Genomic DNA, 144179 nt, shown 5'->3' with positions numbered 1-144179 from the left:
TTATCATTTATCATTCTTAATTTTTCATTATTCATTATTATTGTCACTTCTTTCAATATTTTAGTTTAAATGTATATGTATACATCACTATTATATTTCATAAGTATGTACGTATATGCTTTTATTATATTATACTTCTTTTTTCTTACTTTTATTTATTTAGTTAGTATGTATATATTTATTTTATTATTATTTTTTTTATCTAATATTTTTATGTATATATTTTATTATTTTTACTTTATTACATATTATATATATATATATATATATATATATATATATATATATATATATATATATATATATATATTCTACACACATTTATTATATTCTTTTTTTCCAACCTTTTTTTATACATTTCTTTTCTTTATTATATATTACTTCCTTTATTCCATTCATTTTTGTACTTTCTCCATTATTTATTTCCATTTTATCTAACACATTACATGACCTTTTTAAGGATGATTTCACATAAATCAAAGGTAAGCAGTTTGGATTGTAATTTTGCCTTTACATTTAAACTTTCGACTTTCGTACTTAAAGACAACTGGAAATTACGTAGTACCGAAAGGGCAGTTCAAGGGTGCTAATCCTTCCTTGACCGTAACCGATTCCCGAGCCCGACATATTTCTGGTAAGACGCAGATCATGTAAGGAATAAGGTATCCGGTTAACCTATTTATTCTTAAATAAATAATCGGTGGCGACTCCTAACCCAATCAATCCACATTTTCAAGTCGAAGCCCAATCCCGGGGCCCAACCGAAAGACGGTTCCGACTACGAACAGAGTAAATTGGGTAAGGAGGGTTTCTCTTACCTTTGTAGTACCCAATCCAGAATAATCAATTAATTGATCAGATATCGGTTATGATAAAAAAAATTGATTCAAAACTTTTAATTTACGTATATTTTACTCGTCATAAAAATAATGTCTAGTTAGTAATTTTCTTTATTAAAAATGAATTTTATTAATGATTTTTTTAAATAAAAACCATTTTTATTAACGACTTTCATGTACACGAGATATAGACTTTCGAAAATCGACGTATAGTTCTACTGGTTTTCATTAATTATCATAAAAGAAACTTTTAATTCAAAAAACAATTGGATAAAATATATAAATGGTCATTTGACTATGTGATATTGCTTTATGAAATCTCAAGATTATTAAAAACTATAAAATAGTGATTCAACTATAAGGATTTATTTTGTTGAGTCATTTGACTATTAAAAATTACAAAATGATCATCTGACTATTCATTATATCTCAAACTCATTCATTTGACTAAGTTATACATTAACATGTTGATTGGGATATGATAAAATATGATCATGATCTTAAATGACTATTATATCTCAGTCAGCATGTTAACGTCAAACTCATATGACAATTAATTTTTAACGGAGAATGACGAATTTGTAATATAATGAATAATCGAGTGTCTATCTTGTAACTTTTAATAGTCGAATGACTATTTTATAACTTTTAATAATTAAATGATTTAATAAAATAATATCTTATGATCGGGATCATTTGTGTATTCCACCCAAGATAATTTATACTACCCCTTGTATAAGTCATTTTTTTTAATTTTATTATTCAACTAAATTAAATGTATTTAAAAATAAATTTGGATGACAACCACGTGGAAGGAAGGAAGTGGGAACTGGAAATGGTTGTGTGAGAAGCAGAATCCAACAAGACGACATGAGATCAGAGAGAAAGAGAATTAGGAGATCTGGGAGTCCCGACCAAATCTAGAGGTGGGGACCACCCAACACCTTTTTTTTATTTTAATATTTTTAACTAAAATTTAGAAAGCACTTGACTTTTCCTAGGTTTTTTCAAAACTTTTCCAACATCAAATCCCCAAGATCGCCTTCATGTGGAGGTATAATATGTGTCTTAATATATTATTAAAAAAAATATTATTGATTTTGTTATTATTTTTTTATAAAATTTAAAAAAATATTTAAAATATTATTATTTTTATTTAAAATATTAATATTTTTTAATATTTTTGTTAAAGTATTCAATAAAATTAAAATCGATAAAAAAATAATGTTTTAAATAATACTTTATCGAATATATTAATAAAACCGATAAAATATCCAAAAAAAATAAAATAAATAAAAATATTTTCATTAATTTTTTATCGATTTTATTAAAAAAATAATTTATGTCTCGTATGATTTTCCTTTCATTACTGCGTCTTCTTTCCAACCAAGATCTCTCACCTCTCATCTCGTGTCTCGTAAAAGTCAGAAAATTACTTTTTTTCCCACTATGGTAAATCTTTCTGCCGCATTTGTATAGGTTGAAGGGTCTGACTTTAACTACACCAATGTAAAAAAAAGTGTAAATTGTAAGATTGAACCATTTATGTTTTAGTTTTGTTTACTTTTTATCGGTTATATTAAAAATTTATAGTTTGATCACTTATATTGTCGATCTTTTATATTATTTTTTTAACGTGATACATTAATCGATATAATAAAAGTAAATAATTTAATGATCAAAGTATAATAAATTGATAGCCTAAGTGGTAAATGTTATAGTTTATCCAATGTCGTCTTTACCTCTGCCACCTTCGTGTACGTTGGAGGGCCTGACTTCAACTAGATTAATGTATATATATATATATATATATATATATATATATATATATAGTGCGCTGTTAAAAAGTGAAGTTGTGTTCAGTAAGTGGTAGTACACAGAACATAACTACAGAAGAGCGATCTGATTTACCTGAGGGTAAATTCTCTGCCTCTGCTTTGATATTTCACAGATACGTCGACATGGCTTTGGTTGCTATTCAGTCACGAGTTGGTCACACAACGCAGTGGCTCGTCAGCTCAACCAACGTGTTCAATTCTAATTAATTGAAAATATATTTTAATTTTTTTTTTCAGTATGGTTTTTAATTTATTATAAATAATCAATAAATCATTATATATATTATATATTTCTAAAATTCATAATTAATAATGTTTCAAAAAAAAATCCTAATTAATATTGCATAAACTGGATGGGTGATGAGCCGATTATACCGTCAACTAGTTGAACCGTTGATATAGTAGAAATTAAACTAAAACTAGACTTATATAATATAATATATTAACTCGTAGGGTAAATTACGCATTTAATACCTAAGCTATCAGGTTTAGTATGTTTAAGTATTTAACCTTTTAAAATTTTCAAAATCATATATAATATTTAGTTTTTGTTTCATTTTAGTACTCCCATCATTAAAAACTTAACGTGTTTAGTACCTAAACTATCAGTTTTGGTTTAATTTTGTACCTAAACTTTTAATTTTTTTCCAAAAAGTAACATTAAGTTTTGAACATTGGTACTAAAATAAACAAAAACTAAACTTTAGGTATGGTTTTGAAAAAATTGAAAGTTTAGATGTTAAAATGGACCAAAACTGATAATTTAGGTACTAAATACATAGTTTACCCTTAAATTAAATTATAATCCCAAATAAAATTTTAAGGTATTATTTTAAGTGATTTCTTATTAAAAATTTCACTATCAAATAATGATTCAATTAAGATATTTTTTAATTGTAAGAACTTATTTAATTATATATTTTTATATAAGAATTTAGTTGAAATAATATTATATTTTAAAACTTACTTAATTATCATCTAATTTAATAAAATGGTAAAGTATACAAATAGTCCTTTGACTATAAATAATACTTTATTAAGTCTCTCGACTATTAAAAGTTATAAAATAGTTCTCTGACTATAGAGTGTTGATTTGTTGAGTCACCTGACTATTCATTATGTTCCAAACTCGTTTTTTTGTTAAAAAAAATTGATAGTATTATGAGTTGAACATTAATATGCTAACTGTGATATGATAAAATCTTAAACAATTATCATATCTCCGTCATCATGTTAATATCCTACTTAAACAAAAAAAAGACTTGTTGTACTATAGTTTGATATAACAATTAAGGCAAAATGTTTTAGAACTTGAATTGAATTTATTCAAAAAATTTCAAAGTTTTCAAAAATAATTCAAAGTCCTTTTTAACTTGGAATTGAGCACAAAATAATTTTTTGGACAAGCAGTGCCGATACTGTTCTTACAGTATCGATACCTCATGAACAGTACCGATATTGTTCATATGGTACCGATACGAAAGGTAAGGGAAGTATCGATACTATCAGCATTGCTCAAATTTCATAATGCAAAAATGGTACCGATACCCAAAGGGGTATTGATACTACTCTACATAGTACTATCGATACCATAGGCATAGTATTGATACCATCAGGCCCCAACGGCTAGTAATGGCTAGTTGATTTAAAAATAACAAAGGTAGTACCGATACTCCCAAGGGGAGTATCTATACCCTCTGTTCTAGGCAGTTAAATTTTGCCCGAAAATTGATCCTCAACGGCTCCAAAACACTCCCAACGGCTAGAAACGGCCACAACAACATTCCAACATATAAATACAAGTTGAGGACACTTGAAGAAGTGTTAGAACACCTATCCAAGCAATCAAACACAAGAGAAGAGTTTTTCACTCTTTATTCCAATTCTCTTGTAAATATTTTTGTTCTTGTGAGCTAAATTTTGTAAACACCTTCCTTAGAGAGGTTTCTTTGTTTACTTTTTTTATCCTTTTGTAAAGGGGTTTTTGGTTCTATCTTAACCAAGTAAAAAGATAGGGAGTTTGTAAATGTTACTCTTGATCCTTGAAAAAGAAAGAACAAATTAGTGAATTTGTTAGAAAATCCTTAGTGAGGAGCTAAGGTAGTGGAGTTAGACTTAGTTGAGAAGTCGAACCACTATAAATCATTGTGCCAAATTTCTCTATCTTTTTCTCTCCTTACTCCCTAATCAAATTATTGCCAATTCACCCCATTGAAACTCTTTCGGTTGTCAATTCGAGCTTCCGAAAATCCCAACAAAAGACGAATTTAGAACATAATGACAGTCAAGTGATTATTTTGTAACTTTTAATAGCCGAATGGTTAAAAAAGCCACATTCTATAGTCAAAGGTTCATTTTGTAACTTTTAATAGTTGATATACTTAATAAAATAATATCCTATATTCAGGATGTCGTTTGTGTACTTTACTCTTAATAAAATTTGATTTATTTCATAAATTTTAAAAATATAAATAAATCACGAATATATCCAATCAATTGAACCGTAAATCTTTCACATGAGTTGTTGGTGATTAAACTCGAAATCTTTATAAATAACAATCATTCCTTAATAACTGAAGTATTTTTATTCGTGTTTTATACAATTTTTTTGGCTTCATCAATAGAATAAAATAAATTATCAAAATTTTCAATTCAATTACGATTCTAAAAATCACAATGAATATTATAAATATTTGAAATAAATAAACAAATTGACTGGACGTGTGTACGTATTTGGTGTAGAAATTGAGGTATGTAAGATTATACTTGATTCAACTCCAAAATCCAAATCGATTCCATCCGATTATTTAAAAAATTAATTAATTATTAAAATTTCAGTTGCTAAAGTTTAGATCAAATATCTATTTATCCACTATATAAAAACTTTTTATATTAATTATTTTGGTAAATGTATTTATTTAGAATTACACTAATGTTAACAACTTGTAATCTGAATACACATGTATTTATAAATATTATTTTAGTTTTAAAAAATCAAATTATTAGTAAATCATAATTAATTTGTTTTTTATATTAATTTATGGTTATTACAGGTGATAGTATCATTTCAAAACTTGAGTATTTAACAATGAACGCTCAAATACCATGCTATCGTTGGTGCTCGAAACTAATAGCTCTAAGAATAACAACCATCTCTTTAAGCACTATGATAACTTAATTCATACAAATTGTAATTAGTATGTTAAAGACAAACATGAAATCTAGGGTAAAATACAAAATGGTCCATTGACTATAGAGTATTGCTTTATTAAGTCCATAGACTATTAAAAGTTATAAATTTATCCTCAGACTATAGAGTGTTACTTTGTTAAGTCCCTCGACTATTAAAAGTTACAAAATGGTCACCCGACTATTCTTTATGTTTCAAACTCGTATTTTTTCGTTAAAAAAATTGACGGTATTCTAAGCTGAACATTAACCTATTAACTGTGATATGATAAAATTTGATCTCAGAATCTCAAACGACTATCATATCTCAGTCATCATGTTAATGTCCAACTTAGACGACTGTTATTTTTTAATGGAAGAGGACGAGTTTGGAACATAATGAATAGTCATGTGACCATTTTGTAACTTTTAAGAGATGAAGGACTTAACAAAGGAACACTCTATAACTGGAGAATCATTTTATAACCTTTAATAGTTGAGGGACTTAATAAAGTAATATCTCATAGTCGGAGGCCAGAATCTTATATTGGGCCATTTGGTTGGTCCTACCAATCTCTATTCCATCGTTTACTTTTAAATTTTGTTTGTTGGTCTATATTCGAATTAAGACGAAATCGATAGAATGTACAAAACAATAAGATCATTAAAATAACTAAAGGGCCTGATTGAAAAATTGAAACATCAATGGTCAAAATGAAAAGAGACACTAGTTCAATGGTCATAAGTATAATATACCCTTAAGTTTCGCCGGAGTATTATAATGGAATATCTTCCAAAGCATCTTTGATTCACACCAAAACTGTTGTTTCAACACTAAACCTAAATCGTATCATACAATGGTTTGAAAAGAAGGGAACTGTGTTTTCTTCTTTTATAACTGACGCTGTCTAATCTATTAATCGATTAATTTAAGATATTACGAAATTTTATATTTCATCGATCGAACATAATAATTTTATATTCCGATCATGTGAATTTATGCTGTTTTCCAACGTATTGGGCAGGCTCGCAGCATTGTTCCCAACCAAATGGTCCATTCTCTTTACTAATCACTGGCTGGTCCAAGAGGGAGCTGTTATAAGGATCCCACATGGTCCAAATGGAACATTGTAACAACTTCAATACTATTGCTGCCACGGTCCAAAGATTCATCCATGTATACATCCCTAGTTCTTATAAAGAAAATATGCATACAAATACTTGTCCCTCGGACGTTTGATCTCGATTCCGTTCCGATAGGGTAACAATTTCTTCATAGGCATCTTATACCACAGTGATAAGACATACACTTTGCAGATATGATTGCTTGAATTCATGAATTAAAGGAGAATAACACTCTTTTTAATCACTGAAGTCACTCATTGAATTTATATCAATTTTATTTTTTTTAAACCCCTTAAAAACTCACATAATTTAAATAAAAAAAGCATCATTTTTGTGGTTTTAGATGTTTGTTTGAAAATCTAAATATTGAGAGGTATTCTTTTCGGGAAAATAAACAATATATCTCAAAATTAACCTCATCAGATGATAATCGGAGAAGAATAGAGTATTAAAATGTTAACTTTTAGATGAATTTTTGTCGATTTTGAGTAGAGTTCATAAAAATCAATCCGATGAAAAGAAGAAAAAAAAAGTGAGATGCAAACATTTTAATACCGATCTTGTCGCGAATGATAAGCAACTATAGATTGAAAGCGATGACTAAAGAAATTGACGCCTATTTGTATGGACCTAAATGATACACATTAAAATTTAGATAAAAAGGCATCAGAGGGTCATGTACTTTATAAAAACCAATGCGGTCATTGTATCATTTTTCTCTTAATGTGACACTCCAACTCAGAAAATAGGCCTAATGTGTCCCTTTGACTAACGTTTTTCGTCGTTGAATATTACGGTGCTGATGTGGTAGTTCACGATACTGACGTGACAGTTCACGGTACTGACATGACGATCTACAGTGTTGACGTGACAGTCCATGGTGGTTGATAACATGGTGGATAACATGACAGATGGACTGTCACGTCAGTATCGTGGACCACCATGTCAGCACCATAACAGTCAAATGACTAAAAATGTTGGTCAAAAGATCACATTGAGTTATTTTTTAAGTTAGAGGGATACATTGAAGTAAAAAAAAGTACAAGGACTACATAAATAATTATAAATTCATTTAAATAAATAGATTTGACCCAAGGCATTTCCTTTATGCAGCTTCTTCAATTATTGGAACACTAGTGTTGATCACCATCTGCTTCATAAAAAAAATCCCATTAATGCTGAGAACAGGAGAAAATAAGAACATTGAAGTGTTCTTAAAGGACCATGAATTTCTAGCTCCAAAAAGGTACAGATACTCGTATATCAAGAACATAACCAACTCATTCCGAGTCAAACTAGGCAAAGGAGGCTATGGCGATGTTTACAAAGGCAAGCTACTTGACGGAAGACATGTAGCAGTGAAGATTCTGAAAAAATCAAAGAGTAACGGGGAAGACTTTATCAACGAAGATGCGAGCATCAGCAGAACTTCTCATGTTAATATCTTATCTCTTCTCGGTTTCTGTATCGACGGTCGTCACAGGGCTCTAATCTACGAGTTCATGCCGAACGGATCGCTCGAAAAGTTCATATTTCAAGAGAAAACAGGCCGTCGATTGGAGTGGAAGAAGCTCTACCGGATCGCAATCGGCATAGCCAGGGGACTAGAATATCTACATTGTGGCTGCAACACACGTATTCTCCATTTCGACATCAAGCCTCACAACATCCTCCCCGACGACGAATTCTTCCCAAGATATCCGATTCCGGCCTGGCGAGACCGTGTCATGGACACGAAAGTGACCATCGGATACATTGCACCCTAGGTGTTTTCAAGGAATTTCGTAAGAGTGTCGCACAAGTCCGATGTTTATAGTTACGGGATGATGATTTTGGAGATGGTAGGGGGAAGGAAGAGTGTTAACGTGGATGTTGATCGGACGAGTGAAGTGTATTTTCCGGATTGGATATACGGTCGTGTAGAATTGGACGAAGAACTGGGACTAGAGGGTGTTAGGGATGAAGATGAGCAAGAGAAAGCGAGGAAGATGATAATAGTGAGCTTGTGGTGCATACAAACTGATCCATCAACTCGGCCGTCGATGAGTAGAGTGGTGGAGATGTTGGAAGGAAGCACTGAGTCACTCATCATCCCACCCAGGCCTTTCTTATCATCATCATCATCATCACCTTCAAGAGCAGCTAAGTTAGGTTAATTACTAAATTAGTTGCTCAGTTTAATGCAAGACTATTAAAATGTTAGAGGCGAGTAAAATACTTGTGAGCTGGTTCGCAATTTTTAGCGAATGCATGAGCTAAAAGTACAGAGGCTGAGGTTTTGTAATAGCAGGTGGCAACTGAATTCAGAACCCTGGACTGAGAACTCGCGCCTTGTACTGCGACTTCATACAACCATTTAATAACATTGTCCAAGCAAGTTTAAAATATAATTATAACCACTAAATTTCACACTAGATCTTATTAATGTAAATTTTATTATTAAAAGTTAACATAACAGTTTAAATATTTTTTTTCTTCCATACGAATCAAATGAATTCATTGATTAAAGGAATAGTTGCTATCCTTGGAGGTATCAAATTTAAATATCACTGTAACACCTTGATTCAATCGGACCTAAAAATCGAAGGATTAAAGCATTACACGGAACCATTGAAATGATTAACCCAAAAAATCCTTTTAAAACATCATCCTACCATCATTAAAAGACCGTAAGTCTGTAATTTAAAACATGTATGGAAAACATAAGTATATCATGTCTATGAATAGTGCATGCCCTCTAAAATAGACTAAGATGTACTTTGATGTCTCGATAAATTTGGAATCACAAACCAATGATAAGCTCCTTGAGAGATCTCCTAAGAACCTGCGCACAGGAATACGTTTCGAACGCTGAACTCTACTTATGATACCGTTGGGTATTCGGGCTGAGATCCGGAATTTCTACATCGCAAACGTACATCCGGGTAGCTTAGCCCTTGGAGTACTTGGGACATTTGCATCCAACCGGAAAATATAAATGTCTTGACACTAGCTGAGATATATTTGTATATTTCTAATCAAACAAGACAATCGTCATACTTACTAAAGTAATTCAGATATCCTTATTATTTTTCAAGCGTTATACAAGAGCATAAATTTTATGACATCTTACTTCATAATATTCTTATGTGTTTACTGTAATTGTTCGTTTTTCTCACTTACAAACTTATTAGAGAAGTTTTGACGATATTAGACCCTTTTTCGAGCCCTTAAATTCAAGTTAGACTTCTGGTCTAATTTAAAACTATTGTAGGAAGATAGTAAAATTATTGGATATGATAAATATTATGTTTAATGTTGAATAGTTCAACCGTTGTAGGAATATAAATAAGTTATTGAATATGATAGATATTATGTTCAATAATGACAACAATCAAAAGAACGTCAAACGGTGACTACGCTTACGCTAATGAAAGACGACCAACAATTGTTGATTTGAAATAAGACTTTAATTTTTCTTAAAATATACCTTAATATATAACATTAATTTTAAGTTGGAAATTATTTATATGATTTGTGTTACGATTAATTAAGATCTGATGTAGCTGTCATATACCAACGAGTCCAAATGACAGTATGAGCTGGTGATAGGGGTGCATGTTTATACGTGGAATGCAATGGATTATGGCATACGATGCAATGTACTGTGTTGTGTCGTAACGCCGTCTCCTCCTCTCTTTCCGCCTCTCACGGTCCTCGTTTTTCTCTCTGTCTTGTGTGCCACCACACTTGTCCTCTTCCCTAAATCTTTCTTCCTTCGCCCACCTCAACTCAACACACAATGTACCAAGACACCTGCCTTTTCATGGAGAAAACCCCATCAGCTGCTCATTTGTCACATTCCCAGCCGTTGATTCACATCATATTTTTGTACCAATTTGGAGGGTATAGTTTCAGGAGGGTGATTTTGTAATTGAAAAAGCAAAAAAAAAAAAACTATTATAAAAGGCCAAGCACCCTTTTCCAAGCAGTCCCAAGTTTCAAAGCCTAAGCATCATCTCTAATGGAGTTTCACCTTACTCTCCTCCTCCTGCTTTTGTTCATCGGCATGGTTCAGGTAAACACATCATTTCCTCTTAAAAACAGCTTGTTTAATCCTTTCAAGAATCGGCCCTTTGTGTTTCACATTTCCAGGTCTTATCAGAGGCCATGGCTGAAGAGCAGAAACATGCCCGGGTGGTGAAAGGACCAACAAGAAAGCTTTTTCGATTCGTTGGTAATGGTTTTCTGCCATTGAATCTATCATTTTTGTTGTTGTTGCTTGAAATAATGAAAATGAGTGGGTTTGCAGATTGTGGGGGGTTGTGCCAGGCGAGGTGCAGTATACTCTCGAGGCAGAACGTGTGTAAAAGAGCAAGCGGAACCTGCTGCGCCCGGTGCAGATGTGTGCCGCCGGGCACCTCGGGCAACAGGGAAAGGTGCGGGAGATGCTATACTGATATGAGAACACATGGAAACAAGTTCAAGTGCCCTTGATTTTCCCATCTGATGAACTAAGAAACCTCTTGTCGCTGTGATCAAATGTGTGTAATTTCATGTTTATGGAGTTTGATGTTTTTTATGTGGTGGTTTGTAAGAGTTAATACCAGTTCTTGTTTGTTTGTACCTTCAAGAGTTCAAGTTCCATCTTCTTGTAGTATAATCTGTACTGTTGTGTACTAATTCAGTCCCCTGTATACCTCTCTTCAATCACCAAATGATTTTATGTACACAAGATTTATGTTGTTATGGAGCGAAATTAAAATTTTAAAATTTTAAGGGCGTATTTGAACTTATAAAATTTTAGAAGAGAAAATATATATTTAATCAAAAATACATAAATTTTTTAAAATATATGATAATTTTAAATTTTCAGGGCAACTGCTTCTATCTGCCCTCACTCGGTTCATCCTTGGATGAGCCTTTGAAATTTTAGTCCTTGGATGAGCCTTTAAAATTTTAGGAGAAAATGAATTTAAAAAATTTTTAGACGAAGATTTGATGAAAATAAATTATCAATAAATATTGATTAAAGATAACGAATTTATAAAAGTTTTAAAGAAAAATTGATGAAAAATAAATTATTAATAAAAAAATATTAGAAAATTTAATAACTTAAAATATACGATAATTTGAAATTTTCTAACCACAATCTTTAGTGCACCAGTATATACAACTTTGCTTATTAGGTACTTTTCTTGTTTACTTAATTTTTTTGTCTTTGTACAAATCTGTTTACCTAAGTGGTTAAAGGAAATGTTATTGTACCTCTGTGGTTAAAGGAATCGTAATTGTTCCTATAGGCCAAGGGTTCGAACACCAACATCTAAGACATGGTGATTGACTGTTTATTGTCAAAAGATTAAAAATATTTAAAACATATATTATTTATAATCGTTTTAGCTTAATAAAAAATTATCTTTAAAGGTAAATTTAACTATGAATTGATAAAATAAAATAAAAATAAGAAAACAATACATTGAGAAAATCATTACAATATCAAATTGAACTTAATAATTTTTTTAGTATCAAATTGTATGATAATTTGCTAGGATGATTACGTCTCTATGAATATAATTTCAAAATTGTAATTAATTATAATAGTTTTACACATTTTAATAACGTTTTTACTATTAATATTTTAATGTTTTTTATATAATGTTTTTATATATGATTAATATTTTAATATATTTTTTATAGAAATCCATTAGTTTTATTAAAAATAAAAAATATCCAAAATTATAATAAAGTTATACAAACATAACTAAACGTAAACTAAATTATAATTAATACATTTTTATTATAATCATTGACGTAAAAACTAGCCACCTAGATCACATAAGGATCATAAAAGGAAAATGTTAAAACACCTAACCAATGCTCAAACAATATAAAGATACGGAAAAATTTGACTGCATCGGTAAACGAACAACAAAAGGGGATGAAACTACTGAAAGACTACTGACAAATCGCAAATCAGAGTCGAGCGACATGAGAAAACTATCCACGAGCATAAAATACGTATCCAAATCAATTTGAGGGTCCAAAGCAGTGAAGATAAGCATGATAACAAATAAGCGTCAACTTGATCAGTCGCGACAATGTCAAACCCAATTATAAAAAAAGATAAATGAAAACAACGGCAAAATAATAAAAAAAACCACAAAAAATATAATAAAAAAACATTACACAAAGATAAAGGTAAGCACAAAGATATAATTACACTTATTAAAAACGAAAAAAGAAACTAATGGTTGGTAACAACTATCAAAATTGATGTCGTCGTTAACTAAATAAAATCAATGAATTTTTTTTATTTGAGGTATAAAAATTGATATAAACTGAAAAGAGAAAAAAAGGGAGAGAACGGCTAGCCCTTAGTACATTTAATATTAAGTTGATGATATTAGGGCCGCTGATATTAATGTAATAATATTGAGGATGATTCGTATGTACGGCTAAACTCTCGAGATAATGTTTTCGAACAAATTATTTCACGAGATAATGCTCTCCCAATATTAATTGCTCAAATAGGGTGAAATCCACGGTGTTGGTCGTAGGTCGCCATGCCTTCCAGGCGACCTACTACGTGGCCAGCCATGCACGTCCCCAAGCATAGGTCGCCATGCCCTCCCTCCTGCTCCTCGCGTGATTCCTCTTGCCCTCGCATAGCTCGCTCGGATGACCTCAGTCGGATGCCCTCGGTCGAATGGCCTCGGATACTCTCGCATAGCTCCCTTGGATGGCCTCGGATGCCCAGCGTGTTGGAACGTGCATGGCATTTGCAATCTCTCTCATAGCTCGCCGGGAAGACATGGCGACCTAGTAGGTCGCCCGGATGGCATGGCGACCTACGGCCAACACTGTAGATTTCACTCTATTTGAGCAATTAATCTGGAGAGTGCATTATCTCATGAATTAATTTGTTTGATAACATTATCTCGAAAGTTTTGCCCGTATGTACGGTTAATATTTTAATAATTTGATTGTGATGTTTCGTACTTCATTTATATAGATTATGAATGTTAATTTTCAAATAAATTCATAACATTTAACTATTTGGTTCATATAAAAAAATATAACCGTTAATCATATACATTAATAAGGGCAAATCATGTATTTAGTACAAAACTATTAATTTTGATACGTTTTAATACCTAAATTTTTAATTTTTTTTTAAATTATACTTAAAGTTTCGTTTTAGTACATCTTTTCAAAATTTAACATTAAATTTTAAAAAAAATAAAAGTTAAGATACTAAAACGGAATAAAATTTATAATTTAGATATTAAATACGTGATTTACTCTGTTAATAAAGATATTATTATGAATTAGCATGATAGAGATCATATCACGTGATTTAAAATCACTCAAGTAAACTAGAGTGATTTTAAACATTCCAATGATTTTTTTCACGGTTAATATTTTAATAATATGATTAACAATTTGACATATTTCACATTGCATTTATATAAATAATTTGTGTCAAGTTTTTTTATGTGAGACTTATACATATAAAGTTTTAAAATGAGTACAACATAAAAAAATATGAATTTTATTTTTTTAATAATCTAAAATAATATTTTTTTTAATATTTTTTTAATAATTAATAATATATACACACAAATATAATGCTTGAACTAAGAACCTCCAATAAGTACAATACACTATTTAACCTAAATTATGCTCGCATAAGCCATTGATTAGGGTTCAGGTCATTAATTACTTATTTTTAGGGGTGTTCATTTTTCGGTTTTAACCAAATTATTCGATCGAACTAAATTAGTTCGGTTAATTCGGTCGGCTACCGAATTAGTTCGGTAGGAGAATGGTTAACATTTTTTTCAATATTCGGTTAACGGTTAATTCGGTTCGAAATCGGTTAATTAACCAATTAACCAAATTAACTGAGGTTATTAAATATAAAATATATTATATATATTAAATACATATTTTAAGCTCAAACTCATTAAGAATTAAGACTCAATTATTTTTTAACCATACTAAACTCATTAAATTATCAATACCTTATTAAAAATTTAACCCAAATAAAAAATACTTTATTATATTCAAATTAAACTAATTAAATAAATTATAAAAAATCGGTTAATTCGGTTAACCGGTCAAAATAACCGAACTTTATTCGGTTTGGTTAATATTTTCAAAAAAAAATTTGATTCGGTTAACGGTTAAAGAAAAAAATTTAATTAATTTGATTAATAAAAATTTTGTTCGATCGGTGGCTGAATTAACGGTTTGAACACCCCTACTTATTTCTACAAGTTTCCTGTGAGATTATGATATAGCGGACTGTCATGTGAGTGTAGCCCAAACACTTTTATAAACAATTACAAGGATGTAAGATTTTATATTAAAGAAATAAATTTAAAATTTTAAAAATAAATTTAAATTTACAAAATTGTAGAAAATGAAAACAAATTTTTAATAAAAATTATATAAAATATATTATAATTTTAAATTTTAAAGAGCACGATTATCTCCGTCCGTCCTAATCGATTCAGGTCACTGATTACTCATGTCGGTAAGTGTAGCCCTAAAAGGAACAAGAAGCAAAGTTGTGGTACCTATAGTGGGGAAAGAATAAATGCTATTCGCTGAAATCGAATTTGTTCCACTACACCCTACTGTCTGCCTTTATTGCTTTTCCTATCACAAAAATGGACCCCTAAATATTTAAAGGCCCTTTCTATTTTCATATATATACAATGACCACAAAATTTTTCTATTTTCATATATAAAAGGGACCCTAAAAATTTAATATTCCATTTAAAAAAAATTGAGTGCAAAATATTTTTTTATTTTTTATATTCCAGTTAATAAATTAAATTAAATTTAATATTTTTTAAAATAATGAATGTGTAGTGATTCTCCTACGAGTCATATACATCCTAATGTGATTATGTAATGCATGATTTTGTAAGTTTAGTTTTTTTTTTCAAACTATATCTAACGTTTATTTTTTGTTTCATTTTAATACATCGTTGTTAAAAACTTAACGACACTACATTTTTATGAGTAAATTACATCATTCATCACTCAACTATCTTTTCACTCTTATTTTGGTGCTAAATTTTAAAAAATTTAAATTTAACTACTCAACTTTCAAATTGCTCCTATTTTAATCACTCTAATTTATTTTATTAATATTTTTGTGACATGACATTTTCATTATTATTTTATTAATATGTAATTAAAAAATTAAATTTGAAAGTTAAAGTGATCAAATTAGGAATAGTTTGAAAGTTAAGTAATTATATTACAAAAAATTTAAACTTTAGTGACCAAAATAATAGTGAGAAGATATTGAGTATGAATGATGTAAATTATCCATAAAAAGGTGACACATACAAATCACCTGTTAAGTTTTTTTAAGACGGCGTAGTAAAAGAAACGAAAACTAAATGTTAAGTATAGTTTTGGGGGGAAAATGAAAGTTTAGGTACTATGACGTATCAAAAATGATAGTTTAAATATTAAACGCATAATTTATTCTTATTTTCATTTACTATTTTTTAATATAGAAATTAATGTATTCTTTTTATTACTACTTTGCAAACATAAAAGTTAGGTAAAAAGGCACTAATATATTTTAAAACCGAAAAGTATAATTACAAGTGAACATGAAAAACATGTTCTTTTAGATGAAGAGTAAAGAAAATTACAACATTATGGTAGGCCATATTTAAAAGGCACTACAGAATTGTTTAAGTTACGATAACTTTAATATATAATTAAAAAAATATGTTATCGAAAATATTAAAAATTATTAATATTTTTGGTAAAGCGTTACCTAAAGCATTATGTGTTATCGGAATTTTAAAAATTTTAACATTTTCTATAGCGTCTTTCTTTAGCCGTATTTTAAGGTTGTCTCACGACATAATTACCCCGACACTACAAGTGATTATGTTGTTGGCTAAATAATCTCGCCGTCCGACGGGAGCGGATACACTAAGCTCTCTAGGAAGCCAAGTATATTCCCACTATTTTTAGAAAATAATTAAATTTAATTTAAAATATTCAAAAATATATAATAAGAAGAATAAAAAAATATTTATCATTTTTAATATAAAAAAAATATGAAAATTTTGAACTCTTATTTTTTATCTTTAAATCCGTCAATTACCATGCGAACTTCTATGTCGGCCAGCGGTGGATTTACACTTCGCTGGCAACATATTTAAAGTGTGTAAAGCTTATTAAAATATTACTTCCCTTAAAATCATACGTTGCAATTGAATGATTAAGATTTCTTGCAATAGGAATAAAAGTGGTCGGTAAATCAGACAAAAGAGTTGATATATTACGTCGTATTTAAAGTTAATTTTGTGATTTAAATAAATATATTTTAGGGATGGACATTTAAATCCGACCCGACCGATCGGGTCAATTTTTTTTTAAAAAAATTCGGGTTCAGGTAGAGTCGGGTCGGGGTCGGGGTCGGGTTTAGGGTGAAAAAATCCGACCCGAACCGATTTGAAAAATATATATAATTTTACCCTATATATTTAGGGATAATTACAATAATACCCCTCTATATATGTATTTTCAATTAAGTCACTATTTTTATTGAATAAAAATAATTTTTTTTATTATTTCGGGTCGGGTCTGGTTTCTATGTCATATATTCGGGTCGGGTTGGGGTGAAAACTTGTTTTGGTCGGGTCGGGTCTCGGGTGGAGACTCTCTATCTCTCGGGTCGGGTCGGGTGGACCAAAAACCCGACCCATGTTCATCCCTAATATATTTATTGTTAATTTTAGAGACCAATTCATAAAATATCTTAGGATTGTAAAATTAATTTATAATTTTAGAGATGAATTCGTAAAGTATAAATTTTATCATTTTCAAAGGGACTAAAAGGCAAATTAAACATTTTCGGTGATGTTGCCCTTATCCAATTTGATAACGAAGAATTGCGGGCACTAGTCAAGGTTTTGCAACTTAACTTTAATGATATTTATCGTCCTACTATTAGTTTATGAAATAATTATTCTTTTCGTAATACTTTTTGGTTATTATTTAATATAAATAAAAAGTTTGTTATAAAAAATAAATTTAATATTTTTAATTATATTTTATCATTTAAAATTAAATTTTTCTGTATAAATCTTAATCAAATACTTCAAAATGCTATTTCACTTTTTCTAATCTCATTACAATACTTTAATAATTGCGAATTATATATACATTTTAAAAGGTTTAGAACGTTATTTTATTTTATTTTTTTAGTATAACCAACGGTATTCGATCTATTGATCAATTAATTCAGATCGGATACTGCATAGGCGATGACGACCCTCCCAACCTAGTTTGCTCCATTCGCAAATGACAGAATTTAAACCCCTGACCTTGCTTAAGTGACCTATTGTCTCATCCTACTAAACCAACTGGTCGTTGGTAGGCCATTATTTTATTTTTAATATTATGGTTATAATTATTTCATTTAAATTAATTTTTAATATTAAATATATTATTTCACAATCAATTTATTAATATTTGAATTCATAGATGCCAGAACCAAGTAGGGAATTCGTAAGCAATTAGGAACCATGTTGACGTCAGTCTGCTTACGTAATAATAAATTAACTAATGATTTTGAAATTTGGGGGATCGGGACAGCAATAAAATGGAATTCGGCTCACGAGGATCTTAAAGATATTTTTTTTTTCTGTGTACCGACTTCAGTAATCACAGGTGTAAGTGCTTACATTCGTGACACGTAATCCACATAACGAAAGTCGACGTGTATTATTCTTTGGCCGTCATCGTCAGTGTATGGTACAATCGATCTGTCAGTTGCCTGTCTTCACACACACTCAAATCACTTTTAGATTTCTCCTCCTCCGTCCTATAAGAACAGTCCCTCGCTGCCAATAATCAACTACGGAAAAACAGCGTTTCAGCACCGCCGCACCGGATAGGAAGAGAAATGGAGAACAAAGAGTTTAAAGGGCACGTGATAGTGGTGCCGTATCCAAGTCAAGGCCATATCAACCCTCTTCTCCAATTCGCTAAGCGTTTAGCCTCTAAAGGTGTCAAGGCAACGCTGGCCACCACGCGTTACACCGTCGGTTCCATATGCGCACCGCACATCTGTGTCGAGGCTATCTCCGATGGGTTCGACGAAGGCGGCTATTCGCAAGCCGGAAACGTCGAGTTTTATCTAAAGTCGTTCAGGGAACAAGGGTCCCGAACCCTGACTCAGCTCATCCGGAAATTCAAACACACCGGCACGCCGGTTACTTGCGTGGTGTACGACTCGTTCCTGCCGTGGGCTCTTGACGTGGCGAAGCAGCAAGGGATTCACGGCGGTTCGTTCTTCACGAACTCCGCCGCGGTGTGTAGTATCTTTTCTCGTATCCACCATGGCCGCCTTGCTTTGCCGCTCACCCCTGAAACTACACCGTTAATGTTACCGGGACTTCCGCCGTTGAACTTCCGTGACTTGCCCACTTTTCTCCGGTTCCCGGATAGCTATCCTGCGTACTTGGCCATGAAATTGAGCCAGTTCACGACTTTGAATCAAGTTGATTGGGTTTTCGCTAACACCTTTGAAGACTTGGAAAGAGAGGTACCTAATATATAATCTTAGTAATAACCGTACGTACAATCTTCATCATCTATCAACTGATATAAAAATATTTTTAGAATAGGTACATACATTAATTATTATTAAATACATGTAATAAAATAAACATATAATATAAAAAAATCTTAGATTTCATAATAGACATGTGTCCGCCCATGCTTTGCGTCCGCCACTGTCTACAATTTTTTTATATTTTAGTTACGTATTGTTGTAGGAAGCAAAAGGCGTGTCGGAGCTCTGGCGAGCGAAGATGATCGGGCCGATGGTGCCGTCAGCGTACCTCGACGAGAGGATCAAAGGTGACCGAGGCTACGGTTCGAGTTTATGGAAGCCATTAAGCGAAGAGTGCATGGAATGGCTAGAAACAAAGCCATCAAAATCCGTGGTCTACATTTCATTCGGGAGCATGGTTTCACTAACCGAGGAAGAAATGGAGGAGATCGCTGGCGGCTTGAAGGAAAGCGAACTGCATTATCTCTGGATCGTCCGGTCATCGGAGCAGAAAAAGCTTCCCAAATGGTTCCTCGACTTAGACAAGGAAAAGGGCATGGTGGTAACATGGTGTAACCAGCTAGAAATGCTGTCACATCCCGCCGTGGGCTGCTTCGTGACACACTGCGGGTGGAACTCGACGCTCGAAGGGCTGAGCCTCGGCGTGCCGATGATCGGTGTGCCGAAATGGGCGGATCAGTTGACGGATGCCAAGTTCGTGGAGGATATTTGGGGGATCGGAGTGAGGGCCAAAGAGGATGAGGAAGGAGTTGTGAGGAGGGAAGAGCTGGTTAAGTGCTTGGATGAAGTGATGCAAGGGGAGAGGAGCAGAGAGATGAAGAGAAACGCTAACAAATGGAAGGAAATAGCTAAGAAAGCAATAAGTGAAAGAGGGAGCTCTGATGAGTGCATTAATGAGTTCGTCCAACAATTGACGGCCATTGCCCAGCAAATTAATTAAGGTTGCTAGCTGGGTTCTCCACTTTCTTAATTTCTAGCATTATGCTGATTGATATGCAGTTATTTTATGTATATAGGGATTATCAACTCACTAATTATATGATAATATTTATTCGAAATATTTTAAATTATTTGATAATGAATAATCAAACATTTTGATATGCGTTGTGTTCAAATTCGAAAAATTTAGAATTAACAATTATTCTTTAATTTCTAAGATTGTTCAGTTTATACTAAAATTTTAACACATATAAACTATTTGTATAGTTAAGAAATTATCGGTATTTTTGAGGTTTTAGATTCGAGCAAAAGAAAATATCAATTATATGAACGTTTAATATTAAACGATTGATCATATCTTAAAACATTAAGGGTTATCCTTATAAATATAATCAAATACTGTCTTATAATTAACTTAAATTAATAAATAAATCAAACTTTATAATTTAGAACAATCAATAATGATTTTAATTAAAAAATTATTTAAATTTAAAACAAACAAAAGTACATTATTTAAGGGTTTTTTTTATAAAAAAAAACAACTTTATTGGACATCCACAAATATTTTAATGACTTGTATTTGTTTATTTGTTTTTCTATACTATTCTTTGACAACTACAGTCCTCACGCATGTGTAAAATACTAATGTCTCCTTTTTATTTTATAATTATCCCATTTACATTATAATATTTTCAAAAAATAATTATCGACATTATGTAAATGGGATATTATAAGAATTACTCCCTCAACTTCTATTTTATAACGTTAAACTTTTAAATTGTATGAATTCACTTTTTTATTAGTTACAAATATTACTAAACATTTATATAAATTTGCAATATCTCATTGTATATATACCTGGCAAATTTGACCCGTACCTGATTACTTAAATTGATTTATCCGATTCGAGATCCGATATAAACTCGAACATGATGACCCAAAATTGATCCGAAGCCCAAAATAACCTGGATTTTAGTTGGACCGAAAGTAACTCGAATCAAAATCAACCCTGATTTAGTTTACCCATACCGATTTGAATCGAACTTCAACCTGATTTTAACCCGATAATTGAGTCTAAATGAATGAATCATTTATTTTTTATTATTATTGTCTAATTATAGAATTGATAAATAGTGATCTATGTTTTATTCTCATTTTTTTTATTATATTACTAGTTAATCACCAACTCTAGTAATATTTTAATAGTTCAATATAATCTTTCATCGGTTAAAAGACTATCTTTTTGTTTAATTAAATAACTTCTAGCTCTGGATTTGAACTGTGACAATATATATTCACATAAAATTATTAATTTTAAATATTTATTGATTCAATTGATTAAACCTAGAACTTCTAACTTTGCATTTGAGATGTGATAATATATATTTATATAAAATTCTTAAATTTTAAGTAATAAAGAGAAGCACAAAACGTTATGACAAAAAAAATGACAACGATTGATATAAAAATCTAAAGATTGATATGAATATCTAAAGGTTGGCTCGAAAATTAAAAAGTTGATCCTAATTGATCAGAAAATCTAATGATTGACCCGAACTGAATTCAACCAATTTGATGTTGACCCGACCCAAAGTAAATCGATATGATATTAACCAAAACCCCGTAAACCTACTATGTAGATATTGTTATTTGTATGGATCAAGTTCATCGTAGTTTTAAACCTACTTTGACAAAACCGAAGTGTCTTTATAAGCTTACGTGGCAAAACATTGCCACGTGGCGTCAAGGAACACCCCCTATGCTTACAAGGTGTCAGTCAATGGCGCCGGTTTACTGGCCGCAATTCTCAGGTCAAAATTTGAATGTGTTCATATGAGTGCCCGATTCGAAGCTCAACCCTCGTACGGTCAACGAAAAGAAACAAAACCTCAATGAAGCTTGTCGAAACAACCGGAAGATTAAAAAAACTGGCGCCCAAGCGAACCAAAAAAAAGGCGCCGTCGCCCGACCCACAAGGGATTTTCGCCGGTATGACGGTTTTATTACTCGAAAACGGCGTGCAGTCTCTTCGTTTACAGGTCTCTCTGTTCTCTATTCTCCGTTGCTTTAACTATCTCATTTATTTGCCACATTTTTTGTTACATCGTTTATTGGGTGAACTGTAGATTTGGAAGCAAAAGCTGGTACAAATGGGAGCTAAGATCGAGACTCAGTTGTCGGATAAAGTGACTCATGTTTTTGCTATCAGTTCAGATGCTCTTTTGCACCGCAATGAGGACCAATTGGCTCGCTTCAAAGGGGTCAGTGCTCTTTCTCGTCTTTTTAATTTGATGGTATTTCAATGGAATACTGGAAATTCTTTGGTGTCCTGACTTTGTTTGGGAAAACCGCAACATTTCAATTCGGTAAATTGATAAAGAACATGTAATTATGACTTGAATGATTATTTTGAAATTCATGATTTCACTAGGGTTGTGTTTGGGAACTTAGATTTCAAGAACGAACGGTACTGTATGTTTAATGAAACACAAGTGACATTCATGATTATAGATTTAGGGTAGCAGTGAATTTGACATATTTATAGATATTTGTAAATTTGAAATTCATATGTTTATACCTTCTACATATACAACCATACTGAACCTTAACTAATTTATACAGAATGCTTGTAGTTTGTTCCCATAATTTATATAACAAAGGAAATCCAAATCCAAAATTTGAAATATATATTCTAAACAGAGCTTGGCGGTGGATTTGAAATACTTGTAGGTATTTTTGAATTTGGAATTCATCTTGTTATACCCTTTAAAATATATGGGTATATATTGGACTTTAGCTGATTTGTATTTAGTGTGTTGGGAAATGATCATCCAGCTCAGTTGGTAGAGCACAAGGTTCTTAACCTTGAGGTCGTGGGATCGAGTCCCACGGAGGGCATTTCATAATTCGGAGGTCTCCTACGGAAGCTGCTTTCAACCTGGTGTTGGGGGCAACCTACTATCTTACCTCCCCTTTACCCCATACATATGGGAAAAAAGGGACAACCATTTGTATTTAGTGTGTGCGTTTCATTCTCACAATTTATATAGGAAGCTAAGTCCAGATTCATTCTATCAAATTCATCTTCCAGACATTGCAGAATTATTATTTGAACAGTTCATTTATATTCACATTTGTTTTCCATATTTGTATTCAAATTGTACCAATAATTGGGAATCCATTTCGATTTGTTGTGCGTATCTTGGAATTTATTTCTGAAGTGCTTGCTTGAAGTATAAGTTGTTTTGCAATAAATACTTGTTGCAGCATGTCCTGTTGTGTCAGTGGTTGGAGGACAGCTTGGCAGCTGGTGAAAAGGTTTCTGAGGATTTCTATACCCTGAAAGTGGATCCGGCAGGACTAGATGTACCTGACAAGAGTCAAAAACCTAAACTAGCCAACAGAAATTCTAGCGACTATGATGAACAGTTACATTGCAAAAGGATCAAATCCTCACCTGAGGAGATAAAGCAAACTAACGAAGAAAGGAAAGTAGATATAGAAACTAACTCTGCATCAGCAACATCAGATACTGAGCCTCACTCTCCCAGCTCTGTACCTAGCAGTCCTGAAAACCTCAGTACTCAAGATAAGGATGTGAGTTCCCTGTTCCATTGTTGGTTCTGATGAAAGTTGAAACTTCTCTATTTTGTCCACTCTTTTTGTTTGCATAATGCAAATAATAGCCTTAAAAATAAGCGTCTTAACAGTAAGGTGTATGCTTTTAAGTTTCAAGCTTTTGTTGTGCTATTGCTTGTTTAATTATACTATGTTCGGTGATTAGGTTGGCACACCTACACCTTTGCAGCACAGTCCTCCAGATTTTAACAAAGACATCACAGATATATTTGGGAAACTTGTGAACATATATAGAGGTGAGACTTGGTTGTGCTTCAGATATGTGCCATTACTGCTAGTTACATATATTGCTTTCTGAGGATCTAACATGATATGGTTAATTTCTTTCAAAAGCATTGGGTGATGACCGCAGATCATTTAGCTACTACAAGGCTATTTCAGTTGTTGAGAAGCTGCCCTTTAAAATTGAAAGTGCAGATCAGGTAAAAGGTCTGCCTGGAATTGGAAAGTCAATGCAAGATCATGTAAGTGAACATGTTCTGATTTGAACTTTTGCTTGCAGCATTTGCTGCCTAGTTTGGTTAACTTGTTTTAATTTTTCCATTTAAGCTTTTCTGAGAGGGCAGTGACGTGGGACAGAGGTAGTAATATAAATTACCGAAAAATGTACCTTATAAGTGATTTGCAAAGATGTATAGACCTTTTAGTCTCTCTTTTTTTTAACAAAAACCTTTTAGTCCCCTAAAATTTATCCCAGACTGTTGGAATATTCATGCAGATTCAGGAGATAGTGACTACTGGAAAGTTATCCAAATTGGAGCATTTTGAAACTGATGAGAAGGTAAGATAAAAGGTTCCTTTTCAATTTAATTTAGACTACTCTTTTCTTTTTATTTCTTTGGGCTTACTTCTACAAATATGAATTTTCTTTACAATGATTGGCCCATATTTATATTTGGTAGTAAATTTTATGGATAGGAAATGCTTGCCAGTACTTTTCTACTTTACAACATTTGATTTTCAAACTTTTGCAGGTAAGAACAATAAGTTTATTTGGCGAAGTTTGGGGAGTTGGCCCAGCTACAGCCCTAAAATTATACGAGAAAGGACACCGCACATTAAATGACTTGAAGAACGAAGATTCTTTAACAAATGCTCAAGTGATAGGGTTGAAATATTTTGATGATATTAAGACAAGGATCCCTCGGCATGAGGTTAGACTAATATGTTCCTGCCAATGATTTTCATGATTGAAAATTTTCATATATATCCCTATTTTTGTGGAATCATTTGTGTTTTCTGAGTGAACAGGCTCAACACATGGAATCTCTTTTACAGAAAGTTGCAGATGGTATTGTACCTGGGGTGAGCACTCAAATTTTAGACTAAACTTAGATTTCATAATACTTTAAAATTTGAATTTTTGTGAAGCCTTATTCTACTGCTAGAAGTTTTATGATGGTGTTCCACTATGTTTTGTACATATAATGTGTATACAGATTAAATTGATATCCACCCTTTCTACTTTAGCTTTTCCTCGTTGAAAGGAAGGACTAGTATAAAAAAAAGTTGTGAAACTAATAATACACAAAATATGGGAGCTTTGACTACTATATAAGAAAAAAGGTTGTTTGGTCAGTTATTCATGTGTGTTATGATAAGGGATATAATTGAGCTGAGTCGAACTGATACATAGGCCAAGCTCAAAGTCGGCTTTTTAAGAAATCTTCAGACTTTAAATTTGGATTGAGCTTGACTGAGCTTCATTTTTCATGCTTGAACCCTTCTTGTAATTCACTTGAGACACTCAAGCTCAACTTGCTGGACTCGATTATGTTTGATAAATTGTTAATATGTACATTAATCACTGTATTTTATCCATTTACTAGTTTCTTTTAGAAATATTGACTATATTAAAAATGAAGGGTGGATAGCCTTAAGCGTTAGTTTATTAAAGTACTCAATCTTGATTCACTCAAGTAGCTCAAGCTCGAGTTTGATAGTAAACGAGTCATTTAATTATTTACTCAGTCAAGCCTGAGTAACTGACGAGGAGCTTGACTGTGTACAGCCCTATTTGTAATGGTGCAGTTGGCTATAAATTTATTTTTTTAATACTCTTAAGGGACACTTCAGCTGGAAGCTCAGCACAAGAGATTCATAAGGCATGTAACATTTGATTAAGTTGTACTTGAATAGTACTGTCTTTTTTGCAAGTACTGTCTTTTTTGCAGAAACTGAGTGTGTTCATGAAATAGGCCTGCAACAGCATGATGACAGCAGAATGAACTGAACTATGTTCTCAAATTTGAAAGTCAAAAACGAATTCTTGTAGGTTGTAGCATTATCTTTGCTGTGTCATGAGATTGGTTTTTAGGAGTAGGATTCTACTAGCACTGAATTGAAAGCAGATATTATCGTGTTTAATGGTGTTTGCACCAACTGAATTCTGTTTGTTAGGATATGACCTGCTGTTACTTGACTTGATATGTATTGAGATGTACATGTCGCAGCCTTACCTTAAGAAGTGATCTTCATATGAGTAGACATTATACTGTTGGCTTAATAATGTCTCCGTGAATCCATAATCTATTTTTTTTTTTCTTATACTTCTCTTGAAGATAGTTGTTGTATGTGGGGGATCTTATAGACGTGGAAAAGCTTCCTGTGGAGACTTGGACATTGTAATTACACATCCTGATGGAAAAAGGTTTAAATTCTAATTTCTAATTCGGCTTCTGTCCTCCTTTTTCTAGTTAATTGATTTTTTTTTAAATTGGCTTATCTTATTTTACTTATATGCTTTTACACTGTATTCTGCTTATCATTTTAAAAAGGCAAAAGGATGAGCATTACATGATAACTTCAGTAGTTAACCATAAAGTAAAACTTAAGTGGTTTCTGCTGCTGTTATTCAAATCGATCTTGATCGATGAGAGTTGCGTTGCATCAGACCATTAGGAAGGCTCCATGTTCATAAAATATCTAGTGGTTTTGGCTGGATAAGACAAATTCTTCTTCCAGTACCTATTAAGAAGCAGAGTGGCTTTCTTCGTTTGATTTCCAGTTTGTAACCACATCCTTCAGTCCCTAAGACATTTTTGTGCAAATATATATATATGTATGTATTTTGAATAGAACGTTGTCTGTTTTCATTACTCCTTTCTCATTTTGACTGATATATATGTGTGTGTGTGTATTATATTACTTCTTGTGGTCTTCCTGCTTTCTGCTCAACAATTTGTTTTACTAGTTCCTACAAATTGGATTGATTGCTAATTGCTCTCTTATTTCAGCCATAAAGGTTTTCTGCAAAAATATGTCAAGCATTTAAAAGAGATGAAGTTTCTAAGGGAAGATTTGATTTTTAGCACCCATAGTGAGGAGGTAAATATTTGTTCTATTGTTTGCATTTACTCATGCTATACTGATGAAGAGGGTGGTTATGCATGATGCAGTGATATGATCTTATAATTCTAGGCTTGTTGTTTCATTCAGTTGCATACAAGAAAAACATGCTTCTATTATGCAATATTGGCAATTTATAATTGTTACTATTTGGTTTGTGCAAGGTTACAGAATGATACTGTCTTTTTTTTTTGAAAGGTAGATACTGTCTTCTATTAGTTTTTAATACCAATACATTACCTTTTGTTATAAGACACGCAGAATAAACAATTCATAGCTAGCCAAGTTCAAGCGTAAGTTGCTAAATGCTTGAGTTGGTATTAAATAAGCCAATGAGAAGAAGGAAATGCTGAAGGAAAAGAGTTCTGGACTCTGAACTTCGAACTTTCTATGACAAATTCTATTGCAAAAGCAAAATTAGCGAACTTGATCTTGTTGAAGACTGAGATTTCAATTTATAAGTTCCTTATTGGACTTTCCCGATAGGGTAGCTGTGATTTCTTATAAACAATTGATGTCTGACCTGTAAGATACACCGCGTTGATTTTCTGGACTCCAGCTCTAATGTTTTTCTCTTTTCATTCCATTTCACCTTTACTTCTCTATGTTATGTGAATAGGGTACTGATTCAGGTGTTGACACTTATTTTGGTCTTTGCACTTATCCTGGACGAGAGCTTAGGCATCGCATAGACTTAAAGGTATCTTGATTATTTTTATGTTGTAATCAGAATAATATAGTGCCATGCTGAAAAAGAGAGGGAAAGATGGTTATCACTTATCAGCAACCACTTCTCTTCCATTTTATTGGAAATTTGTCATTTCATCCTTATTTAACATGCTTTGCTTAACTACTGACCTTACACGTTTCAGGTCATGAAAAACTTTTCTAATATATTTTTACTGGTTTTGTCATGCCAAATTGGGTTTTATATGCAGTTATTTTCATGTGATAATTTGCAGGTTACAGTATATAACATTCATTAATTTGCTTGTATCCTCTACTTCTACTTTGTAGGTATATCCAAGGGACATATATGCATTTGGACTAATAGCATGGACTGGGAATGATGTGCTAAATAGAAGGCATGTTCCTTAATTATCAAAAGCATTCTGTTAGTATTAGAATAGGCGTCCTGTTGATTTTTATAGCTCTGGGCCTGTTCAATGTGCTATTTGTTGGATGCGACATGCCACTTGTCAATATAGTTGTGTTGCTGGCTGGCAGATGGGAATTTTATCGAAGCATATTTGAGTGTTCTATCTATGCTTTTACTGCTAGTGTGTGATAGTGTTATCAATTGATGCTGTTGACTGATTCACTGATATTGCTGGGTAATTTTTTTTTTTTTTTTGATAGAAGTTGGAGGTCTCATTAAAAACTCCCTTCGTATTCGTTCACATACTAAAAGTATGTTAACGAACATTGGAAGGAAGAAAAGAGTACCTCAGATTTTATTAATATAATACCCGATACAAAAGACACCACGGAATATCCTCTCATGGTGATGTACACCATTACAACAAAAACCTTAACCTAATAAAACCTCATCCAAAGCCACAGTCAAATCACCTTACTACTAATTACACCACCAACAGTAGTAATAAAACAACGCGACAGAACATAATACAAAATGAAAGCAACACCTACAACCATATAGACTAAAATAAAACCACAAATGAAGAGACGAGATCTAATGAGACTTGTATTCTTCATGAGCCCAAGAGTTTGGTTTGAATGAAGGTTCTATCTTATGCACCATGACCTTGAAGAAATTGTCACCAACCTTCAATTCAACCATCGAATCAATTCTCGCATCAGCCTTTGTTAGGACTTGAATTTTAGCCCGATCAAAGGATGATGGAGATTGACAACTTTCGTCGATAGCCAATAAAAGACCCCACTTATCAGCAATGTTCTTGAAAGTATTCCAATTCCATGCGTGAAAAGGAACACCCTCGCAAACTAGCCATCGTTTTTACCTGAGTGCTACTCATATACAAACTAAACTGTCCACCTTACAAACTAGTTTTTGAGGTCGGGTTTAGTTTCTTTAACTTGATATTAGAGCTAGGTTACTTTTCCGTTCCAGTGGGTTACCTGCTCTATGCTCTGATTTCTCAGTATGAGGGGTGCCAGAAGTCATAACAATCCCTACCTCCTGTACCTGAGTGTGGCTTATGCACCTATTAGAACTGTTTCATTATTCTTTGTCCCTTACAAATCTAAACGAACCATATTTATGTTCCTGATGGCATCATCGAGAATTATCGTGTTATGGCTCACATGTATTTTCCTTTTTTCTTGGTTACATCTGTCATTTGTTGCTATGGAGAAAATACATGTTTATTCCTTTAGTGCAGGTTGAGACTGCTAGCAGAATCTAAAGGATGCCGACTTGATGATACAGGGCTGTTTCCAGCTACTCATGGTTCAGGCGGTAAACGGGTAATTTTTCGGTATTTCTGTATGTAGCCTTCAGCTAAACCTCCATAATATGGATCGATTCTTTTGTAGGGTTCAAGAGGTACCGCAAGTTTGAAATTGGAAACGGAAAAAGAGGTGTTCGATTTTCTGGGATTTCCATGGCTTGAGCCGCATGAAAGGAATCTGTGAAACAACATAGTTGCATGAATTTGCTATGCAGGTACATTCCACAAAGCATTTCATCCATAGGAGCCTAGAAACTCGAATGTTGCACTAATTTTGTCATTTAAAATGATAAGGGGTGTTTTTTTTATTTATAGTATACGTAAATAAAAAGATATATGATAACAAATTAAAATCATATACAAAGGAAATTTTTTTTCTTAAATAATTACTTAAAAGGGAGAAAGAAAAACAAGTCTCCTATAAGATCTTTTGTGGGAAGATATTTATTACATACATATGTTCAAATCATAGAGAAAGAGCAAGGGTACTATTTAAGCCTAAACTAGGTCACGGAGCCATTGTCTCTAAAATGTGGGGAAAAGAATTGCAATAGCTCCCCATGCTTCCACTATAAAGTTGGATATGAAGTAGTCAACAAATTATGATGTATATATGGGGTTTTCCTTTTGTCTTTGTGATGGCCACCTCCTCTATATTTCATTTCTGTACAGCAAACTTTAGTTTGCACCATTATCCATGTGTGTGTGTGTGTGGGGGGGGGGGGACTTAATGCTACGTTAGCGTCTTACATCGGTCCATAGTCACTGTTCATCCGTTTACGTTCGTGTTCGTGTTAACATGTATTTTCAACACGTACTGTACGAATATCTTTTCGGTCCGCATATTTTTTTTATCAATTGCAGTGGAGAACGATGGCAACTGGTAATTAAGACATGTTTTGGTCCTCCAATTGGCCGCTTCTGAGCCATCACATGTTACCAGTCAGCCTTAAGACATGAAGCTTTATGTCAATTATTAAATTTTGCATTTGTTTTTGAAATGTAATTTCATTTATTGGTGTGGTCATAATTGATTTTCATGGCATTCGATAATTAAAACGGTGGGGGGTTAGGTTTGTTGAATCTGCAGATTGCACATGGAGCCAGCTAGGCAGCCAAGAAACCCTTTAAACTTTGATCCAGTAATAATGATGGCGTCCCAGTTTTTTCAACATATTTGTCATTGCCATCTGCAGATTGTAGCATGTTTCCGCATTTCCTGACTGTCCATTTTGCCCTTCCAATACTTCCAGGGCTCCAGGGTAGGACAGTAGATTTCTCCTAATTGGCTTTATTTACTGGTAATTTATGCATTTAGTACTTAAACTATTAGCTTTAGTTTGTTTTAACATTTGAGTTTTCGATTTTTTTTAAAATCATATCTAAAGTTTAGTTTTTGGTTTATTTCAATACCCTGTTCAAAATTTAATAAATTTGAAAATAAATTAAAAGTTTATATATTAAAATGGATCAAAATCAATGGTTATGGTTTAGATATTAAATGTGTGAAGTTTTTAATGGAATTAAACATCGAGTATGATTTTGAAAAAATTAAAAGTTTAGGTATTAAAATGAAAAACTGATAATCTAATATTAAATATGATCTATCCTAATTGGCTTCATTTACTTAAATATCACATTTTTTAAAATTATTTCTGATTATTTTCCGGATTAAATCTTTTTATCGCATAAAGTTAAAACTTCTTTTTAAGAAGTATTTCTCAAAATAAGCTTTGTAAGACACGTTTTCACTGTTTATATGACGTGATAGAAGTCGGTTAAAATTTTGAAATTGGGCAAAATGAAAAGAGGAGAGAAAAAAAGGCGTTTAAAAAAAAAATCACCTTTTTCATTTAATATTTTCGATTAGGCATAGTTCAGATTATATTTCTCGATTTAATAACTTTTGTAGAAAGACGCATCTCTTGTAACGTGTTTAACATTGATTTAGTGTCATGTGGAGCAATGCGCGTTTTATGCTGACATGAGATACACGTGTATATAGCGCGACCTCTGAAGCGCGTCTTAGGCCAGTGCCTTAGGCCACGTAGGGTATAGCGTGGGGCAGAGGCCGCGCCTTACATGTGAATCTGCCAAGCGTCAGTAAGGCGTGTCCCCTACGGCGCGCCTTAGGTTTAATTATCCACCTACCCCGGCGCTTTAAACCCAAATCCCTCCTTATAAATACCTATCCTCAATCACTTTCATCACACCAAATTCTCTCAACTTCTCTCAACTTCTATGTGTAAGGTATATTTTATTATATTTTTAATATTTTGTATTTAATTTATTTAAGTATTTAATTTATTTAATATTTTACTTATATAATATTTTTTTGCAGATATATAATGGAAGGCGGTCTGCTTCGCTTGGATGAAAATCATATATCTCGACACTTTGCTGATACGGTAGCATTTTAACGTTTTAATTTAATTTAAATTATAAGTAATAATTTGTTGATTTATTTAATGCATGATTATTAGATTAAGAATTAATTTTTGTAATTATTTAATTTTAGGAGAAGGACCGTGTATTAGATCCTTTTATTAGGAACCTTAAGTTAGTGATACCTAGTCGTGTCTTGCCTTATTTAGTAGACGATGGATTCGGTTATATAGGTAGATATCATGGTCACTGTAAGATAGAACCATACCTTATTTCTGTCTTAGTAGAGCGGTGGAGGCCGGAGACCCACACATTCCATCTTCCGTGCGGAGAGTGCACGATTACACTTGAGGATGTTGCTATGCACCTGGGGCTTCCGATGGATAGAGATGTGATATCAGGGATCGTGCAGGGTTTCTGGACTACTTTGTGCCGGGAAAATTTTAACGGTGGTCGGATACCGTTAAATTGGTTAGATGCCAATTTTCGGGAGTTGAGCGAGGGCACCTCTGATGATGAAGTTAAAATGTATGCACGAGCATGCATACTGCAGCTGATAGGAGGGCATATCGACATTGAGATAGAAAAAGCTCGCAGTAGAATGCCTCCCCCTGGAGCTTGAAGCCATCGTGTTAAATGGAAACTGCACAGATTATTGCGTCGATGGCATCTCCATATTAAGGTCAAAGGGATTTGCAGATGAATGCCTTCCCCTTGAACTGGACGCGATGTTGCCATACGGATTATTCGTTGACCCACCTCGGTACATATCTTAAGGAGTTGCAGATGAATGTCTCCCCATTATGGCATTAAAATCATTACACATTACTGTCGTCGGGCTGTCAACTAAATCAACTTGTTCAGTCAGCCCATAGTGGAAGCTTAATGATTGACCCCGAACAACACGCACTTGAACAAAATTTGCATACATCTCAATATCGGCGTTTGAATACTTACTTTGAGCTTCAACCATCATTTCAACATCATCATTGTTCGAAAGTTCGAACGTTGTATAAGTTAATGGCAACAATGATGTTGGAAATATGTACTGCAACGACGACATCCTTCTACTACTTCCAACATGAATCTTCTTCGAAATCTTCGTTATCAGCTACTCAAGAGTTATGTTTTTCTTGAATGATATTTTAACACGCTCATTTGATACGAAAACGTCGGTTCCATCTTCTCGAATTTCACTATCATAATAAACAATAGCTGAAAGTCGCGTCATTCTTTAAGTTTAAAAGTGCGACAATATTATATCTGCAAAAAAAAATAACTAAAACAAACCAGATTAAATAAATAATATATGAACGAAAAATATAACACAATAAAATTTTTACACATAAACGTAAATAATTTAAATAATATAATTTTATATTATTACCTGCACCGCAAAACTATTTCGACGTATGCTCCCGCTTTCCAATTTTACAAACACAAAAATTAATTGACAACAATTAGTATAATATTTTTTCATATAATCATAATAAACAATAAGTATAATAAATAATTATAACAAAATTACATTGTAACGAAAAATCGAACGAACTTCTGAATCAAATATGAGAAGATTGTCGGATTGTTGTATTAATTTTTTTCTGTTAAGAGGAGATGTGAGGAGTTCCGGGGGAAGAGTATTTATAGTCGAGAAAAGTTATTATAATTATACAAGATACGGTACTTACACTGCGCCTTACATAATTATATCAGATAAAACTAAGGCACGACCCCTGTCCTGCGCTATAACCTACGTGGCCTAAGGCGCGCCCAGGGGCCGCGCTATACACGCGTGTATTTAATGTCAGCATAAGGCGCGCCTTACCCTAAGTAGCGTCAAATCAGCGTTAAGTACGCTGGAGGTGACGCACCTTTTTGCAAAGGGTGTTAGATCAGGAAATATAGTCTGAACGGTGCCTGATCGAGAATATTAAATGAATAAGGTGATTTTTCGGGATAAATGCCGAGAAAAAAAGAGGGCAAAAAATATGAAAAATGTTATATAAATTTCATTAGAAATATATATTAATTTTGTGTTCAATCATTTGATAAATATATGTTTAAAAGATTATATTTAAATAATTAAAGTTTGATATATTCAAATAATGTGAAATTATCTTACGAACTCTTAAATTTCACATAATTTAAAGACGAGGATAATTGAAATATAATCTTTTAATGGCTTGATATTAGGTTAATATAGGCGTTTCATCGTTTGATTATATCCGTGCTTATATATTAATGTGTTTTTAACATGTATCATCGTGTTCGTTCATTTCTTCATATAAAATTTAAAAAAATTAAAAATTATATTTAAACAGATATTATTATGTTGTACGTAGACTAAATTAAAAATAATAATAATATGCAACCCATAGAAATTCCAACCAATAAAACTTCTTTATTACCCTCCAAAAATGAAAACACCGGTTCCCCCGGAGAACTCTTGCCCGCCAACCAACCAAACCTCAGAAAATAAATAAATAAATAAAACCTCATATATTTAAATCTCAAGCTGACTGACAGTCTAGAGCTACCATAAACAATTCTCTCTCTCACTTCTCCTCCTCCTCCTTTCTGTTCCACGGCAGCTACACGCACACGCGCAGCCGATTTTTAACAACACCGCCGTCGTCGCTTAGTTCTAAAATCAACGGCGTCTATGGAGGGAGAATGAGGCATAATGAACGGTAACGATTTCCGTCATTCTTAGTATCTTCATCAATAACACTTTCGATATGTCGGTGTTCTGTTCCGATCGTTTCACGGGCTTACACTGCGGTGAGGATTCAGACGAGGTGTTCTCCGGTGATTTGCCGGCATGTTCGTCAGAGCTCGACTCCCCGGCGTCTGGCATCGAGAAATCGTCCATCGCCGGCTTTATCGAACACGAAAGGAACTTCGTTCCCGGATGCGATTACTTGGCTCGGTTTCAGTCTCGGTCTCTTGACGCATCGGCTCGAGAGGAAGCAGTTGCATGGATTCTGAAGGTGAACTGACTAAAACTGTACCTCAGTATTGTCACTATCTCTGTTCTTCCAATATTACGATGACACCACCAGCGCAAGTTAGCTGAACTTCCACGGTTTCGCTAAAATGCGCTCGATATGTTTGGCTTTCAAAATCGAAATGAATTGATCTAATAACAGCCGTCCGATGAATGGAGATAATCATCGCTTGGCGGCTCCTACTTTGCAACGTTTTCCCATTCCACCTTTTTTCATCAATAATGCTTTTGAAATTATCTTTTTGTTTGTTTGCAGGTACAAGCATTCTATGATTTCCAACCTTTGACGGCGTATCTTTCCGTTAACTACCTAGATCGGTTTTTGTACTCTCGCCGATTGCCGGTGAGCTTTTCTTTTTCCGTCACTGATTAATAAAACTTAATTAAGAATTATAAATTATTAGCTTTGTTTTTAATCAAAGCAAAAGTTAATTAAAAATCATTAGCTGGATAATGATACTTTGAGTGATTAAAATTTTGACTATTTGCTGCAGTTGTGCTTCAGTTTTCAACGTCGATAAAACATTGACGAAGACTTGAGTAGTTATCAAGCAATAAATAATTAAGAAACGCTAGACTTTTTTGTTTGTTTGTTTGTTGAATCTAACAGTGGCTTGCCTTTGCATTAACTACAGAAGGAGACTTTTACTGAAGTGTATTTATTAGACTTTTTTTCAATAAAGTTATACTGGAAATATAATAATATTATGCTTGTTTCTTTGACTGTTGGTTGTTGTGTTCATTTTAAATGAACTCAGTAAATGTGCATAGAATTTACCCCAAATATTCCCATTATTGTTTTGTTATCAATTGGATGATGATCTGTGGTGATTAACAATGAGATACCTTTTTAGTTTACTATTCAGCAAACTAGTAGGTGGCCATGGCAACTTTTAGCTGTTGCTTGCTTGTCTTTAGCGGCCAAGATGGAGGAACCTCTTGTTCCATCTATTTTAGATCTTCAGGTATAATGTTTCTATCTGTTGAACTTTTTCAGGGTTACCCTTTTTTAATTATAAATTCCATTGAATCATTAATTACTTTGAATTCATCAGAATGCTGTATTTATGCAGGTAGAGGCCCAATATATCTTTGAACCTAAAACAATTCGCAGAATGGAACTGCTTGTCCTCACGGTTTTGGATTGGAGGCTTCGATCGGTAACGCCATTCAGTTTCACTGATTTCTTTGCCTATAAGGTCGATCCAACAGGTACCTTTTCGGGTTCCTGATCTCAAAGGCAACGGATACCATTTTATCCAATATCAAAGGTAATAATTCTCCTTCTGTAAGTTTGATATATATATATATATACATGATAAGCATATAAAAAGGAGCTTGTTTACTAACTGTGAACAGAGACCAGCTTTCTAGGGTATTGGCCGTCAAGCATTGCTGCTGCAGCGATACTTTGTGCAGCCAATGATATTCCAAACCCATCCCTTGTTAATCCCGAACATGCTGAACTATGGTGTAATGGACTAAGCAGGGTAAGCTCAATTAATTTGTAGATAAATGTCGTGATTCTCTGTTTGATAAAGAAGGTTTTTAGATGCCGACTTGGAAAAATATCCCCCGTTTGTTTGCAGGAAAAAATCCTTAGCTGCTACCGGTTAATGCAACAACTGATAGTCGACAACGCTAGGAGGAAACCACCAAAGATCTTACGTCAGCTTCGAGTAACAATCAGGCCCGGAATGAGGTCCAGTGATTCATCACTTTCACCCCACTCGTCACCTTCTTATAAAAGGAGGAAATTGAATAACCACTTGTGGGTAGATGATGACGAGGGAAACTCCGAGTAGAGGGGCGTGTGGGGAGAGGGGGGATTATAAAAGAAAAAAGAAGGTATAATATCAAAATTAGTCCCAATGTTTATCCTAATGATCACTTTAGTGAGATGGCTGGCGGGTCCCTTGGGGCGGCACCAGCCCGGTTAGGCCGGGTTAGTGATCGAACGGTTCATCGAGGGATGTGATCAAGCTTTTTTGCTACAAATATATCGAAAAGGAACAATAAATGTTTTTGTTTGTTGGTTTTTTCTTCTTCTTTGAGTTGTTTTGGTGTGCACTCGTTTTTGGTACGTGTGGTACGCACTTGTCTATGAGTTCTTCTTCCGATGGCCGTCTTGACCTTCGGTCTAACCAAGTTCTGGACCTTTTTGTCCAATGGTGTTCATGTGTTCTCATGTGTGTGATGTAACACGTGTGCATAGGTCTTTATTTTTTTCATTTTTTTCATTTCCAAATAGGATAAGGAGAAAAAATAAAACTCTTTGGTGGCCATTGTTTGGCCTAACACATACGAAGAATGGTCTTTGGGGCCTCTTTCAAGCGTGTTGTATTTATATGATTATTCAATAAAATAAAGCCATTGGTTTTATTAACTGTATCAGGAAAAAAATTGAATGAATTTCACAGTGGAATTTTCTGGCGACATCGCTGAGTGAAGGGACTAGGACTCGGCCCCGCAGGCATTAAAGACGGTTCACCCATGAACATCACCCTGAGTTCAGTCCTCCGTGAAATTGAACGGATTTAAAGTAGAAATTCAACGAATATAAAGTATAACGAGTGAAATAGGAGAAGAAAAATTCAATGATAATTGGTGTAATTTATCTATTCTTTTAGTAATCTGAGATATATACAAGACGATATTTGTATAAATACACTCTCAACCATTTGAAATTAAACGTTTACACCTTAATTTTTGTATTGCTCGAACCCAAAACCTTGAAAAATAACAACAATTCTTTTACCACTAAGATGATTCAATTCGTGCCATTCAAACGTATTTAAATTCATAATATTTTCTATTTAAGTATCGAATCCAAGGTAGATATCAACTCAGAGCCCTTTTCACTACAACTATTAAAACCCTGTTTATGTGGGTGATAAAATTGAGACAAAAGATGGAAGAGTGAGATGGACATTATTTTCCATCTAAAAGTATTGCATCGCATATAATACGAGTTTTCTTGTGACATTACAAGGAGAAAAATGTACATTTAAGTTGTCATTTAGCACCTGGGAACCGACATAGGGCAAACAATATCATCTTTTGCATTGCATGTGTTAGACTGTTAAAGAACATGCACGTGTATTGCTGTTAAAGAAATATGCACATGTATTAAACAGTTAGTCTGTTAAGTGGTTAGCTGGAGTTGTTAGGCAGTTAGAGGAAAGCTGATGAGCATTGTATCTCTTATAAATTGGTGTACTTGTTGATATGAAAGATCATCCTTTTCCTGTGTAAATACACCATTGAAATTAGTTTTCTAATATGGTATCATTCGCTAAAAGATCCTGGCGTCATTGTCGCTTCCGTCGTTGCGCCGATTGAATTCCTTTACTCTCCTGCCGTTACTACGGCATAGTTTGTAGATTTTTTTTCCGAACTTCAGTTTTGTTTTCGTTGTTCTTTTGCTTCTGCTCCTAATTGCTTCCATTCTCCTCGGTGATCCTGGTAACATTTTCTCGTCGGTGATTGATCTTCTCAACCGCTGTTCTTGATTGCTTTATCTGTTACGGTACATGTGGTTTATCGTTGTCGTCATCATAGTTACTGGGAATCTTCTCAATTCATCTTCTATCTCTGTTCCGTTCGGTGTGCATGCTTCCAATCTGTTCGACCAAATGTTTCAATGATGTTGCTGGTGTCTGATTTGTTTCAGTAGAACGGATGAAATCATTCAACTATGATACTGCGACCATTTCTCTTCCGCTTTGTTGGTGTTCTTATTCAATCGGCCTCGCTCTTCTCGAGCAACTCATTAGCGGCAAGAAAGATGCTGCTAGAAACTTTGCTTGTGGCCACTATTCAATTGGCAAGGAGATCGTCAACTTGTGCTTAGACCGTATCAGAAAGCTCGCTGATAACTGCACTGGTTCTGGTCTTGGTTCTCTCCTTCGGGTGCGTCTGTCCGTTGATTACAGCAAGAAATCCAAGCTAGGTTTCGCTGTCTACCCATCTCCTCAAGTCTTTACTTCTGTTGTTGAGCCCTACAATAGTGTTCTCTCGGCTCGCTCTCTTTTGGAGCACACCGATGTATCTGTTCTTCTTTACAATGAGGCCATCTACGACATTTGCAGGTGCTCTCTCGACGTCGAGCGACCCACTTACACCAATGTTAATCGTCTTGTCTCTCAGGTGATCTCCTTTTTGACTACTTCACTAAAGTTCAATGGTGCATTGAACGTCGATGTAATCGAGTTCCAAACCAACTTGGTCCCCTACCCAAAAATCCACTTCATGCTTTCGTCTTATGCTCCAGTCATCTCTGCCGAGAAGGCTTACCATGAGCAACTATCAGCTGTTGAAATTACCAACAGTGTTTTTGAACCCTCTTATATGATGGTCAAGTGCAACCCTCGTCATGGCAAGTACATAGCTTGTTGTTTGATGTACCGTGGTGATTTCATGCCCAAAGACATCAACGTTGTCATTGCCACCATCAAGACCAAGCGCACCATTCAGTTTGTGGACTGGTGCCACACCGGATTCAAGTGCGGCAACTTCATATGAACGAGTACGCTAAAATAAAAAGGTTTTGATTCCTGAAAGAATTCCAGATGAAAGAAGGAAAACGTGGGCTTTGTTAGCTCAAACAGGAGGACAAAAAATGTATTCGTCAATTGTTCAAATTCTTCATATCAAGTAGTTTTAGTCTGTCAAGATCCTTGTATAAGAGGATGAAGAAGAAATAAATGAAGGTGAATAAGAAGAACGAAAGGAAGCATCAGCACTTTCGATTCAAAGTGAACGAAAGGAAGCATCGGCACTTTCGATTCAAGAAGAACGAAAGGAAGCATCGGCACTTTCGATTCAAAGTGAACGGAAGGAAGCATCCGCACTTTCGATTCAAGAAGAACGAAAGGAAGCATCGGCACTTTCGATTCAAAGTGAACGGAAGGAAGCATCCGCACTTTCGATTCAATTGTTCATCTTTTCATCAAGAAGGTTTAGAAAGTAGGAGGAATGTTAACTGTTAAAGAACATGCACGTGTATTGCTGTTAAAGAAATATGCACATGTATTAAGCAGTTAGTCTGTTAAGTGGTTAGCTGGAGTTGTTAGGCAGTTAGAGGAAAGATGATGAGCATTGTATCTCTTATAAATTGGTGTACTTGTTGATATGAAAGATCATCCTTTTCCTGTGTAAATACACCATTGAAATTAGTTTTCTAATAGCATGTGACAATAGAATGGCCCTTCACAAAAAGGTAGCCATGCATTTTAGTTAGGGCAAACTACACTAATGGCCATGTAAATGGCAAACCTTATCACCTCCACTCAATATCCATGACGTTTCAAAAAGAAAAAGAAAATAAGTTGGGTGAAGTACATTAGAGGTCACTAAACTATATCCTTAAACGATTTTTTGATCATTGAACTTTTAAATATTTTAACATAGCCATTAAATTTATCCAACTATTACATATAGTCACTAAATTATGGATTTATTATAAAATTGTCATTAAATTTATCAAAGTTTTTATTCTTAGGGTAAACTACCTATTTGGTCACCCAACTATTATTTTTTTAAAAAAATCATACCTAAGTTATGTTTTGATCACCCGTCGTTAAAAAATTAAAGGTGAAGTTGAAGTGGTATTTTTTTTATTTATTTATCAATGTTGAGGTGACATTTCCTTATAGTGACATGTTAGCATCACTATTAATTTTTTAATGACGAGTGACCAAAACGTAGCGTTATGTATGATTTTGAAAAGAAATAAATTAGTTGAGTGGCCAAAGCAGAAACTGGATAATAGGTGGGTGACCAAATAGGAAGTTTACCCTTATTATTATTATTATCATAATGTCATGTTGATTATTTTATAATTTTTGAAAAATCAATAACTAAAACGATTATTTGGGTATAGTTAAGTGACCTCTAGTATATTTTACCCAAATAATCTATGTGCCCATTTTCCTCCATGGACCATGGTGAAAGGAAATCCGATACTAGGTGACGATTCTTCACCGGGACAATTGTATCCCACTCTTGGATCTACTCTCAGTTAACTTGGATATATATATATATATTATTTCCCATTGATCGAGGGAATCCATGACCCCAAAAGGAACAGCTCACATATCTTAATTCTAAACTCAAAATAAATAAATATCTTAAATTTTAAATTAAAATAAGTACTCATTCATAATATATACACAATATTATTCATACCTGACGTAATTATCTGCTAAAACAATCTCTAAATCTTAAGATTATAAACCCTAAATTATAAATCCTAATATTAATTTATGAACATGATATCAACATGTTACTACTTGAAAATTAAGAAAAATGTTATCCCGTTTTATTTTCTCGATTAAACAAATGAGTTTGAATAATTTACATTAAACAAACGAGCTCGAATAATTTACGTTAAACAAGCTAATAAGATTGTAGCATTAAATTGTAGTCATTATATAGTATATCAGTCGTATCATAATAATTCTTTTTTAATAGTTTGAGGATTATAAGATAATATATGTTCATAATAGTTTGAGTATAACGTATATACAACAGAGAGATCTAGGCAACGGTGGGTGGGTGCAGATGTCCCCTACTAAAATTTTAAAATTATCATTTGTTTCAGATTTTTTTTCTATAAATTTTTTATTAAAAATAAGTTTTCACTCCCCTAAAATTTTTATAAATTTAAATTCCCTCATGAACTTTTTGAGAAACAAATCACAAACGTAACGTTTGCCTATAGGTACCCTATAGCCTTTTTAGGAGAATGGCATAAAGTGGGGGAATCCTAAGTTATAAGCCCAAAAGCCGAAGTTTCATTTCTGTGGTCTGTGAAGGGTGCAGTTCTCCAGAATGTAAAAAAAAAAAGCTCGTGGGGTTCCCTGTAGAAGTACCTATCGGTCCCCATTTGGCCTAAAGAGTTCAAAAGCTGGAATGATATGCTGAATATAGGTGTTTGATTTTGATGCTCAGTTAAATACCCATTCTTCTCCACTCCATTGGCTTCTTTAAACTAAAGAGAAATGTCCCCATCTAAGCCCTCACAGTCACTTAACTATACAAAGTGAAAGCAAGTCTGCATATCAACTATTCATCATCATGCCATCTCTCTCTCTCTCTCTCTATATATATATATATATATGTATATGTATATGTATGTTTGTACGTGTCTACCTATATCATAAACACATACCTCAATATCCATGTTTTGTCTCTCTGATGTTTTGAACATGGACCGCATGTACATATAATCCATTTTGCAGTTTTCGTTCAGTACTTTTCTTTTATAAAGTCTGCAATAATTTCGGTAGTTTCATAGATATTTGTGCTGACAGCAGCATGTGTTTGCATAGAATGCAGCAGAGAGTAAAGGGCTATAAAAGATTAATAGTTGTTTTGTTTTGGTGGAGAAGGCCATGGCTTTTGGCTTTAGTTTCCAACCCATCACTTATTTTTACTCTCTTCGGATGCCATTAAAGGGATGGATGGATGGTCTCGAGGGAGCGTGGGTACTAGTCCTCGTGTTGTTCTTTAATAGTTTTTGCCTTTTGTCATAGGGCATATGGACCTCTCCTTGAAAGAGTAAAGGGTCTTCTATTTCAACATCAACACTCAACAACTTCCCTTTATGTACATGTATATATGCTTAAGAGTGGTTTATCTCAAGATCCATATTGGGGAGCATGCATGCATGCATGTATAATTTCAGACGTACATATGCATTTCATAGTTCATTTACATGCATGCATATGGACCTCTCTATTTGCAAGAGTGGAGAAAAAAAGGGTCTTCTATTTAATCATCAACGTTTAAGGATTTTCCTTTGCCCTCCTATTCGTATCACTCTTTTATGTGCATTGTTTTTCCTAGAGGTTCCGAGTTCAAACAGTTGTATCTACAAGTGTGTGCATTGTCAATGACTAAGAAAGATAATAAACAAATATTACATTGTAATCACTCCACACTAATTAAATAAAATGTACTTTTAAGAGTGGTTTATCTCAAGACCCATGTTGGGGAGAATGCATGCATGTATAGTTTCAGACATACATGCATACATGAAATTTTAATGTTTATGCAGATAACTTTTGGTCTGACAAGTTCACATGATGCAATGTCAGGTGTCAATGAGAATATCTAAAATGAGAAAAGAAATATCATAATTTTCAAGTGCAATCCAACTCAAAATCCCACCTCGGAAAATATTTTTTTTAACTTAACGACAAAGTGAAAAGAGGGTGTGGGCATGCAGGAACAATGATGAATCTAATGTTTGTGATTAACTGTAACTGAAAATTTAAAATTATTATATATTTTAGATTTTTATGTATTTTTTATTAAAAATATATTTTTGTTCCCTCTGAAATTTTATAAATTTAAGTTCACCTCTATCTAACATAAAATCTTGTGTCCGTCATGATCATATTCATATGCAATAGGCCTTCTGATAGTTAAGCTGAAGCATATAAAGCACTGGTGAAAGCAAGTCTGAATCATCTTTATCTTTTTGCACTACTTCGGTTGTTGATCTTGATCAGTTGCTGTCTAGAAAAGTCAAAGTGTTTTTAATTAGGGTAAAACACATTAGATCACTCAATTGTTAGTTCAATTATTGAAAGAATCATTTTTCTAAAAATTTATAAATTATTCATTCAATTAATCCTAATTATAAATTAATCATTTAGTTATTTTGTCGTAAGATTGAAACACACGTCTAATTTGACATGATACAATAATAATTTTAGTCCCTAAAACTTATACATTCAATCAATTTAATCTTAATTTAAAACAATTCATTAAATTGAACCCTTTATATCTATAAATCCTATCAATTTAATCTTTTTTACAATATTATCATATCGAGTCCATCGGATCAAAACGATTATATAATTGTATTCTACCGTAAAGCAACAAGCTACTGTTAAAATATTGTTATGCTAGGAAAGTAATATTGTATTTATGAGAGAGAACAACAATTCAGGAAAAAAAAAAACAAAGATTAAATTAGTATATTTTTAAAATATAAATGATTAATTTTATTAAATTATTTTAAATTAAGACCGAGTTAATAAAATATATAAGATTTAAAGAAAAACTATTGTTATACTAAATTACATCACTATTTTCTCTAATATTTAACCACCGAGGACATATTTATAATAATATTTTAGTAGAGTGACTAAATTATAACTATTAGAAAAAAAAGTGACTTGTTTATAACCGTACTAACAATTGAGCGATCTTGGATGTATTTTTTTTAAAAATATACGTGACAAATAATTATATACTTAATTGAAAAATCAATATCATATAAAGAATACTTATTTAGTTAATGACGATTTTACTATATTCTTAATGGCATTTCCTTGGTTAATGTTGGGAAGAAAATGGTTGAGGATACCTCCAGAAGGGTATATTCATCAACTACATTTTCTGGGAAGGTCCAAGAAGACCCTCTTCCCAAATTCCAATAAGATACCGGAAACACTTTTTTCCGGCAGAAGATAATACTGGTTTCCATTTTTCACTATTCCTGATATTATGTTCTTTTCAACATGCCGGGAGTTCGGAAACTGCATATGCTTGCCAAGGCAATGAGAGAGGTTTTCGAAGGTTGCTATAATGATGACCTATGGTATTCAGACATGACCAAAGGAGAAAATGGTTTCCAACACCATTAATGCAAATTAGTAGTTACCAAAACAGCTTTACCAGACTCGAGAGTAAAAACTTCGGTTACATGCAACACACACTACCGATCAAATTCCTCCTATTACCTTTCAGAAAAGAGAAATGTTATGATAAGCCTGAAATGCATATACCTAGAGCAGCTGGGAATGAGTTATAAAGAAAAATTTTGAATAAACCAAAACGATAACCCAACTTCCCCCTACTTGTACTGGCTTCATTACCAACCAGATCATCCAAAAAAGGTAGATGTTGCATTCTATTAGGACTAACAATTCAGTAATCAGGCATTTGTTTACGTTCTTTCAATAAAATAAGAAAATCTGAGGCCAAAGAACTACCACGATAATACCAAGCATAACACATTTTGCTTTCTCTGACCTTCGAACAGCACAAATGAGAGTTCTTCACTGGCTAGTACCACGAGTTTGCATTCTCTTCCTTTCAAGCTCCAGCTGGAAAAGGAAATTAACTTAAATAGATGATATATAAAAATTATATTACTGGGGGGGAAAACATATTCAGGTCCTTTTGAGCTTCTTACCACTTTTTTCACACGTTCATTGGCTGCAGGAGTTCCTCCACTAACACACTCAGGGAGATATGGACTGCTTACACGCACCTCATTCATTACAACAATGGAGGTCTTGTCCCAGCGAACAGGAAGCCTGCTCATATGCATTTGTGTTAACAAAAATATTTGTAAGTTTTTGGTGTAATTATCCAGAGCAACAAACGGATGAACTTCAAAGAAGCCCATGGAGATACCAATTAGTACTTCCATTCTTCCAAAATTTAGTCGGTAGCCATAGAGCCAGTCTTCAAGATGAATCTTAAAATATTTCTACCTTTTGGTGGGGAGATGAAAACGAGGAAAACCAAAGAACAATACTTCCCGGATCATCTTGATATGTCCAAGGAAAAAGGAAGAAAAGAAGAAAAAGCTGAACTTAGGTTAACATCTTTGGGAGAAAAAATGAGCATATGCTTATGTCACAGTCCATGCATGAGAACTGAGGACTGTGCATGTACATGTAATCATAGTGGCAGCAATGCATGCAAGGGAGGCTGGCCAAGTGGATCTGGAAGCCTCCAAGGCACTCTAAGTAGTTTTGGAAGGGCTGGCAGGATTTGGAAGCCTCCACAGTTCTCTTTTGAGATAGACCAGGTAGAAACTAATCAATTTTTTTAGTATAGAGTATAGACTTGATCCCAACCTTACTGGACCAGTGGCACTTGGAATGAACAAACAATGAGAATGTATTCTATTTCTGACTCAAGCTCCAACTTCAGCTATGTTCCAAACAAAAATGAGAGGTATTTCATTCATTCTTTATATGGTTGTTCTATCATCACTAAACTTCCATCGGTGTTTCAGAAAGAACTAGAAGAAAATTCACTTGTGGCTTTTGGATGCAGAGATTTTCAGAAAGCAACCAAGAGATTCTACGAAAAATCAAGAAAAGAAGGTTTTGGTTATGGTTTCAAAGGGACCCTACACTCACTTACAATATTAGCCATAGGATACATCTGGAGCATGTATCATAGCCGTTCACTTATAATATAAGCCATAGGATCTAAGGGGTTTGGCCTTCAAATAGGAGCCAGAAGGCACCCTACCCTCATTTGTAAATTGATTAATCATTGGTGTAACATGGCAAGCTCCATCAGTACAAGCCTATAGCATTCTTCTACACTCTCTCTTAACATATTAACTCTCGTATTTGACTTGCTTGAGTGAGTGCCTAAAGGCTTGCTAGTGCATGTAGAGCGTTTGATTGATGAACTTAGGGATACTAAGGAGTAAGTTGGAAGGTGCAGGCCTAAAGTCTGACAATAACAGGGCTAAAGTCCCAACACATTACACAAAAGCCTATCTCAATTATAGATTCCAATGGTTTTATAATTACAAAAGGTCGATAACTACTAAGGCTTTGGGTATGATTGTGACAAAATCTCAAAAATATTAATGCATAGTAAAAAACTTCATACTCTAAACCTATTGCGGGGCCGTTTCCCCTCTGTCTCTGTTATGTCTTCATCCTCAATCCTCTTGAATTAGCTAAGATGCACTATACATTCATAGTTTATTCATCGACTAGGGGGCACCTTTAATAATATACACATTAATAAAAGCTAAAAGAAAAAGGCTCATTTAACATTGTTCATTTTGATGTCAAATACACGAACTCCCTTTAGTTACAACATACATCATAACCTATTAGAAATCATCTCACTTAGAGGCACCTAGCATTATACTTCTCCTAAGAAGAACATTTATCATTTCCGCAAGTGAATACTATGGCAGACTATCAAACAGTAAGCACAATGTGGCGAGACACAACTAATGGGTCTCTTATTTCTACCATCCTGCATTATAAATCATTCATCTTTGCTTTTACCCTCACTCGAGAATCGCTGCGTGTACCTACACTCCCGCCCCACAATTACAACCAAATTTCTGTCTCCCTGCTAATCCTAAGCTTTATCATTAACAAGATAACCTTAGCGTGCAACAACTAGCCAACGTTAAGCTTTCAAGAGGATCACATATATGATATATCCCTTAAAACAATATAGAATGAATTTGCTATCTGTATACTAGAGAAATATAACTACGATCTAAACAATCCCTTCGGGAAAAAAATTTAAAGAAGAAATTAACATACGTTTTAGACAAGGCATCAAAAAGGTTCTGTGCCTCACTGGTAACTCCAACACCAAACCTCTCAGAATCGGCCTCGGCTTGTCTGCAAATGAATAAGCTCACTGAAATTGAATCAGACAAAGGAAAACCCTAAAATACGGGATAAAAACGAAATACCTAACAGCAGAATCTTCCCTTGCTTGAAGGCTAGTGAGGTCCAAAAAGCATTTCTTGACATCAAGTGGATCTTCGTCTTGACGCAACAAAGAGAACTCTTTGATGTAATTAGCCTTGAGCAATCGAATGTTCCTTCTGGGTCCTGATTCCAAACCCTCTTGAAGGAGGAGGATGTTGGAGAGGCGGTCGTAACTTATGATTTGACCTTCGAATTCGTCGCCCAAAGTCGTCTTGATTGAAAGCAAGCAACCCACTGCGAATTCCTCACCTTCCATCCCTTTGATTCAACTCCCTCTGCTCACCGCTACTCTTTCTTCTTCTTATTTTGCAAATTTCATTCCAATTTTTGAACTTTTTGCTCTTTTATTTGAAGACCAACACAAGTCAACAAAACAGACGGGCCTAACTTTATAGTTTGATTTGCATTAGGCCTTTTACATTAAAAGGCGACCCGAATCGGATTTATAACACGAGCCAACTTACCTCGTTGTTAAATGAATTATTGTATAGAGGTCACGAGTTCGAATATCAACGACTCTAACTGAATAATTGAGTGCTCATTATCAAATAATTGAAAGTAGATCAAAAACATATATTCGATTCGAAAGGATAAAAAGTAGCAACTGAAAGGAGCAAATAATTGAGGTCACCAATACTTATTTGAGCAATTTAAGGTTGGCTTAGATGTTCTATAGATGAAGAAGTAGATCGAAAACATATATTCGATTCGAAAAACTCGAATTACAATAAGTTTAGACGGATAAAAAGTAGCAACTGAAAGTATAAAAAGTTGCATCTACACGATTTATATTAACGATAAAAAAATTATGAATAAATATTATTTTCTAATCATCAAATACTATTAAAAACAACATTATGTGATGATCAAATATTTCTTGAAAATGCATTGTTTAGTCATATCGAGATTTTGTATATCTTTATAGTCAAACCTAACATAGATGTCTCACCTAAAATGAACCTATTGTGATTTGTGATTTGTGATTTGTGATTTGTGATTTGTGATTTGTGATTTGAAGTGTCATCTGTTCAATGAGACAGAATTTCAATAATTTAATAATTCGATTACAAATATTTTGAATATTTAAAAATATTAATTCATGAAATAAACGAATTTATATTTAATGAGGTTTAAATCCATATATTAAGGGTGTGTTTGGTTCACGGAATGTAAGATTATTAGTGGGAATATGATTACCGACGGGAATAAGATTACTGTGAATGTTGTATTTTATGTTTGATTAGTTTAACAGAAATGTAAGATTACAATGTTTGGTTACAGAAATAAAAGATTATTGGAATGTATATTTTACCAACTTGTCCTTATTATATATTTGTTTTTTTAACAAGTTGAATTCTACTATAGTATTATTATAATTAATTTGTATATTTTCTTTAAAAATTTTAAATTCATAAAAATTTATATACTTTTTATAAAATTGAAAAGATAAATAAGTTTAATGAAAGGGTAAAATTTTATTTTAACCCCTGAACTTCATATAGAATTCTAATTATGAACTTTTTTTTGTAAATCTAAAGTAGTTTAAGGATAAATTTGTAATTTAACATTCGTAGAATTTTTATTATTCAACGACAAAAGAATTGTATTTTTGAAAAAAAATTAAGGGCATTTTAGTCCGAAACGCCGGTAATCTAACAATACCTAAGGGAAGAGGTAATCACATTCTCGGTAATATACCCTAAAAATACCACTGTTTGAAATAAAAAATTACCAGAAAATATGATTACTGATCAACCAAAAGGAAAAATAACATTCTATTATCTCGATAATCACATATTAACTTAACCAAACACCCCTAAGACATTTGAAACATTTAATGAATAATGTGGTACGACTATCTTGTAAATTTCTTTTTTCTATTTGGTCGTGTAATCATTGCAATCCCAGAACAAGAGAATAAATGTTGGACATTGTTGTTGAGGTGTTCCATGACAATGGATTATCATAAATGCCAGGGACTAGTCATGACGATCTTTTTTAAAAATTTAAAATTATTAAATATTTATATATTTTTATTAAAATTTTATTTATATATTTAAAATTTTATAAATTTAAGATTATTTCTTAAAATTTTAAAAATTCAAAAATAATTTACTATCATAAAATCTTACGTAGATCCTTGTGGACTATTCTCCACCTACACGATGAGAACTATTTTTCTACTTTAGCGACTTATTAATTAAGCCCCAACCGAGTTCTCATGCACTTCAATGTCATGGTTTTCACTTTTCACTAAGCCGTGGAAGTAGAGGAGCAAGTATCTATTTTCAAATATTATTTATAATTTTTAACAAAAATATTATGTATAATTTTAAACATGATAACATACGATATAGAAAATAATTAAAATGCAGGGTAAGGTACATAAATGGTCGTCAGTTTCAGTAAAAAATTGACGGCAATCTGAATTGTTAACATGTTAACTATGATATGATAGTATTCTGGGATCATGTTTTATCATATATCAGTTAGTACATTAATGTCAAACTCAAAATGCCATCAATTTTTTAACGAAAAATGACAAATTTAGAACATATGAAATAGTCGGGTGACTATTTTGTAACTTGTTGAAAGAAAAATAATTTTCAACAAAAGCACATTTAGGTCAAGGTATTTTAAATATATCATAAAAATATTACTTGAACAAAAAAAAATATTATGATGAACTAAATAATGATAAAAGCTTTTAATTTTAAAACATGTTCATCATAACACATTTTCAACATACATGAGATAACAAACAACATGTAATCATTCATGCTCAATACTCATGAATGCATAAAAATAAATAGGCAACCAACATACAAAATCAATAAACTTTAAGTTTAGAGGTTATCCATCCTTACCTTTTGTGATTAGAGCATTCAAAATTTTTACCTTTATCATCATTGTTCCAACACACCTACAAGAGACATTTATTTTGTTTTTGGTACCCAAATTGCTTTGAGTCCTCAAATATTAGTTTCAATGTCTCTAATTCCCTTAGGAACACATATTTGTCTAATTTTGAAATGTTTTCTATTTTTAATAGGAGAAGTATGTATATCATGACCATGATAACGATAATGTGAGCATTTTGCCATTATTAAGCTAGATGAATTATTTGAAATGATTTCTTTTTCTTTTATTAAGCATTCAAGTTTAACTTTTAAATCAAATTTTTTCTTCAAAATTTTCAAATTTTACTTTTTTTTAAAATTTTATTTTGATTTTCAAAATTCAATTTTGCTTTCAAAAGAAAATCATTTTCAACTTTAAATTTTGAAATCAATTTCTTGTATTTGGAGTTCATGGTCTCAAACACCAAAAACAATTCATCGTATGCAACTTGTAACTCATTAAAAGAATATGAATTTAATTCATTTGAGTTAAAAGATACATCTTGCTCTTCAAGAGCCATAAAACACACCACCTTTGGATTAAGGAGATTTGAAATTGATGGTTCTTCTTTCTTATCACTGTGAAATTCTTCAAGCTTATTCCATAGCTCATTGGCATTAGAACACGAAAAAACTCCTTCATATACATCGAGACCAGATGCACAAAATAAAATGTGCACGGCCATAGCGTTTTGTTAACATTTTTTCCGTTCTTGGTCACTTTATCTTCTTCGTTGGAGAAGAATAATCATTCGTGATCATCTCCCATGCTCCAAGATCAATGGATTGAATAAATAGCTTCATTAAGTTCTCCCAATTACCATAGTTGGCTCTATTGAAGTATGGAGGCTTGTTGATCGGTTGAGAGTCCTCCATGTAGAATGAGCCAAAAGTGGAAACCATCTTCTTGGTTGAATAGAAAATCGATAGAGCGCTTCTAGGATCTTCACAAGGTTGTTAAACTATCGATTGTGACCCACTTTGTTACCAATTTTTGAGCTCGATCGGTCAACCGAAAATCGCCAAGAGGGAGTGAATTGACCTTTAAAAATATTTGGTGTAGAAGCAATGAAAGATAAGAATTAGACACAAGATTTATAGTGGTTCAACTTTCTCAACCCAAGTCTACATCCACTACTTTAGCTTCACACTAAGGATTTTCTAACAAATTCACTAATTTGTTCTTTCTTTTTCTAGGCTCAAGAGTAATCTTTACAATTCTCTAGTTTTTCAAGGCTAAACTAGAACCACTCCCGTTTTCAACAAAAGATAACTTGTGTAAACAAGAAGACCTCTCTACGTAGGTGTTTACAAGGATTAAGCTCATAAGAATAGATACAAAAGATATGAAATTAAGCTCTATACACTTATATACAAGAGAAAAATGAAGGAAATAAGAATGAAGATTATTTTCTCTTGATCTCTAAGCTTGGATATGTGTAATAACCTTCTTCAAGTATCCTTGGAGTGTTTTTATTGTGTGGAATGAGTTGCTAGTTGTTTATGACCGTTGCAGATGAATTATAGCCTTTTGCAGCTTTAAAATTACGTAATTAAGGCCACCTGCACATGAAGTTTAAAAACTTTGGAGTAAGTTTCGAAACTTTGATGCAAGTTTCAAAACTATTGTTAAAGTATCGAAACTTTTAAACACACTATTTTTTAGAGTTTCAAAACTTTCAACTTTTAAACACACTATTTTTTAAAGTTTCAAAACTTTGATGAAAGTTTTGAAACTCTTACTTAAAAATATGACCATTAAAGAAAATCGGGTCGTTAAAACAATTTCAGGGGGCAAAATTTTGAAACATTATCAAAAGTTTTGAAACTTGAACAATACCCGTGTATAAGCAGTTCCAAACAGTAATTGAATAGTATTTTTTCATATTTTAAAAGCTTTAAACATGTTTTAAACACTTTAAACGTATTTTAATTAACTTAAAAATATTTATTATATATAAAACAATTTAAAACACATATTTTTCAAGTTATTTTGAACTTTAAATTATTTTTTAAATATTTGATTAAGTCCAAAATCAATTTTATAAATATTTGTTATATCAAAATATAAGTTCAACAATGTTATTTCTTAAAAGTTATAATTTAGTTATCTAATTAAAATGTTGTTACAAATATGTCATTAGTCGTTAAAATTGAAACAATCATCTAATGAGATTTGGTATAATATTATTTTAAGTCCTCAAAACTTATATATTCTATGAATTTGGTCTTAATTCAAAACAATTAAATAAATTCAACTCTTCCTATTTAAAAATGATATCAATTTAACACTTTTTATCATACCATCAAATTAAATGAGTTTGTTAAATTAAATCAGAAGTTGGATAATTGTATTCTGTCAATAAATTAATGTTAAATTATTATTATACTAGAAAATTAACATGGAAGTGATATAACATTTCTAGGAGAATAACAAGAAATTTAGGAGAAAGAACACATATCAAATTAAATATAACTTTTAAATACGAAGAGCTAAATTTATTGAATTATTTCGAATTAGGATTGAAATGATAAAACATATAAGTTTTAAGAACTAAAATTGTTATTATGCTAGACTCTATCACTTTTCCTTCTAATATTTTACATAAGTGACATGTTTATGACTAAATTGTAATGTTTAGAAAAAACAAGACTCGTTTGTTATCTAGCGCATAATTGAGTGACTTGATATTATTTTATCCAATAATAAATGATGACTAAATGAGTTCAACCGAAAGATGGGTAAATTACACGTTTAGTACATAAATTATCAGTTTTGATCTATTTTAGTACCTAAACTTTCATTTTTTTAAAAACCATACCTAACGTTTAATTTTCATTTCATTTTAATACACTGTCGTTAAAAGCTTAACGTGTTTAGTATCTAAACTTTCATTTTTTTAAAAAAATTTAACGTTAAATTTTGAACGGGGTACTAAAATGAAACAAAAACTAAAGTTTTTACGGCACAATACTAAAATGAAACAAAAACTAAATTTTAGATATGATTTTGAAAAAATTGAAAGTTTAGATACTAAAATGAATTAAAATTGATAGTTTAATTACTAGAAACATAATTTACCCAAGAAAGATTTGTCAAAGAGTTTAGAAGATGGCCGGCCTCATCTGCAAATCTACCACACCGACTTAGCCATTAATGAATCCCACCACGGAACCATTGCCCATTGTCGTCCCTAGTTAATGTTTTCACCAACTAGCTCTCAAATTGTATCCACGAAAGGGCAAAACCAATGGGTCCTCATCGTCAACCTTGCTAACTGCGTGCTTCTGCCTTTTCTTACTTTCCGTCAACTGGCAGTTGAAGCGGTACCCAGCAAATTCAATGCCCCTATCCTCCACTTCTATATAAACTTGTCCTATGCTGCTGAAATGTAAGTCAAGCATTAAAGTTTCTCTGTTGTTGTTTTTTTCTTTATCATTTATTTACAACTAATTTCCATAGCAATGGCGTGCAAGGGGCAGCTTGAAGTGGAGGTGGAGCTCAAGTCTCCGGCAGAGAAGGTGTGGGGTATCATTAGGGACTGCACCACAATTTTCCCTAAAGCCTTGTCCCATGATTACAAGAGCATCGAAGTGCTCGAGGGCGACGGCAAGGCCCCCGGATCCATCCGCCTCATCAATTATGCCGAAGGTAAGAATGATATTACATGCATGCATGTAATATTAAAATAATATTTAAAGATTTCTCGATTAAATGATTCCTAATATTCGATTAAATAATCTTTATTTTTTATTTTTTTATTTTTTCTTGTCACTGATGTTTCATTTCAGAGCAAAAACTCCTATTTTGAGTGATAATTATTTGTTGTTATTAATTTGTTAACTAATAAATTCCATCTATAGAGGTTCTTTTTGTTTAAAAATGAAACGATAATAATTAAAATGTTCCAAAAAAATGAATAGAGACAAAGTGATTATTTAGTTAAATGTCAAAGTATTTTTTAAGCAAAATGCAAAATGCAAAAAAAAAAAAACTCTAACGTTTGACTAAATAATTGATATCTATTTTTTGAGTATTTTGATTTTAATATTTTATTTTAGGATAAAATTTTTAAAACGTTACCATTTGTTAACTGATGATTTTAATCTAACGAGAGGCATTTTTGCACTAAAATCAAACATCGAGAGTCAAAATGTTTTAAAAATAATAACAAGGATCAAAATTACTAGCTAATCAAATGTTAGATGATCATTTGTCATTATGCCTTTTTTGGTATTAGGCATAATTTTAAAAACAACCTTCAACATTTATCAAAATGATCATTTTGTCCCCTATTCTATTTTTTGGAACATTTTGACCCTAACGTTTTATTGTAGTACAATAAGACTCCTAACATTTAACAAAATAGTCACTTTATTCTTTTTTTTAGAGCCTTTTAGACCTCAACATTTCATTTTAAGTTAAAACGATCCCTATTTTAGAACTTTAATCATGTGTTAACTAATAGTTTACATTTATATAGAGATATTTTGTCTCAAAATGAAACGTTAGGGGTTATTTTTGGTATTACACCACAAATTAAATATTCAGCGAGTAATTTTTTCTTTTAATAGGATCTCCGATCGTGAAAGTGTCGAAGGAGAAGATTGAGTCGGTTGACGAAACGGGGAAGATCTATGTTTACAGCATCTTCGATGGGGATCTGATGAAATTCTACAAGAGTTTCATCGCCAAGATCGTGGTGGCTCCCAAAGGAGAGTCGAGCTTGGTGAAATGGTCTTGCGACTACGAGAAGGCGAGCGAGGAGATCCCGGACCCCAGCCTCATCAAGGAATTCGCCGTCAAGAACTTTGTGGAGATCGATGACTTTCTTCACAAGGCATAGTAGCCTATTACTGAATAATATGCGGGGTTTTCTGCTGCTGAATATCGGCAGATTAAATACTATTTATTTAGTCTGTTATTTCCGGAGTTTCATTGCCACTGTATCATTAGAATAAAATACTATTATTATGTTGTCGTATTGGATTATCTTTTTATTATTTCTAGAAATATTTTCTTATTTTTATAATAAATTATTTTAAGTTATTAAAATTTGTATGGCTCGTAATTATTATTTATTTTATATGAGTAAAATATAACTCATTTAATTATTATTTATATTTGTGTAATAATAAATTTAATTATGTGATTTAGTATCTAAATTATTAATTTTGGTCCTTTTTAATACTTAAACTTTCAATTTTTTTTTCAAAACCATACGCAGTTGTTTCATTTTCGTATTTCATCGTTAAAACTTTAACGACATTGTATTTTTATGGGTAAATTAATCATTCAACAGTCAACTATTTTCTCATTCCTATTTTGGTACTAAAGTTTAAAAATTTTCAATTTAACTACTCAACTTTCAAATTTCTCCTAGGAGTGTTCAATCGGTCAGTTCGGTTAACCGACCAAATCGAACTTCTAAAAATTCATTAACTAATTTTTTTTCGCTTTAACCGTTAACTGAACCAAACTTTTTTTTCGAAAATAATTAACCGAACCGAACAAAGTTCGGTTAATCGATCGATTAACTGAATTAACTGAAATTTTAATTAATATATATATTATATGTTAAATATTTAATATTTTTGGTTAATTCGGTTAAAACCGAAATTTAAACACTCCTAAAGCTATTAATATATAAATAATATATTAAATATTTAAAGATTTAGGTTGATTTAACCGATTTCGAACTGCATTAACTAATAACCGAACTAAAAAATCATTAACCGTTAACTGATCGAACATAAATTTAACGACTAATTAACCAAAATTTGTTGGTTTAGTCGTTTAATTGGTTAAAACCGATTAATGAACACCCTAATTGCTCTTATTTTAATCACTCTAATGTTTTTATAAATAATTTTTATGACATGAAATTTATCATTATTATTTTACTAATATATAATTAAAAAATGAAAATATAAATTTGAAAGTTAGAATGATTAAATTAGGAGTAATTTGAAAGTTAAATAATTAAATTAAAAAAATTTAAACTTTAATAACCAAAATAGAAGTGAGAAGATAGTTGAGTGATGAATGATGTAATTTACCCATAAAAAATTGTTTACGTATCACTTTCAACTACGATGTACTATAACGAAAAAGAAAATAGACTATATGTATGATTTTGATTTGAAAATTTAGATATCAAAATAGACCAAAATCGATAGTTTAAGTATTAAATTTGTAATTTATCCTAATTATTTTAAGTAATTGAAGGATTACAAAAATATCATTCTTAATCTCCCCTTAACTACTGAACTATTGGATAACTCTTTTATAATTGAACTAATAATTGAATGACTTAAAATATATTGTTCTCATTTTGAAAATATTTTTTATTTAGCAAAAGATTGTACACGTGAGCACCTAGAACAATCATCTAAACGCGTGTACCAGCCACATAGCAACACGTGTAGTTCCAGTTGACACGTGTCATAAAGCTAAAAGCCCATAGTAATCTCACCAAAGGTGACGACCCCATAAAAACCCCCCATCACGCCACTGCTCAACACTGTAAACTTCCATTGCCGAAACCAATCAATTAGTAATATTGCATCGAAGAAAGCAAAACCAATTCCCAAATTCTCAATCCCTGCTTTACTATTCGATAGGTTTGAACAAGATCCTAAAATGGTGGGTGTTGGGGTTCCGATCTGCGTTCAGTGCGGCACCGCCAGCAACCCTTGCCGGTGCAAGGTTGTTGGACCAACGGTGGGATTTCTGGCGTTTGCTGCGGCGGCGATTGTGGAGTGGCCTGTGGGGGCTTTCGTTTATTGCTTCAAGCACGGCAAGGGCCGCCGTATCATGGCTCATCCGGCCACGGTTGTTTACCCTTCCGTCACTAACGCCATCCCCATTTAATATAGTGATTTTAATTCACATAATATAAGATTACCAGTGAGAATAAGATTATCGGTAGAAATAAAATTACTAGTAATACTGTATTTTATGTTTAATTCGTTTAGCAGGAATGTAAGATTACAATATTTGGTGGTTAAACGAATAAAAGATTATTTAAATATATATTTTATTAAATAGTCTTTATTATATATTTATTTTTTTAACAAGTTGAATTATATTATAATATTATTATAATTAATTTATATATATTTTTTTTAAAAATTTTAAATTCATAAAATTTATATTTTTTTATAAAATTAAAAAGATAAATATATTTAATAAAAAGTTAAAATTTTATTTTAACCTCTAAAATTTATATAAAATTTTAATTATGGATTTTTTTTATAAATCTAAAATAGTTTAAGGATAAATTTATAATTTAAATTTCGTAGATTTTTTATTATTCAACGACAGAAAAAGGATATTTTTGAAAAAAAAATTAAGGGCATTTTAATCTAACAATATCTAATGGAAGAGATAATTACATTTCCGGTAATATACCCTCAATATACCACTGTCGGGAATAAAAGATTACCGAGAAATATGATTACTGGCCAACTAAACAGGGGAATGACATTTCATTCTCTTAGTAATCCCATATTACCTGAACCAAACACCCCCTAAATGTATTCTTGTATGTCGCTTTATAATTTATAATGTTAGAATAATATAGTTTCTATTTACTTAATTTTTTATTAAGCTAAAGTATAATTTAAATAGATTATAAAAGTATTGCATGTCCTAAATAATTTTAATTATTTAATAACGAATGCTCTATAATTCATATTATGGTTTTTGGTATTAGAACATTTAATCATTCATGTTGTAGTTGTTGATATTTTAACCCGTAATTTTAAAGAATTGTACGAACCAATAACTAGATTGGTTCATGTTTCTCTTGACGTATTTAGTTTCTTTTTTACGTAATATTTTCAATAATTTAAAACAGATACACAAACATTTAAGATACTATCCTTGATAATTCACACACAAACCACATTCGACTCTTCTTCCGTCTCCAACAGTAGAGGTGTCTTCAGGTCCTTTCTTTCCATATCAGCCTCTTGACGAAGCTTTTCTTCTTTTATTTGTCCCCACATCACAGTGTAGTATCCCACTCCAATTATTAATGTTCCCGTTGCACTGTAAAAAATATTTCATCAGATTGATATCGAATTCTTTAAGCAAAAATGTATAAGAGGATTTTATAATTAAAAATATTGTATAAGAGGTTCTTATATTTTAAAATAAAATCAATGTGGTCCTCATATTATTTTTTCTTTTAATATAGTCTTTCAACTCAAAAAATAAATCTAATATAATCTTTTGATTAACATCATGTTCGAGTTATCAATTTAGTTCATTTGTCATATCATATATCATATTATTAATTATTATGAATTATTACATCAATATCATGGTTCAGTATAGTGAACTGTGACATCAATACTGTAACGATCAACAACGAAAAATATTAGTCGAAGGTCACATTAAATTTATTGATAATTTTATTGAGGATCACATTAAGAAAAAAATAATACTTTAATTTTTTTTCTTTTATCATTTTATCTGTTCGACTAAAACTTGGACAGAGGAGAGTCAATTACCTTCCATAATGAAGGCTGTTGGTAAAGAAGCTAACACCAAGAACTGTGGCGAAGACTATCTCGAATGGCTTAAACATGGGCACATAAAAAGGGCCTTTCATTCGTGTGCATGCTAAATGAACGTTGCTACGGATAATGCTCCCAAACACCCCCTACAAAAATAATCACTATTATTAAGAGAAAATAACTTCAGTGACCGAAAATGCCTTATAATATACGATTTTAACCAACTTTTTTTGGATTTGCGAAAATGACCAACAAAATCGCAACGTGATCTCAAATTCGCAACGCGAAGTCCAATTTCGCAACACAGGTTCCAAATTCGCAACACGAATAGTTAAATCGCAACGATAATATGTAAATCGCAACGCGAAAATGTAAATCGCAACGCGAAAATGTAAATCGCAACGATAATATGTAAATCGCAACGCGACTAGGTAAATTGCAACGATAATATGTAAATCGTAATGTGAATTTATGTTTTATAACACAAGTTTCCTTTTCGCAACAAGATTTTCTAAAGAGAAAATAACTTCATTGACCGAAAATGTCTTATAATATACGATTTTAACCAACTTTTTTTAGATTTACGAAAATGACTAACAAATTCGCAACTCGAACTCCAATTTCGCAACACAGGTTCCAAAATCGCAACGCGAAAGTCAAAATCGCATCGCAAATAGTAAATCGCAACGATAATATGTAAATCACAACGCAAATTCTCCAAATTCGCAACTCGAATTTCGCAATGCTAATTACAGATGTAGGTAATTAGCGTTGCGAAAACGAAATTCGCGTTGTGATTTTCCAAATTCGCAACGCAAATAGGTAAATCGCAACGATAATATGTAAATTGCAACGCGAATTCTCCAAATTCGCAACTCGAATTTCGCAACGCTAATTACCGATTAGCGTTGCGAAAACGAAATTTGCCTCCGTTTTTGCAACGCTAATTACCTATATCGGTAATTGGCGTTGCGAAAATGAAATTCGAGTTGCGATTTTAGAGAATCGCGTTGCGAAAATGAAATTCGCGTTGTGATTTTTCAAATTCGCAACGTGAAAGTCAAATTCACAACGCGAACAGTTAAATCGCAACGATAATATGTAATTCGCAACGCGAATAGGTAAATCGCAACGATAATATGTAAATCACAACGCAAATTCTCCAAATTCGCAACTCGAATTTCACAACGCCAATTACCGATATAGGCAATTAGCATTGCGAAAATGAAATTCGCGTTTCGAAAACGAAAATCGCGTTGCGATAGTACTGTTTACCTTAGAGTTGTGAATTTGACTTCTGTATTGCGATTTACATATTCGCGTTGCGATTTTGGAACCTGTGTTGCGAAATTGGAGTTCGCGTTGCGAATTGGTTGATCATTTTCACAAATTCAAAAAGAGTTGGTTAAAATCGCATATTATAAGGTATTTTCGGTCACTGAAGTTATTTTCTCTGTTATTAATCATAATTAATTAGTTAATTAAATCGTTTGCACTAGCAGATTTTCGGGTTTTATTTGTGCTTACTGTCAAAACAACGAGAAGGAGCTCCAGTTTGTGTTTCAGTTTCCAAGCATTCAAGTCTCTTTCCATGCACAGAGTGAAACCAGACACTGGATTGTCCCAACTAAGCTATAAAACGATGCCACTTTCGTCGCTTGTGGGTATAGTTTAACAGTCTCAAGCTGAGCAAGAAAAAAAATAACATTAAAGAACGATAAAATGAAGCCAAAGCCATCTAGTTTTTCATCTGGTCACCTGAATGACATTCCATGATGAAACAGATAAAGATGCAGCCATTAGCAGAACACCACCCATAATCCAACGATCTGGTGCCGAGTAGAACACAAAGAGTTTGGGCACATGGTTAACTCTGTAATCGTTGCCGTGGAAGAAGAAGGATTTTCGTATAAATGGCCCTTTGTATAGCTCTACTACGAGGGCTCCGATGATCGAAACCAAGGTGCCGATCACTTTGGCTTGGCTGCCGGTGCTACCTAAATCGGGCTTTGTCGTCCTACGTGATAATCATGCATGTATTGTTATTATCACGAGTTTTTCCCCATTTTTTTCTGAACTGAAATAGATTAAACGAAGAAGAAGAAGATGGGTTTGGGAAGATGTAGAACCTGAGAAAGATGGAAAGCAAGAAGGAAAGAGATGGGATTAGGAGACCAGTTGCACATACAACGATGGGTGAACTATAGCTTAATCCGACGAATGCAAAGTTCTGTGATATAGCTATCCTACACAAATCAAACACCACAAAAGAAGAAGAAATCTATCTTTTTTCATCTCAAAGAGGTTGAAACAAGCAAGATGATGAGAGAAGAGAACCGACCCTGTTAAACCCAGTAAAAATATACGCACGAGGAGCGGGAAGCTGAAGATGGACTGCTCTGTTCTGCAATAACAAAGAAACAAAGATAAAGAAATGGAAGAGTACGCAAAAAGAGACAGATAAAGGAGATTGCAGCCTTGCGGGAACCTTTCCCTGTGAAAAAGAAAGGAGAAAGGGAGTAGCAAAAGAGAGCCAACAGCATTGGTGTAAACTACAAACACAAAAGGGCTCATTCCGCCTGTCATCGCTGTTTTGGCCAAAATGGTGAGTGCTATGGTGCAAGCTTCCATTATCACCATCACCGTAAACGGTGCCATTTCACCGACTCTTTCTCTCATCATCACGACCCTTTTCTCCCCCCCCCCCGCTGTTCGGCCGATGAATGGAAACGAAGAGCGACGACGACAAGACAAGTTGTTTCGCCACGGACCTCTCCTTGGCATCGTGCTGGCGTGTAAATGTGGGGTTTTTATAAAAAAAAGATCCAGAAAGAGTCCTGTTTTGTGAGAAGACAGCTATGGAGATTAGCCTTTCAAATGAGGGTGAAGCTGCTTGGGAGTGAAAAAGCGGCTCGAGTGACTGACTCTAGCTCCAACCAGAGGGGGGTGGGGGATGTTGACGTACCATTCATATTTGTATGCTTCATTTCTTTAAGTTACTGTTACAATATCTACACTTGGTGGATGAAAATTCCATCGATTCAAATATGAGGAATAATTATCGGATGAACTTGGCTCACCGCGTTATTTAGTGTCTCAATTAATAAGATTGGTCTATCTCATATTTTTTTAGATGAATATTTATTTCTTTCCTATATGTAAATAAAGAGTGAATAGCTATTTAGAAGTTGCTTTGAATGGATGAATTTTATTGGTTAAGACCATAGATGATGCGGTGAGTCGGGTCCATCAAATAATTTTTTCGAATCGAGTGAATAGTAATAATTAAATTTAGGATGTTGATTTGGTGAGTCTCATATTATAAAAAATTATAAAATAGTCTCTCGATTATGAGATGTTATGTCGAGTTGTATAGTCGTTTGAGATTTTGAGATCAAATTTTATCATATATTAGTCAACATGTAACGTCCAACTTAGACGATCAATAACTTTTAATAAAAATAGAACGAGTTTGAAATATATAAATAGTCGGATGAACATTTTGTAACTTTTAATAGTCGAATAACTCAATAAAGTAATGTCCTATAATCGAACGACCATTTGTATACTTTACCATAGATTTATGAGTATTATTTTTCTATTCAAATTTTATTTGAGATTCTTTTGTTCAATTTTATGAAATTTAAGTATAGTTAAATTAAGAGTGTTTGTTCAAATTTAGTAAATTAAATATTATATAAAATGTACATATTTTTTTATATTTGTAAGTAAGATATGTAATATTATTTAGTAAATTAAATATTATATAAAATTATAAAATAATATATTTATAGTATTATTTTCAAAAGAATAAATTTTGAGAATAAAATATTGATGAAATCATGAGAGTATAAAAGTGTCAAAGATTTGATGAGAGAAACAAATTGCAAACAATAATAAAATAAATGATCAAATTAAATAGAATATGACATTGAAGATTAAATTAAAAAAATAAAAAAAATTATTATCAGAACAAGAAATTGAATTTACATTAGTACTGTAATTTAGTAAGCCTAATGGTCCACTCTACGCCATTTGATTACTTTAAACATAATCGGGAGTGTTTAACATTTCTTTCTACCAGCATAAACCAAATGGCTTCAATAAAAATCTTGGATTGTTGTTATTTTAAAAATTTCAAGTTCGAGCATAATATATACTTAAGTGTTTGAGTGTTCGTTGTCAAATGATTAAGAATTTAAAATAAATACTACATTATAATCATATTAGACTAAAAAAAATATAAGTTCATAAATCGTAAGATAGACTTACTATACCTTTATGATAACAAAAGGAGATTAAAATTGTAGTTCGAACTAAAAAAAATACTTTTCAAACACAAATTCAAATTACAAATTTTATATTTGGATTGAAAATTGATTTTTAAATGTGATTTTTCTCCAAAAATTTATTTGTTTAGTATTGTTCATAAGGGATGAGCATGGGTTGAGTGGGTTTTTGATCCACCCGACCTAGTCTAAAAATTATACATCATTCATCCGACCTGAAAAATATACACATTCCATTCGACCAAAATCAACCATAACCTCTAAAAAACCCAAACCGACCCAAATCGAGTTGGATCCCTTCGGGTTCAGTTCCATGTCCATCCTTATTCGTAACTTAATAAGTAATTTGAAAATACTTTTCAAAAACAATGTTAAAATGAAACCAAGTGAGAAATAACCCAAGAACAACAATCTCTTTTCTCTTACCATAAAACTAATATTTCTAACATTTTGGACAACCAACAATTTCATTAAAACAAGATCCCACTGGACATGCAGTGAAAGAAGAATGAAGTTGGGAGTAATTTCCCTTCAAAAACCACAAACAAGTTGTTACTATTATAAGTACAAATCAAAATACTTAAAGAAGAAACAAAAACAAAGTAAAATGCTTAATGGAAGGCAGCAGCTTCAGCCTGCAAGTGTTGGAGAAGTGCTTCTATGCTCATTGTTTTGTGTTCTGCCTTATCCCTCACCCGTACACACACCTGAATCAATTTTATAAAGCAAATACCATAGAATTAGCTGCCTCTCTTTTAACTTAAGAATCATAATCACCAGCAAGTCGATACACAAACCTGGTTAGTGTTCACTTCCACTTCTCCCACAACCAATATAAAGTTGTATTGTGCCAGCTGAGCTTCTCGTACCTGCGTAGAGAAACGAGAAACAAGCACGAGAAACATGCGGGAAAACTTGATTACTTTAAGAAAAGACAAAATCAGAAGGATAAAGTAATAATATAATCATCAGTGATTGAGGATGTCAGTGGTTGCACCTTTTTCTGAATTGTTCGATCTGTCATATCAACATCTACATAATAACCGGCCTCATGAATCCGATCCCGAACCTACAAAAATGAAATAAGAGATGACATTGGCATATTAAAGTTGCAAAAGACTACTATTTTCGCCCTCCACTTGATTGATGCCATACCAAAAAATCAACTCATCAACAATAGATTCAACGGATCCTACTGTGCCATACTTCATAAGATTTAAGGGAAAAATGCAAGTCTTGCTTTCAATAGTTTCCATCCAAATATATGGTTGCTTTGTTCTAAAGAATCTTCCACAAGAACATAATAAACCGTCTATTTGGCAAGTTCATAGGAACTCCAGAACAACATATAAAAACACTTAATGGCTAACAACTTGATGTTTTAAAATGGTTAAATAATGGAGATAAAGGATTTACTATGCCAAGTTTAGTTTTAAACAAGCAGGCATGCGGACATATGAGAAATAATTTTTTGTCAAGCAAAGAAAAGTCAAGTCAGAATGCAGAGGAAATAGATAATATCACATAGTATATGCAGTGATAATATATAGAGATCGACAGTTGAATGATTTTTTCCCTGAAAAAAAGAAGGGGTCGGCAAACAAGACAAGGAGCCTCTGTCAGATCAAATTACCTCTATGGCATATTTCTGGGACTTATCTGACACAGGGCAAACAATTGCTTGACGGGGACTAAGCCAGAAGGGCCATTTTCCCTTGTAGTGCTCCAACAATATAGCAAACATGCGCTCAACAGACCCCAGGATAGCTCTGTGTATCATAACAGGCTTTTCCCTCTTCGCTTCATCCTCAGCTGAGTACTCCAACTTGAAGCGCTCAGGGAGTTGGAAGTCAAGCTGAAATAAAGGGCACCAGATAATGTGTGATAATTATAATAAAACACACAAAAAATTAGAGTAGAGACAAATAAGAAAAATGAAGCAAAATTGAACATTGCCAACCTGTAACGTTGCACATTGGAATTTCCTATTCAATGCATCAGATACGCTAATATCTATCTTTGGACCATAGAAAGCACCATCTCCTTCATTTATCTGTACCAACATAACCCTTGGATATGAACAAATAGAAAGAAACTCGGTAAACTGGACAGCAACATAGACTAGTCCTCAATACAAAATAGAGAGAAAAAAAAGCACAACAAAATCAAACCAAACCAAAAGGTGCCAAATACAAGAATATGCTCACCACATGAGTTTATATTGAATAATATTGACTTAGCAATAACTCATTGAGGCTAAAAACTTGAGTTCTACATGCGTTTATATTGCAATAGTCATGCCACATTTCATATACCAATAAATAGCCTGGATCTTAAGGTGGTTGAAAGCTGAAGCAAAATTCTCATTTATTACCTACACAACTAATTCCGAAACATGTTTAGTGAAGAACCCCAAGTTGTTGACTTAAGGTGTTAAATAGAAAACTGACCTGCCATGGCTTCCCTGATTGGTTCAAGGCTTCTGTAAGAGCAGCTTCAGCTCTGTCCCAAGTTTCCAAATCACCAAGGTATTTCTCTGGCCTCTGCAGTTCCAATATTTGTAATACAAAATAAAATTTGCATCTAGAATTCAATCCAAGAATGAGTACACACATAAATAACTAGTCTTCAAGTACAAGAATAAAATCATGGTGGAAGTAGATATATTAGATCATCCAAAACCAATTTAACCAACAATTTTGTTTTAAAAAAAAGGTCATTAAAATTTCAAGAAACCGTGTTTTTATTTGCATGGCATCTCAAGATTATAGACAAAAACAATTCATCATCCTATGCTCCCAGCAAAATGCACTTGGTTATCAAAGAAAAACACTGCCGATCCCTAAAAATAAGTGAATGGAGCTTCTCATACCGTGGATAGTTTTAGGTCATAAGTAAATCCAAAAACAGTGTAAGCATGATCAATGAACTCCAGGACACCTTTAACTTCTTCTTTTATCTGGGAAAAAATAGAAAATAAAGGTAACACATGCATTATAAAGGAAAAAGGGAGCTAAAATGTTTCAGAATTTTGTCTGTAACAATTTAAAGTCAGTCTCACCTGGGATTCCCTGCAGAAAATGTGAGCATCATCCTGAAAAAAATATGAGTAATCAGTAATGTCAAAGAAAGGAGGGAATTAGAAGATGATCAACCATTCAACCTTTCACCCAAAAAATGTTCACTAGGTTGCCAGAGATGATTTTAACTAGCACGACTAAGCAAATCAAAATGTATAAAGTCTGAATAGACTTGTTTAAAATCAAGTCCAAAAACAATCAAGCAACTTTTCACGTAGAAATATATTATGATACACCAAAATTGATATTTGATGTTAAGCCAAAAGAAAGGTACAAAGAGCAAGAAAGGATCACAATCTTGAAAGTTTACATCTAACAACAGGTACCTGCTGAAACCTCCTGACACGAGTCAACCCAGTCAGTGCCCCACTAGCCTCATTACGATGCAAGACACCAAAATCAGCCAGGCGAAGAGGTAGTTCTGCAAGAATTATTAATCATTATAAAAACATTGCAAATAAGCCAGAAATGAGACATAAATCACCTCGATCAACATTAACAAGGAAAGCATATGATGTCAACAAACCTCTTTCAGAAGAGGACAATTTGTATCATAAGTCTAAACAAGAAAACGTAATAAATTATGTATCTTAGTATTTGGCCTGGCCAAAAAGAACTTATCTTAGTATGGAGGAAACCTACAAAGCACCAAAAGAAGTCCATGTTTAAAGCAACCAAAAAATGTAGTTAACTAAGTATAGCCCAGAGAAGCTTCTTTAAGTTCTCCTCAAGAAACAGTCTAATACATGGGTTAGCACCCCGCGTAGTACTCTAAGCGGTAGCAATGTTTTTCTTGCAACATGGTGAAAAGAATTAGGAGAAACACAACTTTTTATGAACTGACCTCTATAGGAACGAACCCTGTGCTGAAACATTAAACAGTGGCCTGGGCAATTCATAGGTTTCAGTCCAAACTCTTGTTTTTCAATCTGCAGCAGAAACAAAATATCCCCACCCCACCCCCAAAAGGGGAGAGAGAGGGAGGGAGAGAGTGTGAGAGAACATCAGAGGAAGACTAAATGTATAAATTATCAAACATATTACATTATATTTCCAGGAAGTTCATATAAATATTAAGATTCATCTCTACAACAAAAACAATAGAAACAAGTTATGTTTCTTCTCTGTTACACAACATCTCACCTCAAACAAAAACATATTCTCTTTGTAATTTGCAGCATGGCCAGATGTTTCCCAAAGATTCATATTATACATGTTTGGTGACTTAACCTGCCAAATTATGAGATTCCAATGACATGTTAATGGAATTTCATAAGTTTTAAATAAATCTATAGAATAGAGAAAGTGAAAGAAGACTTGTAACCTCTTCGTAGCCTCTTTTCCAGTACTCATTTCTTATAAATTCCATTAATTTGTTGTAAATCCGAGTGCCATGAGGAAGAAAAAACCAACTTCCGGGGCTGAAAGTTACCAACGACGCCAAATATCAATAGCACGAACATTCTTGAACACAGTACTACAGGTCATTTTAAGTTATACGGTACCTGAGGGGGTGACAAAAGAACAGCTCCTGCTTTGTACCCAACAATCTATGGTCATATTTCTTTGCTTCTTCTATCCGTTGGATATATTCCTACAGAGAAACGTTAATATTAGAAGCAAAAATATGACGCAAGAACAATTAATGTACTATGAAACAAGAAAGCTTCTCTTCTTATAATAATGAATTGCCTAATCTTTTTGCCTTTGCCTATGTATGTACAAATTAAACCTCATAAAAGGAGTGGGCTTAAAGTAACTTCTTCCAGTATACCAGATTTAGATATCCTTTGCATTATAATAAAAGAAATTAATATTTTACGTTATGCATCATACTCATATATAGTTGTTTCAACAATCACAAATAATTAAAATAAAAAAAATGAAGAAACATAACTGATACAATAATAAATCTGACAACAATAATCAAAACAGAAAAATGATCTCACCTTCAAACGTTTCTGGTCAGGATATGATATACCATAAACTCTTTGTAAACTCTCACGATCTTTGTTTCCCCTCCAGTAAGCAGATGAAGCCTGAAGATCACAATTAATGAGTAAAACCAATTTTTTGACCAGGAATCCATGCATCTCCAAAATATAGCTTTCACATATCAATGTAATATATCACCTTCAAACATGCAAATGCCTTCACAAAGGAAGTATTGGGAATATGAGGTCCACGACATAAATCAACCAAGGGACCACATCTGTATACGGTGATAGTTTTGTCTGCAGGCAAATCGTTGATGATCTCAACCTGAATGTAAAAATTAGCACTACAGAAATTAGTGCAATGGGAAAGTTCATAGGAAGAAAAGAATCATTTCAATTGATACAAAAATTCAAAACACCACCACTCAACTTGCCTTAAAATTATTTTCAGCAAACAACTCAAGTGCTTGTTCCCTTGTAACTTCAATGCGTTCAAAAGGTTGTTTTTCCTGAATTAAGATACCAAAAGGAAATAAGAGCCTACCGTAAAATAACAGCTTTACCACTAAAACAATTCCCATGAAATAGGAACACTATGAACATAAATATTATCCACTGCTCAACATCCCATAATATGATTTCAGGACTCTCATTTTTTCCCTTGACAGGTGCTTCAAAAAAATCCGACACAGGTATGAGTTGACTACCTAAATAGAGTTACAATGGGTACGGAATAGCAAAATACTGTATAAACACCAAATGATTATGGATATTGGTGGGAGGTGATCATAAATAAAACAATCAGAACTGTGAAATCATGAAGTTCAGAAGTTGGTATTTTAGTAGCGTTAGCAATACCGCAACAGCTTTCAATGCCCCAGCTTCAATTTGCTTAAAGTGGTCCTCATTCAAGCCCAAATCGCCATAAAATGCATCATAATAGAAACCCTGTGAAACCACATACAATCTTGTAAGAAGGTAAATTCACACCGAAAGGCCTAGGTAAACTAACTTAGGGATCAAGAAGAAAAGAATGAAACATTAAACAGTAATTAAAACCATAACATTATTTTCAAATGCCTTTATCAAGTGAATTTAAATCCTGTAAGAAAATAACAAGCTAAACACAGTATTTCCGATTATCACATTGCATAGTGCTTTATCCCAACAACGAAGACGTGTAGGCTTATGGAATGTTATCCTAACGTACATACAAAGCCACAGATATTAATTTAATAAAACACACTAAGATCATTTAAGAGACAAATATCTACAGTGAAGCACCTTTCAATATAACCAAAGCCCAAATAATGAACTTACCTCCCCTCTTGTGGTACAAGGTCCAATGCAAAGCTTACAACCATATGTGCTCTCAAGGGACTGCATAACCACCAAAACAAATTAGCCAATAATCCCCCCAAAAGAGGAACAATCGAAGATATAACATCTAATGATGCAACCTTCAACAAAAAACTGATAAATTAATTATCATAATTTGGTACCCCTGCATTACCGAAAATGACAAGTTAATCCAGTTATTGAACTCGAGTAGTTAAGTTTTGCTAATCTGTAGCATATAATTTGCTGACTGTTTATTTTTTTTTTACTGATTTTTAGTATATAAATTGCTAAATTGCTGATTTGAAAATTCATCAATGTTTATCCAATTAGATCAATTTCTCAAATTTCAAAATTAAAAGTCAAATTGAAGTGATTTTGGATAAAAAAAATCTCAATTTACCTCGCCAAGGATGTGAGCACTAGAGTGCCAAAAGGTATCACGACCTTCATCGGTTTCAAAATTGAAAATCTTAAGCTCACAGTCACCTTCCAAAGGCCTATTCATATCCCACAAAACCCCATTGACCGAAGAAATCAAGGCATTGTTAGCCAAACCCTTGGAAATTCCCCGGGCAATATCCATAGGGGACGAAACCCATTTTTTCCCTTCCTTAACTGACCCATCAGGCAAAGTGATCTTGATTGGGTCGTGTGGAAGGGACTCGAGATGAGATTGCTGTTGAGACTGAAGGGATTGAAAGATTTTGATGCGCTTCTCGATGACTTGTTTGAGATAGGCCTCGTCTTTGGGATGAGAAGCAGTCATGGTTGAGGCGGAGAAGCGGAGGAGAAGAGTGGAGGACGGCTTAGAGAGGAGGAAGGAAGTTGGCTGAAAAAACCAAGCGTAACGGCGGACAGTTGAAGAGAGAGTGCACAACATAGAAATGAAAGGGATTCCCTTTTTCCTTGTTTTAGCGTTTTACCCCCAGTTATGGAGGTTTAGGGTTTTTAACATTTTACAGCGAATACATTTTTTTACCGCGTTACAACCTAACGTAAACTTTTATTACGAGACCAATAGTTTCTCCCAAGGACAAATATTTTTTTGGTAAACTATGCCTATAGTTTTTTTTTGGTCTAATTGATTTTGGTCATCAGTTTTTTAATTAAGTACGTTTAGTCTCTTACGTTATTGATCTGTCCGTTTTACGTCTCTTAGCCATTAAATTCTGTTAACTCTTAACGAAAATTTGGTAATTAAAAAATAAATAAAAATCACAAAAAAATCACGTGTTGCAATTAAAAAATTAAAAAATAAAAAAAAAAACACTAACGTGACTTCTTCTTCTTCTTCTTCTTCTTTATAAATATCAAGTCTTGAACTCATTATCACTTCTTCTTCTTGTTCTTCCCATTAACCACCCACGACCATTTCAGACAAAACTATAAAAAAAACCACAGTAACAAAATCGATAACATCGAAAGTAAATACAAGTGTTGGGGATTATTCAGTTTTCGACATTGGAATTGACATAAAAACCAATTTCACTGCCTTTAGTTCTTCTGTATTGCTAAAGGCCCTAAAAATTGAGGAGGTTTCTCTTTTAAAGTTCCCATGACTACAGTTGGAGTTTTGCAATTGTACAAGCTCGCAGCAAAGGCAATCACACGGTTGCATTCACTACCTAATGAAAGTATGGAAAGGCTTTGCAATACAATGGTGCATGAGGTTTTCGAACTCACCTATTATGACAGGGTGATGACATAAAATTCCATGATGACGACCATGGTGAAATGATATATGAGGTAACAAAACCAGGGTTGGAGCCTTATTTAGGCTTGCATTATCGACCACTGATATCCCTCATGCTGCTTGATTATTGTTTATGAAGAATAAAGTCCGTATGATTGTTGATTATAGAGCCAAACATGTGAAAGTATTTCAAGATGATAAGTTTCATATTGACATGACCTTATGTGGTTCAACCCTAAGGGATCCTCATAGCTGCCATTTACAGTACATGGAGGACATGGATTCCATTGCTTCTTTAGTCATGGATGTCATTGTCAATGATGGATATGAAGAAGGTAATGACATCGGTTCCAAGCAACAACCACAATAAAAGAGAAAGAGATTATGGGGTTAGTAGTATGCCATAACACCACTCCTAAGTTTGTTCCATTTCCACTCAGGTATGCTTGTGAGTTTCTAGCTCAAGTTTTTTTCGTCCATATCAATAAGGAATTAGAGCTCGAAATCCAAATCATTGAGAATACCATATTGTGTAACACCCTAAACTCGATTTGGGCCTAAAGTTTTGTATTGGGCTATTGAGACAACCCTTGATTTTCAAAACTTGTTCAATTTATTTTCAAATAATGTGAATGGTATCGTAATAACTTAAATAACAATTATAAAACAATTTTATAAACTGAAGCTTCTGAATACATGAGTAAGTCTCTATGAATACATATGCCCACTGTTGCGTGTTGTGAGTACTATAAAATATACGCAAATAATGTGCAAGTATACACAATCGCTCAAGTAATAAAGTGATGAGTGAGTATCGTCTCCATAGGGATTGGAAGGATATTGAGTAAAATTTATGCACTATTCTATCTAAGTATAGTTAGTCTTGATATATACAAATGTCACAGCAATGTAAATGTGTATGCTGGTGAATGTGGATTAATGGTGTGATGGTGTAGCAAATGGAAATGCAGTGGCAAGAATAGATGTTTAGTGTTGAAAATGATGAAATGTCAAGACAATGAAAAATGGTAAAAACAGTAAATAAAAGATAAATAAAATGAAAAGAAGATAATCCCCACGTGACAAGCTTTCAATGGAATGAATGATAAGGATTGATCTAATAATGCTAAACTGATCTCTCAGGCAGATTTAAGCTATCTGGTCTTTACTTACTCGACAGGGCTTTCCTAAAATATTCTCACAGGAACCTAACAGAATAGGATGCCAAGGCATCTGCTCTCACTCAACGATGTTAGACAGCCTACCCTATTGATAAAGACACCTTTTTTAGTCGTTGAAATCCTATCTTAGTCTCTTCCGAGATCTAAGGGATTAGGTTATAATATTCCTAGGCCAGTTCAAAGCCCCTTGAAAATACTATAACCCATTGCTTATGAGGATATTGTCTTGCGTTTCTTCCGAATACTTACAAGTATTTTTAGCGTAGGATTCTTCCGAACACCTAACCTTCATCTAAGAAATGAACATTTCCATGCCTCTTACAAGCCTAGATGGTGAAGCATTCATAAGCAAAGCAAATAAAGAACCAAAATAAACTTAAATATACCATTAAAATAAAGTTAAAATATCCATTAAACCAACCACCACCAAATAAGTTAGTTCATGGTGGGGTTCGAAATATCCATAGAAAAATCCACAAAATATTCGTTCCAACAACCCATAAATAAAATAAATAAAATAACAGCAAATGGAAGTGAGAAAGAGCCTTCGACGCCCGCCACCGAAGGTCTCCTCGGCCACCATGAACCACTTTAGCTCGCTAGCTCCTCTTGGCGCCTAGCTCACCACTCCTTGAAGCTTTATCAATGGAGGAAAACCCAAGGAAGAATAAAGGAAAAGGGAAAATAAAAATCTGATTTTTCTGCTACAATATATGTCTCCTTTTTTTTCCACACACTCTCTCTCTTGTGACGTGTAATATATAAAAAATATCTAGAGGTAATGATGAGGTTATTGGGATATTGTTGGGTGCAAAATACCCCTCATACCCCTAGAATCACATGTTGTGCATGAACCTTATCCTCCAGGTGTCAGTGGTCCCCTAGCAGGCTGTTACAGCCATCATTTCACGTGAAGAGCCAGCTGTCCACGTACAGCTGTATATTTTTGTCGTTTTCTATGCCAGAAATACCGAGGTATTTGAATCTGCTTCAGCAACGTGTGATGCCGCGGCATTACTTCCCAACTCGCCTATTTTGCTTGTTATTTCCTGCACATACTAAAAACCACACCTTCCTCTTCATATAGCACCTTAATAAAATAAAATAACACAACCACAAAAAATGCAATTATATGCAGCTACATACATCTAAAATGACCTATATGTACCCTTAAACAAACAATAACTTAAGTTGAAAAGACCTTAAAAATAGTCTTTTTACGGAGTTATCACACCCCCAAACTTAAGCTATTGTTTGTCCTCAAGCAATGGATAACAATTAACACAATCAAAATGTCATGGCAATTTCAACAGTAGGACAACAAGACAATAATTGAATTTCAACCCTCAGAATAATTGGCTTCAACATGCTAGACATATCAAGAATTCAAGTACTTTTCCCTAGGTCAAGATTCTTTATGGTTATGTGTGTGCGTGAATGTATCTAATCTATACTTAACGTGTAATACCCCAAAAATTTAGATAATGACCAAAATGCAAATTTTGAAAGTTTGATGGTCAAAGTTAAAACTTGGGAAAAGTTTAGGGAATTAAGTGATAAATTTCCTAAAAAGATTTTTATTCCATAAATATATGGTTTACTCTTGAGAATGGAGTTTTATGGAAATCATATTGTTGGATTTGGAATTTAGTAAAGAAATAGTTAAAGCCGGTAATGAATCGATAAATTCTGATCGAATCAGAATTTTACAAAAATTTGAAGGATGTTATAAAATGGTTGGAAATATTATTTTAATATTTTGGATCAGAGAAATTTGGTTTGGAAATGTGCAATATTCCAGATTTAACCGAAACAGTGGAATTTAGTGACTAAAACGCAAGATTTGAAAATTCAAGGTGAAATTCGAAATTAAAAGTCAAAATAATTTATGTTTGACTTTATAATATGATAATAATCAGATTTCTTGGTTTTATGGTGATTATGGAAATTCATTAAGGGTGATTTGGTCTTATCACAATTAAATGAATATTATATTCATTTAAGTGGAATATAGAGTAAAATAAGATGAAATGCATCCAACATTTCACTCAAATTTGCTATATTCTTCTCCAGCCAACGTGGTCTTCTCCTAAGGTAAGAACAAAGCTTCAATTCTATTTTCAAGCCATTTCTTTAGGATTATGAGTATGATGAAAATAGAAAATGGTTATTTTCAAAGCTATCATTTTGTACCAATATTGCATGATTATCTTGCTTGATTTCAAAATCCCCAAATCTGGAAATTTGGGTTTATACTATGGTTGTTGAAATTGATGATGATTATTGATGATTGTGAGGTTGTATGAATTGATGAAGAACATAAGGATGAGGTTAAAGAAAAACAGTTTAGATTTTGAGAATTACAATAGGTTCGAAAATTCACCAGAAAATATATAAAAATAATTTAGAGGTTATTTTTATATATTGTGTTCATATATGGATCTAGTTTTGTTTAAAACAAACGGGGATCAATTTCAAGTTGTATACAAATATATATGAATTTTTAAGTGAGGAAAGGTCAGAAAAGTCGGACAGCAGAATTCTGTACAAAACAGATTATGTTGGTGAACTTTGAAAATTCACCATAAATTGTACAAAATGAATTATAAGGAGTTCTTTATATGGATAGATTCTTATTCGAGTCTAGTTTTTAACGGAAGAAACGGAATTGAATTCCAGTGTCTATATCAATACAGAATAATGATTCTTTAAGGGTAGTGCGAGTTGTCTGAATTCTGGAAAATTAATGGTTGTTGTGTAAGAGTTGTATAATTGATGTACTATGCTGGGAATTGTTGTTTGAGAATTGAAATGAGTGTTAAATGTGAAATTGATTATTTTGGGAAGATTGAAATGATTGGTGATTTAAGTACAACAATTGCATAATTGGGATACGTAAATGTATTTATGCTTTTGTAAAAGCATTTGAATGGAAATAATTTCAATACTGGAATTTTTGGTATTAAAAATCTAAGTGATAAAAGGGTGAAGGACCATTTTGAGTAAATGGGAAAAGTTGGTTCTAATGTTATAAGGAATTATTAAGAGTTAAATATTTTGATAGATGATGAATTTCAAATATAGTATGGAGATATGGTGGAATGTATTTATGTTAGTAAAATACTAACATATGAATTATTATGAATTTGTGATTTATACAGATCATGGTTGATTTGCAATTGAAGCAAGTCAAGTATAAAAAGGGTATATTGTGGACAATAGTGAGGCACAAATATTTTGAAAGACATAAAGTGTCAAGGTGAGTGCAATACATGCATGAAATTATACATGGATGTTTTATACATCATAAGGAAGACTTGCGATAAGTCGACCTTGTTTATACCGGCATGATTTTATATCATTTTTTATAAATTGACATTGAAAAGTCAGAGTATGAAATTAAAATGCATTGATCATGAAAAAATGTGATATTTTACCATGAATGTTTTCGGGTATGAACTGCCCAATGTTAAATTTGATAATATACTTTGCCATGGATGGATCGAATAAAATAGACTATATGCCCAAGTAAGTCATTGAGGGACAGGGTATAGTTGGCATGCCATAGAGTATAGCAGTTGCAGGTTTATAATACACTTTGGTGTATATGGTGGGCACGACCTTATGTGTAGTACACTTCGGTGTATATGGTGGGCACGACCTTATGTGTAATACACTTCGGTGTATATGGTGGGCACGACCTTATGTGTAGCACTACGGTGCAAATATTACTAGAATACCCATGGTCCTCAAGGTTTAATATTGGGCTATTGGCTATGGATTATGTTTTATTGGTTAATAAATGGTAACCATGCAAATAAGCTTATGAGCTTACGGAATAATGGCAAGTATATAGGAAAAATAAGCTTACGAGCTTATGGAATTTAAATGGTAAGTATTTTGGTAAAATAAATGGTAAGAGATTTTATATTATTTTGATCATGGTAAAATATTGGATATGTTAGTAAAATGATTTTATGGAAATTTGATATTTGATATTGAAAATCATGCATGAATTGTATTGCACTGTTAAATGTTTTAATTGCCTCACTAAGTTTATACTTAGCGTGTGATGATTTTCACGCGTAGGTAAAAAGCAAAGAATAAGAATAAAGAGTTCAGAACGACATCAAGCATCGAGAGGTATATTTCAATATCAGTAAGACATCCTATTGTGAAATTTGATTTTAGATAGTGGCATGTAATTTGAAAATGTTCACTTTATTTGTTGAATTAATTTTGGAAATTTTTATAGTGATGAAAGGTTAGTTTTTATGAATTTATATGTAAATTTTCGGAAGTTACTGTAGCATGAACAATAACCACGGTTTTTAAGCAAAATTTCCAGATTGTTAAAGGGGTACCGATTCCCCTGCTATAGGGAATCGATTCCCCCACTGTTCACTGTTCACTATTCGGGTACTATTCACTATTCATAATTAAAAATATTTTGAATTAAATTATTGTAATGAAACGTAATTTTATATGATATGATATTTTTATAATATCATTTACTATTTTAAGAAAATAATTTTTAAATTGCTTTTGAATCGTAAAATGGTTTTAGAAATTCGGATAACATCTATAATCTGTATAGGTATAATTATACGGGTTATGGGTGTTACATTTATTGGCATCAGAGCTACATGTTTAGCCGATTCTATGACTAAACCGAGGTTATTTTGAGTTAAAAAGTGTATACATGCCACTAGGATGTCAAGAGTTACTGATATTTGTATATATACTGTGATGATGTTTATAGGGAGTAAAAGTTATTCTTTACTAATGTATGATGATTCTGACTATGTTCAGATGTTGAAATTAAAGACAAAGGTAATAAAGTCGAAATGGTTGAAAAGAATGTCGAGATTGAAATCGACAAAAAGGGAACATATATGACTTATATAAAACACCTTAGAAGGGTGGATGTTATAAGAGATTTTTCTTCATTATGTGGAAGAATTGTCACAGTGTTTAACAAAGTTTATGAATTGGAAGAATTGATTAAAAAGTTTGAATGACTTACAAGAAAATTCGAATCGGATGAGGATCCAGAGGAGATATCTGAATCTAGTGAATGCTTTTGAGGTTCTCCAGGTAAGCTTAAATAAGTGAGAAATATTTAAGCTAAGCATTAAATTGTTTAAATCATTGATAAATTGAGTAAGAAGAAATTGAGTAAGCGGTAAATATGATTTCCGCTAAAAGTTTAAAGAAAGTTGAATTATTAGTGAATCAAATGGTTATGAGTTGGATTGAGAATAAATATCAAGTCCATAAAATTTGATAGAGTTACCTTGTGAAGGTAAAAATGAGGAAATGGATTGTTTAACCTTCCATGCTGAAATGAATTATTGTATAGATCGAGATTGATTTTCAAGAACTTGAAAAGTGTCAAGTTCGTACTAATAAGAAAAATGAGTAAATTTGTTTACTAGTGTGATCTTAGCAGTAATTGCTATGAGGTTATTGCAACAAATTTATCAAGTTTTCTTATTGAATGATGTGAACATTGGGATTTTCATTTAAGATGGAAAATGTTTCAATTGTTCGAAAATATTATCTTTGGATTTGGAAAAGTTATACAAATTTCCTTAAGAATGAATTAAGGAATTATAAAGTAGAAATATTCAATTATACTTGATATCGAGTGATATTATAACGGAAGACCCATAGGTCATGGTCATGGTCATGGTCATGGTCATGGTCACGATTATGATACAAGTGTTAGAAGGACAATTAATAAATGTCCAGTAAAGATTCAAGAGCTTATGTTATTGATGAATCTGATGGGATTATCATTAACAAGTTTAAGATCATTTTGATCATGATTTGGTTCTCTCTGCATTAAGGTTGAGTTAATGGTCGCAAGAAGCGATTAATTTATAAAAATGCGGAGAAATTAAGAATTTTAATGATTGATGAAATAGTGAAATCATCACTAACGTGATATCAACATTGGTTGCGATTAAGATGATGTAAAAAGGATGCATAGCTTTTGTAGCTAAGATGATAGACACTTAAGTATCTGAAATAAGATCATATGATATTTCCATAACTTGGGAATTTCTATATGTCTTTTAGATTTATTATTTGGATTACCTCCAGATTAAGAGGTGGAATTTAATATTGATGGTTATCAAGACATTAATCTTGTATCTATGAGTTCATATTGAATGGTTGCAATTGAGTTAAGAGAATAAGAACCAATTGCAAGAATTGATAGATTGAGGATGCTTTAGATTGAATATTTTACCTTGGGGTGAACCGGTGTTGTTATAAAAAAATGAATATATGCGATTATGCATAGATTATTGATAGTTAAACAAAGTAAATATCAAGAACAAGTATCATCTTTTTAGGATTGATGACTTGTGGATCAGCCTAAAAGGAGCAGTAATGTTTTAAAAAAAATTGAAATTGATATTTGAATGGGATATCAACAGTTAAATTTTAAAGAGGAAGATGTTTCAAAGATAGTTTTCAGGAAATGGTATAGATACTACGAGTTTGTAGTAATGCCGTTTGATTTGAAAAATGCTTTAGTAACATTTATGGATTTTGATGAATCGAGTATTTTAACCTTACTTAAATTAGTTTGAGGTGGTCTATATTGATGATATTCGGGTATACTCGAATACAAAGATAGAGCATGATGCTTATATTCGTACTGTATTCGAAATACTTAAGGGTAAAAAGGTAATGCTAAACTGTCAAAGAGTGAGTTTTGGCTATCAGAAGTTGATTTTCTTAGTCATGTTGTCTCGGCATATGGCATAAGAGCTAAAAAAATATTATAAGAAGAAAAAAAAACAGAAGAAGAAAAAAATAGAAAAAGAAAATGAAAACGAAGAAGAAAAAAAATGAAAATGAGAAAGAAAAGAAAAAGAGAAAGAGAAAAAAATGAGAGATGAAAAAAAAATATTTCACTTGTGGAAAAAAATGCGAGACTAAAGACTTTGAAGTCAACTTTGATGGAAATTATTGAGGAAGAATTTGTATTCCTCATAATGACGAGTTGAAGAAAGATATTCTTTCTAAGGCACATTATAGTTTACTGACTATGCATACAAGTGGAAAAAAATGTATCATGATGTAAAGAGTCATTTTGGTGGCCAGGTATGAAAAGAAACATTATTGAGTTTGTTGTTACATGTTTGACATGTCAAGAAGTAAAAGCTGAGAATCAAGTGCTTTCGGAATTATTACAACTGATTTCTATTCCAGAGTGGAAGTGGTAAAGAGTCACTATGAATTTTAGTTAATGTACTACCTTTGACATCAAATAAAAAGGATTTTATTTGAGTAATAGTGACTGGTTAATTAGATCGGCACATTTCATTCCGATGTGAATGGACTATGCATTGGATAAATATACATAATTGTATATCAAGGAGATAGTTCGAATACAAGGGTATTAATATCCATTATATCGGACAGAGATCAAAGGTATTAGTTAAAGATTTTGGAAATATTTGCATAAAGTTTGGGTACTTGATTGAATTTCAGTGTGATATTTCATCTACAGACGGATGGTAAGTCAGAAAGTTCTATTCAGATATTAAAAGATATGCTGAGAGCATGTGTGATTGATTCTAAGGAATCATGGGAAAAGAAAAGTAATTGTTTTTAGTAGAATTTTTCTACAATGACATTATTAAATTAAGCATCAAGATAACTCCGTGTGAAGTTTTATATGGGAGAAAATGTCAAACACCATTGAATGGGTTCAAATTAAAAGATCATAATCTTGTTCTCTCAGATTTATTGAATTAAGTTGAAGATAAAGTAGATAATCTCAAGATGATATTGGATCGACAAAAGTCTTATGTAGACTTGAATTGAAAAAAAAAGATTGAATTTTCATGAAGGTGATAAAATTTTCTTAAAGTATCACCTTGGAAAAAGATGTTGTGCCTAAAATGCAAAGAAAAACTAAATATAAGATTCATTGTAATTTATGAGATATTAGAAAGAGTTGGATTGATGGATTATCAGTTAACATTAACTCTGGAAGTATTTGGGAACCAGAGTTGGACAAAGTATACAATATTTTTCATGTGTTGATGCTTAGAAAGTATCGATTGGATATTTCATATGTCATTTCATCAGAGGAAATTAAGATACAAACGGATTGATTATAAAGAAAAACCAGTTCAGATATTAGCTCGAGAAATCAAAGAAATGCGTAATAAGATGATTCTTCTAGTCAAAGTGATTTAGCAAAATTATAATGTCAAAGACGTTCCATGGGAAAGAGAGGATGATATGAAAATGTGTAGATATTTTCATAATAGGTTGAAGAAATGAATTGTATAGGTTAAAAATATAATGATGTGCATGATCTTTACAAAATTCTCAAAGTAAAGAGGAATTTTTTTTTTGAAATTCAAGAAGTTGACAAAAGAGGTTTTTGTATGAGACGAGATTATGTCTTACCAGTTCGTAAAACCCTAAATTAGGGTTATGAATCTACAATAGAAAGTGCAATCCTCATAAAAGAGAAGTTATGGTTTTCATAGAAAGTTTAAAATTCGAGGACGAATTTTCTTAAGGAGGGGAGAATTGTAATACCCCAAAAAATTAGATAATGACCAAAATGCAAATTTTGAAAGTTTGATGGTCAAAGTTAAAACTTGGGAAAAGTTTAGGGAATTAAGTGATAAATTTCCTAAAAAGATTTTTATTCCATAAATATATGGTTTACTCTTGAGATTGGAGTTTTATGGAAATCATATTGTTGGATTTGGAATTTAGTAAAGAAATAGTTAAAGCCGGTAATGAATCGATAAATTCTGATCGAATCAGAATTTTACAAAAATTTGAAGGATGTTATAAAATGGTTGGAAATATTATTTTAATATTTTGGATCAGAGAAATTTGGTTTGGAAATGTGCAATATTCCAGATTTAACCGAAACAGTGGAATTTAGTGACTAAAACGCAAGATTTGAAAATTCAAGGTGAAATTCGAAATTAAAAGTCAAAATAATTTATGTTTGACTTTATAATATGATAATAATCAGATTTCTTGGTTTTATGGTGATTATGGAAATTCATTAAGGGTGATTTGGTCTTATCACAATTAAATGAATATTATATTCATTTAAGTGGAATATAGAGTAAAATAAGATGAAATGCATCCAACATTTCACTCAAATTTGCTATATTCTTCTCCAGCCAACGTGGTCTTCTCCTAAGGTAAGAACAAAGCTTCAATTCTATTTTCAAGCCATTTCTTTAGGATTATGAGTATGATGAAAATAGAAAATGGTTATTTGCGAAAAACGCTATCATTTGGTACCAATATTGCATGATTATCTTGCTTGATTTCAAAATCCCCAAATCTGGAAATTTGGGTTTATACTATGGTTGTTGAAATTGATGATGATTATTGATGATTGTGAGGTTGTATGAATTGATGAAGAACATAAGGATGAGGTTAAAGAAAAACAGTTTAGATTTTGAGAATTACAATAGGTTCGAAATTCACCAGAAAATATATAAAAATAATTTGGAGGTTATTTTATATATTGTGTTCATATATGGATCTAGTTTTGTTTAAAACAAACGGGGATAAATTTCAAGTTGTATACAAATATATATGAATTTTTAACTGAGGAAAGGTCAGAAAAGTCGGACAGCAGAATTCTGTACAAAACAGATTCTGTTGGTGAACTTTGAAAATTCACCATAAATTGTACAAAATGAATTATAAGGAGTTCTTTATATGGATAGATTCTTATTTGAGTCTAGTTTGTAACGGAAGAAACGGAATTGAATTCCAGTGTCTATATCAATACAGAATAATGATTCTTTAAGGGTAGTGCGAGTTGTCTGAATTCTGGAAAATTAATGGGTTGTTGTGTAAGAGTTGTATAATTGATGTACTATGCTGGGAATTGTTGTTTGAGAATTGAAATGAGTGTTAAATGTGAAATTGATTATTTTGGGAAGATTGAAATGATTGGTGATTTAAGTACAACAATTGCATAGTTGGGATACGTAAATGTATTTATGCTTTTGTAAAAGCATTTGAATGGAAATAATTTCAATACTGGAATTTTTGGCATTAAAAATCTAAGTGATAAAAGGGTGAAGGACAATTTTGAGTAAATGGGAAAAGTTGGTTCCAATGTTATAAGTAATTATTAAGAGTTAAATATTTTGATAGATGATGAATTTCAAATATAGTATGGAGATATGGTGGAATGTATTTATGTTAGTAAAATACTAACATATGAATTATTATGAATTTGTGATTTATACAGATCATGGTTGATTTTCAATTGAAGCAAGTCAAGTATAAAAAGGGTATATTGTGGACAATAGTGAGGCACAAATATTTTTTAAGACATAAAGTGTCAAGGTGAGTGCAATACATGCATGAAATTATACATGGATGTTTTATACATCATAAGGAAGACTTGCGATAAGTCGACCTTGTTTATATCGGTATGATTTTATATCATTTTTTATAAATTGACATTGAGATGTCAGAGTATGAAATTAAAATGCATTGATCATGAAAAAATGTGATATTTTACCATGAATGTTTTCGGGTATGAACTGCCCAATGTTAAATTTGATAATATACTTTGCCATGGATGGATCAAATAAAATACACTATATGCCCAAGTAAGTCATTGAGGGACAGGGTATAGTTGGCATGCCATAGAGTATAGCAGTTGCAGGTTTATAATACACTTTGGTGTATATGGTGGGCACGACCTTATGTGTAATACACTTCGGTGTATATGGTGGGCACGACCTTATATGTAATACACTTCGGTGTATATGGTGGGCACGACCTTATGTGTAGCACTACGGTGCAAATATTACTCGAATACCCAGGGCCCTCAAGGTTTAATATTGGGCTATTGGCTATGGATTATGTTTTATTGGTTAATAAATGGTAACCATGCAAATAAGCTTATGAACTTACGGAATAATGGCAAGTATATAGGAAAAATAAGCTTACGAGCTTATGGAATTTAAATGGTAAGTATTTTGGTAAAATAAATGGTAAGAGATTTTATATTATTTTGATCATGGTAAAATATTGGATATGTTAGTAAAATGATTTTATGGAAATTTGATATTTGATATTGAAAATCATGCATGAATTGTATTGCACTGTTAAATGTTTTAATTGCCTCACTAAGTTTATACTTAGCGTGTGATGATTTTCACGCGTAGGTAAAAAGCAAAGAATAAGAATAAAGAGTTCAGAACGACATCAAGCATCGAGAGGTATATTTCAATATCAGTAAGACATCCTATTGTGAAATTTGATTTTAGATAGTGGCATGTAATTTGAAAATGTTCACTTTATTTGTTGAATTAATTTTGGAATTTTTTTATAGTGATGAAAGGTTAATTTTTATGAATTTATATGTAAATTTTCGGAAGTTACTGTAGCATGAACAATAACCACGGTTTTTAAGCAAAATTTCCAGATTGTTAAAGGGGTACCGATTCCCCTGCTACAGGGAATCGATTCCCCCACTGTTCACTGTTCACTATTCGGGTACTATTCACTATTCATAATTAAAAATATTTTGAATTAAATTATTATAATGAAACGTAATTTTATATGATATGATATTTTTATAATATCATTTACTATTTTAAGAAAATAAATTTTAAATTGCTTTTGAATCGTAAAATGGTTTTAGAAATTCGGATAACATCTATAATCTGTATAGGTATAATTATACGGGTTATGGGTGTTACATAACGAATTTAGGCAATTTCTAATTGAGTTCCCTAGTTTCGCCACAACATTTACTCATTCATTAAGCACATTTATACTCCCTTTTCATTTAGTACACATTTTTTTCTTTTTTTTTTCTTTTTTTTTCACTTTTTCATTTTTTTACGCTGCTACGAAGGGAGTCAGCTCATCACACCTACCATCCCACACTCTAGGTGAAAGGGAGCATACCTTCCACCCCCAAGCTAGTCAGACAGAGTCATCCCGTGACTACTTTCATTCACTCGTATGCGCGTGGCTGCCATTTATTAAAGAGAGTTCCAGGCAATGCCACGGCAAAGAGGAGTCTCACTCTACAGCTATGCCGAAACATTTATTCACGATTAAACAAAATTCAGAGATAAGAGATTTCTTAAACAGTGATTTATCATTTAAGCATAATACCATATTTTAATGCCAAGGCTAACCAGAGTTCTTTCATAAAAACTTCCTAAGTTCTTTAAGTATAGAAAACATACAAATCGTGTAAGAATAATTCACAAAGCATCAAGCCCTAGAGTCAGTTCTATCATTCTCAACAGTCATTTACATTCAATTTATAGCCTAAAAAGTTCATCTTCATCAGGTATCATCAAAACATTTCATCTAACTGTCCAACCATTTAATGATGCCATGGCATAACATTACCTCCCCCAAACTTGAGAGAAGCATTATCCTCAATGCTGAATAAAAACTAAGTTAAAACTAGACTACAGGCTATGCGATGTGATGCAATGCCATGCAAGGTACCTTGTCTTCCTAAGATGGTGGTGGAGTCACGCTGGCAGTGCTAGTAGTATTGTGTCTGGTACACTTCCTCAGTGATGTGGGGCTTTTGTCAGGATCAGAACTGGGTTCAGCAGGTGGTGTGCTAGGGCTTTCAGTGTTCTTAGATGTTGAGGTCTCCATACGCCCAACAGATGACTTCAGACGTCATCTAGTCCATACTGACTGGGTTAGCATCCTCTGACTTTGGTGTATTGTCTTGCTGAGTGACATTTGCAAATGTCGTGGCATCCTAAAATAATGGCAAGATCTTGTCCAGGATGACCAGAAGATTATAAGCCCAATGTGAGAGCATCTCCTTATGAACAGGTGCCATGACTGCGTCTTGTTAGAGCCTCGATTACATCTATCTTTGCCGTGACATATTGGTTTGCAGTAGCCTATGAAGTTCCCTCGTGAGATTTCATCATATTCATCCTCCAGAACACCCTTCATCCTAAAAAGAACTAATATTAAAAAATAAAGAAATAAAACAAAGAAAAACAAACAAACAAACAAACACTCACGACAAAACAAAACTTCAAAAACATAAATTAAAAAGGGTTCAAGAGATGCAAACTCTAAAACATCATGAATTGTCATGGCATTTTTGTCGCGTTCGATTGGAGCACCAGTATAGACCAAAATGCTCCACATATATATAACAGCGCCACCTTCAGTGTAAGTCGATAGAACCCGATTTGTAGGACCTTTGCAGTAGTCCTCTCTTTTCTCTCCCCGTTGTAGTGGCATCTTTTAATTGCTTGGGTAGCAAAGTCGTTCAAGAAGTAGGGGTCATCATCCTGCATCAATCTGTTCTTGCCCTGGCTATTCAAGTACGGAAGCAAAACACCACTAACGAGAAAATTGACAATGTCAGCGTACCACGACAATGCCGTGGAAAATAATAATTTCTCATAAGGGAATTGTTTCTCCATTTTATTCCTTAGTGCTTTAACAATTTCTAGCCTAGAAAAATGGGTAACTAATTGGGGTTGAGTAAATTCAATGAAATCCACATGTTCAGATTTTGTACCTGGTCTAGCTATGAGTAAGCTAGATTGACCCGCCTCTTTTGAAATATCCTTAAGCTCATCTTTGTCTTCTTCATCGAGCTTCAAGTACTCACAAGTGCCTACAAAATTGTCATGGCATAAGCAGCTTCCCTTTGGTCATCAACTTCTGCTAGTGGGGGTTTTTCTTTTGTCGTGGCATTATTTTGCTTGCCATCATCGGGTTTACGCATTGAACATCCAGCTTTGTTCTCCAGCGAATGTAAGTCCTCTTGCAATTGAGACTCTTCATGCACAATCTCATAGCTAGGTTCTTCGAGTGTTTCCCCCCCAAACTTAGCATCTTTGTAGATATAGGTGATACTCCCTGAGGTGAATGTATTAAATTCCTCACTGCCTTTAGCCTTAGTGACTTCAGTATCACTAGGCAATCTGTCTGGTTGGTATTCTTGTAATGCCGTGGCAATTTGATCCACTTGCATTTCCAAAGCTCTCAAAGACAAACTATGACTTTGCAACCATGCCCCTTGACTTTGTAATAATTCTTCTTGACTCTTAATAGATGCATCGTGATCTTATAATAGAGCCTTTGTAGTTGTCATAAAGTCTTGTATAGTGGCCTCTAGAGAACTTATATTAAGTGAAGATGTTGTCCCCTTAAAAGTATGCCATGGCATATTCGTTTGAAAGGCTAGGGGCTCATCTATATACTACTGCTGAGCGAGATGACTGACATTACAAGCTCCTTGATTTTCCCATGAGAAATTGGGATGCTGACTCCATCCATTGAAGCTTCCCACATAGTTGATGGACTTTTGATTGTTCGGGCATTCACATTTATGGTGATTGCCTTGGCATAACAGACATGCCAAGCTATCAACCTTCACTTCTTTCATCTCCTTAGAATTTTGCAAATTCTTCAACATATTGGTGATGGTAGAGAGTTGGGCCGACACTGAATCTTCAGCTTCCAACTTGAATGCCCCAAATGCCTTCCTTATAGTTTCAAACCTTGAAGAGGGAAATTGGTAATCATGGTTAGCAATTCGATCAAGAATGCCAAAAGCCTCTTTAGGTGATTTGTCAAGCAAAGTGCCATTTGTCCAGGCATCTAGCATCATCCTCGTGGGTGCATTGGCTCCATTGTAGAACATCACGACTTGAGTCTAGTCGTGGAATCCATGGTTGGTACATTTGCGAAGCAATTCTTTGTAACGGTCCCAACACTCATGCATTGACTCGTCATCAGCTTGGTGAAAAGATGTTATGGCATTCCTAAGATGGTTGTTCATATTACGTGGATTATGCCGTAGTAAATTTTTTTTGCACAATTCAGCCCAAGACCTTATAGAGCCGGAAGGTAATCCATTGAGCCATGCCCTGGCATCATCTTTCAAAGAATATGGAAATAACTTCAATTTCAACACATCTTCATACACACCTTCTTGTCGAAAGGAGTCACAGACCTCCAAAAATTCTCGAATATGTTGTCTTGCATCCTCATGAGGAGCACCACCAAACTTTCCAATCAAGTCCAACATGTCGAACATAACCGGTTTGAGCTTGAATTGGGTTGCCTGAATCTTGGGAGCTATAATAGCAGGTTTTAGGTCATACAAGGTAGGAGCTAAGTAATCTCTAATAGTTTGTGGTCGAGCAGCATTCATAGCATTTGGAATTGTCGTGGCATTTAGAACTGCAGGATCCTTCACTTGATTTTGAACAACAAGAGCCTCATGTTCTATATGAAATAATGGTTCTTTGGGTCTTTTACGTGTCATGCAACAACATAACACCTGAAAAAGGTAAACACAAAAACAAGTAACTATGTACAAAGAAAATAAATAAAACGGTGCAACAACTAAACTCAACATCATCAATTGCCAATCCCCGACAACGGCGCCAAAATCTTGTTGCGTGTTGTGAGTACTATAAAATATACGCAAATAATGTGCAAGTATACACAATCGCTCAAGTAATAAAGTGATGAGTGAGTATCGTCTCCACAGGGATTGGAAGGATATTGAGTAAAGTTTATGCACTATTCTATCTAAGTATAGTTAGTCTTGATATATACAAATGTCACGGCAATAGATATGTGTATGCTGGTGAATGTGGATTGATGGTGTGATGGTGTAGCAAATGGAAATGCAGTAGCAAGAATAGATGTTTAGTGTTGAAAATGATGAAATGTCAAGACAATGAAAAATGGTAAAAACAGTAAATAAAAGATAAATAAAATGAAAAAAAAAGATAATCTTCACGTGACAAGCTTTCAATGGAATGAATGGTAAGGATTGATCTAATAATGCTAAAGTGATCTCTCGGCAGATTTAAGTTATATGGTCTTTACTTACTCGACAGGGCTTTCCTAAAATATTCTCACAGGAACCTAACCGAATAGGATGCCAAGGCATCTGCTCTCACTCAACGATGTTGGACAGCCTACCCTATTGATAAAGACACCTTTTTTTAGTTGTTGAAATCCTATCCTAGTCTCTTCCGAGATCTAAGGGATTAGGTTATAATATTCCTAGGCCGGTTTAAAGCCCCTTGAAAATACTATAACACATTGCTTATGAGAATCTTGTCTTGCGTTTCTTCCGAATACTTACAAGTATTTTAAGCTTAGGATTCTTTCGAACACCTAACCTTCATCTAAGAAATAGACATTTTCATGCCTCTTACAAGCCTAGATGGTGAAGCATTCATAAGCAAAGCAAATAAAGAACCAAAATAAACTTAAATATACCATTAAAATAAAGTTAAAATATCCATTAAACCAACCACCATCAAATAAGTTAGTTCATGGTGGGGTTCGAAATATCCATAGAAAAATCCCCAAAATATTCGTTCCAACAACCCACAAATAAAATAAATAAAATAACAGCAAAGGGAAGTGAGAAAGAGTATTCGACGCGCGCCACCGGAGGTCTTCTCGGCCACCACGAACCATTTTAGCTCGCTAGCTCCTCTCGTCGCCTAGCTCGCCACTCCTTGAAGCTTTATCAATGGAGGAAAACCTAAGGAAGATGAAAGGAAAAGGGAAAATAAAAATATGATTTTTCTGCTACAATATACGTCTCCTTTTTTTCCACACACTCTCTCTCTTGTGAGGTGTAATATATAAAAATTATCTAGGGGTAATGATGAGGTTGTTGGGATATTGTTGGGTGCAAAATACCCCTCATACCCCTAGAATCACATTTTGTGCATGAACCTTATCCTCCAGGTGTCAGTGGTCCCCTAGCAGGCTGTTACAGCCATCATTTCACGTGAAGAGCCAACTGTCCATGTACAGTTGTATATTTTTGTCATTTTCTGCGCCAAAAATACCGAGGTATTTCAATATGCTTTAGCAACGTGTGATGCCGCGGCATTACTTCCCAGCTCGCCTATTTTGCTTGTTATTTCCTGCACATAGTAAAAACCACACCTTCCTCTTCATATAGCACCTTAATAAAATAAAATAACACAACCACAAAAAATGCAATTATATGCAGCTATATACATCTAAAATGACCTATATATACCCTTAAACAAACAATAACTTAAGTTGAAAAGACCTTAAAATAGTCTTTTTACGGAGTTATTACCCATTATGTTACGGAACAATACTTTGAAGGAGATACTGGAAGTCCTACTGCGACAGTGCTCCACGAATTGCTCAAACTATTGACATGCCAAAGGAAAACATCTGAAGGTTGAGCTTACAAAGCCCAATAGTATAATCACTAATTTAAAGCAACATTAAGAGTTTAAAAAACACAAGCATGCTGAAGACATAGTACTAACCCGTAGGTGCATACATGATCTAGATCAAGTGTTACCTATCTAAGGCTTAATTGTTCTATCATTGAAGTATGATGTCTTACACTTTTAATTCTCTGCTACAAGTTTTAAAGTGAGTACACCCTAAAAGGGTCTCTAAACCTAATAACTGTAACTGTTATGTATTATTTAAATGTGATACTTGTACTCCTATGGACTAACTGAACACAACAGTAACATTGATGTGTGTTATCTAAATGCAACATTGACTCTGATATGCATTATCTGAATGCAAAACTAACTCTACTATGCATTATCCGAATGCATCACACAAACTGTGGCAAGCGTCATGGTTAGGCTGAGAAGCTGCATCTTGGAGCTCACACAGCCTTCTAGCCTGCCTGTATACCCAATGGTACTATGGGGTGAGATCCAAAATCTGTGTTGGAAACGTACACCCCTAACTTACTCCGTCTAGTCTTAAGGCTAGAAAATGCCTTGGCACTGACTGGTATATACCTGGACATCCTAAAAAACAAGACAATTTTGCTACTACTAAAATAACTCAGGTGTCCTAACTGTTTCCTGAGTGTCACACAAAGGCTAATTCTCTCATCTAGAGATTTCCCTATCTGCTACCTTGCTCGTTCTCTCATCTAGAATATTATACACAGGTTATTAGTTAGTTACTACTAATAGTTTATTAATCAGCTATATTCTGGTCATTATGACCTAATGGTATTTTAGTCATTTTTGTCTTTATGCATTTCATGAATCTAACGAAGATGTTGATTATGCTGTTCACTAGCTAGGTTATTTACTGGACCGATAACTGACTCGGGTTCATTACTAAGGAGTGATGCTCTAGCTGTTGTTACTACACTTTCCCTCAATTCACTCTCAAATTGGAGGGACATTTATATGTCCATCACTATTTGTCATTCTTGTAGTACACGATTCTTCTATTTACTAATCTGATTATTCGATCATACTACTAGCCAGTACACCCTCTGCAATGACCTTTCCTTCTTAGATATTCACTACGTGCTCAACTGGATATACTTGGATGTGTTATACCTGTTATAGTTACTCTGGTTGTAATCCAATCCTACGAGTGTCTCTAGTCTCATTTGGCCATTTACGTCCCTCACGGACTATGTTCAACATAACATACCATTCTTAGCTCTTACAGACCCTTAAATAGGTCGAAACTGATCATCCAAGATAGGTAGTATCTATACCCTACTTGTAGTATCGATATCCCTATGAGTATCAATACCAAAATTGCATTCTGTTGTTGAAAATGAGGCCCGGTCTTGAGACCATCACCTTTGGTATCAATACTAAAGGGGTAGTATCAATACTCTCATAGTAGTATCGATACTTCCTGCCTGAAATCTCTAATTTTTGCCTCAATTCATCCAATATCGATATTGTTCATCCCAGTATCAATACTTGAACCCATAAATTATTTATTTTGGCTCGAAAAACATATAAAAATCTCTCTAAAGTTTATAATTTGGTTTTTAAACATGTGCTAATGTTGTAGGTAGTTATTTAGGGTCTTAAAGTGTCACAAAAACACATGTTTTACAATAATTTCTCATCTATAGCATGAATCAAGTATAAAACCCTAAAATGTTCAACTACTAAAATCTCAATAAGTCATCATTCTTATGAAAGCCTTAACACTCCAAAGGATTAGAAATACACTATCTTGATGTTTGAATCAAATGAAACCCTTTTAGCTAGAAGTCACCTTCCATCAAGACTTGAATGAGAAATCCCACCTTTTTCTTGCAACCAAAGAACCCATGATTTGGTTCATCAAAATCCAAGTTAATGGATGGATTATGAACGAAAATAAACTTGAAAGTGCTAAGAAATGGATCAAAAGACTTACCCTTGGTTTATGGAGCTTGGAGAGAAAAATGGGAGAAATAGAAATGAAACGATGAAGATGAAATGAGAGATATAAAAGCTCTCATCCTCTAAAATGGGGTAATTGTGTTTATAGTCCTTTCTTAACTTTATACCATTAAAAATATCCTCTTAGGACTAATTGAGCCCAATTTCAATCCAACAACTTGAATTATAAATTCTACGAGGTCCACTTACCTCTTAGGTAAACCCAATTTCATACCCTTTTATGTGGCATGCTTATGAGGGATGCACCCTTGGGAATATCATATAGATTTCACAGTGTGAAGAAGAAGATGAAGAAGAAGAATAAACAGTGTGGGAAAGAAGAATAAGAAGAAAAAGATATAGTGGGAAGAAGAAGAATAAGAGGAGGATAAAGAATAAAAAAAGTTGATATGGAGAAGAAAAAGAAGAAGGGGAGAAAGAAGAATAAGAGTTAAGGTGGATTTTTTTAAACAAATTTTGATTGCCACGTAACACTTCCGTTAAGAGTTAAAAAAGTTAACGACTGAGGGACTTGAACCAGATAGACCGATAACGTTAGGGTCCAATCGTACTTAATTAAAAACCGGTGACCAAAGTTGGTCAGATTGAAAACAAAGGGGACTACATGCATAGTTTACCTTTTTTCATGTAAAAGAGAAATGCTACTGATCTGATCCTATGACTCCAGCTCAATTATGTGTACTGAGTATCGCATCATAAACTTCATCCACTTCGGTTGGGGGTTGCTGGAAGTAACGAGTCCTATCCAATCAGGTCGTGCTACCCTCGCCATCCCATCTACCATAGAGTTACAATCGCGCGAAACATACTTAACATAGATCTGCCAATTCCTCCTCGCTAAATGCATAATATGGGGTAATAACGACGATCCACACCTCTCTCTTCCATCTTTGTTCAAGGCCGCAAACACATCACTGCTATATGTTTCAACAATAACCTCCTCTAACCTCAAGTTCCATACTAATTATGTCTTTCTGAAATACCCCACAACTCTGCAACAAACATAGAACAGATCCCAATATTTCGAGTATACCCCATCACCCACTGTCGGTCTCTTACGTGAGAACTCCCCCACACGTTGTGTGACCAGTTCCAATGTGCCTCGCACCATCCGAGTTTAGCTTAAACCAACCCCCCAGAGCGGGTACCCAAGCTGCATCTGGAATAGTCCTCATTAAAGGTTGACTTTGCAATGCTAATGAAGAAAATTGAGCAAAAAATGGCCTTCTTCATCATCCTTTTACTTAGGGAAATAATATTCTCGCCAACCACGATGCTTTCATCAAACAAAAGTTGATTCCTCCTCGTTCAGATATTACAAACAATAGCTCCAAAGTTCAACTCCCAGTTCTCCACGCAAAAAGGAAAATAATATGGTTGGCAAATGTTACGTTTGATCCAAAACATCAAATCCATGCACATGAACTCCTCTAATCGACTTGGTTTAACAACACTCTCCCAAGCAGCCCTAGCCACAAAGCAGTTCCTAAACACATGTGATAAAGTTTTAACTGAAGCTACACAGAGAGAACACCCCACTTTCGAAGCAAGATGAAGACGAACCCTCTCCTCATTCGTGAGCAGGCAACCCTTGCAAATCAACCATAGAACCGTTCTAATACGAGGAAGGTCCATGTATTTCGTAAGAAAACCCCATTGATCGTGTCCCTAACTCGATTGTTCTCCAATTTGCCTTTTATAAACACTTTTTGTAGTGACACGACAATTGATTTTCCTCTCCATCCCGGCTTGTCCTCTCCCCCAGTCACGATAAGCGGAGGAACAAATGCAATATACGAAAAGACAGCAGGTGATAACATTGCCTGAACATCCTTCCACTTCCAATCTCCATTGCTATTCACTATTTTCGCAACAGTGCATGCATGAGGAACAAAAGTGTCCTGCATGACACACGCGTGACGCAGCAAACCAACATCACCCAACTAGTTGTCATTCCAAAAATCCACCTTTGCTCTGTTTCCGAGATTCCACACAATTCTCTCACGCGTCTCCTCCCACACCAAACTGATGGCCTTCTACAACCTCGATGATTCCGGTTTGATTATCGACCTAGGGGCAATCTCATGTACTTTGTATTTTGATCTCAACACTTGCACTCACAAACGGTCCCTATCAGACAATCTGATAAGCAAGCTTCATAAGCAGTGTCACATTTTGATACTGGACCTTTCGAATGCCAAGGCACCTTGGTTAGACGCACTGCAAACATCATCCCACCGCATGAGATGTGCATGCTTCCTTTGATCAGTGCTACACAAATAAATCCGCATATCAATTTCTCAATTTCACCACATATTCCTAATGGTAAAGAACAAGACTGCATAGCGTAAGTAGGAATAGCCAATAACACCTATTAGGTCAACGTAATGCTGCCGGCCAAAGAGAGATGCCTCGCCTTACATCTCGACAACCTATCCCTTACTTTCTGTATAATGTATTGGTATGTTGCATTTGTAACATGTTTATGTAGCAAACGGACACCAAGGTATCTACCGAGATCATCCACCAAAGTGTATTAGAAGCCACTACTTATATCTCCTTTAATTGTCTCGTCCACATTGTTGGAAAAAATAAATATTACCTTATACCCAGAAGCCTCACAAAAATCCTGGAGCACGCGCTGAATCACATCCAATTGAGATAGGGAGGCCTCAGCAAAAGGGACTAGTTCATCTGTAAAAAATAAATGAGACAACGGAGGACCTCCTCGTGAAATTCTAACCGGTTTCCACCACTTATCTTCCACGGCATCTTGAATAGCTCGCGCAAGTCTCTCTGTACACATGACAGAAATATACAGTGATAGAGGATCACCCTAGTGGATGCCTCGAGTTGGTTTGAAAGCCTCAAACGCCAAACCATTCTAAAGAATCTGAGTTGATGCCGATAAAACACAGATTTAAAATCCGACGTTAATTTTTTAAATAGTTAATTTTAAATAAAATATTATTAAACAATTATTTTTAACCATATTAATATAAAATCTTATATGATAGTACTCAATACTAATTTTTAAAATATTTTTTATATTTTAATATTGACATGATATATAGTTAAAAATAATTATGTGCATATAAAATATATATATGTATTATTATTATATGGGCTACCACGTTAAAATTGTTAAAAATTTACTAATTTAGTTATCATTTTTTTTTATAAAAAATGATTTTTCCTTTAATAGGTTTAAAGTTAAATCTAATTTGACAATACATACATATTCTGTAGATGTATTTGTTTAAATCTAAGATCTTTAGGAAAAACAACATTTTCTTTTACCATCGAAATCAATTGAAATATTTTATTTAAAGAAGATTTTAAAGTAGTGGAAGACCGTGACACTTTTGATTAGAATATTTTTGGCCAGTTTGATATAGCTTTTTAAAATTGTTGTAAAAACGAATTTTTAAAAGTGTTGTACAAATTTGTAATTCAAAATTTAACTATTTGAGATTAAAAAAAATAGTTTGAAAATATAAAATATCGATTATAGACATTATGTTGTAAATTAAAAATATAAAATTTAAATTATATTTACACTTATATATGAATCATATCAATTTAAACTATAATAAATTCAAAAAAAAATATTATTATAAATCAATTATATCAATTTAAGTATAATAAAAAATATAATTATAGTAAAAATATATTTTATATAACTCACCATTAATATTTTTAATATATAAATAATGTATTTCATTTAATTTTAAATAATTAAAATAAATTATTAAAAGTAATATATTAAATTTTAGAATTTTAGTATTAAATTATTAAAATAAAATGTAAATAAATAATTGAGTGAAACTCACACATTAGTAAAGGTAAAATTATAATTTACTTTCAAACGTCAAGTTAAAAATGAAAAAATTATAAAATCATAACTTTTACAATTGGTTTGAGACCACCGTTTCTACCATAAATTTTGTGATCAAAACGAATTTTTTAACTAAAAATGATTTTTGAAAACATTACCAAACACCCTGTGTATTCTGGGAGTTATATTGGATAAGCGATTATTATTTTCTTATTCATATATAAAAAAAAAGGTCGATCAACTCGTACGCTATTGAACTATCTTATTAATTAAAAGAATCATCTGAAATGATAAAAGTAACAGTAATTAAAACGAAAAGAAAATAGTTTGATTCGGCGTGGGGTAATCACAGGTGAGTTGCGAGTTGAAAAATTGAATCGATTTTGATTTTTTTAATTTAAAATATTCATCCTTAGAATATGAAGAAATATTTATATATACCTTAGACCAGTCCATATATTATTATAAACATTTACAATTAGATTTAAACTAGAAAATTTGATTTGGTTTGACTCAAATTTCATAATCTGAACTCGAAAAAAATTTCAAATAAAACTTGAATCCTAAAATAAGAGTCATCAACTGGACTAACTCAATTTCTTTTACTCGACTCGACTTGAGCAAATACTCACCCTAATGGCCTTATCTTTTGAGGATTTAGATTCTTGCCCTAAAGGCCTGCCATGTTTAAAAAAATTAACACCATATACAGTGAGATCAAGGGTAAGAAAACAGGAGTGGATGAAATAGCATAAAGCAAAAATTCAGTTCCCAATAGTTAATAGTAGTAGGAGAAATGCCGCTCATGATTAGGGGTATAAACGAACCGAGTCGAGCTCGAGTATTGCTGAACTCGACTCGAAAACTCGTGAGCTTAAAATTTTCAAACTCGACTAGAACTCGAAATCCTAAACTGAAACTCGTGAGCAGCTCGAAAAATCTCGAAATGAAAAAGAAATCTTAAACTTAACTCGATTAAAGCCTCAAACTCAAACTCGAACTTGAACCTTAAATACATGAAAATCTTACTGTATTTTAAAAAAAAATCAATACATAAATGTTAATATTATTAATAATTTATTTTAAAAAAAATAAAATCATAATATATTATATTTTCGAGCTGCTCACGAGTTTTTCGAATCGAATATCAAGTAGTTTGTTTCGACTCGTTAAGAACTCGAGTCGAGCTCGAGCTCGAGTCCATTCCATCCGAATATTTATCGAGCCTTGATCGAATCGAGCTCGAGTAGCTCACGATTTGTCTCGTCTCATTTACAACCCTACTCATACATAAAATAAACTAAAATGAGGAAGTTTTTTTTTAAAGAATCAACACAACACAAACCCCCAGCAAAATCTTTATGTCCCCCCCCCCCCCCACGGATACAAATATTTGAAACAGAAAAAAGATTGCATGCACTATCAGTCTATCACTGCACGTTGTTTGACGGAGTTTCTCAGAGATTGAAAGAAACAAGTGAAGTAAAGAAGGAAAAAAGGTGGTACGTGAATAACTCTGGCCGGCGTCCCCTGCGGATTGATCGACCTCACAAATCACGGGGAAAATTGTTGACTTGTCCCTCTTCCAAAACGTCTTTGTCGTTGATCTTGTAAGCTATCCTTATGCGCATCACCAAAGATTTCTGAAAGTTAAACAGATAAAAGAGTAACTAAGCCTCTGTAATAGACCCTTGAAAGATGGGTAGTGCCAAGAGAATACTTAACCCAAGAAAAATTACTCGTTAAACAGAAATAACGAAGGCCAAGCCGTTGAAAAATTGTAGTGCAAAAACTTGATTAGTCAAAGTGACACTTGATTCTACCAAGTTCTTAAACCCCCATGATTAAAAGTTTCGATAAGCCAGTTAGGATGGAGAGCACCACTGAATTTCACAGTAACTTTAACCGACTAAACTATATATATATATATATATATATAAGTTACAAAAACTCAGTGCACATACCTTCCCATGTTGGCTATTGGTGACTTTCATACTTTGAGAGATGGACCCATTTGCGGGCAAGATGTTGCTGCTAGCCGAATCCAAATGCAGCTGAAGAAACTGCAGAGTTCGAAAGCAGCAAGTGTATCAGCATCACTTGTTTTTAAAGGACAGCTATGCAAAGATTTACTATCTACAACGATTATTTTAAGCAACATATAACTGTTAGATTCGTGAAATCGATGAAGCCTAGATTTTAGGAACCCTACAAACAAGGCTAGATAAAATAAGTATTTTTAGGCATATAGAGAACTAGTAGTGAGGACAGGTTTTAAATTGCAAACTGGTAAGGTCTTAGATTGTCACATAAATCCATGATAAAGAAAGCAATAGAGAGAAAACTGATAATGCAAAATCCACCAATGACGGATGGCACTGAAACAGATATAAATTTCTATGATATAAGTTTGGCAAGCTCATAAATGACCAATTTGAGTTACCTTAGGAACTGCCGCCTGGAAAAGAAAATCATTATAAACATTGGGTGACAGATTTGTAAAAGTAGCCTGGATCAAAGTTGTTTGTGGGTTTCCTGGTTGCTTTGAGAAGTTGAATGACATCCTTAAAGAGCTGCTCTCGTATGCAACTAAAGAAGGATAAGCTGGTCCGTTTTCTGCTGCCAATGGAAAGAAAACTATTACTTTGGCAACTAAAGGGGCTACTACGACATCTTCCATGGAATTCTAAACTTAAAAATTTACCTTTCTTTTGAGGACTAGAGCCAAACCCATCCAATAAATCCATCACTGGAGCAGGACTTGCAGGAGAAGTGGCATTTGCAGAAAGTGGGGAAAGTGACAGGAGGCCGTTTAAATTGGCAAGTGGTGCTGTGTTGTCTTGAATGGAGGATAACATGTCAGACGCAGATGAGTTGCTTTGTGCAGGAGGCGATGCTCCAATTGACAAAAGATCCAGCAGAACATCTGCACTACCTTTTGGAGGCCGACTTGTACCTAAAATGTTGGATAAAAAACAACCTTTTCAATCAACAGGGAAGAAGCAATACTGAAAAATTCACTTTTATCTGTGAACAAAATATAGGAGATCATTTATTTTCTTTTAACATTGTTACACGCTCAAAATGTCAACATAAGTAGTCATGCGGTGCAACCATCATAATCACGCAACGTCAACTTTCTTTTAACATCATTACACACCCATTATACATGCAAAACCAATTTGAAATTCAAAATTATAATGATGGGGAAATCAAATTTAAATGTGATTAATGTTCTTTCATAGCATAATCTAAGGAGCTGGGTTTTTAGTAGAAAAGTTACAGGTGTTTTACTGAACTGCCCACTAAGAGTATCAAATATAGATGATGGATTCTCAACAATTATAAGTTAAATAAAAAGGATAAAAAGGCTAAATACTTGGTTCTTGAACAGACTTTTTACCCTGAAAATGCTAATTCAAGGCACTACCGCTACAACATCCTAAGAAGATTGAAGTAGGTAATTCAAAACATAAACATGATTGAAAATATTAATTTCACTCGAATGTTTCTCAAATATGTACCATTGGTGCATCCCAACTTACTTTGTGGTGCAGAGGCTGGGGATAAATCAACACCAAGAAGATCCTGAAGAAAATCGACACCAGATGAACTAGGTGCAGGAGCATCATCTGAACTTAGGTCAAGTAAGTCTGTAACAGGAGCTGCAGCTGGTTTAGCAATTCCATTGGGAAGACTGTGTCCTGTCCCAGTGGAAGTTGAAACAGACGTAGGCAGGGAGCCAGCTCTCCTTCCACTGAAAGTTGCCTCATCCAAAACTGGCATCCTTTCAACCAGCGCAGCTCTGTACCAATACATCCATCAGCTTTGTACTTCACAATGCTATGTTGCTCAAACCTTCTGAAAAGGCATGAGGTAAAATATAGAACAAAAAGCAAAATTTTAATCATACCTAATGTTCTGATGCTTCTGAAGAATACAATTAAATTCAATGGATCGCTGTTGCAGCTCAAGCACAAAGCTCTGTTTATTCTGGAGAATTATATCCTTGATCCTCCTGGAGATATAGATATTTATTTATTTCATGACATATAAAGAAATAACATTCTTCAATTACTTTGCACAGAAATTTCAAAATTAAATAAAGACGGTTAAACCAATTATAATATGAACAAAACACCACAAATGTAACAATGTTAATAATTGAAAATATGAAGAGAAAATGTATTCTCCCCAATTGATTCAACAATTAAGGGATTAATTTAAATGTTTTTTAAATAATTGAAGAATTGATCATTGTACAACTTATGTAATATAAAATCTAGTGTTATTTGAATTGTACCAATTTGAAGTGACAATTTCGATTATGATGAGAAAAATAATTAAAGCACAATTTGAAACGGAAAAACAATACAAACATGAATTTGCAAAAGAGACGATATATATAAAAAATGAATCATTAAAGCATTCAATTTTATATAATACCTTAAATAAAATTGTGAACAAAAAATAAACACGACATGAAAACATAAACAAAAAGGAACTTCTCTCTTTTTCCTCACCTATTGCTAATCTTTTCTTCTCATTCTCTTGTTCTTTACTTCTTAACAAAATAATGATGACGATCCTTCATTTTTTTTTTATAAGAATTATAGGCCTCGTTAAAAACTCCCTTCATGATTAATGGAGCTTGTAGAGAAGCTCTTTAATCAGCGGAAGGAGGAAAAGAGTGCCTTAGAATTTTATTAATAACAAGATAAGATTCATAAAAATTACAACACCCAGAAGGTTCCTTTACATAAAAACCTTAAACCCAAAAATCAGCCCTTAACATCAACACATATGATCCTTCAATTGAATAAGCAATTCACGACAATATTACTTTATTTAATTAATAAGACACTTATTTTTAAACCCCTACCTGAGCTAAGCTAGTTGAAATGAGATGATAGTGATAAAATGTACATGGCAATGCATTAACATACTCTGAACAAGAAGGAAAACGAGAAGAGAGCTTTAACAGCGCAATCAAAGCCATTGCTTTAGTAGTGATATCAGAAGTATGACGTTTAATTGCAACCTCTACAGCATCCACAGCATCAGAATATGTTACCTGCAGTATAGGAAGAATGTATAGTGATAGAACTAAACATTCAATTTTAGAACAGGATCCTGACATGAAGCACTTTCAGCTAAGCATTCAGCAGGTTATGAACCTCATTGTTTAAAATCAAATTGGGTTTATGTGATTCTACGGAAAAGATTCAAGTAACAAAGAAGTCCATTGGATGACACCCACTATTACATTTTACTGTAAGTAAACCCAAAATATTACAACCAAAAACAATATAAAAAAAATACTTAAACAAGATGGTTTGGACAAAAGGGGAATGGCTCCTTGCCTATTTCTAAATCTGCAAAATCACATTTCCCATAAACCCAAAATCAACGCCATACTTGCTCTAGATTATTTTGATTAATTCTTGTTTTAGAATAGATTCATTATTCATCCCTAGGTAGGCAAGATGAATTTGATTGTTACAAGTAACTCAGTTTTACCACTTTAAAACATAGATGAAGTTCCAAAAAAAAAGTCTAGAATCTGATGAAGCAAATGATGAGTTTATATGTTTCGTGCTACTAATTAAACAAACAATACTGTCAGAAAGTAACTTCCTAAATTAGGAAGATTGTGTGAAATTAGTTAGGAGATAGTGTAAATATCTTAGCATCTGTAATCCTTAACTTTTAGGGATTAGTTTTTCCCTAGAATTAGTTAGTTTCCTAGTTTAGAAATTTAAGTTAAGTTTGCTGCTTGTATGTATATCAATGTAACGTTTCTATGAAAGATATAATAGAATTCAGCCCATTCCAACATGGTATCAAAGTTTTTTTTAGCTCGTTTCTGAGGCCCTTTTATTCCTTTTTTAATAGCCTCTTATTGTTCTCAATCCCATCCTCAAGCTAGGGGGAATGGGGGGCATTTTAAGAGATTCAGAAAGTAAAATTCTTGGGTCCTTCTTGCACGCTGTTGGACCAGGTCCTCCAGCACTTGCTGAGCTGAAAGCCATTGAGAAAGGCATTGACTTTTTTCTCTCGTCGGATTGGGCGAGGAAGGGAAGGTTAATTATAGAGAGTGATTGTAAATCAGTAGTGGATTGGATTTTGCTGCCGACATCATCTCCTCGTTTTTTTAGTTCGTTGGTTCAGAAAATTGCTTCCCTAATCTTGGAGAGGGAGATCATTATTAGACATATCCCGAGGAGCTGCAATTGTGAGGCTGATACTTTAGCTAAACAGGGGATTGGATGATGAATGAAGGTTGCCTTAGAGGTTTTTCAGTAGGGTTGGTGGTCTATTGAGGTTGTTGGGGCTGAGTCAGTTTTGGTGTTGTTTAAGGGAGGTCTGGTCGCATTGGGGTTTTGCTTTCTACGTTCTGTAATTTTTTAGGTTTTGTTAGTTTGTCTTATGGCTGTATTTTATGTACTTTGTCTTTGATTAATAAAATCCTAAGGCACTCTTTTCCACCTTCCGCTGATTAAGGAGCTTTCCTAAAAGATCCATTAATCAAGAAGGGGGTTTTTAATGAGGCCTGAAATTCTTATAAAAAAAAGTGTGTAGGGTTAATTCGAGAAGAATATGGTGGAAGTCATTGAAACCAGCAACTCTGAGGCTACTCCAGAAGTTTCAGTGAATGAAGGGAATTACAAAAAGGCAACAAGTGACTTGCAAAAAATACAAGCAACCTACAGATTAAATGGAAAGAATTACCTAAAGTGGTAATTGGTTCGTAGACCTAGAGAGGGGATCCTAGGTTTGAAGCTTGGGATGAACAAGACTCAATGGTGTCTTGGTTATGGAACTCCATGGTGCCAGAAATTAGTGATACATGCATGTTTCTCAACACAGCCCAAGAAATAAGGGAGGCTGTGAAACATACTTATTCAAAGGTTCGAGATGTTGCCCAGATCTATGAAATCAAGACTAAGATTTCATCTACCAAGCAAGGGAAACAAGTCAATTACAAAATATTCCAATCTGCTGCAGAGTCTTTGGCAAGAGATGGATTACTACCAATGCATTCAGATGAGATGCAATGAAGATGCAACACTCTTGAAAAGGTTTGCCGAAAAAGATCGAATCTATGACTTTCTTGTTGGACTAAACGTTAAATTTGACGCAATAAGAACCCAAATTCTTGGAAAAGAGGATCTTCCCTCACTAATGAAACGATTGCAATTATTCGAGCTGAGGAAGGAAGAAGAGGGGTTATGATTGAGAATAATCAAGTGGAGACTTCAGCCTTAGTCACAAGAGTTGTAATTGAGAGGAGACCTGACTTGGAACAGACGATTAATGAAGATAGTAGGCAGACTTACAAGGCCAATCAACAGGGACTCCTTATGGTGCACCTACTGCAAAAAACCTCATCACACGAAAGAAAAGTGCTGGAAACTCCATGGGAAGCCACAAACAACAAATAAGAGTTTTTCAGAAAAAGGTGGACAACAAAAGGGGCAAGAAAGAGTGTACACAACAAAACAACTGGCTGGAGAAGACCCTCAAGAACCACCTGTTGAATTCAAGAGAGAAGAAATCAAAAAACTAAAGAATTTGTTGGGGTCAATGGAGAAGCCTTCTTCAACAGGTACTTGTACTCTGGCATTCTCAGGTATATCCTCTTCTCAAAACTCTAAAGCCTCGGATATACTCACCCAAAGTTCTTGGGTAATCGAATCAAGGGCTACATAACACATGACAAACTCCTCTCACAAATTTATCACCTATACACCATGCCCTAATAATAAAAAAAGAACAATAGCAGATGACGATGTAATTACGGTAGCTGGTCAGGGGCATATTGTTGTAAGTGAAACCCTCACACTAAGAAATGTCCTTCATGTACCAAAATTATTTATTAATCTTCTATCCAAAAAATACCAAAGACACTGACTGTAGTGTACTCTTCTATCCTACTCGATGTATTTTTCAGGAACAAGGTATGAGGAGGAGGATTGGACATGCTAAAAAAATGAATGGCCTACACTATCTTGAAGACCCCAGTGGCCAAGTTAGTGCCCTGAATTCCTCACCATTATCCCTTCTCTCAGAATCTAAAACCAATAAAGACCAAATATGGCTCCATCACCTCTGCCTTGGTCATCCATCTTTTAGAATTCTAAAAATTATGTTTCCTTCTCTGTTCAAAGGTTTAAATGTTGAAAAGTTTCATTGTGATATTTATGAGCTTGCAAAACATAAACGCACATCTTTTCCAATGAGCAATAAAAGAACCTCCAATCCTTTTACTCTTATTCATACCGATGTTTGGGGGTCATCCACTATTCCAAACATATCTGGGCCCCGATTGTTTGTCTCCTTTGTTGATGATTGTATCCGAGGGTCTTGGATATTTCTTCTAAAACAAAAATTTGATGTGAGCTCTACCTTAAAAACCTTTTACAACATGATTAAAACCAATTTGGGGTTGAAATAAAGAGGTTTCGATCTAACAATGCCAAAGATTACTTCAATCAAGTCCTCTCACCTTATTTTCGAGAAAAAGGCATCATACATGAGTCTTCATGTGTCAATACACTCCAACAGAGTGGTGTAGCCGAGAGAAAAAATGGTCATATTCTTGCAATCACAAGGGCCCTCTTGTTCCAGAAAAATGTTCCTAAACAATATTGGAGGGAAGTTGTCTTAACTGCTACTTACATGATAAACAGACTGCCTACAAAGGTCCTTAAGTCTTAAAGCCCTATACAAATCCTAACAAAATTTTTCCCTAATTTCAATACCTCAAATAATCTTAATCCCAAAATATTTGGTTGTGTTGCCTTTGTTCATATACATTCTCAAAATAACGGAAAACTTGATCCAAGGGCAGTAAAGTGTGTTTTTGTTGACTATTCTTCCACTCAAAAGGGGTACAAATGCTATCATCGGCCCAAAAAAACACTTTGTTTCTACTGATATCATTTTTGCAAAAGGAGAAAACTATTTTACTCGTCCTTATCTTCAGGGGGAGATTTCATTTAGAGAAGATAATGACAAATTATTGTAGTTTGTGAGTTGTTATGGCTAAAAATCATTTTGGAAGATTTGAAAGTCAGGTGGGAAGGTCCAATGAAGCTATATTGTGATAATAAATTTGTCATCAACATCGCACATAATCCGGTCCAACATGACAGAATGAGCACATTGAAGTGGACAAACATTTCATACAAGAAAAATTGGAGAGAGGCCTAATTTGTACTCCTTATGCATCCACTGGAGATCCACTAGCAGATATACTTACCAAGGGATTACTTGGGAAGTATTTTCAGAAACTAGCAAGCAAGCTGAGAATGGATGATATCCACTTCCAAGCTTGAGGGGGAGTGTGAGAAAGCAACTTCCTAAATTAGGAAGATTGTTTGAAATTAATTAGGAGATACTGTAAATATCTTAGTATCTATACTCCTAACTTTAAGGGATTAGTTTTTCCCTAGAATTAGTTAGTTTCCTATTTTAGAAGTTTCCTAAGTTAAGTCTGCTGCTTGTATATATATCAGTGTAACCTTTCTATGAAAGATATAACAGAATTCAGCCCATTCCAACAAATACATATACTGGTTCTTTTAACAACTTCATCACTTAAATTCAATTAAACATCAACCATGAAATAAGTCTTTTAAGTCTTAAGCGTAAGGAAATCTTTATAGAAGCCGAAAGGGATCATAATCAACTTTCATCAACTGGAAGACTCCATTATACAAACTCCAATTCATATATCACAGCCAAATATCGGCCGTTTTCCCTCTTTTTTTTCTTAAGATGAAGAAATGCAACATGATTACTGCAAGTGCATGCAAACTAGCCAATGGATAAGGATGCACTTACAGTTATTGGTTCTTCAATATCAAGCATCCCGATATTATTTATCAACATGTCGCCATATTCACCAATACACCAAACTGCAACTCGAACAAGTGATTCCTAATGAAAGTATCAATTTGCATTTTAATAATTAAGCAAATAAGAATACAAATCTAGACATATAAAATCCAAAAACCAAAACCTGTTCTGTTGATGTTTGGAATGCTCTGTACAATGCCCTGACTGAATATCCATGGAGGTCAGAAGCATTACTTATGACAACGATAAGGGCATGCCAGACTTCATCTTTTACAAAATTTCCAGCCTACAAAGCAACAAAATGGTTTATAGTAGTCTCATTTGTTTAGGAATCTTTTATGATAAGAAAGATAAGTCTTATGAGCCTTTGTAATCTAGACAGAAGTTTATCTTTAAAGTCCTATTAAAATTCAGCTACACATTCTATTTCAAGTCTTGTAATCTCCTACTTCATAAATCGGATCTCTTGCGTTAACTCCAGTATACTTTCCTTCTCTCTCGATTTATTCTCCAAGATTACAACAGTAACCAATTACCGATCCAAAAATCATTGACCTGGCTACTTCTCTGGATCCAAACCACAAGTCTTTAACATGCTACTAGTAATAGTGGCTTGAAGTCTCATATGAATTTAATCACACATTCGTAAATCCTAACTGACATAGAAAGGCATCAGAATCGTTATATATTGAAGTTTTGATATCCTCATTTGGGTCACACATCACAATCCTAAACAAAACCAAAAAGGACAAATTGCAAAGGCCCAACAATTTTTCAGGCCTAACCCACCAATTCTCAATAGTCAAAAGCTTAAATTCAAGTTCTAGAGTAATGTGAGGACTTGTACAGTTTTCATTGATGATATTTACTTAAATCTGACGTGGGATGAAATATCTCATTTTCACCCTTTGATATAGTTCATTAATTCAAAGGCAACAAGCGGCAAAAGTCACAGCTGAGACAAATCCTCTCACTAGATTTAACTTGAAGAATAACGAGGGTAGACTTATGCATTTGACAGTAAATTGGGCCCAAATTTCACCAAAACTGTATTAAAGTGTCCAATTAATTTTTTTTAATAAGAATTGGAGGCCTCGTTATAAACCCCCTTCATAATCATCAACATACTAAAGCGTATGTCAACGAAAATTGGAAGGAGGAAAAGAGTACCTCATGATTTATTAAATAATAAAACCAGTACACCTTGTAAGGAATAACACCCAACATGAAACATACACCAAATCAAAAAACCGAAAAACCTCTAAGAAATCCCCCTCAAAAAGCCAATTAAAACAAGGACAACCTTATCACATCACTAAAAAACAAAATATTCGAAAGCTGCTCCTAAATCCATTAATATGAAAAAAAACAACCGAATCCGAACGTTGAACTATCTCAGCCTAAAAACGCTAACAGACTAAAACCCAAGGTTCGTCCGAGAAAGTTAAGGGATTTTTACACAACAAGATCAGATGTTTAATAAAGATGTCCAGTAATCAAAAGAGTAAAGATGAAGACATGGTTTACCACATTACTTAATGGACACACATGCAAAACACTTGATCAGATCAAGGATAGGAAAATAAAGACATCAGTGAAACAAAAATGTGATAAAAACATCTAATAAAACGTAATATTCTGCAACACCAACTAACAGAGACTGCAACAGGTGCAACTCAAAGAGGAGAGGAAACAGTACCGAAACAGAAACATGGACGGGGATGAATTCTGTGGAATAAGAAAAATAAACATCTTTACTCCAACTATAAAACAACACAATGAACAAAAAACATACCTCGGACAGAACCTTGAGCATCTGATCAATGTACCAAATTTTCTCTGGGGAAAACCTGAGGCAATAGAAAATACAGGGCCAAGAATAGAAAGCAAATAGAAGAAATTACAGCTATTATAATAAATTAGAAAAAAACAAAGAATAATAAATAGCAGAACTGAACTTACTTCTCGACAAGGGAACAAATCTTGTCAGTAAGAACTCCCTTAAAATCTTGATCGCTTGTTTCCAAATATTCAATTAAATCTTTTGTCAGAGGCTTCACATTGCTTTCATTCACCAGCAAGTATACAAGGTCAAGTGCCTTCTTTCGAATTGAAGCATCTGAATCCTGGAAAACAAAATTTCAAATCAACAACTTCTTCAATAGCTGAAAACTCATTTTTTGACAATAACGGCACTTGTAAATAAAGAGTTCAACTAAAAGCAATCATAAAATGATGGAAACCCTTTCTTTCATTCATTTGAGTACTATGGCTCATACATAGGATCTCTACCCGATTCCTACTCCACACTACCCTTATCCAAGCCCAAGTGCTGATGCTAGAAATTTCTATATCTCCAAAATTGAATCCCTACTATGTCCAAATATCAATCATAATAATAATAACAATGATAATTCCTTTTGATTACAGGGAATTTATCCTTGACCGGATATAAAAATCAAGTGATATCCAAAGGGAGAATTAATCCTCGTTGCTTTAGCATGTAATGAGAGTCATGCTCATTCAAATATGGGATTCACCTGAAAGTAACAAATAAATAATAGAACCACAGAAACTAGGTATACAAAAAGGAAAGCAAATGCAAACTCCCTGAGTGCTTTTTGAGCAAGAGCTAAATCAGAGACCTATCATCACCAAGAAGCATGAATCTTAATATTCTCAGGCCCTACCTTTACACATTCCAAAATTGTTGCCCTATGTCTCTGCACTGCTTGAGAATCCACTGTCATAGCCTTCATAAGCATATTTAATGCAACATATCTGAAAAGCATGCAAGGTTCAGTTCCATAATATAGTAGAGTAACAAAGAAAGAGTCCAGAAAGGGATATGAAAATTCAAGATAAGATTCGAAACAAATTACCTGATATTGTTGTCACGGTTTGACAAGAATCTTCCCAAGATATTGACAGCAAGCACACGTAAGCCACCATTATCTTCAATTCCCATAATGGTTCCAACACATTCATAAAGAATGGCATTTCCTGCATTTTTATTTGACTCGATTTTTGTTGCCACCTAAGAACAAAATCGTTGACCACAAGGTAAAATGAGTAAAAAACCCTTAACCTCATTACTAAGTTTGGATAAACAGCAATAAAGGAAAAGAAAATAAAGAAAGAGGAAGATTGACATATGTAGATCTAGTTTGGATAATTAAAATTAGTAAAGGGAATTTTAACCATCTTTGTTTGGTTAAAGAGCAGAAAGGAAAGGAAAAGATTCATTATAATGAGTTTTTCCAATTATAACCGTTCCATAAGATGTTCATATAAAATATGAAGAGAACAAAAAGATATTTTACGTTTTAAAGAACATTCACTTTCCTTTCCTTATCTTTCCCCCCAAATTGGGGTAACCAAAAATTTGATGTTTTAAGGGAAAGCAAGGGTTACTCTACTCCCCTTACTTTCACTTATTAAAAAAAATCCGAGTCAAGGAAAGGAAGATCCTTTCCCTTCCCTTACTCCGATCCAAACAAAGAGTAGGGAAATGAAATGTTGTGAAGACCAGGAAATGAGTTTTATGCAACATGTTTAGATTCTATGTTCTTTTCCAGAATTCAGCTTTTGAAGCAATATCCAATATACTCCAAATAGTACTATCTTTTCAATTAACATGCTCCAAGCAATCTCACCAAGGTTTTTCTCATGTGAAGTAGCAAAATATGAGAGGAGTGTGTGGTTAATTTTCAACCAACCGCAAAACTTGTAATTTTTCCATCATGTGTACTATCTTAAACCGTGATACTTAAGAGATATATCATTCCTCAATAGAGCAATCTCATCAAGTGTCTTTTCAGAACCTCTAATAAGAAAATTTGGTGTTCCATAGACAACGAGCATTCACATGAAATTTATCTCAAAATAAAAATATTGAAAACAAAATTCTCTATGCTATCATAACGAAATGAAAACAAAATTCTCTATGCTATCATAACAAAATGAAAACAAATTCTCTATGCTATCATAACGAAATACAAACAAAAATCTCTATGCTATCATAACGAAATGAAAACAAAAACCTCAATGCAGCCGCACACTGGAGAGAGAAACAACAGAGGGATATGCATTTTGCTTAAATACTTCTTTTCTTTCAGGACTGAACACATTACAAAGGAGATAGGTCACAGCATACCTGGGCAAGTATATCATTCATACAGTCACTAGCATCAGCATCTCCCTGGCCCAATATCCGCATAAGCTTAAGCAATCTTATATGAAGGAAAGGATCTGTAATGCCAGCAACGTCATACTCAGGTGCATAGGGACTGTTTGCCATATCCCTCAGAGTTTTTACCAAACCATCAGTACACTTCTGCATATATGAAAAAAAAAAAGAAATTATTTAGAAGGTTAATGCATTATCCTTTTTTGGCATGTTTCTTCTTACTAAAGTCTACATATATGATTCGGTCTAATCCTTAAATGATACAAAAACGGGTCCTGTTTTTGCATGACCCTAAAGGCCAAAATAAGCTCAGAAGTACTATAAAGCAATTGTAAAATTAGCCTGAAGCATCTTAGTGCGAAAAGGCCAAAAGATAGCCAGCAGTTTAGGACGAAAAACCATAAACCTGATCCCTTTCTTCAATCCTTTTGGTGGCAAGTATTCTCCAGCCAAAACCAGAACAAAGGACTTCTGGTAAAGCGGAGATGTTCCAAACAAGCAAAAGCAGAAATTCACTATTTACAAAAAATTAAGCATCATAGCTTCTTCTTCTTTTCACAGGGTTATAAAACGATTCACATAATCAATATGGTGTCTTGTCTTTCCGATGCTATAGCTATATTCTTACAAATTTATAACCAAATTACCTCTCTGAAATATTCAAGGGCTTCTGAACTGACTTTACATAGATCCGTACAAAGTTGAACTCCTGTTATTAGGACTCCGTGATGCTTTTCTCTAAGCAGCGAAGCAGCAGGATTTATAAAATTTTCAGCAAGGTCCGGAACTTTCTTTATGATCCGTATGGAGCACAATGCTGCCTACAAAAAAACAGATTAGAGTCGAGAGGAGTCAAATATTGCAGTCAGATTTCTCAAGAAAAGACGAATAACCTAAAAATTATCAGATAATACACATGATGAGAATTCATAAACAAAGGGAAGCTGGCAGGGGCAGAATGAAAAGAAAAGCACAATGTCTTTCTCTTAAATCATCAAACAAGCGAAGCAACATTTTACTTTCTTGAAGTCATCAAGACAGACTCAAGAATTCTCATTTATTAGCATTTTTTCTCTTGAATGGGTATATGCGACAAACTCTTCTAGTTAAGATAAATGGGCAGAGAAATATCCATATTTCATAAATGTAGTATTCCTTATGAAGAATGCAGAATATCATTGAACAAATATCACATTATTCATGAAGTATGAACATAATTACATAATATGGTTTGATGCCTCAGTCATGTGGAATGTGGTCATGGATTCCCATGGATTTTTTAACCTTTGTATCGACAAAATTACAAAGGCATTATTGGAAACAAAAAAAGAAGAAGAAAAGAAACCATGATACTTGAAGAGCTCAACAAAACAATTCCTGTAGGAGGAGGATGAAGAAGATATCTTTTAAGAGGGATACTTAAAAATGTTTAAGCATAGGAAATTCAAAAATCCTAAAATCAGCCTCACTTTTCCTCCTTTACTTCACCTCATCGAAACCAAAATCTGTGGCCTTGAATAAAGAATATCACACACTTACTTTCTTCCTGATATTTGGATCTCGAAACTGCAGCAATCTTTCTACTTCTGGTGCGAGATCACGAGCCATTTCAGCTGAACAAATATTTCCCAGTGCACAAAGAGCAAGCCCTATAATATACTGGTTTGAATGATTGAGATCTCTGCATATAAGTTAAGGTTTCTGAAAAAAAAATAAGTAAACTATATCTCTCCATTTTCTTTTTCTAACCCTTCATAATACCATCCTATCAGGGACAAAGTTATTCGCTAAGAAAATAAATGGTAAAAGGGACAAGGAAACGGAAACAAATTAAACTTAAGAAAGTCTACATGTAGGATACTGCTTTAATGAATTTGTTACCAACATCAAAACCTCTTGTCTTTCATCAAGAAGCAACATAAGACCAAGATATCCAATCCTCTTCTCTGGAAATCCAGAAGATGCAATCAACTTCAGGCACTCCATTTGGCCAAAATGTGTGGGATACCCAAGCATGTGAATGAACATGAGCTTTGCCAGGTTACGGTGCCTATAGTCTTGATCATTCTCACTAATTGCTGCACGAATAGCAGCACACTCTTTCCTTACAACAGCACGTTCTTCTGCTGCAGTTTTGCAAGCACGTATAGCCCGTATCATGTCCCTGTATTGGAACAGTAAATTCAACAACTTCAATTAATAAGCACATAATCTACAGTTAAGTCAATCATTTAGATTCTTTATTATAGCTTGGAGCAGAAAATGTAGTTAATTTGACTCGTTTAAAGGGGGGGCACTTATACACTAAATTGTTTGGAAAGTACAACAGTATTCTTAAAAACCAACCATGGGACCTGCCTTACAAGAAACTTTTCAAGCTATAGGATATCAGATCCATGGTCCTTTTTTCTTTTTCCCAAAAAAAATAGGGTATAACTAAGAGAACCTTTTCTGCAACATACATATAAAGTTCTAGTCAACAATTTCTGGAACAAGAAATACTCAGATGCAAAAGAGAGGAGATAATATATTCCTACTTACCAGTTTCTTCTTTAAAAGAAAACGCTATTGATCATTCCATATAGGAAGAATCTCAAGCCATAAAATATCTAATGAATAAAGAAAAGGAGGTTGAGAATTGAGATCTTCACCCCCAAAAAATATGGATAAAATTCAGTAACCTAATAACTAACTCAAAATTGACATAACAGGTAATGGAGGTTATCATTCATAACCAGGTTATTTTGCTATCTATATGGATGAAATATAGTAATCTAATGCAAGTTATTTTTTACCATGCTAAATTATATAGAGAAAGATACAACTATTCAGTTCCATTGCAATAGATATAAGCAGCTTCTAGAATGACCTAACATTCCCCACAAGGAAAACATTCCCCACAAGGAAAAGTAAAACAAGAATTTGATTTTCAGATTGTTTCCTAAATTTTTTATAAGTACTACAAATCAAGTTGAACATATAACCACAAAAACTACAACTGTGCAACCAGGCTGTTCTGATTTCTGATTGTATTTGTGGTAACCATATTGGAGGATACTTACATAAATGACTAGCTTGACTATTTTACATCTAAATTTCCAGTAGTTTACTGATGTTTAAAGGTTCAATGTCATATCTATATTTCAAAATACGCTTCATAACTTATATTTCATAATGCAACAAGTAGAGGAAGAATGGTTTGTAGACTGGTGGAGATTTCGGTTTCCTCACTAGAAAATTGTACTTCAAGCACTAATGTCATTTGGCGCATCATTTCGCATTATCAATACTCATGAAAACAACAGATCAAGCTATTCCTCAAACGCACTACTAAATGCATATGCTATGACTTCAGACATTTCTGCATTTTCACTTTTAGTTGAAACTAGTTCAAAGCAAATAAAAAGAAAAGGCAAAGCTAGCTTGAATATTCAGATTATGAGACCAAAAACCTAACAAACTCCACCTGACTCTAAATTCAGACGCAGTCATCTTTTAAGTAGCACTAACTACAACCTAATCAAGGAATCAAACCAAATTGTACAAAAGCCCATCTGTTTCAATACAAAAACAAATACATTCAAATAAAAATCATCGTGTTCTTGATCTGGTTTACAAAATTAAAAGGAAAAGGGAGAATTAAAAGAAGAAATTAGCAACAGTAGGGATGGGTGCTCACCGTAGACGAGTACCGGAAGAGAAAGGATTCATGATTTCGTCCAGGGTTGAAACTTCCGGAGAGAGCTGGAATCAGATCCAATCAACTAAACGCGGCAACTAAATCAATCAACGAATCACGGTCGCACGGAATTACACGGAATTTCTATCCAAATCCAAGGATCCGCAGCTTGGAGATCCGAAAGTTGGAATTCGGAGATCTAAGAAAGATAGTGCAGGCAGAGATTTGGATCTGAGGAATAGAGAAAACGCATGTCTCTGTTTTCCTTTTATTTTCTTCTTTTCTCCCAGTGACAATGAAAATGCTGCCTGCTTCTTTTGTCTTTGTAAAAATAAATTTAAAAATAAAAAACCAAAATTAAAAAACAAAACTGTAAAACATAAAACATAAAACAGGTCGCGTCTGCTTTAATCTGAAACCCGTGGGTCAGACGGGTCGGGTAAATGTTTCGATGTGAATTGTACAATTAGTTACTCTCATTTAGTTTCGACCCAAACACATTAAAGGTCTTTATACTTTAAAAAACAATATTAGTGTCATTATCGTATTATTTTTTAATGTGATTTGTTAACTCAAAAAATAAGTTTAATGTGGTATTTTGATTAATAATTTTTGTCATTAATCATTACATTATTGATATGACAGTTTATGATGTTAATGTAATAGTCCACGGTATTGATGAGACATTTGACGTTGGGTGACGAATAACATGATAGATAAACTAAATAAACAACTCATACATAGAAGATAGTTTGTCACGTCAGTACTGTGGGTTATCACGTTAACACCTCAAACTATCACATCATAATCGTAACAGTTAAACGTCGAAAAATATTATTCAAAGAGCTACATATTAGATTTTTTGAAAAAAAAAATAATACGAGAATCACGTTGATTTATTTTCAAAAGTACAAGAACTTTCTATACATTTTTACCTTTAGTTTTTATATTCTACTTTGCGATTTCTAATCTTATCTTTTGGGAATTTTGGAAATTCAAATTTAACTGATAGTAGTTATTAGGTTAAATTTCATTACTGATTGTATCATATATAAATTATAAATTTAATTTTTATTTTTATTTTCTAAATTAATCATTTTTAATTTTATAATTTAACAGTTTATATTTGAATGTGACGGGAATTACCAAATTAAAAATGAAAATTAAATATATGATTTACTTAAATTTAAATTTCAAACACGAACCAAGTAACTTTGATGGTAAAAGAATTGTTGTTTATCTTTAAAGTCTCGGGTTTAAACACCAAGAATACCAAAAGTGTGAGCGTTCAACGTTAAATGGTTAAGAGTTATCTTGAAATAGATATCGTCTTATACTTATTCTATATTAAACAAAAAAATTAAAAAATATTTTTTTACATTAAATAAATAAAAATTCAAAATTCAACATCATAGTATAAGTTATTAAAACATAAAATATTAAACAGACTAAACAAATATAAATACATATAGGTCTAAGATATTTTAACAAAATGATGGTTAGATTTAACGATATAATTGTAAATTATTATACATAAAAAAATTGAATTAATACGTTATTTTTATTATACAGGTATAAGATTTTATATTTTAAAACATATTTAATGATTAATTTTTTATTTTTGATATAATCATCGGTGTAGATTCATTCGACACATCGATCAAATTGCGTATTACAGAAATCTTGTATGAATATAGCCCATTCAATTCAGCTTATTTTTGTTCATAACGTTCGGATTCGAATTCCTAATTTTATATACGAATACACTATGTCGTGGCTTTAATCCAACAACAATATAAGCTAGCTAGTAAAATCTGATGACGATGGTTGAATCAACGTAAGTTCACCACAAAAGATGCCATTGTAGCCTTACAAAATTTACGCTAGCGTGAGTGAACCCCAAGAAGCACCAAAGTTGCTCCACAGACCAGACAGTCTCATTTCTATATGAACAAATATGTTCTGTGTTTAATATCCACGAATTAACCTCAATTTGATCGGAAGTGAATGTCGTTGCGATAATCATACATGTTATCTCCATGATAAACCGGCTTTACGACTATAGATTCATGCTTCCTATTTTGTTCTTGAACAGCCCCGGAAACGATCTCATTGCTCTTCTCATGGCTCTGCTCAATGCAAGTATGCTGGATGGATGATCGATACCGTTGTTGCTGCGTATTAGAATTCCATCCAATGTGGAACAACTGATGGATCTTTTTCGCATCTTTAGACATTAAAGGGTATGCTTTTCTTGGGGTTGGGGGTCGGGTATCGATCGACGGGTGCTCATCGTCATCTGGTATCACAAAGCTCTCCTGTGCTGGCCAAGGCATTGTATGCTTCTGTTGTTGCTGGTGTTGGATCTGATGAATTTGATATCTTACTGGCTTTTTTCAAAAATCAGGAAATACTCCTCTGAGAATTTCCGAAACGCATAAGCTGCCATTGAAAAAATGCTTCCCGAGGGATCCGAAAAAGCCTTCTTATTGCTTCAATTGTTCATCTTCATTTGGAATCAAAGGTGGCCTGACTACTATCGATGGTGTCTGGTATGTACTCAAACTCAATACAGCAGCATTCGCATTCTTGGAGGATACAATGGTGCCTACTCTACGCTGCAACAAACCTAGCATGTAACCGAAGAAGCCGGCTGCAACAAGTACACCAATTCCTGCAATGACAGAAATTAAAATGCGTAAAGCTCGAATACTGACTAATGGACATGAAATTCGGGCGGTGTATTATTTTACCAAGTGGGAAGCCACTTCCATATCGATTGGCGCAGTCATCAAAATGCAGTTGAATCTCTCTGATAGCTTAGTTTCCCCGATCTATCACGAGAAGGGAGCAACTGCTTCCAACATAGACAACGTCAAAATAGTTAATTAGAGAACTTCGCATCTTCACCAGGTCCATCGGCATGCCCCCTTCCCTGTGTCAATTTCCCACCAGAAATGGTTGTTACACCTGAAGAGACAAGAGGCATAAAGGATGAAAAGCATATATAGTTAAGCCAAAATGACAAGTGAACTCGATTTTCTCTGTCGGACAACTCGGTGATTACGTTGCTAACCTGCATTACTTATCTTCCTGATTGCCATATTCATTGTGTCTGCGATATAAATGTTCCCTCTGTCGTCTACCGCTAGCCCTTTTGGGTGGTTCATCCTCGCCTCTCTTGGCTTACCATGGACATGTCCGGGGTAACCTTCAGGGGAACCAGCAAGCAGCTTTAGTCTATTAACACCAGTTCTCCAATAAATCCAAATCAGATAAGAAGGTGGTGGGGAATGCAAAAAACGTGCACTGTCATTTTATGATGCGAGTCATACTTAAAATGTCACGGGACTAGACATTTGTGGATGATAACAATGTGTTACACTGATATAGACGACCCCTCTTTTGATTTGGAAAGAAGGTCACGGCCGGAAATATTTTGAGACATATTGAAGACGATGAACAATGTACGAGGACAAGAAGAGCTTCAGCAAGAAAAATACCACCTTTCTCCCTCTGACTTATTTATATTGACCCGTAATACGTGTAGGTGTCAACCTTCAAGTTCAAGATATGTGTAGACACCTGTTTTTGTCAGGGTTTTATTATTATTATTATTATTATTTTAATAATATATTGTACATTTTTACAGACTCAAATGGAGCCTAAAATATAAGGATAAAGCCCACAACAAATACATCCAAGCCCGTCTGCTTTCGGCCCAAGACTGGAGCCCAATAGCACACTCGATTGGAGCCCGTTTGCAAGACCCAAGACGATCCGACCCTACCCAATAGCAACACCCTAGGGTTTCTGAAACCCTAACCCTAGGGAGTTGTTGTTATCACCGCCGACTGCTCCCATCGCTGTCAGTAGTCTAACCAAACAATGACAAAATTTGCACCAAATCAGTCAAAAATCAATTAAAAAATTGGGTTAAATCCCGAAAATCGGGATTTTGTCTCTTCAACTCAGAGAAATCATAGCACTTTCAAATAGGTTTAATGATTTTCACCCGAAGCAAGCATCAAATCCAACATGCATCACCATAAAAAGAAAGAAAGGAGACCATTTTTTTCGGGAAAAAAAGAGAAAACATTAAAAAAAAGGAAAAAATCTGAACCAAAAAGAAAAAAGAAGAAGAGAAAAGCATTCGAACAAAAAAAAACAAAGAGATGAGAGTTTACCAGACACAACGTTTGTTGGAAGAAGGTCATCGGACTAAGTTTTTGAAAGGTAAAATTTAGATATAGGTTTCTAGGTTAATATTTAGGCTAAGTGGCGCTAGGAGCTGAGTTATTGAGAACGTGAGGTTTATTTCGGAGGCATTTTACTCCCTCCAACCGCCGTGAGCGATCATGATTTACTGTTGGTGAGCAGTGGATTCCCCTTCCCGACGAGGAAGTTGAGAGAGTTTGTAAACTCCCTCTTTCCTCTTCTAAAATGAAACAAAACAAATGAAGAATAACCGGTTTTGAGTTTAAGTGTGGGAATATATTGAGTCTACACGACGTAGTTTTAAGAGGGGGTGGGGTTGTATTTTAGCGTGGGGATAATTAAGATTTAGGTCCCCATGTTTTGTATTTTCATCATGAAGCCATTAATTGAAATATGTTGATATTCTACTTTGGGTATTTAATTTCCTACGTTTATATTTAAGTCACTGATCACATGTGTTATATCATTTTCGTTGATGTTTGAATATGACCCTAAGGTTTACGAATATATTGTTTTGGTCCCTCTCTATAATGGATGCCTTTAGGTAGAATTGTATTTTACCCTTCCCTATTTCTAATTTAATTTATTTTAGTCCTTAATATTATTTATGAATTATTTTTGTTTTCAGTACCGTTATTGTTTAACATGTTTGATTGTAGCTCTTGTTTGTTATTGGTATCACTGTTTGGTCCTTCAAGTCCTCATTAATATCATTTTGGTCATTTGAATCACCAAGTGCTTAGTTTTCTTTGTTTGCATTCCGACCTGTAATATTTCATTGTTTTTATTTTAGTCCTTTCTATATATATACACATATTTGTACATGTGTGTCATTACTTGTATGTTATGGTTCTATATGTCTCAGGTGGAATAAATGCTATTAGTTATTTGCACTAGATTTCTTTTGTTGTTTCATTACGTGTATGTATAAACTATTTTTATATATTTTTAATTCACATTTAATTTTATTATCATTTTGTACTCCTTTATTTATTGATTTTTTACTCGAATATTTTCAAGAACATTGATTTGTAGAACGGGCGTGGAAAGCACTGCTTGGTCGAAGTAGTGCAATTCGATACGACGATCGAATGAAATGTGAATTCTAAATAAATTGAATTTGTTTTTTAAATGATAATCAATTTGTTTTTATTCAAATGATGCAATGTGTGTTATTTTAAATAGTAATTTATTTTATTTTATTTTATGTAAATGTTGATTTTCAATATATATTCATTCCACGTTTTTTATCGAGGAGGGAATATTCTCTTTAGACAAGAAATAGAAGAGATAGGCATCCCGTCGAAGGATGAGCAAATCTCGATATTTCTTTTCGAATTAAAGGATTTTTCCTAATAAATAATTTGAAGCAAATTATCTAAACTTTAATAAATGGATCATATTCAAACTTTATATTCGATTTATAATTTCCATTACCACGATAATATATAAGCGACTAAGTACCAATTTTGTACGCTGTAGGAGTGCTAATCATTCCCCACGCGTAATCGACTCCCGGACCTGTTAAATCGAATTTTTGGTAAACGTAGACCAATTTTTTTTCTTATAAAACGATTTTTCTTAAAATAGTTTTAAAATAATTTTTTAGGTATTCGACCTACCTAGTTCAAAGATTGATGGCGACTCCGATTCAAAATAATTCAAATTAATTCAAAATCGTCAATTTTTCAAAATAAAATCATAATTATTTTTAAACTTAATTGATTTTAAAAAAATGGCGACTCCACTGGGGCTTTAGAGAGTCAGACTGTAGGTCGTTTACACATTATCGTAGTGGTGGAAATTATGAGTTCGAGTCTATAGTTAGCTTATGATCCATTTTTTGAAACTTTTTTAATTTCTACATTTTTATCATACTAACATTTTAATTTATGTTTTCAGCTTTATTAAAGTTTCTGTCGAGACTTTTCCGTTCTTTTGAGCCAAATATTTGTATGTTGTGCATATGCATGACATAAGCTCTATACCCGAGTTTCATCCCAAGTAAGTAGGGGTGAACATTTTACTCATAAGAATTTATTCTTCGTATGAGTCTTAGTAAATAACCTCTGGGATACACATGCCTTATATTTTCGTAGGGATTTATTCATTGTATGTGTATAAGGAAGTGAATCCCCTCGAATTGAACTCGTTTCATTTGAAACCTGTAATGGGTGAGGATCGAGGGTTTGATAGCCCAAAGAGGGCACCAACAACAATGACAATTCAAATACATTTTCCCGTTAGAGCCGAAATCATGCATATAATGAACCATAAAACGATCACCCTAAGTACAGACATACCGAACATTTGTCAATCGGTAGGTTATTAATGTACCCGGTCCAGCAAAGAGAAAGGCCACATGCCACCGGGTCCGATCCCTTGAGCGGTTGAGCCTGTAGACCTTTTTACACGCTACATTAATTTACCTTTAAAAAACAGTTTACAATTTCATGTTCTAGGGTTTCTAATTAGAACCCAACGCTTTGCGATAAGTGCGACAGAGCCGACGTAATCGATCATTTGCTTCAATTTTCGATTTATCTCTTCTACCGTAAAGCACACTATAAATTTCCTCGAGGTAACTCCTAATAATGTTCTCTCTAAGTCACATCTATTCCCTCGATGTCTCCTTCAAAAGTCCCTAACTTTTCTCAGACCTTTGTTTAACGATCCTATTCCTAGGTTTTTTTGTTGGTTGTTTCAATTTTAACGATTTTTAATTAATTGCTGCTATTATTTATGGTGTGCAGTGATTTTTCAAGAATGTCTCGGGTTTATATCGGGAATTTGGACCCTCGGGTCACTGAGAGGGATCTCGAAGACGAGTTTAGGATTTTCGGCGTTCTCCACAAGTAAATATAATACTATTTTTCTGAATGAAGGAAAAACTTAATTTTTGATAGAGACATGAATAGTTGTGTTTTAGATGGTGGCTTCGAAGCTTTTCGGGTTTTTTGTGTGGCATTTAAATGAAGTTACCTTTTGTTTTATTGTTTATATATGTGCATATATTATACAGTTTGATTGGTTAGTTGCTAATGGAATGAATTCAGTGTTTGGGTAGCTCGAAGGCCACCAGGATATGCGTTTATTGAGTTTGATGACCGCAGGGATGCTTTGGACGCAATCCGTGAGTTTGATGGTGAGTATACTTCTATTCCAATTTTTACTATGATTCTTGGTGTTTTTGGTGTTTAATTTATCCATTTGACATTTGTCGCTTTTCTCAAATCTTGCACTTGGTCTTTAATTGATCATTTATTGTTGTCCCTCACCTTATTTGCTGCTTATGCTTTAAATCCATTAACAATTAAGCTTTGATATACATGTTAAGACGGATGTTTTATATGATTCTTATTAGTATTTTCACAAGCTGGGAATTGTTTACTAGTTGTTTGCAGTCTATTTTTTAATTTGTTGTGGCTGTGTCAAACAAATTAATTGTTTCTTCTTTGACTCTGTCAGTTACGGTTTCTTAAAATCAATGATGGATTTCTGATCTATCCTTTGAGACTGACCTGAAATTTGTTTACTGTTACTATTTTCTCCTTGAAGGCAAGAATGGTTGGCGTGTGGAACTTTCTCATAACTCTAAAGGCGGTGGAGGCCGTGGTGGACGTCGTGGTGGGTAGAGGTGTAAACGAACCGAGTCAAATTCTAGTATTGCTTAGCTTGACTCTAGCTCGAAAACTAAATTGATAAACTCAACTCGAAATCTCGCGAGCTTAAAATTTTCAAACTCGACTCAAACTCGAAAGATAATATTGAAACTCGACTCAAACTCGAAAAGACTCGAACTCAAAAAAAAAAAAATCAGAAATTCGATTGAAACTCAAAACTCAATACAAGCTCGATTCAAGCTCGACGGGTTAATATTCATTTGCTGAAAACCCATCCCCTTTTATACACTCATTTTACCCCCTTATTCCCCGTGGACAACCGATGTGGGATATCAACTCACAAATGCATAATTCATATATTCCAAGCTTCTTTTCACTCTCTGTTTCAAAAACAAAGCTTCTTGAGTAATAAAAAACCAAACCGGACTCGTGATAACGGTGACTGAATACATTCGAGCATTTCTCCTCTCCGTCTCCGACGACCAGCGTCTCTCTCAAGAGCTTCGAGAACTTGTTGTCGCTCTTTCGTCGGCAACCAATGCATCATACAAGTAGATTCGAAGCTTATGGATCCAATCAGATGTTGAGACTAGGCCCGCATTGATTTCTCTTTTCTACGGATCTAATTTCGTTTTCGCCAGCCCTAAACCCGGAGAGAAGGTAAAATTAAACACGATTTAGATTCTAGCGTTCTAGATCTTTCATGGTCGCGTTTTCGTTTTAACCGCGATGCATATTTTTCCTTTTCTTTTTGAAATTCGAATTTGTAGAGTGAAGAATTGAAGGAGAGGTTAAGGAAGCTTAAAGAACAAGCAGAGAGGAGAGAGTATCAGGAACTTGTTAACGATATAACGCCTAAGAAGGATGTCTATGAACCTTTCTCTACTTACTCAAATTGGCTTTGGTTAGTAGTTTTCTTTGATAATAACTGTCATACTGTTTCTTAACAATATCGTTTATTACTTTCGATGATATATGAATGAACACGTTTACATGTTGCGCTGATAATGTTTATTGGGTATTTGGTTGGACATTTTGCATTCAGAGCATTGTTTAACAACAATCCCATCATGGTAATTTCAGACTAGGAGTCTCAAATCTTATGTTATGTGCTCTTTATTTTAGATTATTTATTTAAGAATTGAGTGTGCTGATGATGATGTGTTTTATACTGCAGAATTCTGCTGGAGGTATTCTTGGATTGGTTTTTGGCATGCTCCTTGAAACACTTTTGTTCATTATCAGAACTTCGGAGCCAAACCTTAAATCCCCGTCCTTGACTTCGAGAATGAAGAAAAATCAATAGACTAGCTAAGAAGAGGTGGGTTGTGTTTTCTTTCTTACTGTCTATTTTCCATTATAGATCTCTTATGTGGATTTAAGAACAAAACTGTTATCTCATTGTAATCATAGTGATAAGGTATTTTATTTTAATGTTCTTTGTCATGAACAACGTTTTTCCCTGTCCGATGCAAAGGTTGTGTAGGATTATTTTTTAAGTTCTGGTGAATGCTAATAAATAAGAGAAGAAATAGAACCTTCTTTAGTTATGGCGAAAGTTAAAATTTTTGAATTCTCTTCTTAAATTTTTTGAATTCTCTTCTTCCTATATATGACATACATGTCAATGTTGAATTAATAAATCATTCTCTTTAAGAGACATGAATAATCAGTATCCAAGTTAATATATGGCTAAGAGCCTAAGGTTGTAATATGTTTTGGATCTGAAACTGCTGTGAATATCATAATGCCGCATATATTCAGAATTGTGAATTGGGTAGATATTTATAGGGGAAACAAAGCCAGCAAATGTTTTAAAAGGATATACTTGTTTTAAGGATATGGAAATGTAGAAGCATGGAATGAAAATTTTATGATGAAATAAAGAGGTTAATTTGGTTTAGAGAACATAAAAATGAGAACTTTTCAGCATTATAATTCTGAGGATTTCATGAAGATCTCAAACTTTTAAAACAAATGGATAAATGAACTTGCGGCCTAGTTAAGATTTAATTGTAAAGATGGAGAGTCCCAAATCCAGGGAAGATAAGTAAGCCTGAAGTTGGTAGGATAGAAATTAGAAACCAATGGTAGCGCTCTTCAAATTGAACTCTCCCATGTCATATCCTCTGTCCTACTCCTTGACACCTTGTAATAGTAATCAGCATGAATACAGTCATCAATGAAATATATGTGGCTCCTTTTAATGCCTTTGACTCTCAACTCAGAGAGTGAGAAAGACTGGCTAAGCGCCCCCAAAACAAGGCATATTTTCCCAAATATTCTACTGGAATCCAATTCTTCAGACTGAAATCTATAATGAATATTTCAAACATAGTTCTGTAGCTGATTCTGGTGAGAGTTTGATCCTTCCTGTGGTACAAAAGCAGTAATTCTCGTATTTCAGCAAGATATCAGTCTTTAGTTGAGTGCCGCTTGTTCTAGGGCCTGCTTGGACTGGTTAAGAACTCTGTCATCTCTGGAGAAGGCGCATTGAGGTCACAGGTAAATATTTTTCCAGTTTCATGCAAGGCATAAGCCTGTCCTTTTTGATATATGGCATCTGTAAAACCCTAGACCCTAAACACTAAACCATAAACCCTAAACTTTAAATCATAAACCCTAAACACTAAATCATAAACACTATCACATAATTATAAGGGATGAGATGTCTTAGTTTTATTATAGAATTTTTAATATATTTATAAAATTTTATAATTATCAATAATGTATTTTTAATAATGTAATTTTAAAAAATCTAAAATTATAATATAACATTTTCTCGAGCTGTTCACGAGCTTTTCAAGTCGAGTAGCTCGTTTCGGCTCGTTAAGAAATCGAGTCGAGCTCGAGCTCTAGTCGAGTCCATTCGATCCGAGTATTTATCGAGTCGATCTCGAGTAGCTCGCGATCTGTCTCGTCTCATTTACAGCCCTAGTGGTGGGGGTGAGAATTTGAAGTGTTATGAGTGTGGTGAACCTGGTCACTTTGCTCGTGAATGCCGCTCACGGGGCATGGGGAATGGGCGACGTAGGAGCCCCAATCCTCGTCGCCGTAGTAGCCCAAGTTATGGATATGGTCGCAGGTGTGTTTAATGGTTCTTACATATATACACTAATTATATTTGAGGCTGTAGGAGGAGGGCTTCTGCTGAATAAGGTTTACAAAGGTGACTGTACTATGCAATGCTACAATACATGTTATGCCTTTATTTATGCTAAGTAAATGCTTTTCTCCTCTTATTGGCTATTGAATGAATGATCGTTAAGTGAACATAGGATGCATGGATATATATTCTTGGTTGTATAATTGAGGTAAACTTGAGTTGCACTTGTGCCCTACTTATTTAAGAATCCATAACTTTTGACTTTTTTTAAAGCCTGATGTGCTCGAATACATATTAAATCTGGATAATAAGGCTTATTATTTTATCTAAAGTCTAAACCCTTTTTTTGTGTGGATTGTAACGATTAGTCATTTGAACATGTGTACGCAGACTACTGAAGAGATGTACTTGCTATTTTTACATGCTTATAAAATTTTATATCATGTGGCAGGAGCTACAGTCCACCTGGGAAAAGATCACCTCGGCGACGGAGCATATCACCTCGTCGTGGTCGCAGCTACAGCAGGTCACCTCCATATCGTCGTGCTCGTTATGATTCACCTTATGCTAATGGGTAAGTCATGCTTACTAAATTACTTGAATCACCAGATCTTATTTTTGGTACTTGCAATGTAGTTCCATATTTAACATGCTTTGCTTAATTTTTTTTGCAGAGATTAAACTGGGACCTGGATTGAGCAAATCTGGAATGATATCTAGGGACAAGATTATGTAATACTGTAGTATTAGTAGTTTCTGTGAGCAGAAGAGATTTATTTTATGTTCGATTCGTGACAATGGGGTCGTTAAAACTTATGGTCTTGCGTGGCTTCCACTCTGCAAAGTGTTTTCAGCCTCCAAAATGGGTGCCTTGGACACCATTCTGTGATGGCTTGCTGTAAGCAGCACATGAAACTGGGAAGTCCCTTTCTTGCTTCATATTGTTATCTACTTCTATTTCTCTGTTACCTTTTTATGTAAGTTAGTTATTATGGTAAGTTTGTCTTTTTGTGATCGATGATTCTAAAGGATTTTTATGTTTTTTTATTTTTGATTTTGAAGTAAAACAGCATCCTTTCGCCTCTTTACTGCTTCTTAGTGCACATGGTTTCCTCACTATTGCTTCTCTGCACCACCTCTTCTACTCCTCGTCGCTCCTGCATGTTGTAGAAGGTTGAGTTACATATTGAATTCGCTAGTAATAACGAACAGGATTTGGTTGAGATCTTGTTTGTGGTGTATGCATCTGCAACAACACTTCTAAAATTTTTAAGACGATGAAGCTGTTAATCGATCTACTATTGTTAGCTTCTCTGCACTTCGTCATCTAGTTGTATGATTGCTTCATATTCAGCCCAAAATTGAATTGTGCAAGACCCTTCTTAGTAGCTGATTTTGGAAGGTGTCGGTATTACTTTTATCTCGTCTAGCACTACTTGTTGATGTTGGGTAGGGTGCTCATACATTTCCTTGGAGACATATTTGGTGTTGATGGTATTGGATCTTTTATTTCCACATTGCGTCGTCGTGTGTTCGAAGGCTGCTTCAGCATGGAAGTTGCCACAACCTGCTGCAACATACTTGATGATCATCTAAGTGATGGATTATCTGCAAAGCTCCGGAGGTAAGTAATTGAAAGTATGTTCTGTATAGGGGTGCCTAATGCCTTTGAATCTTTATTTGCGGATATGGGTTAATGGTTTAACTTTCCATTTAGTTACATTCCGCCCCTGTAAATTTGATACTTGTGTGTGTTACATACACTGGTGGACATTCTAGTCTAATATAATACACTGGTTCACAATTATTACCTTCAGCAGTGGTTGCTTTTCCCCAGGTGAATGTTTCTTTGATAACCAATTATTTGTACATTCAATGATTTGGATGTGCAACTGTTCAAGTTCCAGCAGAATGCTTCCTTAATTTTCTTTTTAAATGTACTTATTTTACAATGGAACACAAGTCTGATCCTTTTCACCAGCGGAAGTAATCACATTCTTTATACATGCGTCTATGCATGCATGCATTTATTATATAAAAATATATAAAGAAAATAATGCAAGTGGGGGAAAAATGATGAAGGCAAACCAAGTGTAGAAGCTATTAAACAAAGTCATAAAATGCTAAAGTCCAGAGCTTTTTCATTAATCAATCACCCACCATGGTTCAATGCACAGATGAAGTATCTGTGTGCCTGCTGATGGCTCGAGGCATCTTAAATTTGGACTTGGAAAGGAAGGGCTGGACCATAAAATAAAGTTAAGTTGCAATTTATGTTCATATCTTATTCATATATCCACCAGTTGACCAAAGTGCATCTTTGAAAAAGTCTTTCAACTTACAGCCACTTGCATTCAATGTCCGATAGGCGTTTTCTTAGTATCTTCCCAAAAGTCCAAAGTTTTCGTCCACGAAAAAAAGAGAAGACTTTGATCTTTGCTTAAGAAGAAGGCATATGGTTCGAGATAAGCGCATTCCCAAAAATGGGTACAGATTACACTCGAATTATGTTGAAGAAGAAGCTTGAATTCCGTGATATACTCGAGGAATATCTATCACTTCCCTATAAACATATCAACTTCATCATCTTCATCCTTTTTACCTCTCTTCCTTCTTTATTTCGGTTTTCTTTGAGATCGTCCTACATACAACGCTGCTTGATACCATCTATTTCATCTCATCATCTTCAGATTATGTGTATTTTGAGTTGGACTAACCGGCTCCCTACCTTGTCAATGAGCCTATCTCTGAAGGGCAACTCTTTACTGAGTGGATTAAACTCTTTTTCTTTACATGGGACCTTGTTATCTTCTGGGGCTCCTCAACATCATCTTGACTGTTAATGCAGCGTCCATGGTATATGCAGCTGAGAAACAGATCAGCTTCCGGGATCTTGCAAGAAAAAAATACAAGGTTAAAAGGTCCTTTCATTACATCAATCTATGTTCTGATATTGTCGACTTGTATCCTGCTTGGATTAGTCGGGGTTGTCTCGAACTGGTACACTCTGACGAAGGGCTTCTCCAGGAACTGCTACTTTTACTATGATTACACATGATTACATTGTGGATTCTTTGATAACCATCTTCCATGTTGCTGTGTTCATAGTGTCGTAACCGGTTTTGGTCCGGGCACAAAATTTTAAATTTGGCTGGAAAATTGATGTGAATAAATGTTTTTGAAAATAATTTGAGAGTCGCCATCGGCCTTTTGGGTCAGGTAGGTCGAATACCTAAAAATTATTTTTTTTAAAAGAGTTTTAAAGAAAATACTAATAAAAAAATGAACTGATCTGCGTTTATAACCAAAAATTCATTCTTTTTAATAATAAAAAGGGATTCGTGGTCGGTTACGTTTAGGGAAGGATTAGCACCCCTACAACGCCCAAAATTGGTACTTTTTAATTATAAATTGTCTCTATTATTTAAAAATTCAAAAATATATTTAATTTATAATTTTATTATTTCAAAATTATATATAAAAAAAATATTTATTTATTTTAAAATATCAGAAAAGAACTTCTAGGTGCCTTAAGACAGCTCTTTTCTTTGATATTGATAATATTTTTTATATATATATTTTTTTTTATTTTAAAATACCAGAATAGGACATCCAGTTGTATTAAGACTGTCCTTTTCTTCGATATTGAAAAATAAATATTAAAATAATTTATTTAAAATAAATATTTATTTATTATATATATATTTATGACTATAATAAAAATATTTAAATATATATAAACAAGTAAAATAAAAAATACAATTATAGCCATATATTTAAAAGCAATAAACAATACTTAAAATAAGGACTAAATTATAGTAAAATTAAAAATAAAAAAAAAACAATTCATAATTAATCAGAATTATGAGGATTAAACATGCTATTTTCTTATTTAATAATTTAGTGATTAAAATAAACTTATTTAAAATTCGAATATAAGATTAAAATAAATTAAAAATATAAACTAGGGATTAAAATATTATCTATTAAAATTAAGGGATTAAATCTGTTATTTATCCTAAATATATTATTTTAATATAAAGGACTAAAATAAAAGAAATTAAAATTCGAAGACTGAATTAAAAATATTATAAATTCAATTTAATGACTAAAATGTAAAACATATAAAACATAGGGATTACGGAAAGGGTTTAACATTTATAAAATTACACAAATAGCCCTCCCCAAAACGGCGTCGTTTGGGAATGGCTATTTAATGCCCAAACCGGCTGGCCCTTCGGGCCAGCTATCTCATTTCTTTTTTTTTTCTTTCTCTCTCAAACAGAGAGAGAAGAGTTCTCTGGCTTCTCTCTAAACTGAGAGAAGCCGTCCCGGTCAGCCACCGCTACCGGGCTCCGACCACCGCTGCCGGCCACCGTTAATGGTGGCCGGAAATTACAAAAATCCACCAAAATATAGATCGGGACGGTCTAAAACCGTTTCCGGTGTTCTTTTTCCTTAAAAAGCTCCCAATCGGAGCAGATCTACAAAAATACCTTCGGTTTTCGTTGTATCCGGCGACGGTTGGGGTTCTCCGATGACAGAGTAAGCTTCTTTCCTCTCTTCTCTCCTTTTTTTTCTTGCTGCGTTGATGTTGACTGAGATCGTTGGTATATTTTTTAGTATATCTTTTTTTTTCTCTGTTTTTTTTTTCTCTCCGTCTCTCTGTGTTCTCTGTCTCTCCGTTTTTTTTTGTCTCTGTTTTTTTTTTCAGGTTGGGGTGGTGGCTTTTATAGCCACCACCGGTGTGGCCATCGGACCGGTCCGAAGATGGGGTCTCGGTGAGTCACCGGACTACCAGTGGTGACTCACCCCGTAGCCATGGCGTGGACGGCTGGCGTTGGAGCTTCTGGAGCCTTCGGTTGGGACGTGGCAGCGGCGGAGGCGGCGAGATAGCAGCGGCGGCCGCGTGTCCCTAGGGTATCAGACCCTAGGGTTTCCATCTGGGGCAATCTGGACCGTTGGATCTAAGATCCAACGGCTGTGATGAGGCGGCCGACTAGATTAGGGTTAGGAAACCCTAACTGAAACCCCCAAATGTTTAGGGTTTCTGGTTTGTTCTGGACCGGTTCTGGTTTGTTTGTAACTGGGCCGATCCATTTGTAATTGGCCTGTAATTAATTATTTATATATATATTTAATATATATTTAATAATAATAATAATAATAATGATAATAATAATAATAATAATAATAATAATAATATGGATAAAAAATTAGTATCTTCAGCTGCCCCTCTTTGCTCATTCTTGTGTTAACAAGAATAGGGCAAAGATGAAAAGATAATAAATTTTTTTTATCCATTTGGCTTTACTTTGATCATAATGGATATATTGAATAAATTCTTCTCTCTCTCCAGATGAGTTCTTCTTATTATGAACTTTTTGCTGGGGATGATGATGACCTCCTTTCTGTGATAGAGTCATTCAAAAGGTTGAATAAGCTCTTGATGAGTTCTTCTTATTATGAACTTTCTCTAGAAAGGCTGATGCTAATCTATCTCCTTCTGTGATAGAATTATGCAAAAAGTTGAACAAGTTCTTCTTATTATGAACTTCTTCTTTCTTCTTCAGATGAGTTCTTCTCATTATGAACTTCTCTGGAAAAGATAATCCATCAATTGATGAATTTAGGTAAAAGGTTGAACAAATTCTTCTCATTATGAACTTCTTCTTCCTTCTTCAGATGAGTTCTTCTCATTATGAACTTTCTCTGGAAAAGCTGATCCATCAATTGATGAATTCAAACCAAAAGGTTGAACAAATTCTTCTTATTATGAACTTCTTCTTCCTTCTTCAGATGAGTTCTTCTCATTATGAACTTTCTCTGGAAAAAATAATCCATCAATTTGATGAATTTAGGTAAAAGGTTGAACAAATTCTTCTCATTATGAACTTCTTCTTCCTTCTTCAGATGACGAGTTCTTCTCATTATGAACTCTTCCTGGCAATGTTGATCCCTCAAATGATGAATTCAAACCAAAAGGTTGAACAAATTCTTCTTATTATGAACTTCTTCTTCCTTCTTCAGATGAGTTCTTCTCATTATGAACTTTCTCTGGAAAAAATAATCCATCAATTTGATGAATTTAGGTAAAAGGTTGAACAAATTCTTCTCATTATGAACTTCTTCTTCCTTCTTCAGATGAGTTCTTCTCATTATGAACTTTCTCTTGAAATGTCAATCCATCAAATGATAGATATGAATCTTTGCTAAAATCTTTGAAATTCCTGTTAAAAATTCAACAAGAATAAAAATGAATGAAAATGCATCTATTTTTGCAAATGCCTAAATATGATGCATGAATGTTAAGTTGTTTGATTTCAGATTGGTGAATTGAGTATTTCTTCAATTGTAAAAACCCAATAGATCTTTCTTCTTCAAAACAAAGAATCTACCATCTTTGACAAATATAGATGTAGATATAATGTCACAAAACCTCTTGAGAATAAAACTCAATAGTATAGGCTCTTGAAAAGCTTGTATTCAGGCAACATGTTGATTCTGATAACAATTCATCTGATTATGAAGTGACCTTTCAAGATGATTTCACAGATATCGATAGTTCTTCTAATACCGAGAAATCTTGACTTCTGATTCTGATGAAGAGAATAAACTGTTATACTTGACAAAAATGTGATTCTCAGAGGCTGAAACTTCAAATAGCTTTCTTCCGGTAAAAGATGGGAAGCCATTATGTGATGATCCCAGTTACAAGCAAATGCGAAACTTGTGCTATGATTTTTGGGAAAGGAATAAGCAAAAGAAGCTTGAAAAGAAACTTCTTAATGAAGACGATCATGCAGTTCATCTTTTAATTCTAATGATTGGTTCTGTAGTTCTTACCAAACCAGATCAGATAACTCAAAGAACACTTCCAGAAGATGCTATGAGCACATTCATCTTCCAAAATTCAATGATTGGTTCTGTCTAACCAGATCAGATAACTCAAAGAACACTTCCAGAAGATGCTATTGGGTCTCCTTCATCTTTCTAAATTCAATAACTAGTTTTACCAAACCAGATCAGATAACTCAAAGAACACTTCCAGAAGATGCTATGAGCACATTCATCTATTCCAGTTAATGTTTGGACTGGGATATCACAGTACTTATTAGATGTAGAGCCAGATTTTGTAGATTCGAAGCATTTTCATGCTACTATACTGAAAAGGGCTATATTCATAATTCTGCCAATTAAGAACATATTTTCTCTTATTCTGTTTCCTCCATGTGCTGATGCTTTTCCATTGACAAAGAAATGATGGCCTTCTTGGAATCCAAGAACAAAGTTGAACTGTTTATAAACATGTACATGAAGTGCCAAATTGACAGAAAGGATCTGTAAGGCTCTTGAAGCTTATGACAAAGAGCCACATTCGAGTGTCCAGAAGTATGTTCTTGATGAGTGCTGAAAATGGAATCTAGTATGGGTTGGAAGGAATAAAGTTGCTCCACTTGAACCTGATGAGGTGGAAATGCTTCTAGGTTTCCTTAAAAACAATACACAAGGATCTGTATAGAGACATGTTTCCCAGTGATATCAATGTCTTGTTTCTTTTTGCTGGAATCAGTGCTACAGAGGTCACCTTCTACTGTCTTAGTATATCTTTGAAAACAGATGTGCAAGAACTGAATGGTGATTGGTTGGAGCAATTGATGAGTAGATTTGGCGGATTCGACCTTGTTGTCGGTAGCATCCCGTGTAACAATCTTAATGTTCATGGTTTTAAGATGGTGATGATTTGCTTACTTTATATTCCATGCTTTTAAAAAGTATTAACATAAAGTGATATTTAGAAATCTTTAAATTATTTCAAAATTATGTTAATTCATATAAAAGAATAAATTGAATTTTCGAAAATAAATTGAATCACAAATAAATTGAACTTGAAATAGATAGAATTGTATTCAAAGTTCTGGCAAGCATAAGAATGATAAAAATTCAAATGTCTCAACAAATTATAAGCATAAGTATTTCTAAATTAATCAAGTTGACACAATTTAGAGATGATGTAAGCTTTTGTCTGGAAGATCTCAAACGTTGTTGAAATGCTTGTAGATGTGAAGTTTCTTCCAAACTGTCAAAATCTTAAGAGGGTTCAATTGCCCGATGCCTAATATCAACCTGCATTTGAGCCGCCTTTTCAGGTTTTCAACTCAAATCCTTCCTTTGGTTACAAGATGCCCTTTGCAGGTTTTCACCTTGACCCCCTTTCTTTTTCTTCTTTTTCTCTTTTTTCTTTTTTCTATTTTTTTATTTATTTATTTATTTTTCTTTTTTTTTTCTTTTCTTCAAGCATAATATTTCTTGACAGAATCTGAATTTATTGGATTTCTCAGAATTTTTCCATCCATTTCTGCCAAGATCAATGCTCCTCCGAAAAAGGTCTTTTTTACAACATATGGCCCTTCCCAATTAGGCATCCATTTCCCACGGAAATCTTTATGTATAGGTAAGATCTTTTTTAGTACTAGATCACCCTCTTGGAATTCTCTTGGATGTACTTTTTTGTCATGAGACTTCATCATCCGTTTCTGATACATCTGTCCATGGCAAATAGCTTTCAATCTTTTCTCCTCAATAAGGTTCAATTGATCAACTCTAGCTTGGATCCATTCAGATTCATCCAATTTTGTTTCTCTCAATATTCGAAGCGATGGAATCTCAACTTCAATTGGTAAGACTGCTTCCATCCCATAGACTAAAGAAAAAGGCGTTGCCCCAGTAGATGTTCGAACAGTAGTTCGGTATGCATATAGAGCAAAAGGTAACTTCTCGTGCCAATCTTTGTAAGTTTCAGTAGTCTTTGTAATGATTCTCTTGATGTTCTTGTTTGCTGCTTCAACTGCCCCATTCATCTTTGGACGATATGCCACTGAATTTGAATGTTTGATCTTAAACTGTGCACAAAGTTCGGTCATCATTTTGTTGTTCAGGTTCAGAGCATTATCTGTAATGATCCTTTCTGGTAGGCCATACCGGCAAACTATCTCTTTCTTTATGAATTTGCAGACTGTGGACCTCTTAATATTGGTATATGAAGCAGCTTCAACCCATTTGGTAAAATAATCAATTGCCACAAGGATGAAGCAATGTCCATTCGATGCTTTTGGTGTGATTGCCCCAATGACATCTATTCCCCACATAGAAAATGGCCAGGGTGCTGTCATTACATGTAAAGGAGATGGGGGTACATGAATCTTGTCTGCATATATCTGGCATTTATGACATTTCCTTGCATAATCAATGCAATCTGTGTACATAGTAGCCCAATAATATCCATATCTCATTATTTTTCTGGCCATGGAAAGACCATTTGCATGTGTTCCACATATTCCACTGTGTACTTCTTCAATGACGTTTCGAGCTTCGCTGGTATTTAAACATCTCAATAGCATTTGATCATTGCTTCTTCTATACATAATCTCGCCATCAAGAAAATATCCAGCAGCCATTCTTCTCAAGGTTCTTTTATCAATTTCCGATGCATTTGGTGGATAACTTTGATTTTTGATATATTGCAGAATATCATGATACCATGGTTTACCATCTACTTCTTCTTCCACACTATAACAATGTGCAGGAATTTCATATACTTGCATTTTGATTGGCATCATATCAACTTTCTTGGTTGCTTGAAACATAGCAGCTAATGTAGCCAAAGCATCTGCCATTTGATTTTCTTCTCGAGGGAGATAATTGAAGGTAACTCTCTCAAATTCTTTCACTAATTCGAGGGTAAAATTTCGGTATTCCAACAATTTGGGATCTTTTGTTTCCCATTCTCCTCTCAATTGATACACCACCAAGGATGAATCTCCATATATCTTGAGAAATTTGATTTTTCTTTCTATAGCTGCTTTCAACCCCATGACACAAGCTTCGTATTCCGCCATGTTATTGGTGCAAAAGAATTCCAGTCTACTTGTAAAGGGATAATAAATATTTTCTGGAGAAATTAACACTGCCCCAATTCCTCGTCCCAAAGCATTAGATGCTCCGTCAAAGTAAAGCTTCCAAGTTGCAAATTCATCATTTGTTCTGACTTCTTCATTCATGGATATGCACAACAGATCTTCATCGGGAAAATTGAAGTTCAAAGGCTGATAATCATTTGATACACGACTGGCCAGAAAATCAGCTATGACACTTCCTTTTATTACTTTTTGGTTGACATATACAATATCAAACTCAGATAATAACATCTGCCATCTAGCCATTCTGCCTGTCAAAGCTGGTGATTCCATTAAGAATTTCAAAGGATCAAGTTTTGATATCAACCAAGTAGTATGGTATAACATATATTGTCTGAGTCTTCGAGTAGTCCACACCAAAGCACAACATAATTTTTGTATTGGTGGATATCGAATTTCACAATCGGTAAATTTCTTGCTCAGATAATAAATAGCTTTTTCTTTTCTTCCAGATTCATCATGCTGTCCTAGTACACATCCCATCGAATTTTCGAAGACCGTCAAGTAGAGAATTAATGGTCTATCAGGCATTGGTGATACTAAAATTGGGGCATTGGATAAATATTTCTTAATAATATCCAAAGTTTCTTGACATTCTTCATTCCAGACTTCAGGATTGTTCTTTCGAAGTAATTTGAACACTGGATCACATTTGTCAGTTAATTGAGAAATGAACCGAGATATATAATTTAATCTTCCCAAAAAGCCTCGAACTTCTTTTTTTGTATTGGGTGGTGGAAGATCTTGAATTGCTTTTACTTTATCTGGATCAATCTCGATTCCTTTTTTGCTGACCACAAATCCCAAAAGTTTTCCAGAAGTTACCCCAAAAGTGCATTTTGCGGGGTTGAGCTTTAATTGATACTTCCTCAATCTCTGGAAAAGCTTTCTCAGATTTTTAATATGTTCTTCTTCAGTTCGGGATTTGGCAATCATGTCATCCACGTATACTTCAATCTCTTTGTGCATCATGTCATGAAACAAAGTTACCATGGCTCTTTGATACGTTGCCCCTGCATTTTTCAATCCAAATGGCATCACTTTATAACAGAATGTGCCCCACATGGTTATAAATGTTGTTTTTTTCCATGTCTTCAGGATTCATTTTTATCTGATTATATCCTGAAAATCCATCCATAAATGAAAACCATGCGTGTCCTGCAGTATTGTCCACCAATGTGTCTATGTGGGGTAATGGAAAACTATCTTTTGGACTAGCTTTGTTGAGATCTCTGTAATCCATACACATTCGAACCTTCCCATTCTTCTTTGGTACAGGCACAATGTTGGCTACCCATTCTAGATATTTAGATGCCTGTAGGAAACCTGCATTGATCTGTTTCATTACTTCTTCTTTGATTTGCAACAACATTTCTGGCCTCATTCTTCTGAGCTTTTGTTGGACCGGTTTATATTCTGGATTGATTGGAAGCTTATGTATCACTATATCTATGCTTAAACCAGGCATATCTTGATAAGACCAGGCAAATATATCTTTGAACTCTTGAAGGAGATTTATCAATTCTTGTTTTATCTGGATTGTCAGAGTAGTACCAATTTTCACCTCTTTTATTTCTTCATCTGTTCCCAAATTCACAATCTCAATCTCTTCTTTGTGGGGTAGAATTTGTTTGTCTTCTTTTTCTACCAATCTTAATAGTTCAGTAGGAACATCACATTCCAGTTCATCCTCACAACCATTGATTTCTTCCAGACATATAGGCTGCTCTAAATTTATCAATGGATTAAATTTAGGAATACACATGCTATTAACACGGTGACACCTGCAAATTTAAGTCGGACATATTTCCGAAAGAATATAGTAAATTTATGAAATAAATAAATGTAAAAAATGTAAAAAAATGTAAAGAATGATTGCCATATGAAAATTTTAAAGAAAATTTCTTATATTTAACATAATTTCTTTTACAAGATAACAAAAAGTTTTCATATTTTTGAACTAAACATAAAGATTAGTTCTGAATATTACTCTGCGTTAATATTAAAAACTATAGGAAGATCTTCAGTAGTCCAATTGGTGAGTGTTTCTCCAGGAAGACATGGTCGAATCCTATCCAAGTATTTGCCAGTTTTGTTGTCATTCATGATCATGTTGATAAATAATCCATTCATAGCTTCTTCGACTATGTCTTGATCTTTCGTCAACTTTTCTTCTTTAAAGGCTTCAACAAGCTGCTGTTCTACATTAATTGTTCCCCCTGATCTGAATATGGTCTTCAACTGTGGGAAAGACATGTGTTTCCAAAGGATTTCACCTCCTTTCAATTTTGCCTTTCTGTCTTCACATCTTCTTTTCATCTCTTTGTTCTTTTGCTGAAAATTGGTCTTAAACCCTAGCCCAAAACGATCTTTTTTCATCTTTATACTGATAGGAACTGAAATCCCTTGAAGATTCTTTCCTAGACCTTTCCCAGCTTTAGCTTCGATGCCTAAAGTTTGTTGTACTGTCATCTTGGTGCAATCAGACAATCTGGGATATGGAATTTTATTTCATTCTGCAATAAAGGTTGCATTTACAAATTCAAGAGCTCGGAAAGAGCATTCAAGAGCATCATCATTGGTGTCGATATATGGAACATCACTTGTTACCGATGCAATGATTTCTTCTTCAGCTCCTACGCATATTAGTTGTCCATCAACAACAAATTTCAATTTCTGATGTAATGAAGAAGGAACGGCTCCTGCTGAATGAATCCATGGCCTCCCTAATAGACAATTATATGTGGGATGGATGTCCATCACCACAAAGTCAATATTGTACACTACTGGGCCAATTAACAACGGTATTTCCATTTTCCCAAGCACTTCTTTTTGAGTACCATCAAATGCTCGTACTACATTCTGATAACTCTTCATGTGTGATTGATCCAGAGGCATTTTTTGAAGTGTGACTAGAGGCATCAAGTTGAGAGCGGATCCATTGTCAATCAATACTCCTGGCAACACATGACCATGACAATGTGTCGTGATGTTCAAAGCTTTTACTGACCCCATTCCGCCTTCCGGTATTTCATCATCTGTGAACGTTATGTAATTGTCGGCGGCTATATGTCCCATAATTCTGTCAAGTTTATTGAGGGATATATCTTCAGGGATGAATGTTTGATTGAGAATTTTCATCAAAGCATTTCTATGTGCTTCTGAATTCATCAAGAGATCAAGAATAGAAATTCTCGCTTGTTGTTTGTGTAGTTGTTCAACCACACTATACTCACTATGTTTCAAAAATTTCAAAAATTCTTGAGCTTGTTTTTCTGTCACAGGCTCATTGAATGCTGGAGGGGATTCATCATCAAATACCTTCTGAGGTATTGCCATGGCTTTTCCTTTTGCTTTCATTTGTTCTGAAGCATTGGATGTTTCGGGAGAGTAACATCTCCCACTTCTTGTAAAGAAACCGACTTCGCTCACTGTTTCAGACATCGATGTTGTACCCAAACTCTGTATTTTCTCTTCTGTTTTTTCTAGAGAAACAGATCCTCCTACCATTGAAACATTGGTAGTATAATTCCAAGGTACCATGCGGGTATCTTTGTATGGAAATGGTAGAGGAGTGGTGATAACTACTTTCGGCTTTATTGGTGCAGGAATCACCGTAGATGATTTCACATTAATAATCACAAGATCATTTATTCTTTGACTTGGTTTAGAATCCTCTGATGAGCAAACATCATCTTCTTTTTTTCTTGGTTCTTCTTCAAAGAATTCTATTTCTCTGTTGTTCATCAATTTTTGCACCAAATTCCTAAACTCAGGACATAGTTGAATTTTATGCCCTTTCTCCTGATGATATTCACAATAATTCTTGCCTTCATTATGCTTTGGCCTGAATTGTTGTGGAATTATACCGGCTACAGAGAGTTGTTGGAATATCCAAATAAACGGAGATTTAATTTCAGAAATGTCAGTTTTTGCTTTCTTTCTGTTCTCTTCCTGAATTGCATTCACGTTTTTATCTCCATGATTTGGCAATGGATGATTTGATGCAGATGGTGTATTGAATTCCAACTTCCCAGTGTTGATCAAATTTTGAACCACCCTTTTGAATGCCAAACAGTTTTCAATAGAATGACCTGTGATTCCTTCATGGTAAACACAGTGTGCTTTTGTATCATACCAAGGAGGGAATGGTGGTTGCATGGGAACCAAAGGATAAGGCCTTATGACATCTGCTTTTAATAGTGAATCATAGATCTCCGCATATGGTACTGGTAATGGTGTAAAAGACAACCTTTCATTTTCTTTTCGAGATCCTCTGGACTCTGTTCGATTAGTGTTTGTTTCCTCTTTCTTAACCCTTGGCTGGGTTATTGTAACACTTTTCGATGAATTTTTGCTGTAAGAATTTGCATTGTTGACTTCATTCTCTTTTTTCCGGTATGTAGGTCTTTTGGAACTAGACCCCTCATTTGATTCAATTTTGCCACTTTTCAAGACATTTTCAATGAGTTCTCCAGAAATGACTAAATCTGCAAAATTTCTGGTTGCATTCCCCATTAGATGATTTAAATAAGGAGCCTTCAAGGTATGAACAAATATTACTGTGGCTTCTTTTTCTGACAAAGGTGGTTGAACTTGGGCCGCTGTGTCACGCCATCTCTGGGCATACTGTCTGAATGTTTCATTATTCTTTTTCTCCAAATTTTGGAGAGTCCATCTATCGGGGACCATGTCTGTTACATGGCGATATTGCTCTAAAAATGCTTTAGCCAAATCTTTCCAGGATCTAATGTTGGCTTTGGTCAATTGAGTATACCATTTTAAAGCCGGTCCTGTCAAACTATCCTGGAAGCAGTGAATTAACAATTTCTCGTCCTTCACATATCCTGCCATTCTTCGACAAAACATAGTAATGTGGGATGAAGGGCATGTAGTACCGTCATATTTATCAAATTCGGGAGCTTTGAACTTGATGGGGAGGATTAGGTCTGGAACCAAACTCAACTCACTAGCATCAAACCCATAGAATGATTCAGTTATTTCCACGGATTTCATTCGTTCTTCTAAGCTCTTGATCTGTCTGGTCAGTTCTTCATTTACTTTTTGTTTCTCATTCAGCTCATTCAAATCTGGGATCAAATGCTCAATATTAATATCCCCTATTTTCACATCGGATATAAGCGGATTTTTGCTTGAAGATGCAGGATCCACTTATTGGTTTTCATGTGGTTTAGCTTCTTGAAATGCAGATGTACGAGCATTGATTTGTATAGGTGTAGTACCAGAATGATAAATTGGTTCTGGTGGAAAACCTAGAGGATATATGGGTTCTTGGTCGAAAGATACAGGATTTTCATGCATTTTTCCACTGATAGCCTGCCTTTTAAACAAGTCCTCTATTTTCTTCATCATACTGTCTTGTGAATTTGCAATACTGGCTTCAATTTTTTCCAGCTTCATTCTCATTTCTTCTTGTTCTTTATGATGTTGTTCCTCAATACGCTGTATTTTATCCTCCATAATTCTCTTAGTAGCTTGTCTAGTACCGTAGTGATGTTGTATTTCTCTTTTGGCCAGAATAACTGCGATTGAAAAATCTTTTAATATTATTTTTTCCAAATTTTAATTAATGAATTTTATCTTAATAAAATAAAATAATAAAATTATTCATAAAGAAAATTATGAAATGAATGATGAATGTATGCAAAATGTATGTATGCAAAAAGGTATTGATCCCAAAAAGTTAACTGTCATAGAACAACTTTCATCGGCATACAAAAGTTTCTTTATAATAGTTCATAACTACAGATAAGGCATAGCTTTCCTATTAAGCTCTATAATTTCTTTCATTAACCATGACACCTTCTTTCCGTACTTAGAAACTGGATCAACGTGATGCTCAATTATTTTGGCTTCAACAGCTAGTTCCCCAACATATCTAGCAACTTCGCTCATTTGAACCATGGCCTCGAACACCATATTACTTCTTTCTTCACTTCTTTCAACATAGAACTCAGTTGACTTTTGCCATTGTTCATTAGTTCCTTTCAGAGTTTGCTCTAATTCAGTGATTCTGACTTGACAATTGTGCAAAATTTTTTCAAGATCTCTAATGCGTCTTCGCAGTGAAGCATTTTCCTCATTACTTTCTTTGAGATCATTAGGCCCTAGACGAACCTTTTCTTGAAATAATGATTCTTCAAGTTGCAAAATGTAAGCATTAAACTCTGAGTTTTTATTTCTAGACTGATCCAGATCTTCTTCAAGTTTTGTTCGTGCTTCTTGTGTTCTTTGATTAAGCTTCTGGATCTGCACATCTTTGTTTCTGCATCTTCGCATCCAATTTCTAGCCACTTCCTGCTCTACCTCAAATCTGGTGTTGAAATTTTTTCTTTCCAGCTCCCATTTTTCTTTTTCAACATTGGATTCTTCCATCTTTTGGCCTCTGACTTCAAGTTCAGCAATCAACTGGTTCATTTCAGATTCAAATCCCTTGAACATGATATTTTTCTCACCTTCAAATTTATTAAAGATGTCATTCTTCATTTCTTCTACATCTTTGGCTCGATCTCTTTCTCTTTGCATTTCATTCATGATCTCGCGATACTCAGCCTTGTGTTTTATAATTCGCTCTCTTCTGTCGACCTCAAAATCTTCCATTTTTTGCTTTCCTTTCTCAAGGCTTTTGAGTAGATGGCTATTCTTTCCTTTCAGATCTTCAACTCGTCTTTTCTCGATGTTCAACTCTCTAGTCATCTGTATTGTTGCTTGGCTTGATCCTGATGCTTTCCGGGATTTATATAACTCATGGTAATTTTTCTGTAAGGCTCTGTACTCATCCTCACCTTTTTCTTTATCTTTTCTCAACATTGCACATTGTGATGAATGAAATTCAATGTCAACCCCCAACATAGCTTTATCTTGTCTCATTTGCTCTAATTCTTTCGACCAGCCTTCTCTTTCTGCTTCAAACTCAGCTCTCAAGATTTCAATCTCTGACGGAACCACCTTAATGCGATCTTCCATAGAGATATCCTCATTTTGATCTGGTAAAGGAATATTTTCGTTTTTTCTGACAGATCTCCATTCTTCATAATCAGGAGTTAGCATTTCTTTTGCTGCTTTAGCTCGGATACAAAAAATTGTTTTCCAAGCTGTAACGGCTTCCATAATACTTCTTTTATAATTTTTGCTGTGGAATGTGAATTCAGATGACTGTAATCCAGCAGTGACAGGTACAAATTGACGACCTTCATACTGTCTTATGACCAGAAGTGGTGCATATCCAATTCCTCCCCATAATCCGAGCAACATTATCCAGTTGTAATTTCCACATTTGTAAATGAATTCCCTTTGTATTTGCCACGGGGCTCGCCAAACAATGTCATTGCTTTGCAGATTTCGAAAGGCATTAATCCACATATCTTTCTTAATTTCTTTCGGCCATTCCTGCTCTAGAAATTCTTTTAATGGTGAGTAATCCGTATTAAAGCGTCGGTATGAAACCTTTTCTGTCTTCCAGAAATGACTACGGATCCAAACATATAACAACTGGGTACACCCTGAGAATCGTCCACCTCCTAACTTTCTACAAGCATTTAACGATCTGAAGGTCTCTGCTAGGATTGCAGAAGCAGGATTACTCTTTTTCGGTAGCTGTTCAAACAAATCTACCACTGCAGCTTCAACATATCCCAATACTTTTGGGAAGATGACCATACCATACATACCCATAGCAAATAAATCGAACCGTACTTTAATATCTGGATGACTCTGAATAAGTTCTTTAATGTTGGTCCAAGCAATGCCTTCGCTTTCGCCTTTTTGTTTTGTACGGGATGCCACCCATTCTTCTCGTACCCCGGCAATCTTTGTTAATTTAACTCGAAAGGGTTGAGTTTTAATTGACTTTGAATAGATTCGATTCTCCAAAGCCCCATCTATATGTAGCAAAGTTGTGTATTCTTCAATAGTAGGGACCAAATCCTCTTTATTGAGAGTGAAGCAATTGTACCCTGGATTCCAGAATTGAATTAGGGCTCTGAGTAATTCATCATCAACTTCTACATAGAGCAAATATGGGATGTCTCCGTAAGTCTGATAAAACTGTAATTTTTTGTTTGAATCCCAACTTTCCCAAATGCTTCGCAAATCTTGCATATCATTTCTTTTTAGTGAAACTGGAGCATAATTGGCCAAGTCAGATACATAATCATCCTGCAGGCTGTCTCCTTCTCGTCTTTGTAAGTCCTCAGCCCACTGTCTTACTTCTGAGTTTAGAATTACTTGATTTGAACACTTTTTATCCATAGATGAAGGCTTTCCAATGAGACAATTAACACAAGGATCAATGTATTTTATCCTGTATGATGCAATGCAAACAGAAAAATAAAGAACACACAAAAAGAAAATAAATTAGTTTACATAATAAAGAAATTTAATAATAACATTTACATAAATATTCTTTATTTAAACATGCTTTTCTAAATTTAAATAATTTAAATAAACATGTAATTTAATTAATAAATAAATTAACAAGAAAGTCAGAATTCATTTCTCCTGTGTGTACACCTATTTTAGACAAAATTTCGGCATGACTTCGGATCGTAAGAGTTTCTAAGGTTTTTTATATGTAGGGTTTCAGATCTAAGAATAAAAGTACCCGAATTGTCCTTGTTAGTGCCCCCTTTGGCTGCTAACCCTCAATCCTAGTCCATTACAGACTAAAGTGGATCGAGTTCAATTCGAGGGGATACATTTCTCTATGCCTGACACGGAGAATAAATTCTCACGAAGACAGAGAGCATATGAACCCCGGAAGTTACTTGCTAGGTCTGACACGGAGAATAAATTCTCACGAAGACGTTGCTTTCACTCCCACTTAAAAGGGAAAACTCAATTATAGAGCTTTATGTTATGCAATGCAAGTGTTGTGTGTGAGGAGAAATGTTTAAACTTTTGACAGAAAAATAAATAATGAAATAAAATACTTGTAAATAAAATAAAACATATAAATATTATAAAAATAATAAATAAATAAAAAAATTTTGAAAAGAAAGAGTTAAAAATTAAATATATAAATTTTAATTTTTAACTAATAGAGACAATTTATAATTGATTTTTAAAAGCTTGACCAGGGTCCCCAGCAGAGTCGCCAAACTGTCGTAACCGGTTTTGGTCCGGGCACAAAATTTTAAATTTGGCTGGAAAATTGATGTGAATAAATGTTTTTGAAAATAATTTGAGAGTCGCCATCGGCCTTTTGGGTCAGGTAGGTCGAATACCTAAAAATTATTTTTTTTAAAAGAGTTTTAAAGAAAATACTAATAAAAAAATGAACTGATCTGCGTTTATAACCAAAAATTCATTCTTTTTAATAATAAAAAGGGATTCATGGTCGGTTACGTTTAGGGAAGGATTAGCACCCCTACAACGCCCAAAATTGGTACTTTTTAATTATAAATTGTCTCTATTATTTAAAAATTCAAAATATATTTAATTTATAATTTTATTATTTCAAAATTATATATAAAAAAATATTTATTTATTTTAAAATATCAGAAAAGAACTTCTAGGTGCCTTAAGACAGATCTTTTCTTTGATATTGATAATATTTTATATATATATATATTTTTTTATTTTAAAATACCAGAATAGGACATCCAGTTGTATTAAGACTGTCCTTTTCTTCGATATTGAAAAATAAATA

At 33.7% G+C, this 144179-nt stretch overlaps 10 protein-coding genes and 5 pseudogenes across 15 annotated transcripts; 10 read left to right on the top strand and 5 right to left on the bottom strand.

Moving 5' to 3' along the window:
- Positions 1-8092: 8092 nt before the first annotated feature.
- Positions 8093-9126, top strand: LOC120149517 (annotated as a pseudogene).
- A 1781-nt stretch (positions 9127-10907) lies between these two features.
- LOC120149458 (snakin-2-like) lies at positions 10908-11637 on the top strand. Its single transcript, XM_039162230.1, has 3 exons — positions 10908-11027; positions 11105-11186; positions 11262-11637. The coding sequence occupies exons 1-3, from the start codon at positions 10974-10976 to the stop codon at positions 11444-11446; spliced, it is 321 nt and encodes a 106-aa protein (XP_039018161.1). The 5' UTR covers positions 10908-10973; the 3' UTR covers positions 11447-11637.
- A 7250-nt stretch (positions 11638-18887) lies between these two features.
- On the top strand, positions 18888-20644 carry LOC120149473 (UDP-glycosyltransferase 74B1-like). Its single transcript, XM_039162249.1, has 2 exons — positions 18888-19544; positions 19777-20644. Exons 1-2 carry the CDS (start codon positions 18903-18905, stop codon positions 20512-20514), a joined length of 1380 nt encoding a protein of 459 aa, XP_039018180.1. The 5' UTR covers positions 18888-18902; the 3' UTR covers positions 20515-20644.
- A 1727-nt stretch (positions 20645-22371) lies between these two features.
- Positions 22372-30242, top strand: LOC120149472 (DNA polymerase lambda). The gene is made up of 14 exons (XM_039162248.1): positions 22372-22552; positions 22640-22774; positions 23781-24110; positions 24298-24388; positions 24486-24616; positions 24871-24933; positions 25127-25306; positions 25404-25457; positions 26714-26802; positions 27389-27479; positions 28120-28200; positions 28518-28585; positions 29864-29948; positions 30018-30242. The coding sequence occupies exons 1-14, from the start codon at positions 22406-22408 to the stop codon at positions 30114-30116; spliced, it is 1644 nt and encodes a 547-aa protein (XP_039018179.1). The 5' UTR covers positions 22372-22405; the 3' UTR covers positions 30117-30242.
- A 4470-nt stretch (positions 30243-34712) lies between these two features.
- Positions 34713-37161, top strand: LOC120149433 (annotated as a pseudogene).
- Positions 37162-39005: 1844 nt separating this feature from the next.
- LOC120149516 (tubulin alpha-1 chain-like) lies at positions 39006-39848 on the top strand. Its single transcript, XM_039162278.1, has one exon. The coding sequence runs from the start codon at positions 39006-39008 to the stop codon at positions 39846-39848; it is 843 nt and encodes a 280-aa protein (XP_039018209.1).
- A 5181-nt stretch (positions 39849-45029) lies between these two features.
- LOC120149487 (protein LSM12 homolog) lies at positions 45030-48171 on the bottom strand. The gene is made up of 4 exons (XM_039162260.1): positions 47818-48171; positions 47663-47743; positions 45538-45661; positions 45030-45448 (listed from the first exon to the last, which is right to left on the bottom strand). The coding sequence occupies exons 1-4, from the start codon at positions 48090-48092 to the stop codon at positions 45401-45403; spliced, it is 528 nt and encodes a 175-aa protein (XP_039018191.1). The 5' UTR covers positions 48093-48171; the 3' UTR covers positions 45030-45400.
- LOC120149488 (MLP-like protein 423) lies at positions 45619-55740 on the top strand. Of its 2 annotated transcripts, XM_039162262.1 has the most exons (3): positions 45619-45633; positions 54192-54388; positions 55312-55740. In XM_039162262.1, the coding sequence occupies exons 2-3, from the start codon at positions 54202-54204 to the stop codon at positions 55581-55583; spliced, it is 459 nt and encodes a 152-aa protein (XP_039018193.1). In that variant the 5' UTR covers positions 45619-45633; positions 54192-54201; the 3' UTR covers positions 55584-55740. The 2 variants fall into 2 exon arrangements, with proteins under 2 accessions (XP_039018193.1, XP_039018192.1); XM_039162261.1 differs by lacking the exon at positions 45619-45633 and having other exon boundaries at positions 54138-54388.
- A 1543-nt stretch (positions 55741-57283) lies between these two features.
- Positions 57284-57712, top strand: LOC120149459. Its single transcript, XM_039162231.1, has one exon. It carries the CDS (start codon positions 57380-57382, stop codon positions 57608-57610), a length of 231 nt encoding a protein of 76 aa, XP_039018162.1. The 5' UTR covers positions 57284-57379; the 3' UTR covers positions 57611-57712.
- Positions 57713-58632: 920 nt separating this feature from the next.
- Positions 58633-62182, bottom strand: LOC120149514 (annotated as a pseudogene).
- Positions 62183-63999: 1817 nt separating this feature from the next.
- Positions 64000-70811, bottom strand: LOC120149479 (threonine--tRNA ligase, mitochondrial 1-like). The gene is made up of 20 exons (XM_039162255.1): positions 70310-70811; positions 69889-69948; positions 69427-69516; positions 69003-69077; positions 68765-68893; positions 68581-68670; positions 68137-68225; positions 67956-68052; positions 67775-67861; positions 67476-67560; positions 66958-67052; positions 66613-66645; positions 66424-66510; positions 66002-66094; positions 65512-65604; positions 65185-65406; positions 64549-64620; positions 64349-64420; positions 64158-64258; positions 64000-64122 (listed from the first exon to the last, which is right to left on the bottom strand). The coding sequence occupies exons 1-19, from the start codon at positions 70787-70789 to the stop codon at positions 64163-64165; spliced, it is 2145 nt and encodes a 714-aa protein (XP_039018186.1). The 5' UTR covers positions 70790-70811; the 3' UTR covers positions 64000-64122; positions 64158-64162.
- Positions 70812-71464: 653 nt separating this feature from the next.
- LOC120149513 lies at positions 71465-93200 on the top strand (annotated as a pseudogene).
- Positions 93201-97167: 3967 nt separating this feature from the next.
- LOC120149478 (AP-1 complex subunit gamma-2-like) lies at positions 97168-113923 on the bottom strand. 3 transcript variants are annotated; one of them, XM_039162253.1, is made up of 19 exons: positions 113586-113923; positions 111768-112070; positions 111446-111587; positions 110554-110727; positions 109874-110053; positions 108600-108754; positions 108408-108498; positions 107680-107843; positions 107513-107567; positions 105881-106003; positions 105703-105798; positions 100800-100927; positions 99767-99871; positions 99399-99658; positions 98558-98809; positions 98297-98472; positions 97818-97916; positions 97400-97496; positions 97168-97368 (listed from the first exon to the last, which is right to left on the bottom strand). In XM_039162253.1, the coding sequence occupies exons 1-18, from the start codon at positions 113615-113617 to the stop codon at positions 97401-97403; spliced, it is 2631 nt and encodes an 876-aa protein (XP_039018184.1). In that variant the 5' UTR covers positions 113618-113923; the 3' UTR covers positions 97168-97368; position 97400. The 3 variants fall into 3 exon arrangements, with proteins under 3 accessions (XP_039018184.1, XP_039018185.1, XP_039018183.1); XM_039162254.1 differs by having other exon boundaries at positions 97168-97496; positions 98297-98469; XM_039162252.1 differs by having other exon boundaries at positions 97168-97496; positions 113586-113922.
- Positions 113924-115473: 1550 nt separating this feature from the next.
- LOC120149512 lies at positions 115474-117449 on the bottom strand (annotated as a pseudogene).
- Positions 117450-120277: 2828 nt separating this feature from the next.
- On the top strand, positions 120278-125547 carry LOC120149539 (serine/arginine-rich splicing factor RSZ21-like). Of its 3 annotated transcripts, none has more exons than XM_039162290.1 (7): positions 120279-120384; positions 120557-120658; positions 120860-120948; positions 121362-121430; positions 124367-124511; positions 124984-125106; positions 125207-125547. In XM_039162290.1, exons 2-7 carry the CDS (start codon positions 120570-120572, stop codon positions 125211-125213), a joined length of 522 nt encoding a protein of 173 aa, XP_039018221.1. In that variant the 5' UTR covers positions 120279-120384; positions 120557-120569; the 3' UTR covers positions 125214-125547. The 3 variants fall into 3 exon arrangements, with proteins under 3 accessions (XP_039018220.1, XP_039018221.1, XP_039018219.1); XM_039162288.1 differs by having other exon boundaries at positions 121362-121434; positions 124365-124511; XM_039162289.1 differs by lacking the exon at positions 125207-125547 and having other exon boundaries at positions 120278-120384; positions 121362-121434; positions 124365-124511; positions 124984-125110.
- Positions 125548-144179: the final 18632 nt, after the last annotated feature.

The sequence above is a fragment of the Hibiscus syriacus genome, unplaced genomic scaffold (genome assembly GCF_006381635.1).
Source record: "Hibiscus syriacus cultivar Baekdansim isolate YM2019G1 unplaced genomic scaffold, ASM638163v2 tig00111005_pilon, whole genome shotgun sequence".
Lineage (NCBI taxonomy): Eukaryota > Viridiplantae > Streptophyta > Magnoliopsida > Malvales > Malvaceae > Hibiscus > Hibiscus syriacus.
This window is presented reverse-complemented; position numbering and strand designations above follow the sequence as displayed.

What these genes read in the sequence shown, in the direction of transcription:
- LOC120149458 (XM_039162230.1), top strand. Translation starts at nt 10,974, where the DNA reads ATGGAGTTTCACCTTACTCTCCTCCTCCTGCTTTTGTTCATCGGCATG. An exon ending in TGTTCATCGGCATGGTTCAG is followed by an intron (nt 11,028 to 11,104) that starts GTAAACACATCA and finishes TCACATTTCCAG; the next exon opens with GTCTTATCAGAGGCCATGGC. An exon ending in AAAGCTTTTTCGATTCGTTG is followed by an intron (nt 11,187 to 11,261) that starts GTAATGGTTTTC and finishes GTGGGTTTGCAG; the next exon opens with ATTGTGGGGGGTTGTGCCAG.
- LOC120149473 (XM_039162249.1), top strand. Translation starts at nt 18,903, where the DNA reads ATGGAGAACAAAGAGTTTAAAGGGCACGTGATAGTGGTGCCGTATCCA. An exon ending in TTGAAGACTTGGAAAGAGAG is followed by an intron (nt 19,545 to 19,776) that starts GTACCTAATATA and finishes GTATTGTTGTAG; the next exon opens with GAAGCAAAAGGCGTGTCGGA.
- LOC120149472 (XM_039162248.1), top strand. Translation starts at nt 22,406, where the DNA reads ATGAAGCTTGTCGAAACAACCGGAAGATTAAAAAAACTGGCGCCCAAG. An exon ending in GAAAGTCAATGCAAGATCAT is followed by an intron (nt 24,617 to 24,870) that starts GTAAGTGAACAT and finishes ATATTCATGCAG; the next exon opens with ATTCAGGAGATAGTGACTAC. An exon ending in ATGGTTCAGGCGGTAAACGG is followed by an intron (nt 29,949 to 30,017) that starts GTAATTTTTCGG and finishes ATTCTTTTGTAG; the next exon opens with GGTTCAAGAGGTACCGCAAG.
- LOC120149516 (XM_039162278.1), top strand. Translation starts at nt 39,006, where the DNA reads ATGAAATCATTCAACTATGATACTGCGACCATTTCTCTTCCGCTTTGT.
- LOC120149487 (XM_039162260.1), bottom strand. Translation starts at nt 48,092, where the DNA reads ATGGAAGGTGAGGAATTCGCAGTGGGTTGCTTGCTTTCAATCAAGACG. An exon ending in AGGGAAGATTCTGCTGTTAG is followed by an intron (nt 47,744 to 47,817) that starts GTATTTCGTTTT and finishes ATTCATTTGCAG; the next exon opens with ACAAGCCGAGGCCGATTCTG. An exon ending in ATGAACGTGTGAAAAAAGTG is followed by an intron (nt 45,449 to 45,537) that starts GTAAGAAGCTCA and finishes TTCCTTTTCCAG; the next exon opens with CTGGAGCTTGAAAGGAAGAG.
- LOC120149488 (XM_039162262.1), top strand. Translation starts at nt 54,202, where the DNA reads ATGGCGTGCAAGGGGCAGCTTGAAGTGGAGGTGGAGCTCAAGTCTCCG. An exon ending in CCTCATCAATTATGCCGAAG is followed by an intron (nt 54,389 to 55,311) that starts GTAAGAATGATA and finishes TTCTTTTAATAG; the next exon opens with GATCTCCGATCGTGAAAGTG.
- LOC120149459 (XM_039162231.1), top strand. Translation starts at nt 57,380, where the DNA reads ATGGTGGGTGTTGGGGTTCCGATCTGCGTTCAGTGCGGCACCGCCAGC.
- LOC120149479 (XM_039162255.1), bottom strand. Translation starts at nt 70,789, where the DNA reads ATGTTGTGCACTCTCTCTTCAACTGTCCGCCGTTACGCTTGGTTTTTT. An exon ending in TTGCTGAAAATAATTTTAAG is followed by an intron (nt 68,894 to 69,002) that starts GCAAGTTGAGTG and finishes TTTTACATTCAG; the next exon opens with GTTGAGATCATCAACGATTT. An exon ending in CCCAGAAATATGCCATAGAG is followed by an intron (nt 64,621 to 65,184) that starts GTAATTTGATCT and finishes TCATTTTTGTAG; the next exon opens with GTTCGGGATCGGATTCATGA.
- LOC120149478 (XM_039162253.1), bottom strand. Translation starts at nt 113,617, where the DNA reads ATGAATCCTTTCTCTTCCGGTACTCGTCTACG. An exon ending in CAGAAGCATCAGAACATTAG is followed by an intron (nt 99,659 to 99,766) that starts GTATGATTAAAA and finishes GTATTGGTACAG; the next exon opens with AGCTGCGCTGGTTGAAAGGA. An exon ending in CCCAGCCTCTGCACCACAAA is followed by an intron (nt 98,810 to 99,398) that starts GTAAGTTGGGAT and finishes CCAACATTTTAG; the next exon opens with GTACAAGTCGGCCTCCAAAA.
- LOC120149539 (XM_039162288.1), top strand. Translation starts at nt 120,570, where the DNA reads ATGTCTCGGGTTTATATCGGGAATTTGGACCCTCGGGTCACTGAGAGG. An exon ending in CGCAATCCGTGAGTTTGATG is followed by an intron (nt 120,949 to 121,361) that starts GTGAGTATACTT and finishes TTCTCCTTGAAG; the next exon opens with GCAAGAATGGTTGGCGTGTG. An exon ending in CGTGGTGGACGTCGTGGTGG is followed by an intron (nt 121,435 to 124,364) that starts GTAGAGGTGTAA and finishes TTACAGCCCTAG; the next exon opens with TGGTGGGGGTGAGAATTTGA.